The sequence below is a fragment of the Pelodiscus sinensis genome, chromosome 5 (assembly GCF_049634645.1).
Source record: "Pelodiscus sinensis isolate JC-2024 chromosome 5, ASM4963464v1, whole genome shotgun sequence".
Lineage (NCBI taxonomy): Eukaryota > Metazoa > Chordata > Testudines > Trionychidae > Pelodiscus > Pelodiscus sinensis.
In genome coordinates this window covers 134,152,623-134,291,341 of record NC_134715.1, presented here as the reverse complement: position 1 = coordinate 134,291,341, position 138,719 = coordinate 134,152,623, and the positions used below count along the sequence as shown (strand labels likewise).

Sequence of the window (138,719 nt, the reverse complement as noted above, 5' to 3'; positions counted from 1 at the left end):
CTTAGCATGGGCTGACTTGGGAGAACAAAGCCACAGCTCAGCTCTGCTCTTGGCAAAGGTAAGCCCAAGAAGGAGCAGCAGCATGTGCAATGGTCAAGAGGGGTTTGGTCTGGTCTTTATCTCGTCTTCCTCCTGGTAGAAGTGTACAAGCTGCACCATCATCTCACACTGAAACCTGAACTCCCGCAGCTAACCCAAACGAAACAAACACGCAAGGGAACTTTCCAAGGTTCAGTTTAGGAGGAACCTTTAGGTCAGTTCTCAGTTCCTCTATGGTGCTTCTGCCCTCTCAGATTTACAGTAATTGGCTCACCAGAGCTGATCCATGGTCCATCTAGCCCAGGTACCTGCCGCTGATACTGGCCTCTTCTAAAAGCTTCAGAGGAAGGTGCAAGAAACCCAATCATGTTTGGCCGATGTACCTGAGCGGTTTTTAATCCCTCATGAATCTCAGTCTGGCTCCCAAGCTTCCTCAGTGTCCTGAGCACCTGGCTTCAGTCTAGGTCTACATTGCCGCTATTTTCGGCAAAAGGTACGCAAATTGCACTCCACCATTTGTGTACCTTTTCCCGATAGTTTTGTCAGAGGAGGCTTTTCTGAAACTTGGCCCCTCTACACTGGGACAAATTTTGGAAACCTCTGAAAGAGTGTGTCTGCTCTTCTGCAAAAAATGTTGGAAGAGCAGATACGTTCCCTGGATGTGGTGGAGTTTTTCTGGGATACCAGAGGCTTAGGCTCAGTCATAGCTACGTGAGTGCACCGTAGTTTGGCCTTCCACTGACTGGGCTGTCTCCTCACCAGGGAAGGAAGACTTGGCAGGGCGGAGCCTAGATAGGCTTCAGTTTCCATGGAAATATTCCCTTTGTTCCCTTCTGGAACCTTCTGGGATTCCAGCTATAGAGTAAAATGGAGGGGTTCTCTTTATATGCACATTTCTATATGTATAGAATATACTAGCCAATTAGCCCATCATAAAACGGGATTTTCCGGTCTCTCCTCCACATCCTATTCCCTTTATATCTTGGTCTTCTCTCCTGAGCCTCCGGTCTCTTGCTCCGTCTCTCTCTCTCTCTCCCTTCCTCCTACTGCCTCCCCGCCTCTCTCTCTCAGCTTTCCTCCGTCTCCTGCCTCTCTCTGTCTCTCTTTCTCTTCTCCTCCCTCTCCTGCCTCTCACTTTCTTTCTCTTCTCCTTCTCCTCCTGCATGGGGAGTGCGGGGCCCAAACGTCCGCTTGCGCCACTTGCTCCCCCGCGGCTGCCAGGCAGAAGTCAGCCAAGCGCCATGGCAGGAGGCAAAGGACATTACAGAGACAAAAGTGCTGCCCAGAGGCAACACCAAGCATTACACTGTTATAGAGTCTCAGACATTGGGCTACTATATGTATGATATGTATTTCTACATCTTTCTACATCTGATTTTAAAGGTGTAAAAACAAAACAGAAATTCTAGTGGAAGGCAGCAAATCAGTATTTATTGTATAATTTGGAAGTAGTAACTCCATGGTCCAAGTACTTTATTTACTGACAGACCTGGAAACATACAAATTAGAGACCCATTCATGCCGGGCAGCAAGGGACTAGTGTCTTTGCTACAGCCAGAAAGAAGGACAAAGCACATGGAAAATAATGAGATGAAACAAAATACCCCCCTTCTCCACTGCACTCAACATCCAGGGTCACCCCCACCCCCAACCCTAAGTTCCACCCCAAACAAACCACGCGTGAAAAAGAAGAGGAGAGAAGGAGGAGGACGATGTCTTTGCTCTGCGTGTGGCCGGGGCAGTATCAGGGAGGATGGTGCGGTGCTGTCAGCGCTCACAAACGAACACCCAAGTCACGAGGCTTTGCTCCTGCTTGCTAGAGGACCCAGATGAGATCATATTACATATATTTGCATAATGCTGCAGAGACCTCAGAGATAAATCCAAGAATTCCAGTTCATTAATTATCTGCCCTCTGCCTCCGCTCCCCAAAAACTTTGGCTCCTGGAGTTTGGGGGAAGAGGGAGCTCATCTGTGCCCCCCTCATACCTTCAGCAGGTGATATTGCACATCACCTCCTGTCCATGGGCTGCTTACAAATCCACCGAAAACGGAGAGTGCAAGGGACGTCATTCCACAAAGTCTGGTTCTGTGTGCGGAACTGAGCACAGTCTTCTCTGCCGTTCTCATTGTTAGGCTCACCAGGCAACCAGAAACTGCAGAGCAGAGTGTTACTGTCTCAGGAGAACCACGGCCACACGCTGACCTCGGTTCTGCTGCACGGACTCTAGTTAGCAGGGGGCCAAGACCCCCAGAAATGACTCAGCAAAGTGATGGAAAGAGAGGGCAACAGGTTCCCTCATTGGCTTCTCCCTGCCCTGGTCATGGGCCTCAGCCCAGGCCCCTGCGCTCAGTGTAACGGTTCCAGCTGGCTCCGGCCATGCCCCGGCCCCTGCAGCCTGCACCCCACAGTGGGGGAGATGGAGCGCCATGTGGCCCAGGGAGAGCACTGGACCCGGCTGCTCGCTCCAGGCCAAGCTGGCTGGGTGGAGTTGGCTCAGGGCTGGTCCCTCAGCTGGTGTAAATCCAGGTGGTTCATTCAGGTCAATAGCGAGTCCCCAGGGAGGCTCTGAGCAAAGGGGCGTGTGTAGGAATTCCTGGGAGGGTGAATTTCCGTTGGGGCAGCGCCCAGGAGCCTCCCTCAGGATCGGGCCCCCTGCACTGGGGACTACACAGACCCAAGGGGCCGAGCAGACGCTGCTGAAAGAGCCTGTGACGAGACATTAACACGGGATCAGTCTCCGTGTTACTCACCCCCTGCTGGCGTCTGCTCTGTATTCTGAGCCGTCCACCCAGCGCCAGTGGCCTTCAGTGCCCTGGTCGGTGAGTCCAATCCAGTAGCGCTTTCCGTCCGTCCCCTTGGAGAGGAACTCCTGCCCAACACAGATCCCAGCATGGTCAGGCCACTCAAGGCAGGTTGCAGGGGCAGCTGCAGCTACCTGGGCTGAGCAGGCTGGGGAGGGGAGCGGGCGTCTGGGGATGTGAGCAGGGCACTGGGGAGTGGTAGACATGGTGTCTAACCCCAAACACTGACAGCGACTCACTGGGAGACCCTGTGGGAGTCCTGGAGCGTCTCTGGGTCTGAGTCTGTGCATCTGCACGGAGTAACCACGGCGATGTGTCCTAGAGAAATGAGCCAGTCCCCAAATGCCCCTCCCTCCTTCCCCCCAGACTCTGGGGTGTCCAGGCCTGGCACCGTGCCCCTGCCCACCCCTGCTTCTCAACTGATGGGTGGATCCCTGCGTCAGGTTCCAGGGCCGGGCATCCTTGCCCAGAGTTTGTTACAAGGCACGTTTCAGGTTTGCTGCCTCAGCTGTTACCCACCTCCTGCTTCTGACATAAAACCAGGCCCTGACCCATGGTCCGAGCCCTGGGATGGTCCTGCACTCACCTGCTCCCCCTGGGAGGAGATGGAGGTCAGGTGTGAGCCCTGAGATACACAGAACTGCTGGGCCTCGAACCACGACTTCTCTTCTTGGGAGAAGTAATAGAGGTTCCCACCGTGACCCATCCAGCCTGCGGAGAGCTTTGTCCACACGTCCCCTGGGAGCAGAGACTAGGGTCAGACATCTGGGCTAGTCACAGGAACACCCGCAGGGAGCTCAGAGCTTCTCCTGCTGCATTTCCCCTGCCCCTGGGCTGTCCCAGACCTAGGGAACGTCTGAGCCCGATTCTCCAGCCACTCAGCAAATCAAGTCCATGGCCATAGGGAAGGATCCGAGAGACTCTGTGGAGAGCAGCCAGCCCAGGGTCCCTCCCCCAGCACGGAAATGCAGCTGTGTCTGGGCTGGAGCAGGTGCTGGTCCCAGTGCAGAGCAGCACGGCTGTAATGGGAACGGGAAGACTCACTGCTCAGCTGAGCTGGCGGGGGAACTCAGGCGGTGGGGGGCAGAGGATGTAGCAGCGCAAGGTGGAACAGCCCCTGGTTCTGCACCAACAGTGCTCAGTGACCATTAGTGGTCAGTGGTGAAGGTCTCAGGCCTATTTCCTGTCAGGTTCCACCCACGACCTGCAGGGGGCGCTGGCCCAGGGACAGTTATGAGCATCACCCCCTTCCCCCGCCAACCTTCCCAGCACTGAAAGGCCGGTTTGTCTCTGCCTGTGCCTGGACTGGCCTGGATCGAGGCCGAGGGTGCCACTGAACTCCACACGGATCCCCGCAGGGTGGTGCATGCGCAGCCACAGGTGTGTCTCATGCAGGGAACTCGGTGCTGGTGACAGGCCCTGCACTGGCAGCCTGGGAGCCTGAGTCTCGTTTCCCCCCCACACCGGCAGGACCAGGGGCTCTGACTCACTGCAGGAATCCGACCCGGCTCCTCGCGCCCCAGCGACCGTGTCCAGACGGGTCTGCAGTTCTCTGTTCTCTGCACTGACATTTCCCAGCTCGGCTCTCAGCATCCGGACTCCTGCCTGCACTTCGCCCAGGAGCTGCAGCGCTGGGAGCAAGTCAGAGCGACGTCAGTGGGGATCAGAACACGGGATTGGGGGGATGTGTTTTAGGGCAGCCCCTGCCGGCCCCGTCGGGCCAGGCCCTGGGCAGGCAGGAGGGGACAGGCCCTGCTCTCAGCGGCTCCCAGTGGAGATAGATGCCACGTGGGAGGAGTAGAGGTTTGTTATCCCAACGGGAAACTCAGGTTCAGAGAGACGTGCCCAAAGTCCACGGGATGTTTGCAGCAGGTCTGGGAATTGAATTAGCTCCCTGAGCTCCAGGCCCGTCTCCCCAGCCACGTCTTCCTGACTCTGCCGCCCTGTGACCTGTGAGCGCGTCCCCTGCACCTGAGTGACTCTGGGCCACAGACCGGGTGTGTGCACAGCCCCTGCCAGACAGAGAGAGAGGCAGTTGTGGCACTGCCCACAAGGGGGCGCTCTGCCTCCATCAGTGTGACGGGGCAGGGACCCAAACTATTGTAGCTGCCTAGGAAGGGCTCAGAGGTGGGGGGGGGGGGAGGATGCGGGGGTGGAAAATGAAGCCCAGGAGAGCAGCTCTACTGGTGCCCAGTTTCCACCATGGTCTGAATTCAGCCCTGTCTGGCTCATGAGCTGCATCTCTGTGCCCTGCGAATGCAACCGTGACATAGCCAGGCTGGGGGGAACCTGGCATGAGGGACACTCTAGTGAAAGGACAGAAGACGCTGACCACTAGGCCTCCTGGTTAGGAGCAGGAAGGGATGCAGCAGCCAGCCACTGCCAGGAGGGTGCTCGGCTTCCAGGCCTGGGGAGGGAGTGACCCTGCTGCCGGGCCCCAGGCTGAGACTTACTGTCCGATTCCCTGGCGGGCGCGGCCGAGGTGTTGGTCGGCTGCAGGGAGACTCTCAGGTTCCGCGCGGCTTCTTCCATCTCCTGCAGCCGGCTCCGTCCCTGGGAATCTAGAGATCAGGTGTCGGCGGGTCAGCAACCGGACTGACCCGGCTGGGGACGCGCCAGGCCCAGAGCAGGGCCTGCGCCCCACGCCCGCCTGAGCGCGACGGCTGCGGCTGTCTCTTTGCAAGCCTCCCCCGCGGGCACACGGGAGCCCAGGCCAGTCAGGTCTCTGCTGCTGCATGGGGCACCCCTGGGGATAGGGGGGCAGCTCTGTGCGGCAGGGAGCTGCGCCCGACACGCCGCAGGCAGGTCAGTGTGAGGGGAAACTCCCCAGCTGGGAGTCCCCGCGACAGTGGGTCACCCGCCTGCGGAGGTCGGGGAAGCTCTTTGGCTGGGGGATATCAAGGGGGCTGGAGCCCTCTGGCCTGAGACTGGCTGAGCCCCCCGACACCTGTCTCTGTACGCGGCCGAGACTGGCTGCCCCCCATGGCCCTCCCCGCCGCTGGCTCTGCCGTTCTCCGACCCGCGTTCCTGCAGCGCCTGACCCTTTAGGACCGTGCCCGTCCAAGTGCCTGCCCATGGCCCTGCCAGCTCTGCTGCCGGCGCCTCTCACCCCTCGCTGCTCTCCATAGGCCAGGACCTCACCCGTGTCCAGGCACCCGACTGCCAGGGATTTCAGGACAAACCAGGAGCCCAAATGCCGCTGAGGGCCCCAGCCCAGGGGGTGGAAATCGACTGCAGAGGCGCTACCTCGATTTACCCCTGCAGAGGAGCTGTCCCCAAAAATCAGCCCTCGGTGCCGCCGGTGTTTTGGCCACTCACTGAGCAATTCGCTGACGGGAGCGCTGTGTCTAATCCCCGCTCAGCTCTGACACGCTCATGCGCAGCCATCTTGTGGCAAGTCACTGAGGGCACACGAGTGAGGCTACACATGGAGTGAGGGGTGAGACTTCCTCCCGGGCTCTGAGGAGAGGGACCCCTCAGGACTGCTGGGCGCTGGCTCAGCTCTGGGAGGGGAGCGGGGTCTAGTGGGTACAGCAGGGAATAGAGACATCTGGCTTCTGTGTAAGAACCTCAGAGCGGCCAGACGGGGTGAGAGCAAAGGTCCCTCCAGCCCAGGGTCCTGTCTGCCCCGAGGGAGGGAACAGAACAGGGAACCATCCCGTGATCCCTCCCATCGCCCAGTCCCAGCCCCTGGCAGACGGAGTCCAGGGAAAACGGCTAATGGCCACTGATGGACCTGTCCTCCTTGAACTGCCTCAGTTCTCCCTGGAGCCCTGCTGCAGCTGGGTCATCACACCACGGCCTGGCAGGGCCCCCCGGTGACCATGGAGAGAGATTTTGTTTTGTGTGGTCTCTGCTGCCTGCAGGTTTCACTGGGTGCCCTCGTGTCAGTGGGTGAAGGTGGGGCCACGCGTGGGGGCAGGAAGGGCCGTGGGCCCTCAACATGCCACGGGGAAGGAGCAAGGGGCCTCATCCTATGATCATTGTCACTACACTTTCCTATTATTTGACTGTGTGAGCTCTGTCTGGTTTGTAACTGTTTCTGTCGGCTGCATAATTCATTTTGCTCGGTGTAAATCAATTAATGCCATGGGGTATGATTGGTTAGGTAATTTTCTTATGATTGGTTAGTAAAATTATACTAAACTAATTGGTTAAAGTCTAGCTAAGCAGGACTCAGGTTTCATTATATAAACCGATGTCCAAGAAGGAGACCAGGAAGAAGGCCGAAAGTCACAGAAGCAGAAGGAAGGAAGCAAAAGGCTGGAAGAAGACCAAAGGGAGACAAGGAACGCCAAGAAGAAGAACTCACCTCCAAGACCCAGCCTAAGATAAGAGCAGCCAGGACTCTCCAGCACAACCATGATGTGCAGCAGCTAAGATCCAGAGAGACTGATATTGCCTGGCCAGCAGGGGAAGTCTGCCTGCCTTTATCAGGATTGGTGAGCATGACCCTGTGTGCTCAGCATGTGTATCCTGCTGGTTTGGGATTTGTCAGTAAAGCGAGGATAAGGATCTTACTGGGTGAGGCTCTTTCAGTGGCTAAAGAACCTGCAAAACCTGCAGGAAGTTGTGCTCTGAGCTGTAGGAACTGGGTACGGGTGGGTGTGTAAATTAACAGGGTTGCACTAGGAATTGGGTAAAGGTGTGTGTCCCTACAGGGTGGAAGGGAGAGAGAAATGTGTGCAGGTAACAGCCTTGGGACTTAACCATTGTGAGCAACGTTGCAACATCTGCAAACTCTGTCACCTCCCTGGTCAGCACTTTTCCAAATAACGTCCCTGTAACTGAACAGCTCCGGTCCCAGGAGAGGCCCCCAGAGCCCCCATTCTTCAGCTCGCCAGCCTCCCCATTTGTTCCTGCCCTCGGTTTCCTGAGCAGAGTTGTAACGGTTCACAGCCCTGCTGGAAGGGCATCACAAGGGGGTCCGCAGGGCTCAGTTCTGGGACCGGTTCTGCTCAATGTCTTCATCAGTGATGCACATAATGGCACGGAGAGACATTTATAATGTTTGCACATGATACCGAGCTGGGAGGGGTTGCCAGTGTTTTTGGAGCAGCGGTTCTCAACCTTTTCTATACCGGGGACCGGCAAACCCGTTCCCATACACTTGGCAGACCAGTAACATTTGATTTGCATATCTGCATATATTTCCATTGGGCCATTCACCCTGCTGCTTCATAGGGAGCCCTAGTGGGCAGGGCTCATTAGCTGGTAGGGCGTGGCCTGGCAGTGCTGGTGCAGGGGTTTGCGGTCCACGGACCGGCATTTGGGAACTGCTGCTGTGGAGGATGGGGCCCTCCCCCCTCTGCTTCTTCAGCTCCCCACTCAAACACCCCTCTTACCAGATGCGGTTGGGAGCTGCAGGGTAGGTCCCACACTCCCAGGCCAGGCCTGAACCCCTGGGCTGGCCTCTCTCCAGCGGGTGGACGTTTCAGTGGCGCCAGGACCACACCTGGGCTGAGGTTCATGCTGGTGACACGTGGTCAGGCAGGGACCCAGCTTGCCCCTCGGAGCGAGGTCGAGCAGGCGGGGCTGCCACACGTGGCGTGAAGCCAGGGAGCTGATGCTGGGGCAGGACGAAGGACACCGGGCCCATCCCTGAGAGGTGGCTGTCTGACCCCTCCTGAGACCCCTCCAGCGCGGGAGACCACGGCCTCCCTAGGCGACTGCGCCAGGGCTTGGCCATCGGTAGCGTTAGAACGTTTGTGCTGCTGTCGAACCCCAGGGCAAGATCTCACAGCGCCATTCCAACTTCCTGAGCAGGAGAGTTCCTGGAGGGACAGCCGGAAATGCGGGTGCCATGCTGCTGAGAACGGGGCGGCTCCTGCGCACAGGAGCCAGCTGGCCTGTATGGAAGGGGGCAAACACGGGGCAGTCGCTGAACTTACATAGAAGCGTCACAGCGAGGAGGGAGGTGGCCAGGGCCAGGACCAGGAGTAGCACCGCTGGGGTGATGCCTCTCGTCCTCTGCCACCAAGGAGCCGATCGCGTGGGAGCATTGCCTTGAAGGAGACCAAAGAAATCCGTGGTCAGTTACATCTCGAACGCCCCCGACCGAGGCAACTGCCCCCTCCCATCCAACAACTGCGCAACCTAGTGTCCGTGACTGGGACTCACAGCAACGGCTCAGTCGGGCCACATACGGTAATAACCAGCCTGAGCTTGAATCTCCAAACTGAGCTCCCCCCATCAGGAGTCACTGCCATGCCAAGCCAGCTTCTGTGCTAGAGATCCAGGAGCCGGATTTCTCCCTGCATAAGCATTTCTTGGGAGGGAAGTTTAGGACTTCTGAAATCTCTTCTCAGAGGAGTATTTTTAAATGAGAAAAGGAACCAGAACAACTTTATGAAAAATCACAAGAATGAGGAAGTGAAATTGGGGAAATATTATGAGCTGAAAGTGAAAACAACTAAGGTGGTATGTCTTTACATAATGCCTAGTTAATCTGTGGAACTCCTTGTCGGTGGATGTTGTTAAGGCCAAGTCTAGAAGAGGGTTCAAAATGGTACATGGTAAGTTCACAGAAGACATGTCCATCAATGCCTGTTAGTCAGGATGGCCATGCGTGTTGTTTCCAGCCCAGTGGTGGAAAACGTGAGGCCCATCAGGGTCCTATGTGTGGCCACAAGGCATTTTCTTTACTGTTGCCCATAATTCTGCTGGCTTCCATCTGCAAAGCTTTTCTTTCCCACCTGACCAGCACCTGGGGACTAAGGGGTTAACTATGTCTCCTGTCCCTAGCCAGATATCTGGTCAGCCAATAGCAATGCAGGTAGGGATTTCAAACTGGGACAAAGGCATTTTTATTTTTTCCCCTCCTGTGTCTGTGTCAGAGCGGTCTCTTCCAAGTAACAGGGAGAGGGGAGGCCCACCTCTCCAAGAAAAGACTTCTTCTAGGCTACGTCTAGATTGCATCCCTTTTTCGTAAAAGGGATGCAAATTAGACGTATCGCAATTGCTAATGAAGCGGGGATTTAATCTCCCCCGCTTCATTAGCATAAAAATGGCTGCCGCCTTTTTTTGGCACGGAGCTTTGCCGGAAAAAAGTGCCAGTCTAGACGCGGGTCTTTCGGAAAATAAAGCCTTTTCCGAAAGATCCCTTATCCCTTATTTCCCCGGAGTATCTAAATCAAGTGGTGGCTCTTTCCCATCTTGCCACTTTATTATACTTGCAACTGTAGCTTTGTTTTGCTAATAAAAACTTGTTTTCTTTTTCCAGTTAACCGGTTTTGGTTGATTTCTGTGTCCTGAAAGTTCTGTCTGACTGTCTGTCTGACTGAGGGGTCAGCTATCACAGACTGCAGCTTGTTTTTCTCTTTTCTCTTTTTCAAGCTCTTTTGGGGGGAAAAGAGCTTGGGGTACCTTCCGGGTTGGTTTCAAGTGTCCACCCATGTTTGTGGGTTCAAAAGCACTTGATGGTGGCAGCGGGTTCCCCAAAGTTTGGGTATTAGGATTTTGGGGGGAAGTTTTTGTACCAAAGCCTGTAGAGACAAGGTTTTGGGGTGCTCTTGTGAGCCCCCACTTCTGTATTTGTCATGCCAGAGTGGGGAAAAGCCATTTGCTCCCTGTCCTTGGAGGAAGAGTTTCCCCTCTTCCCCTCCCCGTGCCAGGGGAGCCCCTTCCCTGCTAACACAGCCAACGCCACCCTGCCCCAACTGATCAGGGGGAGAAGCCAGTGCTCTGGCAGGGACAGGGCAGAGGGAAGGTGACTCGCTGAAACCGGGAGCTGAGAGGAACCAGAACGCTCCTCCAGAGACCACAAGGCCAAGGAGAGCCCAGCGGAGGCTCAGGGTTGGGTGCAGCCCGTGTGCTTACCTTTCAGTGGGGGAGTAGCTTCCGACACCTGCAAGTTCTCATAGTCATTCTCCATCGACATTCTCTGCCTGTGCACAGAGCCGGACCCTGCTCACTGGCACCTGGGTCCTTTCCGCAGCCTGCCGGGTGAGGGCCTCCCTCTAGCCCTGCCCTGGCCTGAAATAGAAATGGGAAGTGATGCCTGGCGATTTCTTGGGAAAGTGCTGCCATGGCAGAGATAGCTTCTGAACTCCTTGCACAGCTGGCAGGGCGTGTGGCCTGGTGGTGAGAGCAGTCCTGGCGCCAGCTGGGCCATGTGCAGTCCAGCCTAGTGGTGGAAGCGAGAGTTCTGCTGACTGGCAAGAGCCGGGATGGGGGACACCGGAGCCCACAGCCAGATGAGGGGGCCGGGGTCTGTGCCAGAGAGACAAGCCCAGCCCAGCAGTGGGGTCCAGGCCGTGCACGGGGCAGAGGCAGGCTGGGCGGCACAGGCAGGAGTCTGAAGCCAAAGGGGATGGGGCAAAGCCGGGGTAGGGGCAGGGCCTGGAAGCCGGCTGGGGCAGGGATAGGACAAATCATGGCACACGCTGGGCAGCCACTGAGCTCCTGGGATGCCGGCTGCCCAGCAGGACCATGGAGCCAGCAGCCAGCCACGTGCTGCAGCTACCCCAGCAGGGCCCAGGAAGGGCAGCCGACTCACTGGTCGCCTGGCAGTGATGTTCTTCAGTGAGCTGGCCAGCAGCTGCCCCAGCTGATCCGGTTACTGACGTGACCTGGTGACAGGGAGCCCTGGCTTGTGTTCCTTGCTCTGCTCCTGACTCACTGAGAGACGCCGGGCAAGTTAACACAATCTGTCTGTGCCTCAGTTTCCCAAACCCCTTTACCATTTTAAAGAAATAGGAGGGGGACTAGAGCTTTGGGAAAGGGCTACAGAGCCTTTCACCTCAAGGCAGACGTGTAGACTCCAAGCTAGCATGGGAGAGACCCAAAACTGCTCCTGTCTGTCGCATGGTTGAGACTGAGGGGAGGGCCAGTTTGGCTTTCTGTGAGGTGGAGAGTAGTGTAACCTCGACAGCATTCATCACCGTACAACTATGACAGGTGGCCACGCCCCTTTTAGGGCTTGTGTCCCACCTTCATCTGCATTTCCGATCATGTCAAGGGAGGCGCTGTTGCCCATTTTGAAAAAAAAAGTATTAATTTTTAATAACATAAGAATGGCCAGATTGGTCAGATGAAAGTTCCTCTCACCCGGTGCCCTGTCTGCCATGACCAGTGCCCGGTGCCCCAGAGGGACTGAACAGAACAGGGAATCATCTGACAGAGGCCAGGGACACCATCCTTACCCAGCCTGGCTGATAGCCATTGATGGACCTCGCCTCCATGAATTTATCTAGTTCTTTCTTGAACTCTGTTAGTGTCCAGGTGTTCACAACCTCCTCTGGCAAGGAGTTCCACGAGTGCTGTGTGAAGAGAAACTTCCTTTTGTTTTAAACCTCCTGCCTATTAATTTCATTTGATGGCCCCTAGTTCTTCTGTTATGGGAACAAGTAAATAACTTTTCCTTGTTCACTTTTTCCACACCTGTCATGATTTTATAGACCTCTGTAAGCCTCTCCCTTAGTCTCCTCTTTTCTAAGCTGAAAAGTCCCAATCTTTTTAATCTCTGCTCATATTGGACCCCTTCCAAACTCTCATCGCTTTTGTCGCCCTTTTCTGAACCTTTCTTTTTTAGGATGAGGCGACCACATCTGTACGCAGTATTCAAGATGTGGGCATCCCATGGTTTTATACGGAGGCAATAAGATATTCTCCGTCTTATTCTATATCCCTTTCTTAGTGACTCCTAACATTCCTTTTGCTTTTTTGACTGTGGCTGCACACTTAGTGGATGTTTTCAGAGATCTATCCACAATGACTCCAAGATCTCTTGCATCGCTGTAGCCAAATTAGTCCCCATCATATTGTATGTCTAGTTGGAATTGTTTTTTCCAATGTGCATTACTTTACATTCATCTACATTACATTTCATTTGCCATTTTGTTGCCCAATCACTTAGTCTGGTGAGATCTTTTTCAAGCTCTTCACAGTCTGCTTTGGGCTTATCTATCGACCCATGACCCATCGCTATTCTTTCCTCCTTTTGCTCTACACTTGTCTCAAAGCACAATCATGCCACATTCTCCCAGCCAAATATCTCCTCTGGCTCCTCTGTTCCTGACCGGTATGGATCTGTCCAGGGTGCTGCATCCCTCTGCCTTCAAGGCAGCCATTCTCCCTCATTGAGCTCCAGGGATCCACTCACCCTGCTCAGCTCTGCAGCTTTTCCACCCTGGTTGGTTGCTCCTCACAACCCCTCTCCTATTGGCTGCTTTTCATGTGCCCCCTCACCCTAGTTTCCAGGCTTCTCCAGCTGGCTGTACACAATGGGTTAATGTCTGGTGAGCGGTGCAGAGCAGACGGCACACCGTGGGGCCCAGTCAGAGGACATTGGGCACACCCCACTCAGAGCCATGCTGAGAGCAGATTTCAAAGCTAGCACCAAGCTTTAAAGGTGAGGGGACGGTGTGAGCACGTAGTAATCTGGGGTGTGGGCCTGGTTTAACCGTGCAGCTCTTACTCACGTGGACAGGGGACTTTCAGCCAGGCACAAACTCTCTGTGTCTGTCTTTCTGTCCCAATACCAGCCTGCCCCTTAGTCTAAATTCACCCATTTGTAAAGTGCTGCGAGCTCTTGGCTTGGAGCTGCATTCTAGGGGTGACTAATGCTGTCCACCAGAGAACTACAGGTTGGCCCTGCCTGGCCTGGCACCCTTGGGACCTGATAGATCTTGAACCAAAGAGTTTGCCGAACATGGGGAGGTGAATGTTGGCCCCTCTGCTGCCAGCCTCCAAATTCCATCTCCGGTCCCTGACTGCCAGGCGCCCTGCTACATTCGACACCCAGCTGCCAGCTTCCCTGCTACTGGTTTCTGGGCACCTTGCTGCTGGCACCTGGCCCCAGCTGGGCTCCGCTCTTGGCCACCAGCTCCCTTTTGGGCTCTGCACCCAGCTGCTAGGCTCCCTGACCTTGGAGTCCCTGAAGATGCCTGACCACAGATGTTGCCAGACCAGAGAGTCCAGGACCAGAGAGATTCAACCTGTGCCCCATATCCTCACATATCCTGGATGGGGTGATCTGCTGGGAGCTCCCCCAGAACAAACAGGTGCTAGTTTGGGAGCATTCTCCCTTAGTGTGAATTAGCCATAAAAACGTAGGCACGTAAAATGACCATACCAGGTCAGACTAAAGAAACATCCAGCCCAGTGTCTTGTCTTCCTATAGTGGCCTATGCCCGGTGCCCCAGTGGGAATGAACAGAACCGGGAATCACCAAGTGATCTCTCCCCTGTCGCCCATTCCCAGCTTTAGACAAACAGGCTAGGGACACCCTCCCTGCCTTTCTTGGCTCATAAGTATTGATGGGCTAACCTGCATGAATTTATCTTGCTTTTTATGAAACTTGTTATAGTCTTGCCCCAGACAACATCCCGTGGCAAGGAGTTCCACAGGTTGATTCAGCTTTGTCATAAGAAATACTTCCTGTTGTTAGTTTTAAACCTGCTGCCTATTAATTTCATTTAATGACACCTAGTTCTTGTGTTATGAGAAGTAAACAAACAACCTCTTCCTTAATTACTTTCTCCATGCCAGTACACCTCCATCCTACTGATCCTCAGTCATCTCTGCAGCAGTCTTATTCATGTCTCTTCGTATGGAAGCTTTTCCACACTCCTGAACATGCTGTTGACATTTTCTGTATCTTTTCCAGTCCCAGGAGATCTTTTCTGAGATGGGGCGATGACACCTGCCTGCAGGATTTAAGGTGTCTGCATCCCATGGATGAGTACGGAGGCAATATGAGAGTTCCTATCTTATTGTCCTCTACCCCTTCTCTTAGGATTTGCAGCATTCTGCTTGTTTTTTTTAACTGTTACTGCACATTGAGAAGCTGCTTTCAGGGACCTGTCCACAATGACGCCCAGATCTCTCGAGTGGTAACAGCTAATTTAGTTCCCAGCATTGTATATGGGTAGTGGGGATTGTGTTTCTAACTTGCTTTACTTTGCATTGATCAGCACTGCATGTCACCTGCTATTTTGTTGCCCCGTCATCCCATTTTGTTCCTCTTCGCAGTCTGCTTAGGATTTAACTGTCTCGATTAGTTTTGCATCATGCACATTTTGCCACCTCCCTTTATACTCTTAATCCAGCTGATTTATGAATATGTTGAATAGTTCGGGTCCCAGTGCAGATTCCTGGGGAGACACACCACTAGTTATCTCTCTATTCTGAAAAATAACCATTTATTTCTACCCTTTGTTTCCTATCTTTTAACTCACACAGGAAAGGACCCTCCTTAGCCCATGACAGTTTATTTGGCTTAACATCCTTTGGTGAGGACCTTGTCAAAGTCTTTCTGAAAACGTAAGCACACTAGATCCGCTGGCTCCCCCTTGTCTGCAGGCTTGTGGACCCCCTCAAAGAATTCTAGTAGATTGGTGAAGCCTGATTTCCCTTTATTTAAACCATGTTGACCTTTTCCCAGGAGATTAAGTTCATCTGCAGCTGACAATTCTGTTTCAACCAGCTTTCCTGGTACAAAAGCAAGGCTTACTGGCTTGTAATTGCTGGTTCATCTGTGGAGCCTTTTTTTAAAACTGGCACCGCATTAGCCATCCTCCAGTCATGTGGTACAGAAGCTGATTTACAAGATAGGTTACAGACCACAGTCAGTTCTGCAACTTCACAGTTGAATTTCGTCAGAACTCTTGGCTGAGTGCCATTGATGCTGCACCAGCGGGGACAATTTCCTGAAAAGCATGGCTGTACTCACAGCCCCAGCGCGAGGCTCGGAGATGGACCCTGTGAGTGTTCGGAGAGCCCCCGTCTGACCTGCCAGGAACATGGGAGCGAGGGGGATGCGGGCAGGGGAATCGATAGGGAGATTCTGCCTCTGCAGCTCTGGTTCGAACCCAAACAACCTCATTCGCCTCTCCTAGTGCTGGACAAGATCACTGCCTGTCTGCCTAGGAGGGAGCTAAGGGCCAGGAGCAGAGGCAGCTCGCATGGGGTGGAGGGGAGGACGTGTGTTTGGGGTAGCGGGACGTGCTAAGTGGTGTGTCTGGTCCATCCGCGCGTTGGTTGTTCTCTTGCTGTTTACAGGCCCCCGAGAAAGCGGCTGAGCCAGGCCTGTTTGTCGGCATGTGGACAAAAGCCAGGAGGCGCTGACCCTTGCCGCTTTGATTGCGCTGCTGTGTGAAGTCTCCGATGGGTAATTGCTCCCGGGTAGGGAAGGGCTGAGGTGAGCTGGGAGACGTGGCAGTAAAAAATCACTTGTCAGGTGAACTCGAGCTCTGCAGAGAGCGGCCACCCACAGGAGCATTTTGGAGGGAATTTGGAAAGGCAGCTCTAGACGCTGGATGGGTGATGGGGATGGCCAACGATGGAAGAGTGGGGGTGACCTGCAAAGAGGTGGGAGGTCATCTTCTCTTTCCTGCCTGCAGCCAGAAGGGCAAAGGCGGGGGGGGGGGGAGTGAGAGATGCAGAAGATGGTATCTGTGCCGGCAACGCCCGGAGGGCTACGCAGAGATGTTACTGAGATCAGAGCAGCTGATGCAAGCCAGGCTCAGGAAATATTCAAGGGAGGAACGAGCTGGTTGCCATGGGGCCAGTGGGACAGGAAGTCAAAAAGGAGGCTTAGGAGTTTGTAGGTCTCAGAGACAAAAGGTCACAGCTCCGCTCCACACAGCTGGAAAAAAGCTGGAGGGGCAGCCAGGGCCACACAATACCAGACAGCCAGACGTTCCCAGGCTAAGCCAGCCAGCCAGGGTGAACCCTGGTGAAGGTACCTGCTGAGACCCAGCTGGCCCAAGGGGATGGAGAGAAGTGCAGGGCACACCCGGTCCATGGCAGTTCAGCCCACCCTGGGAGACAATCAGGTTTGCCCACAAAGAGTTCTCCCGCCATCTGAGGATGGCAGATGATGCTCGCTAAGGCCACGTCTAAACTACAGGCTTCTGGCACAAGAAGCTTCTTTTCTGCAAATCTTCTTCCGAAAGAGCGCGTCCACACTGCCAAAGTGCATCGAAAAAGCGACCTGCTTTTCTGAAAGAGCATCCACGCTGAATGGATGCTCTCATGCATACGCTGTGATTGCTATGGGCGGAGAGGCCACCAGGGAACACGGGCTATTTCCTCTTTTCTCTTCCTGTGAAAGAACTCCCTCTTCCCGTCCACACACGCCTTGTTGCGAAAGCGCTCTTTCACAAAAAGCCTTCTTCCTCGTAGAATGAGGATTACCAATGCCGGGAAAACCCCTCTGTTCTTTCCATTTTCTTGCGGAAAAACGCAATTGCAGGGTGGACGTTCCTCAAGTTTTGTCGGGAAAACAACTCTGCAGTGCAGGCACACACTCAGAGAGCCACTGCTCAGAAGAATAGAAGGAACCTTCTGCAAGGGGCAGGCAGACGAGAGGACCGTCCCCGAGCCAAGGCCGAGACATCACCCTAAGGCTGGATAGCTTGGGAGCCCCGCTAGGGAAGGGACAAGGCAGAAGATTCTGGAAGGAATCTCTGGTTACGTCATGGGGCAGGGCAGCACGTTGTTCCACCCGCCGTGGGGCAGGGGGTCGTATCGTTTGGACAGCCCCCACCTCAGCAGATGGGGGACTATTGTTCTTGGGGACCGGCTGGCTCCAGTGGCCAGGAGGGGGCTGAACGACTCACAAAGGGGGAGGGTAAAAAGGAGGGAAGAGATGAACGCTCATCACACCGTCAAGCGGTCGAGGAAAAAATACCCAAGGAAGAAAAGGACACATACAAAAATATTGATGTTCTCTGCAGTGTTCCCTGTAAGGGCAGCGCTTGATTAGCAGAGCCCCCACAGCTAGGTTTTGTGTTTCTACTGATGGTTCACATTCACACATACCTCGGTGCACATAAGAATATTATTCTGCACATGGCTGCTAAAGATTAAAGGAAACATTAGTTGTCTGTGTAGAAAAGTTGGGAGCCTGGGTAATGAACAGGGGGGACTAGAAGTCCTCGGGTCTGGGCATGAATTGGAGGTGGCTGGTATTGCTGAACCCCGGTGGGATGAGGCACGTGGCTGGAATAAAATCCACGCTATGACCTAGTTAGGAAGGAACCAGTGGACCAAAGGGCAGGGGAATGGTGCTCTCTGTCCAAAATGGCATGGCCTACGGTCAAGGCCCTAAGAACTTGGAAGACAATGGCTGTGAATGCTTAGGGGTCAATGCCCCAACAGGCAAAGCACCAGACGGGGGCTGCTGCAGACACCAGATCGCAGGAAGGAACCCGACCCCAGGCCCCTTACACCTCTGGCCATGCTGTGTAGTGGACAGAAGGCTGGATGGGAGTGTGCGGGGCGGGGGGAGGTCTTTACTTGCACAGTGCAGGTTGGAACGCTGGACACGGTGCCAGAACTAAATATGATAGACAGGCACCCACATGGCTGCATGGACCAGCCTCCTGCGCTGGGGATGCCCCAAGGCCAGGGCTGATGTGAGGGGGTGGAGGGGGATGGTTCCCCTCAGGCTGTGCTGGGCAGGTCCTCCTGTGGATAAATCCCAGTAATATTCTCATGCTCATAGAACTTTGTATTGAGATCTTGTCCTTTTCGATCTCTCTCTAAGTGTTCTTATAGAATCTCTGGAACATTTCTCCTAGAACTTTGTATTAAGAGAAACTTTCCTTTTTATATATCTGGATCTTGTAAGAAAAAGTGTCTTTTGAGCTCTCCCCTTTCCTCGATTGCCCTGTTGAAATGAACGAGGTGTGAATGGAGAATTGAAGGGGAGCCCCTCCAGCAGCAGTTTCCAGGGTGGAGAGGGTCTGGGAGTCAGATCCAAGACAATACCTGCAAAGTGAGCTCATGAAGAAGACTGGACATACAGAGGCCTTGGGAGTCCAGCAGCAAGTGCCTGCCCTTGGAAGAACTCTCTCTGAAGCAGCATTAGGAAAGGCGAGGTGATGACTAATTGGCTGCATGAGAGGGATAAATAGGAGGCATCTTGCAGAGGGACCCCGGGTTTTCGTCTTGTCCACATGGGAGCATCGATCTGGATCAGCAGAAGCCGGCTCCACCCCCTCCCCCATCTAACTCACCTGGCCAGTGCAGTTAGGGGGAGCAACTTTTGGTAACAAGAAGACGGAGTGTGCTTGTGTGTGTGTGTGAGAGTGCATGAGTGTGATGTGTCATATGCATATGATAAGCATTGATTGATCTGTGGATTTTCAATAAATGTAGCAAGTTGCCTTATCCCCCTGAAAAAGATCCCGGGTGCTTCTCTTGAGCACAACACTCCCTTCCCCGAGGGAGGGGCCATTGGGCGAGTGCCTCATGGACAGACGCTGCCTTTCCCTCAGCTCCTGTCTGATGGGGTCGCAGGCTGCAGCTCTGCCCTCCTGGGGGCTCTTCCCTGGTCCTTTGCCCCCTGCACTTGATGCTGTCCCTGGGGTGGGGCCAGGTGGATGGGAGGGGGGGGGGCTGGCAGGGAGTTTGCACGGCCCATCCCAGAGGGGCATCTGGGCACAAGATCGAAGGGGGCTGAAACCATCTCTTCCCATTGCCCTCCTGACGGTCAATCGAACGGTGCATCGTCTTGGCAGAACCTGGCCCAGTGATCTCAAGGGATCCCCTCGGTGCCTGCTTGAAGCCTGCCCCTGACCCGGAGGAGAAGGAGGGGACGAGGCAGGATCCCCCTGAGCCCCACTTACCTCAGCGCGAGAGCACAGGCCTGGCAGAACCACTGGGAAACCAGCCGTGAGCAAGGCGGGACGGGGAGAGCGGCCGCTGCAGGAGAGGCGAAAGGACCAGCCGGGGCAGTGAGAAATGCAGCAGGACACAGAGAGTTTGCTCTGGCAGGAAGCCCAAATATGGCACCGTCCTCTGTGTGACTCAGCCCCCTCGCTGGGTGACAAGTGTGGTTTCCCCGTCTGGGGGGTGCATCACGGTTCCTGCCCTCCCGTTATCTGTGTCACTGCCTCGCAGGGCCAGGGGGACTCAGGCGCCAAAAAGGAGCGATTGCTTAGCACCCGCTGGCAGCCAACTCCGCCTCCCTCCAGCCCCTTCCACCTGTCCCAGGTCAGTTTGTACCTCGGATCTCACCCCAGAGAGCTCGCTGGGCCAGGCCTTTAGCATCCAGCAGCGAAAGGTTTATTAGTAAAAGGAAGAAAAGGCCGAGAGCAGGGTTGGTAACGCAGGCACATTCCGCACCCCAGTCACCACATTCTGGCTGCAGGCTCTCAGCAGAGACCGACCAAACCGCTGGCTCCAAGTCTCTGGAGCACATCCCATGTCAGGGCGGGTCCCCGCTCCGTCCCCGCTCTCTGTCCTCAGCAAAGATGCTTCTGAATTCAACAGCAGGAGTGTGGACAAGCGGAGGAGCCCCTAGGGCCCCTTTCATCATCTTGCCCAGGGGGAGGGAAATCCATGGTTCTTCGGTGCAAAGGGATCTTCCAGAGTGGAGACGATCACACGAGTGAGTCACCTTCCTACGTCCTTTTTAGGCAAGGGGCCATGGGGCCTGCTGGGCTGCAGGTTTCCAGCAGAATTCCTCAGATGTTCACTTTTGGGCCAGCGTCCATGCTGCACAGCTCTTCACGGAGTCGCCACCCCTCCCAATAGGGGTGCAGCGCCTGCTGCTGCCCCCCAGACCAAAAACATTGACAACACAAGTCCAGAGCCACCATTCAGAACGTCCCCCACGCAACTCAGGCCGGCACGTGAGTAGCACAAACAGGATCAGCAAAGCACAAGTTTGTATCAGACACCCCCCTGGGGCAGCTTGCACAGAACTGGGGGCAAACACACACCTGCGGGTGCAACAAGAACCTGCATGGACCTAGGAAAATCCAATAGCATCGCAGGTGGATGCAACAGGAAACCTCGCTGGACAGCTGCTTCTTGTAGCATCCCGCCCCCGCCAGACGCCGTCAACTCCTCCCCCTGAAGTCAGGTAAGGTAAGGAGGCGTGTGGGAGGGAAGGGGAGCCCACGAGTCCCTTCCCACTGTGGGGTGTCAGGAAAAGGGAGGAAGCGGCAGCCACAGCTTGGCCAGCCCCTGAGCTCTGGTCTGGCTGGGGCAGCTGCAACAGGTGGGGTGGGTGGGGGAGGTTACTTTCTGTGATAGCATCGTGGCACGTGTTGGCTTTGCTCATGGCCGACGGGTTGCTGGGGCAGGCGGCTGCTGGAAGATGAAGATTCCAGCCCTTTTCAAATTAAAAATGGCTTCTGCCAGCAAAAGAAGAGAAGTCGGCATGGAGTGTCGTCTTTTCCATGGAAAACGGACAAAGGACTGCGTGTGTGGCGGTGAAACGCAAGCCCGTCGGCCTGATTTGTGGAGAAGCAGTTTCTGCCTCCAAACAAAATCAAACATGAGAGAGACAGGACAGCACAAAGCACATCAGATACGAGGAACACCATGGACAGCTGCATGTGGGCAAGACTGAAGAACTGTGAAAGACTTTGCATGAGCAGCAAACAACTGTCACCAAAACAGGAAAGGAGAGGCCGGTGTTATGCAAACAAGTTATGTGTGGAGTGAACTTACTGCAGAAAGAATTCGGCCTCCTTCAGACGGAGAGTTGGTAAGGAGTGCATCGCTGCAACTGCAGCTTTCGTGGCACCAGAGACACACAGATTATCTGAGAGTGGGAGCTGATCTCGCGGGGCGGTTGCGGTATCAGATCAAATGCAGGATATGGCTCAGGATGTTGAAATGTCTCTGAAAGATTCTGCAGCTGATTTTGAGTTCTGTGCTCTGGCTGCTGGTGAGATACCGGACAGAACAAGTACAGCCCAGCTGGCTGTTTTCCTGCCTGGGACCACCCAGGGCTTGACACTCAAGGGGACTTGCTTTCTTACTCTCAAAGCACGACACCGTCAGAGGTGAAGACGTTCTTGGGAGGCTACATGGGCACTGCACTGGCTCCAGTTGTCCTTTGAAAAACAGAGCGGCCTTACCACTGATGGTGCCCCAGCCCTGGCTGGATCTCGTAGGGGATCGGCTGCCTTAGCCAAGAAAGAAACGGGTCGTGTTGGTCTTGAACCACGTCAGTGGATTGTGTGTCATTGCATCATCCACCAGGAGAATCTGTGCGCTCCGTCCGTGTGGCTGAACAACGTGACCCGACAGCAGCATCAAGTGCAAAGTGCCGGTTCAGGCCTGTAGCTGCGATGGAATAAACTGCTGGATTAATCCCAGTCTCCAGGGCACGGTTTGGATGGGTCGTTCAGAGCTCCAGTTCAGAACCAACAGCCGTCACATCCCCCACAAAAATGATACACGCAGGTACACACACACACACACACAGACACACACACACGCGCACGGCCAGAGAGCTCTAAGCTTTTCATAGACCCCTCACCTGGCCCACTTGGCATAAGATCTGTTATAGAACAGTGGTGGCGAGACAGACGGGAGACGGAGGGGCTGTCTGCGACTCCGCGCTGAGGCTGTTCGGGTGCTGGAGGAATCTGCACTTGCTTGGAGGTTGGTGAAATCTATTCCAGAACTCACAGCCAGTTTGGGGGGGTGCCCGGCTCCCTAATAGCCTGGCCTGGGATTGGCACCAGGCTCCTGGCCACCTGCTGGGCAGTCCCACCACCCGGAACGACACCGTGTCCGGCCCAAACCTCACCCTGACACAATGGGCTATGGAATGTACGAAACAAACTTACATATTAAATTTCCCATCGTTACTCACTTTTGCATTGTTTACCTAACATAGAGCGGTCTTTCATTAATTATCACAATGTGTACTGAGTAGGAGAGGCCCCAAATCAGGGATCCATGGCACCTGGCACACCCTGTGAGCAGGACAAACGGAGGAATGGGTGAGGATACAAGGCCCAGGAAATGCAGAAAGGGTCCCATGGTGAGTGAGGTAGAATTTCACCACTTGATCTTTTCTGATGGCCCCATGTCACCTGAAAGACTAAATAGAGAGAGAGAGAGAGAGAGAGAGAGAGAGAGAGACTGGACACACCCTTGTGAGTGCAGCACAGAACACCTTAGACAGTCACACGCTGTTTGCAACACTTTGCACATAGAATAGGACATGAGATTTGTCAGATAAATTGTCTGGTGGGAATTACACATTTGCCAACAGTGACAGCACATTAGCGTCTGTCACTGATGCAAATGTGGCGTTTGCTAATGCGACAATGAAGCTGAAAGAGTGTCGCTGATTTTCTGAACACAGGAGGTCAACTTCCTTTGAGCAGAACTTATTTTTTGAAAGGAAAAAAACAGACTCCAACCGGAATACTTGGATGTTTTGACCAAATCAGTTTGAGTTTTAATTAAAAAATCACAGACTCATAGAATCACAGAACACTAGAACTGGACGGGACCTTGAGAGATCATCAAATCCAGTTCCCTGCCATGCACCTTCTAGATCATCCCTGGCAGGTGTCTGTCCAACCTGCTCTTAAATATCTCCAGGGATGGAGATTCCACAACCCCCCCTAGGCAATTTACTCCAGTGTTTAACCACCCTGACAGGTAGGAACTTTTTCCTAATGTCCAATCTGAACCTCCCTTGCTGCAGTTTAAGCCCATTGCTTCTTGCTCTATCCTCAGAGGCCAAGAGAACAATTTTTCTTCCTCCTCCTTGTGACACCCTTTTAGATACCTGAAAACTGCTATCATGCCCCCCCTCAGTCTTCTCTTTTCTAAACAAAACAAACCCAATTCTTTTAGTCTTACTTCATAGGTCTGGACCTTCTCCGATTTCTCCACATCTTTCTTGAAATGTGGTGCCCAGAACTAGTCACAATACTCCAATTGAGGCCTAACCAGCACAGAGTAGAGCAGAAGAATGACTTCTCGTGTCTTGCTCACAACACACCTGTTAATGCAGCCCAGAATCATGTTTGCTTTTCTTGCAACAGCGTCACACAGTTGATTCATATTTAGCTTGTGGTCCACTATAACCTCTAGTTCCCTTTCTGCCGTACTCCTTCCCAGACAGTCGCTTCCCATTCTGAATGTGTGAAACTGATTGTTCCTTCCTAAGTGGAGCACTTTGCATTTCTCCCTATTAAACTTCATCCTGTTTACCTCAGGCCATTTCTCCAATTTTGCCAGATTATTTTGAATTCTGACCCTATCGTCCAAAGAAGTTGCAACCCCTCCCAGTTTGGTATCATCTGCAAACTTAATAAGAGTACTCTCTATGCCAATATCTAAATCGTTGATGAAGATATTGGAGAGCCGGTCCCAAAACAGACCCCTGCAGAAACCCACTTGTTATACTTTTCCAGCAGGATTGTGAACCATTAATAACTACTCTCTGGGAATGGTTATTCCCAGTTATGCACACACCTTATAGCAGCCCCATCTAAATTTTATTTGCCTAGTCAGACACATAAAATTGTCAGACACATAGATGAACATAATTTGTTGGGGTCAAGTCAACATGGTTTCTATAAAGGGAAATCCTGCCTTACTAATCTGCTAGAGTTCTTTGAGGGGGTCAACAGGCATGTGGAGAAGGGGGATCCAGTGGCTCTAGTATACTTAGATTTCCAGAAAGCCTTTGACAAGGTCCCTCACCAAATGCTCTTAAGTAAAATAAGTTGTCATGGGATAAGAGGGAAGATCCACTCGTGGACTGATACCTGGTTAAAAGCCAGGAAACAAAGGGTAGGAATAAATGGTCATTTCTCAGCGTGGAGAGAGGTAACTAGTGGTGTCCCTCAGGGGGTCGGAACTGGGACCACTCCTATTCAACCTATTTACAAATGATCTGGAGAAAGGGGTAAACGGTGAGGAGCTAAAATTTGCAGACGATACCAAACTGCTCAAGATACTTCAGACCAAAGCAGACTGTGAAGAGCTTCAGAAGGATCTCACCAAACTAGGAGATTGGGCAACAAAATGGCAAATGAATTTTCTTGTTGGTAAATGCAAATTAATGCACATTGGAAAAAATAATCCCAACTATTCATACAATATGAAGGGAACTAAATTAGCTATTTTGACCCAAGAGAGAGATTTTGGAGTCATTGTGGATAATTCTCTGAAAACATCCAATCTCTGAAAACATCCAATCAGCAGTCAAAAGAGGAAACGGCATGTTAGAAATCATGAAAAAGGAAGAGAGAATAAGACCAAGAATATCGTATTCTCCCTGTATGAATCCACAGTACATGCACATCTTGAGTACTGTGTAGAGATGTGGTCGCCTCATCTAAAAAAAAAAATACTTTAGCATTGGAAAAAGTTCAGAAAAGGGCAAAAAAGTGATTAGGAGTTGGGAGCGGGTCCCATATGAAGAGAGATTGAAAAGATGGGGGCTTTTCAGATTAGAAAAGAGGAGACTAAGTGGGGACCTGATAGAGGTCTGTAACACAATGACTGGTGTGGATAAGGAAAAGTTATTTACATTTCCCCAAAACATCAAAACTAGGGGTCACCAAATGAAATGAATAGGCAGCAGGTTTAAAACAAACAAAAGGAAGTGTTTCTTCACACAAAGCACAGTCAACCTGTGGAACTCCTTGCCAGAGGATGTTGTGAAGACCAGGATTTTAACATGGTTGAAAAAAGAACTGGATAGATTCATGGAGGATGGGTTCATTAGGGGCTATTAGCTGGGATGGGTAGAAATGGTGTCCCTAGCAGCTGTTAGCAGCTGGGAATGGGTGACAGGGGAGGGATCACTCCCTCTGGGTCACCTGGTGTTGGCCGCTGTGGGCAGACAGGACACTGAGGTGGATGAACCCTTGGTCTGACCCAGTCTGGCCGTTCTCATGTTCTTTGGTTTTTAACATCACTGCCAGGAGACTGCTCTTGTCCTATCCCTGCCCCAGTCGGCTTCCAGGCCCTGCCCCTGCTTTGCCCCATCCCCTTTGGCTTCAGACTCCTGCCTGTGCCGCCCAGCCTGCCTCTGCCTCACTGCACGGCCAGGCCCCCACTGCTGGGCTGGACTTGGCTTCTCTCTGGCACAGTCCCCGGGCCCCTCATCCAGCTGCGGGCTGCGGTGTCCCTCTTTCCGGCTCTTGCCAGTCGGCAGAACTCTCGCTTCCACCACTAGGCCGGACTACACATGGCCCAGCTGGCGCCAGGGCTGCTCTCACCACCAGGCCACACGCCCTGCCAGCTGTGCAAGGAGTTCAGAAGCTCTCTCTGCCATGGCACCATTACCCCAAGCAGCCAGCAGGCATCACTTCCCATTTCTATTTCAGGCCAGGGCTGCGTCAGAGGGAGGCCCCCACCCGGCAGGCTGCAGAAAGGACCCAGGTGCCAGTGAGCAGGGTCCGGCTCTGTGCGCAGGCAGAGAATGGCGACGGAGAACGTCTATGGGAACATTTAGGTGTCGGAAGCTGCTCCCCGGCAAAAGGTAAGCACATGGGCTGCTCCCGACCCTGGGCCCCCGCTGGGCTCTGCTTGGCCTTGAGGTCTCTCATGGCCTTCAACTCTGGGGAGGCCACATCTGGAGTATTGGAATGGGTTATCTAGGGAGGTGGTGTCCTGTATGAGGGATGGCAGAATCCCAAGCATTGGTACAGGCTGGGGACTGCCTGGCTAAGTAGCAGTTCTGCAGAAAAGGACCTGGGGATTGCAGTGGTTGAGAAGCTGGATATGAGCTAACAGTGTGCCCTTGTAGCCAAGAAGGCTAATGAGTGTATTAGGAGGAGCATTGCCAGTAGATCCAGAGATGTCATTATTCCCCTTTATTCAGCACTGGTGAGGCCACATCTGGAGTATTGTGTCCAGTTCTGGGCCCCCCACTATAGAAAGGATGTGGACACATTAGAGGGGGGCCAGCGGAGGGCGACCAAAATGCTGAGAGGGCTGGAGCACATGTCCTGTGAGGAGAGGCTGAGGGAGTGGGGTCTGTTCAGTCTGCAGAAGAGAAGAGTGAGGGGGGATTTGAGAGCATCCTGCAACTCCCTGAAGGGGGGTTCCAAAGAGGCTGGCGAGAGGCTGTTCTCAGTGGTGACGGATGCAGAACAAGGAGCAATGGGCTCAAGTTGCGGGGGGAGGGGGGGAGGTCTTGGTTGGATATTAGGAAAAACGATTTCCGGAGGCGGGTGGGGAAGCACTGGGATGGGTTCCCTAGGGAGGGGGGGAATCTCCATCCCTAGAAGGTTTCAGTCCCAGCTGGACCAAGCCCTGGCTGGGCTGATTGAGTTGGGCTGGTCCTGCTCTGGGCAGGGGACAGGACTCCCTGACTCCTGAGGGCTCTGCCAGCCCCAGGGTTCTGTGATTCTAGGGGTTTCTGGGCAGCGATCACTTGTTCTGCCGACCACGTCCCCACAGCTCAGTCTTGCAGCAGGGGCAGCGGGCGAGGGCGCGTGTCATTCGTTCCCCGTGCAGCCTCCCCCGCCAGTCCCCAATGGGAGAGCGACACGGGCAGGAGAGGTGGGAGCCCGTGTCCAGCATCCCGGCCTCCTGTGGGGCAGTGCACTACACGGACTGGCCATAAACCTCATCCAGACTCCCCATCCGCAGCCCACTGGCATGGCCAGCCCCTCTAGGAGATCACTGGGCCAGCTTCTCACAGCCCCATCTCGGGGGACCAGCTCCTTCTCGACTCCCAGTTTCAGCGCAACACCCCTGTTCCTTCCTCTGCCCTGTCCCTGCCGGAGCACTGGCCTCTCCCCCTGAGCGGCTGGGGCAGGGCGGCGCTGGCTGTGTTAGCAGGGAAGGGGCTCCCCTGGCGTGGAGAGGGGGGAAGGGAGCCTGTTCCTCCAAGGACAGGGAGCAAGTGGATCTGGAAGCTCGGAGACAGGCACAAGGCTGTTTCCCTAAAGCTCCCAGCACAAGTGGGGTTCTTCAGGGGTCTGTTTTGGGACCGGCTCTCTTCAATATCTTCATCAACGATATAGATATTAGCATAGAAAGTACACTTACTATATTTGCAGATGATACTAAGCTGGGAGGGGTTGCGACTAATCTGGAGGATAGGGTCATAATTCAAAATGATCTGGATGAAGCCAGATGAAGTTTAATAAAGACAAATGCAAAGTGCTCCACTTAGGAAGGAACAATCAGTTTCACACATACAGAACGGGAAGCGACTGTCTGGGAAGGCGTACGGCAGAAAGAGCTCAGAGTGGACCACAAGCTGAATATGAGTCAGCAGTGTGATGCTATTGCAAAAAAAGCAAACATGATTCTGGGAGGTGTTAACAGGTGTGTTGTGAGCAAGACACGAGAAGTCGTTCTTCCGCTCTACTCAGCGCTGGTTAGGACTCAGTTGGAGTATTGTGTCCAGTTCTAGGCACCGCATTTCAAGAAAGATTTGGAGAAATTTGAGAGGGTGCAGAGAAGAGCAACAAGAATGATTAAAGGTCTAGAGAACATGACCTATGAGGGAAGGCTGAAAGAATTGGGCTTGTTTAGTTTAGAAAAGAGAAGACTGAGGGGGACATGATAGCAGTTTTCAGGTATCTAAAAGGGTGTCATCAGGAGGAGGGAGAAAACTTGTTCATCTTGGCCTCTGGGGATAGAACAAGAAGCAATGGGCTTAAACTGCAGCAAGGGAGGTTTAGGTTGGACATTAGGAAAAAGTTCCTGTCAGGGTGGTCAAACACTGGAATAAATTGCCCAGGGAGGTTGCGGACTCTCCATCTGTGGAGATATTTAAAAGTAGGTTAGATAAATGTCTATCAGGGATGGTCTAGACAGTACTTGGTCCTGCCATGAGGGCAGGGGACTGGACTCCATGACCTCTCGAGGGCCCATCCAGTCCAAGTATTTGGGCAGGGAAGGAATCCGACAGCCTGGCCTCTCCACGCAGCTGCTGTTCACCCCTGGAAGACCAAATCCAGATGCTCCGAGCACACTTGCTTCTGCCTGCGCAGAACTCCTAGATCGAGCGCTGGGCGAGTCCTGGTCCTTCCGTCGTCAGGCTTCGCCCTGTCTGGGATTGGCCGCCTGGCTCCCCTGCTGTGAAATCAGCAACCTGGGGGTGGGTCTTGGACAGGGTTGCTCTAGAAAGGCCCTTGTGCTGTGAGCCCTGCCTTCCAAGTGACGCATCCCCTGTCGCCCGTCTCCAGCATCTGGCCAGGGCAGCAGTGGGAACGGCTCATTAGGGTAGCGAGTGGCCGCATGACTGGCCCTTCTTCATCTCCGTGGGCTGCAAGATTGTTGTACCCAGAACAGCCTCCCGGGACAGCATCAGTTTGCTCACTGCACCCGCATACCTAGAATTGCCAGGCTGTTCCCTCTGGCATGCTTGGAACGCAGAGCGAGCACATGGCTCTCACAATCAGTGTTGTGAGCAATCAGCACCTCCCTTCCCCTGCCTGGCTTTATGTAATACTGGGAGAGAAAAGCTATGCAGATGGAAACCAGCACAATTGTGGGCAACAGAAAACAAATGCCTTGAGGCCACACACAGGACACGGATGGGCCTCAGGTTTCCCACCACTGGGCTTGAAACAACACCCTACCCATCCTGACTAGCAGGTATTGATGGACATGTCTACCATGAACTTACCTAGTCATTTTTTGAACCCTCTTCTAGTCTTCGCCTTCACAACATCCACTAGCAAGGAGTTTGCTCTGGCAGGAAGCCCAAATATGGCACCATCCTCTGTGTGACTCAGCGCTCCGGCCGGGTCACAGGTATGGTTTCCCTGTCCGGAGGGGGGGGGTGCATCAAGTTTCCTGCCCTCCCATCCTCTGCCTCACTGCCTCGCAGGGCTGGGGGACCCAGGTCCACCCTCTATTCTGCATTCCCACTCAGGGACCAAGGCAGGCGCCAACATAGATAAAAAGGAATGGTTGCTTAGCACCCGCTGAGAGGGAAGGGAGCTCTCACGGCTGTTCCCCACTCTGGCGCTGTGAATGCAGAAGTTGGGGGCCTGCAAGAGCACTCCAAAACCTTGCCTCTCCAGGCACCGGTTACAAAAACTTCCCTCCAAAATCTGGATTTGGGGGATCTTGCTGCTACCATGAAGTGCTTTTGGGGTGGGCACTTGAAACCAACCCATGGGGTACCCCAAGCTCTTTCCCCCCAAAAGAGCTTGAAAAAGAAAAGAAAAGAAAAGAAAAGAAAAGAACAAGCTGACCCCCTCAATCAGAAGCCTGCAGATACATACAAACAGACCTTCCAGGACACAACAATCATCCAATATCGGTTAATTAGAATAAAAAGCCCCCAATCTTTTTTTATTGGAACAAAACTACCGTTGCAAGCATAGTAAATTGGCTAGGTAGAAAGAGCCACAATCTGATATAATTCCTCAGGGAACGTCCCTGAGCTGTAAACCTTAGCTACAAAGAGAAAAACAATTCGCCAGCTCTGACATGATTTCCAAACCCCCATACAAGGAAAACAGTAAACCCTGATGGACTTTTCCCTATTTACACATTTCAAGAAGTCCGTTCTTGGAGAGAGAAAACATCTCCCATCTCCCTCAATTCCTGGGAGAAACTGCTCTGATCTCAAAACAAAGAAGAGAGCGAAACATGCCCTCCCCGCCTTCCCCCCCCCCCTCCCCCGTCCCAGTTTGAAATTCCTACCTGCTTAGTTATTAGCTGACCGCCCAGCACCTCTGCTAGGTACCTGAGTTAACCCCTTAGTCAGCAGGTGCTGGTCAGCACTCCCACTGATCATGACAGGAGCCCTTGAGCTCCTTCCCGGTGTGGGTGCCAAGAAAGAGAGGAAGAGGCATCCATAGCCGGTTCTCAGCCTTTTCAAATTAAAAAAGGCTTCTGCCAGCAGAAGAAGACAAGTCAGCACAGAGTGTCAACTTTTTAATGGAAAATGGAAAAGGGACTGCCTGTGTGTCCAGGTGAAATGCAAGGCCATTGGCCTGATTTGTGGAGAAGCAATTTCTGTCTTGAAACAAAATCAAACATTAGAAAGACTTGACAGCACAAAGCACATCAAACAGGAGGAATACCATGGACAGCTGCATGTGGGCAAAACTGAAGAACTTTAAAAGACTTTGCATGTACAAGAAACAATTTTGACCAAAACAGGAAAGGAGAGGGCCGGCGTTATGCAAACAAATTACGTGTTGAGAGATCTTCAGACGGAGAGTTTGTAAAGGAATCTTACAAACATTGCAGGAGGAGTAACGCTAGTTTGAATTAGGGGCTTTAGTTCAAACTACCTACCCCGTGCTGCGTGTAGCCGCGGGCAGGGAGTTCGAACTACCGGGCAATTAAAAATGGCGGCGCCTGGGAACATGCAAATAAAGCTGGGGATATTTTAATCCCGGGCTTCATTTGCAAATTCGAATGACTACATTAGCCACCCTAGTTCGAACTAGGGTGGCTAGTGTAGACTTACCCTACATGTTTATAACCCCAGATAAAGCTATTATACAATTACGTGACTAGCTTATACAGAATCAGTAGAAGATAAGCTTTCGTTTGACACCTCACATGGCCCTCTTTTTATAGACCTTTGGGGCAAATACCCCCCCATGGGTGCAGCAGTGATCTGGCTGCTCCCCTTAAAATCTAATAATGTGCCAGGGGGTCGCCGGGCTGGGGTGGGAGTGAAGTGCAAACTGCTCTGGCCCACGTGATGCTTTTGAATAGAGACACGGGCGTTGGCTAAGTGCTCCCAGATCTCTGCACCCTGCGAGCTGAGGCAGCAGGGCCGGGCAGCAGCAGCGGCCACTTTAAAGGTTAGATTTCCTTACCCGGCTGTCCCTTCCTCTGGTTCCTGGCTCTGAGGAGGGTGTGGCGAGGGGAGGATTTGATGTGGGGGGGCGCTCCCGGCACTGGTGGGGGGCCTAGTTCAAAGGGTGGGGTGAGTGCATTGGGATGGGGGATGCTGGGGAGGGGCTGGCTCTGGAGGAGGGGGGGTGCATTGGGGTTACTTATAATATTTTTTTAAATTAAAGATACTTTATAACAAAAGGAAAAACTTAAAAAATAATAGTCTGGTTACATTTTAAAGACTAACAAAGATATAAATCAGCAAAAGCGACGAGGAGTCCTGTGGCACCTTATAGACTAACCGAAGTGTTGGAGCATAAGCTTTCGTGGGCAAAGACCCACTTCGTCAGATGCATGTAGTGGAAATTTCCCGAGGCAGGTATAAATATGCAGGTTTTTTTTCTTTTTGTTTTACCAAGATCAGACTAACACGGCTACCTCTCTATTACAATAAATTTGACATTCTCAAAATCTTTTTTACTTTGTATTCATTAAAGCAATGTGTTACTTATTTGCTATAACAGTGGTTTTAAATATTTGAGTGAAATATAGTGCTGAAATTCATATTTAGGTTGTATAACGTTAATTTCTCTCGTGTTTTATAAAAATTTTGTATGTAAAAGACATGAACCTAATGAGAATGGGATATGAACACATTTAAAGAGAAAAAAATATTTAACAGAATTTAAACCACAAAACTTTATAATTTATATGTCTGTAATTAGTAAAATAAGTACAGCCAGTCCCCGAGTTACAAAAGGTCGAATTACAACCTTTCCTACTTATGACCAAACCTCCCATTAAGTGTTCATAAGCCGGTCCCCGACTTACGAACATACGATCCATGCTTACAAACAGCGCGGTCACATTTAAATTAATGGGGTCCGACTTATGAACACTTCGAGTTACAGCCAAGTGTTTGGTACATAAACGACTGTAATTCATTAAACAATAAATATCCTAAGAGATGGGTTATTTCCAGTGGTGTAGTGAGGAGCGTGTGGGAGGGGGAGGGGAAGTGGCCCCTGGGTGCCACACTAGTGAGGTGCCAGTATAATCCCCCTACACGCCCCCGTCATCCCTCTGCTCACCTGCTCTTCCTCTGCCCACTGCCACCAGCTGGAGCTACCTCCTCTTCGCCTCTCTGCCCCTAGCCCAACCCCCTCCACCTCTGCAAGGGGGCTAGTGCGTGTGGGACCGAGCCCCAAACTGGAGGGGGTCGGGTAAGACGCGGTACAAGCTCCCCCCACTCCTCTCAGGGTCGGGCCCCCTCGGTAACCCATCCCAGTGACACACAATATTCCTTAGGCCGATGGTTTCATTGCCAGGTGGGCACCTGCACCTAGAAATGGGTCTGAGAGCCACCGACTCGGCACACAAAGGACACCCCAGAGCTCTTGCATGGGGACAGCACTTGGCCATTGCTCACACCAGGGAAATGTTTAATGACTATTAAAGTGCATACGGGGTATCGGGCCATTTGCCTAGCAGGCAGCCTGGCTTATCTCTCTTGCAATTCACTCAGAGGATGTACGGAAGCCCAGCCTTACACGCTGTGGTCTGAGGCTTTGTGACCTACCAATTAACGAACTCACCATCCGTTGTGTGTCTGGGCAGCTTCAAATAAGTTAACCAGCCGCTGCGAAACACCCGCTTACCAGAAACCATTTATCAAGCTCAGCTCACGGGCACGGACAGAGAATGGAGGACGAAGCTATTTACATAAATTTGGATACTGGAAAACCACATCTCCAGCCTGCAGGTAAGTGTTCAGCTCCTGGGGAAGGATGGGGGATGGAGGAGGAAGCCATCTATACACATGTGGATACTAGAGAAGCAAGTCTCCAGCCTCCAGGTAAGGACCTCACACGCCGAATCCTTCAGGCCAACCTGCCCTGTTCTCTGGACTCCCGGCACTTGGCTCTTGGTCAGCTTTAGACCCAGCGGCAGCAGCAGCAGCATGTGCAGTGGACAAGAGGGGTTTGGCCTGGCCTTGATCTCCCCTGGCTCCCAGCAGGGCTTGCAAACTGGGCTCCCATCTCCCACGAAAACCAGCTTGTTACCCAAACAAACCCAACGCGTGAGGGGACTTCGCAAGGGCTTAGGAGGCGAGTTGGGGTCAGTTCTCAGTTCCTCTGCACTGGTTCTGCCCTCCCAGATCTACAGCCACTGGCTCTCCGGAGCAGACCCACGGTCCCTCCAGCCCAGTCACCTGCCTCTGATGCTGGCCTGTGCGGATGCCCCAGAGAAAGGAGCGAGATACCCCGGCACCGGGCAGTTATGCCTCAGCCCAGGCAGTTAGTGGGTGGCTGATGCCCCCGCAGGGTTTTTACTCCCCCGTGGATCTCTGTCTAACTGCCAGGCTTCCTCAAAGTGCCCTGAGCCCCTGGCCTCAGTCCCAGCTACGTGAGGGCACTGTGGCTTCGGCCTCCCACCGACTGGGCTGACTCCTCACCAGGAGGGGAGACCTGGCAGGGCAGAGCCAAGATGGGCTCCCGCGTCCATGGAAACATTCCTCTTGTCCCCCACTAGGCAAACGCCCTGACACGCCCGCTGCGCCGCCTGGCAAGTCCACGAACACCCTCTGCTCCCTGCTGGTTGTTCTGAGCCTGGCTCTGGGTGCCTCCCTCGTTGCAGTGACCGTCCTGTGTAAGTCACCCCCGGTGCAGGGTTTGACGCCGTGTCCTTGTTCGAAAGACAAACCAATCGGCCGTAACGCTGGTGTGAGTGGAGGGGCCAAGGGGAGGGGCCCAGTTCTCTGCAGCGTCCCCTCGGGTGCGGGGTCCCCCCAGATCAGTCAACTCCTAGTGCTCTGCATACGCCCACTCGCTAGGCAGGGGAGATTTGTGGGTGTCCGTGGCATGTTCCCGTAGATACTCAGGGCCAGGTTGGGCGGGTTTGCAGCCGGGGAGGGGAAAACACAGAGGACCTGCGTGCGAGGGCCCGTGTTCAGGGGAGCACAGGGCTGCTCTCTTGGAGTGTGTCTGGGGCTGCAGTCACCACAAAGGGAATGGGGAGCCATGGGCAACTCATGGGGCACTGGCACTTGCGGGGCGGGGGCACTCTGGGAATATTCCGGGGCACCCCCTGCCCAATTCGGGTGTCAGGCTAAATGGCAGATGCTTCCCAGTTCTGGTGCTTGAGTCACAGGTACAATAAAAATCTCGTCTCGACTAACGAGCAAATCATCCGCCGCACTGCGAGAGTCTGTTCTCTTTCGCTGCGAGCGAAGCACCACTGACCCCAGGGCCATGTGATCCTAGATTTCCAGGGGCAGAAGAACCTACGAGATGTCAAAGAAGCGGCTCACAAAATCAGAGTCTCTCTGCAGCCCAACAGCACCGTGGACACCTCGAAGGAGCTGGCCGGTGAGTGGGGCCGGGTGTGCGCTTGCTGCCTTCTCGAGCATGGGGACTCCCCTGGGCCCATCTCTGCGCCTCTGGGCACCTGGCGCTCTTTGATCATTTCTGCTCCCGGCGCCTTGGGAGAGAGACTCCATTGCTCAGAGGGGAATGGAGGCACCGGGAGGGCACAGGGGTGTCTGCACTGCAAGGGGCAGCCTCACAGCCCAGGCAGCGGGTGCGTGAGAGCTGCTGGAGCCGTACAGGCGCTGCGGTGTCGACCAGGCTGCAGGGACGGGAGAGGCAGGAGCAGAGCCAGCTCAGTGCCACCCTACAGCTCGGAGCAGGACTTGGAGCGGGTCAGTTTGCATCTAACCACACGGCTCTTACCAGGAGCTTTGCACTCAGGCAGGTTCTGGGCCCTGCTTCAGTTTCTGTGACCCCAGGGGCAATAGTGCAAATCAGTGACCGGCAAACACAGAGGCTGTGTCTAGACTGGCCAGTGTTTCCGCAAAATCAGATGATTTTCCAGAAAAACTTGCCAGCTGTCTACACTGGCCACTTGAATTTCCGGAAATGCACTGACGATCTCATGTAAGATGGTCAGTTTTTTTCCAGAAATACTATGCTGCTCCCATTCGGGCAAAACTCTTTTTCCGAAAGACTTTTGCGCAAAAGGGCCGGTGTAGACAGCACAGGACTGTTTTCTGCAAAAAAAAACCCCGATTGTGAAAATGGCGATCGGGGCTTTTTTGCGGAAAAGCGCATCTAGATTGGCCATGGACGCTTTTCCGCAAAAAATGCTTTTGCGGAAAAGCGTCCTGCCAATCTAGATACGCTTTTCCGAAAATGCTTTTAATGGAAACATTTTCCGTTAAAAGCATTTTCGGAAAATCATGCCAGTGCAGACGTAGCCAGACTGTTGCTGGGAGCAGGCGTGAATTGAGTGTGATACAGCAGCCAGGGGGTACCGAGGGCTGCAGAGTGGGGCCAGCCCCAGCCATGTGCAGAGAGATCACAGTCTGGTTCTGGAGCTGTCACTTCCCTGGGCTCTGGGCGTCTCTCAGGCTGTGTCCACACTGCAGGACGTTTCTAACAGAAAAAGTTCTGCCGCATCCAAGGAAAAAAAATCAGAAGAGCAGACGCATTTTTTCAGCATCTCTGTAAGCCTTGTTCTACGAAGGAGAAGGGATGTTCCAAAAGACACGGGCCAAGTGTCAGAAAAGCCACTTTTGAAAGAAAAGCAGAAAAAGATACACAAACTGCAATGTGTGTATCTGTTCCCAACTTTTCTTTGTGGTGTAGACATAACCTCACACAACCAGGGGCACTGCCTGGCTCCCACCTTGCCTGGAGATCAGACGCCCTCTGGCCCCAGCCAGCACTAGGCTGAGTAAATGTTAGTCACTCTGGTGCATGACAGCACAGCGCTGGTGAAATTTAACAGGGGGTCTGAGGACACCTCTGAGAGAGTCGAATCAGGCACATTGCTGGGAACCAGGGTTACTTACAGCCCAAGACTGGGGTCGTCCTCTAGAAGGCACCAAACCAGCCACACAGAGCACCTCAGCAGCCAGCAAGAAGCCTCACAAGCAATCCCCTCAGACTTCCCAGTGCTAACCCCGGCTGGTCTGCCAGTTTGCAGCAGAATAGCTCTGGTGTTTATTGGTGACACTTAGTAAACATTGTCCATGAAGCATCGCTAGTCCCTGGGTCGCCACCCCTCACAGTAGGTGGGTGACGCCTGCTGCTGCCTCCCGGACACCAAACATTCACCATACAAGTACCGAGGCCACAGTCACAGCTTCACAGACCAGACTCAGACCTGTATGTGAGCAGCGTAAACAGAACCAGCAACACAGAACCTTCCCGTAGACACCTCACACAGCCCACCGTGCACAGAGCGTGGGGAGCACACAGCAGTGGGTGCAACAGTGATCGGCACTTTCCTTTTGAAATCCACCAATGTCACAACCTGGCCCAACGGGGCCGGCAGGGGCTGCCCTAGAACACATCCCGCCAATCCCGCGTTCTGATCCCCGCTGACGTCGCTCTGACTTGCTCCCAGCGCTGCAGCTCCTGGGCGAAGCACAGGCAGGAGTCCGGATGCTGAGAGCTGAGCTGGGAAATGTCAGTGCGGAGAACAGAGAACTCCAGACCCGTCTGGATAACATCACTGCAGCACTGCGAGCAGCGCCGGATTCCTTCAGTAAGTCAGAGCTGCAGTGCTGACCGGCCCCAATTCCTGTCAGTACGGGGATAAACGAGACTTTCGGGCTTTCACCAACACCGAATTCCCCTGCATTAGGAACCACCTGCAGCTACGCATGTGCCAACCCCGCGGAGAACCGTGTGGAGGTTCAATTACACCCTAGGCCTTGTTAGCCTAATGGAAGCCCCCAGATACCAGCTCTTGCTGGATGCTTTAGGCCTGTCCAGGCAGAGGCAGAGAGAAATCGGCCTTTCAGTGCCTGGGGGGTTCCGCTCACAACTGTCCCTGGGCCAGCGCTAACCTGCAGGCTGTGGGGGGAACCCGATGGGCAATAGACCTGAGACCTTCATCACTGACCACTAATGGTCCCTGAGCACTGTTCCCCCCGGCTAGCTCAGCTGAGTGATAAGTCTTCCCATTCCCATTACAGCCGTGCTGCTCTGCACTGAGACCAGCCCATGCTCCAGCCCAGACACAGCTGCATTTCCGTGCTGGGGGAGGGACCCTGGGCTGGCTGCTCTCTGCAGCATCTCTGGGATCCTTCCTACAGCTACTGATGTGATTCTCTGAGTGGTTGGAGAGCCAGGCTCCAATGCTCCCTGGACCTGGGGCAGCCGAGAGCCAGGGGAAATGCAGCAGGAGAAGCCCTGAGCTCCCTGCGGGTGTCTCTGTAACTAGCCCAGGTGTCTGACCCCAATCTCTGCTCCCAGGGGACGTGTGGACAAAGCTCTTCACAGGCTGGAGGAGTCACGGTGGGAACCTCTATTACTTCTCCCAAGAAGAGAAGTCATGGTTCGAGGCCAAGCAGTTCTGTGTGTCTCAGGGCTCACACCTGACCTCCGTCTCCTCCCAGGGGGAGCAGGTGAGTGCAGGAACCTCCCAGGGCTTAGACCGTGGGTCGGGGCCTTGTTTTATATCAGAAGCAGGAGGTGGGTGGGTGACAGCTGAGGCAGCAAACCTGCAACGTGCCTTGTAACAAACTCTGGGGGAGGATGCCTGGCCCTGGAACCTGACACAGGGATCCACCCATCAGTTTAGAAGCAGAGATGGACAGGGGCACGGTGCCAGGCCTGGACACCCCAGAGTCTGGGGGGAAGGAGGGAGGGGCATATGGGGTCTGGCTCATTTCTCTAGGACAGGTCGCCATGGTTACTCCGTGCAGATGCACAGACTCAGACCCAGAGACGCTCCAGGACTCCCACAGGGTCTCCCAGTGAGTCGCTGTCAGCACTTGGGGTTAGACACCATTTCTACCACTCCCCAGTGCCCTGCTCACATCCCCAGACGCCCGCTCCCCTCCCCAGCCTGCTCAGCCCAGGTAGCGGCAGCTGCCCCTGCAACCTGCCTTGGGTGGCCTGACCATGCTGGGATCTGTGTTGGGCAGGAGTTCCTCTCCAAGGGGACGGACGGACAGTCGTACTGGATTGGACTCACTGACCAGGGCACTGAAGGCCGCTGGCGCTGGGTGGACGGCTCAGAATACAGAGCAGACGCCAGCAGGGGGTGAGTAACACGGAGACTGGTCCTGTGTTAATGTCTCGTCAGGCTCTTTCAGCAGCGTCTGCTCGGCCCTTTGGGTCTGTGTAGTCCCCAGTGCAGGGGGCCCGATCCTGAGGGAGGCTCCCGAATGCTGCCCCAACAGAAATTTACCCTCCCGGGAATTCCTACACACGCCCCTTTGCTCAGAGCCTCCCTGGGGACTCGCCATTGACCTGAATGAACCACCTGGATTTACACCAACTGAGGGGCTGGCCCCGAGCCAACTCCACCCAGCCAGCTTGGCCTGGAGCGAGCAGCCGGGTCCAGTGCTCTCCCTGGGCCGCATGGCGCTCCATCTCCCTCGCTGTGGGGTGCAGGCTGCAGGGGCCGGGGCATGGCCGGAGCCAGCTGGAACCGTTACACTGAGCGCAGGCGCCAAGGGCTGAGGCCCATGACCGGGGCAGGGAGAAGCTAATGGGGGAACCTGCTGCCCCCCTCTTTCCATCACTTTGCTGAGTCATTTCTGGGGGTCTTGGCCCCCTGCTAACTACAGAGTCTGTGCAGCAGAACCGAGGTCGGCGCGTGGCCGTGGTTCTCCTGAGACAGTAACACTCTGCTCTGCAGTTTCTGGTTCCCCGGTCAGCCTGACAACTGGCACCAGGTGCCTGGAGGCAGTGAAGACTGTGCTCACTTCCACACACGGAAGGAGACTTTGTGGAACGACTCCCCTTGCACTCTCCGTTTTCGGTGGATTTGTAAGCATACCTGCTGAAGGTATGAGGGGGGCACAGATGAGCTCCCTCTTCCCACAAACTCCAGGAGCCAAAGTTTTTGGGAAGCGGAGGCAGAGGGCAGATAATTAATGAACTGGAATTCTTGGATTTATCTCTGAGGTCTGCAGCATTATGCAAATATATGTAATATGATCTCATCTGGGTCCTCTAGCAAGCAGGAGCAAAGCCTCGTGACTTGGGTGTTCGTTTGTGAGCGCTGACAGCACCGCACCATCCTCCCTGATGCTGCCCCGGCCACACGCAGAGCAAAGACATCGTCCTCCTCCTTCTCTCTTCAAGTTACTCTTGGAGTTACTACTTCAAAATCATGCAATAAATAATGATTTGCTGCCTTCCACTAGAATTTCTATTTTGTTTTTGCACCTTTAAAATCAGATGTAGAAAGATGCAGAAAGATGTAGAAATACATATATATTCTCTAAATATAGAAATCTCTATATAAATAGAACCCCTCCATTTACTCTACAGCTGGAATCCCAGAATGTTTGGCTTATGGGGAGCAAGAGGAATATTTCCATGGAAACTGAAGCCTATCTAGGCTCCGCTCTGCCAAGTCTCCCCTCCTCTTCCGACATTTTTTGCGGAAGCGCAGACACACTCTTTCAAAAGCCCCTGTCTTCCTCGCGCCACAAGGAAGAAGGGCTCTTCCAAAAGAGGAGGTTTTTCCAAAATTTGGCCCAGTGTAGAGGGGCCAAATTTCAGAAAAGCCTCCTCTGACAGAACTATCGGGAAAAGGTATGCAAATGGTGGAGTGCGTTTGCGTACCTTTGACCGAAAAAAGCAGCAGTGTAGACCTGGCATGAGGCCAGGTGCTCAGGACACTGAGGAAGTGTTGCAGCCAGACTGAGATCCACGAGGGATTGAAATGGCTCGGGTTCATCAGCCAACCATTATTGGGTTTCTTGCACCTTTCTCTGAAGCGTGTAGAAGAGGCCAGCATCAGAGGCAGGTACCTGGGCTATATGGACCATGGATCAGCTCCAGCCAATTACTGAAAATCTGAGAAGGCAGAAGCACCGTAGAGGAACTGAGAACTGACCTCAAGGTTCCTCCTACACTGAGTCAGCTCTTGCAAAGTTCCCTTGCGTGGTTGTTTTGTTTGGGTTAGCTGGTGGAATTCAGGTTTCAGTGTGAGATGACGGTGCAGCTAGCACACTTCTCCTGGGAAGAAGAAGAAATACCGACCGGACCAAACCCCTCTTGACCATTGCACACGCTGCTGCTCCTTCTTGGGCTTACCTTTGCCAAGAGCAGAGCTGAGCTGTGGCTTTGTTCTCCCAGGTCAGCCCATGCTAAGAGCCGGGAGTCCATGAGAACAGGGCAAGTTGGTACAAAGGATTCCGGTTGTGTTGTCCTCACCTGGAGGCTGGGGAGCTGTGTGAATTTACTCTCCATATTCTTTATGAAAACGTGCTTCTGCTGTAGATGTGACATAACTGAGAAACACTTAATGCAGGATGGCTCATGTGAGTTGTCATTGGAAAGGTTGTGATTTACTGAGTGTGGTTTTCCCATTTGTATGCCTTTATCGTTTTGGCACTGGAAGTTAGCAATATTGACCATTCATCTGTATTCCAAACCATCCAGAACTAGCCCTTCCGTTGCAGCGATGAAAAGCCAGACAGGGCTGCTGGCCCATTAGCCCAGACGAGGGAGTGTGAAAGAGGCTGGTCTTCCTGTAGATGCTGCAAACAGCATGTGAGTAATGGCTGTTCCGACCCTGCAGAGATATGTTTCCATGTCCCATGTGTCTACGCTACAAGCCTTTATTTCCAAATAACATTGAGCTGGAGGACTTCCCAAGCATAGTTACAAGCTGGGGACTTGTAGTATAGTTAAGTAGTAGTTCTGCAGGGAAGGACCTGGGGGTTACAGTGGATGAGAAGCTGGAGATGAGTCAACAGTGTGTCCTTGTAGCCAAGGAAGCTAATGGCATATTAGGATGCATTAAGAGGAGCATTGCCAGCAGATCCAGAGAAGTGATTCTTCCCCATATTTGGCTCTAGTGAGGCCACATCTGGAGTGTTGTGTCCAGTTCTGGGCCCCCCACTACAAAAAGGATGTGGACGCATTGGAGAGGGTCCAGCAGAGGGCAACCAAAATGATTAGGGGGCTGGAGCATATGACCTATGAGGAGAGGCTGAGGGAGTTGGGCCTGTTTAGTCTGCAGAAGCGAAGAGCGAGGGGAGACTTGAGAGCAGCCTTCAACTTCCTGAAGGGAGGTTCCAAAGAGGCTGGAGAGAGGCTGTTCTCAGTAGTGACAGATGGCAGAACAAGGAGCAATGGGCTCATGTTGTGGTGGGAGAGGTCCAGGTTGGATATTAGAAAAAACTATTTCACTAGGAGAGTAGTGAAACACTGGAATGGGTTCCCTGGGGAAGTAGTGGAGTCTTCATCCCTAGAGGTGTTTAAGTCTCGGCTTGACAAAGCCCTGGCCGGGTTGATTTAGTTGGGATTGGTCCTGCCTAGAGCAGGGGGCTGGACTTGATGACCTTCTGAGGTCTCTTCCAGTTCTATGGTTCTATAATTCTATTACTTCTTACTCTGACTCCTGGTAACCCTGGTTTCACGAGGAGGAAGGGAAATTGAAGGAAGAGTGCTCTTCCTTCAACTTCCTGCACTGTAGACAGAAACAAAAGCTCAGTGAAGCAATTTCCACTCATGCTATGCAATTGACGTAGCTGAAGTTGCGTAGCTTAATTCGACTTTAATCCTAGTGTGTAGATGTTCCCCAGAAGACAAAGAGTTCCTTACACAAGAGTGACATAAGGCAGGGAAGTGACGTCACCAGGGTTCTCCTTTGTCTCATCACGCAAAGAGACACTGAGAAACACCCGGAAACAACAACTGAACTGGGGAAAGGAAGGTCAGGGCCCAGGCTGGGAGGATATCCAGTTTGTGAGGCATAACCCTGAAGTTTCAAGCTGCAGGCCAATGCAGCTGACATCATAGACTCATAGACTTTAAGGTCAGAAGGGACCATTATGATCATCTAGTCTGACCCCCTGAACAATGCAGGCCACAGAATCTCACCCACCCCTCCTAGAATAATCCTCTCACCTATATCTCAGATATTGAAGCCTTCAAATACTTTGAAGACCCCAAGATGCAGAGAGCCTCTAGCTGTGATCTGTACCCCATGCTACAGAGGAAGGTGACCTCTAACCCAATGCTATTCCCTGCCAATGTTCAACAAATAAACAACATGCAGAAAGACAATACCTAGCGTGGGAAATGATTCAGTAAAACAGGCTTGGTTTGCGTGCTTTGCCCCATTTGCTCAGTATTCTGCTATGTTCTGTTTGCTACCTCTTTAACCACCTAAAATCCCCATTTTGTAGTCAATATAGTTATTTCTTATGCACGACATAACCCCATTTGTACAATTAATAGTGAGGGATAGTTGTGTATATCTGTCCTCCGCAGTGGGGAAGGAGGAGTATAAAGTGGGCTTATATACAGACTTTGACAGTATGTCTACACTTGCACCCTAATTCGAACTAGGGATTCAAGTGTAGGTGACCGAAATTGCTAATAAAGTGGGGATTTAAATATCCCGCGCTTCATTAGCATGTTCTCGCCAGCACGTTATTGCACTGAACAGCTGTTTCGAAGTGAAAGTGCGCGCCGGGACGCGTTAGTTTGAACCAAACCCCTTGGTTTGAACTAACGTTACTCCTAATTCCACTGCACTGGAGCCCGTCTTCAGAACTATCCCCACCACTGCGCAAAGGGGCGCCAGGCTCAGCAGCTTCTGCCAGGCAAAAGTCTGCTTTTCCCAAGGCCTATTTGGCAGAAGCAGGGGCCAGTTGAGGAACCCGCCTGGCAGCGCCTTGGAAAAGAGGATAGCGTTGCAATCACTGGAGACTGCAGGTGTCCATTACGCTGCTTCTCGTAGCCAAAGGGAGCACTGTACCACTTCACCTGTTTCCTCCCTGGCTCAGCCGCTGTCCTGACCCGCCCCTCTCACTCCCAGGACAACACGTCTACGTCTGGCTGGGAAGAACATTAGAACAGCCAGGCTGGGTGAGACAAAAGGTAGATTTTGCCCCATAACCTGTCGTATGATGACAGCCATGCCAGCTACCCCATGGGAAATGAACAGAATGGAGAATCATCAAGTGATCCCTCCCCTGTCACCAAGTGCCAGCTTCTCACAAACAGAGCCTAGGGTGTCATGTTACTGGATTTTGAGGGGAGCAGCCAGATCACTGCTGCACCTATGGGGGGTGTTGGCCCCAAAAGTGGCACAAAGGGGGGCCATGTGAGGTGTCAAATAGAAGCCTACTTTCTTCTGATTCCATATATGCTATTCATGTGATTGTATAATGTCGGTATGTGAGGTTATAAGCATGTATTTTGTGTGGATACCAAACGTTTCTCTATATGTGGTTGAACTATGGGCAAAGCAGCTCAGCCTATGGACATGCTAACGAGCAAAGCTCTGGAACAATAACCCTCTGTAGGCCAAGGACACACCTCAAGAGTGGTGACTCATACCTAGGGGCTACCAGCAGGGAACACAGGGATAGGCCACGGGCCAGGTGACCTGCTGCATCCAAGAAGAGACCAGGAAGGATGTATAAATAGGCCATGTGGCCGACTCCATCTTGGTACTCAGCTCAGCACTTCATCCCAGAGGCAGCAGTGCAGGGATCGAAGAGCCGGGAAGAACTGTGGACCCATCCTGGCGTCTGATGTGCTACTAAGGACTTCTAAGCCAGCAGCTGTAACATCTCTGCTAGAGCCTGCACCGCGAACTGGGAGATTCGATGCATGTAAAGTATTATCCTTTAACAACCTCACTCTCATGCTTTTCTTTCTGGTAGAAATAAACCTTTAGATGTTAGATGCTAAAGGACTGGCTCCGCGTGATGTGTGGGTAAGATCCGGAGGGTAAATTGACTTGAGGTCTGTGTCTGGTTTCTTGGAACCGGACAGAACTTGTTCAGGGTAGGTGAGATTGGGTTCTAAGACACACACCCCCACCTGTATATGAGGCCCGGGGCCATCTGGGGCACAGATATTGCTGGGGTGGCAGAGGGGTTTTGCTCGTGAGGCTTCAGGAAGGCAGCTGAAGTGCTCTGTGGGTCTGGTTTGTGGCCTGTTTGGAAAGGTCACAAGCAAAACTCCTCTGGCACCCCAGCAATATCCGTGCCCTAGATGGCCCCGGGCCTCATAAACAGGTGGGGGGGGGGGGGATCTTAGAACCCAATCCCACCTACCCCGAACAAGTTCTGTCCAGTTCTAAGAAACCACCCACAGGCGGTTAGCTCAGCTGGTTAGAGGATGGTGCTGATAAAGCCATGGTCATGGGTTCAAACCCCATGCTTGCCAGTAAGGGGCAACAGCTGGTGGCTTGTCTGCCTTCTTGCTGACTGCTAGGTGCAAAGAGGCAAAGGAATAGATTTAAGCAGCTGGCAGGGAGTCAAGAAAATATCCTACTCAGAGGAAGATGCATCAATTGCTTTCCTGTCCTTCCTCCTCAAGCCTGCACTGCACAACATGCTTCAGGCTATGTCTAGGCTGCAGGCTTCTTTCAGAAGAGATATTTCAGAAAACCGCGAACCCCTGCACCAGCACTGCCAGGCCACGCCCCTACCGGCTAATGAGCCCTGCCCACAGGGGCTCTCCACGAAGCAGCAATTTGCCCTGAGCGGACGCCCTCAGTGGTGCCCAGACCCGGCCTGGTCAGTCACAGGGGGCAGCCCCTGGAGTAGCTCGCTCCGTTCTCCATTGCCCAGGCTACTAGTTACCCTTCTGCCCGTGGTGGTTCCAATAGGTCCAGCGTTACAGGGACTTTCCTCCTGCAGCCTGTCCAGCAGCTGAAGGATAGCTGGGGTCTCGTGACACCTAGTGGTGTGCTGGGCTATTGCACATTGCTGTAGCCACCCAGGAGGGGCTGCCTACGGATTCTCCTTGCCAGGAGCCGGAATAGGAAAGCTAACCAGCCCTTGGATAGCGCTTTCCCTCAGCCGCTCTCAACGGCCTTCCCAGCAGTGCGCAGTATCACCACCCCCATTTTACAGACGGGGAAAACAAGGCACAGAGCAGGAGAACGACTTGCTCAAGGTCCCTCAGCCGGTCAGTGACGGAGCCGGGAACTGACGATGGCTTGAATTTCATGGAGCTTTCCGGAGACTTTATATCGACACCCAATGGGAATTTTGCATAATGCTCCTTCCTAGCCATGGACTTCAAGGGATTGTCTTTGTAGCTGCCTGCACAGAGGTGCTGTCCTGTGCTCTCACATCCAGACCGGACCCCAGACCAAAACCTTTGCCTCCACCCATGGGTTTTAGTGATCCTGTAACAATAAGGGTTTGTGGGCAGGGCCGGCTTTAACAAGCACGGGGCCCGATTCCGGGGGCAGGGCTGTGCATGCGCAGCACCTGGGGCGGCACAGCGCATGCCCCACATGCCCAGGAGCAGGGCCTCCTTAGGCGCGGGGCCCCATTATGGGGAATCGGCCGAATCAGCCTAACGCCAGCCCTGTTTGTGGGGGCACCGCTGAGAGGGTCGAATCAGGGTGAATTGCTGAGAACCAGGGCTGCTTACAGCCCAAGACTGGGGGTCCCCCTCTACAAGGCACCAAACGAGTCGCACAGAGCACTTCTGTTCCACCACTCTGGCCAGCAAGAAGTCACACGAGCAGTCCCCTTAGACCCTCCAGGGGTGAGAAGCAGGACTGAAGGCCAAGCAGAGGCATCTCCAGGACCCTTTTGTGTCCTCGGCCACGTGGAGGGGCTCCCCTTGTTCTCCTCCCTTCTTAGGCAGATGCCAGGGCCCTGGGCTCCGGGCGTCTCTCAGGCTGTGTCCACACTGCAGAGCGTTTCCACGGTACTGGAGGTATCCCGGAAATGCTCTGCTGTGTCCAAAGAATGCATCTGCTTTTCCAAAAAAAAATTGCTTTGTGTGGAAAGAATCCCAGTGTCCGGGCAGGGAGGTGCCCCAACCACCACCGCTGCCTTCGCAGGAAGAACCTGAGACGCAGACAATGATTCATTGTCTGACCCCAGTCTCTGCTCCCAGGGGACGTGGGGACAAAGCTCTCCGCAGACTGGAGGGGTCACGGTGGGAACCTTTATTACTTCTCTCAAGAAGAGAAGTCTTGGGATGAGGCCGAGCAGTTCTGTGTGTCAGAAGCCCCGAGTCCTGTCAGAGCCGCTGGGCGGGGGGGCGGGTAGAACAGGGAAAGCCCCAGTCCCCAATCCTGGTCCCTCAAAGAAGCACAGGGAAGGGATGGAAGCCCCCCCCCCCCCCAATCCATGTGGCCTGCAGCTGCAGCCCTGGGACTGGGGCAGCTCATGCTCCCTGCTTTGGCCTCAGGGAGGGGGCAGCTCCTTCTCCCCACCGCGGCCTGGGGGTCCTGGTGGGGCACAGAGAGTCTCTGGTCTCGGGGCCGTGTGGGGGAGGGGGTAGAAAGCAGCAAGCGGGCCGTGGGGCTGTGGGGCTGCCGGGAGGGGTCCCGTGTCCGGATTTTTTACAACAACCCCTGGGTGAAAGGGGAGCCCGGCAGCTCCACTCAGCACTGCTGACCAGGCCGGTAATTTCCATTTGGGGTCACATCCTGACCCCTAACCCCTGCCTCTGCCCTCAGCACCCTCCCGCCCCAAGTCAAGCTCCTTCTGCACTCTGCCCCCCTCCCTCAGCCCAGCCTCCTGCCCCCGCCAGAGCCCCCTCCTGCCCCTCACTCCCCTCCCGGAGCTGCGTGTGTTTCTACTGGTGGTGCACGTCCACACATGCCTCAGTGCACAGAACAAATGTTATTCTGCACATGGATGGGAAAAATTGGAGGGAACATTTCTCCTAATACCCTGAACCCCACTTGCACTCTGAACTGCTCAGCCCCAGTCTGACGTTCCCCCTGCAACTCAAACCCCTCATCCCCCAAACCCGCACCCCTAGCTGGAGCCCTCATCCTCTCCTGCACCCCAATCCCCCAAACGCCTGCCCCGTTGCGGAGCCCCCTCCTGCACCCTGAATCCCTAATGTCTGGCCCCACCACCAAGCCCACATCCCCAGCCCATGGCCCTTATCCCCTCCACACCCCAACCCTTCACCTCTGCCCATAGAACTGTCCCACACCGAACATGTCAGCTCCACCCCACAGCCTGGAGCCCAATCCTTGGGTCCTTCCAAGGAAGTGACGGGGGGGGAGGGCTCCTGTGCGGGGGAAGGAGCGTCTGTGTTCAGTTACACTGTGCTTCGGAGGAGCAGCGGGAGAACCCAAACACCTGTTAACCCCTCTCCCAGCAGACCCTGAATTGCTCCCCACCGTGGGGCGAACACACCGTGCGATGTACACGGCACAGCAGGCACCACTTGGCCGTTAGCGAATGCTGGCACATGTACCCAGCGCTGCTCCGTCCTTAACTCCGATTGGTCCCACGGCTGTTTGCTCTTCCCTTCCCGCCCCTCAGGGAGAGAGAGCAAAGTGCCCAGCTCATCTGTCCCCTGACTCCCCAGCCAGAGTGAGGAATGCAGCAAGCAGCGCACTTTCCCCTTGCTCCCTGAAAAAGAGAACAGCCAGCAATGCCCCCCTATGAATTGGGGGGGGAGCTTCATCCTCCCCTTTGTCCCTAAAGGGTGCTGGGGAGGGGCGAGAAGCTCAGAGCTGGGACAGGCTCAAAGGGAGGGGGCCCCATTTCATCTGCCTGGTGATTGTCTCTATTCCGTATGGGTGTATGAGAAGCAATCCCATTCCAGGCACATCCCGTTTTCCTGGCACGACCGCACCCTGCCCTTGCTTTGCGTTATGATGGGAGGGAGCAGCCTCCCGCATGTGGGTCCCTGCTCTGACCGGCTAGGAGCAGTTCTGAACAAACAGGCAAAGGCACAAACAAACGAACAGTCTCAAAATAGAGAGAAGAGAGTGCGGGAAAAGCCCCCCTCCCCCATTTTCACAGTTGTCTCCTTGGGGCTGGAGCCGTCGGATGACTCGGTGTCCGGGTGCAATTGCAGAGCTCTGCAGGCAGACAGCGGATTGGCTGCTGGAGCTCGTGCTTCGCCACGCACGCCCTGGGAGCCACCAGCAGGCTTCCTCCTGGGGGCTCCCCCCACAATGCGGGACCCCTGTGCCCCCCTTTCCCCAGTGCACAGGGCTTCTCGTCAGCAGCTGGCTGGAAAACACGCTCATAGCTGGGGAAATGAGGCTCCTCCCGTGGGGCTGAGTGTGACTGGGGGGGTCACAGAAGACCCCTTGGGGGGGCTTCCCAGAGGGCTGACAAGGCCAATGACACTCGCCTCCTTGCTCTCTGGGGCTTCTCACCACCCAGTCCTGCTGGGCTAGATCTGCCCTCCCCAGCCAAGGCACAGAGCTCTCTCTCTCTCTCTCTCTCACTTGCTCTCACACACACACACACACACACAGAGCAGCATAGACATTGAAACTCTTCACGTCCAAGGAAAATGCAGTTTGTGGGGCCCAGCTTCCAGGAAGCCAACAGCCAGCTGGGCTCAGAACCCCAAATCAATCCGGCTGCCCTGTGACGTGGTGTCTGCCCCACACTGACCCAGCCCTGGGAGAGGAGAGAGCAAAGCCCCACAGCTGAGGCAGGTCCTTGCTAATCAGGCCCAGCTGAGGGGAGTGTAAATAAAGGCTCCGGGAGAGGAGCAGACACAGACTCAGACACACTCCTGCAGTGGGGGGATCTGGCTGCCAGGGAAGCTGGAGGTTTCCTGACTTAGAGCAGGGCTGGGGCGCTCTGGCCAGGCAAGGTCCCAGGCTGCAGGGCCTGACACAAGGCCTCAGGGCACCAGGGCTGCAGGGGGCAGCTGGGGTAGCAGAAGGCAGCAGGACCCCACTCCCGGCCGATGCTGAGTGCTCATGGCAGGCGGCAGTTTGCCCCAAGGCAGGGGCTAGTTGAAGCCTGGCAGTGGGTCCCTGAGGCAACAAGGGGAGAGGGTTTGGGGGCCCCCAGAAGGGGAGGATCCTAGATGTGGGGGCCCTGTGGCAGGGCATTACCCAGAGGTGGAGAAAAAAATAGGTACCCGTGGGCCAGACTGGCTGAAAAGGGGCGCTCAGGGCGGAAGAGGTGACCCCCAGAGTGAGCAGCCGGAGGTGCCCATGGGGGGAGGCAGGGCCGGTTACAGCCCCCTTCACAGTGACAGGAGAAGGATTTTCCGATTGCTCCCCTGGAACAATTACTGACCCTGGGCTGGACAGTGAACCCAAGTGATTTTATTCAGGACGAACAGCAGCAGCGAAGTGGTTGCCGGTGAAAACAGGCCGAGCAAAGTCGATTACAGATTGAAACTAACAGGAAATGCAGAGCGAGTTCTGTCACTCAAAGCTCAGCACAAACTTACCCTGAAACTGTTCTTCTTTCAGCCAAGCCTCCAAGCCAGAGAACGCCCTTTCCCTGGGGTCTCTGGTTCATTCTCCTGGCAGTGACATGCCAGGCAAAGACAAAAGCCTGGAAACATCCCTGAGTAGCCTCCTTTTGGGGCGGGGATTCTGTTTCGACATTCCCCCTCCTATGGACAATTACCTGGTCAGACCCTAGCACTTGGGGTGGTCATGTGACTTCCTAAAACCAACCACTGCTCAGACTCAAAGGCCATTTGCAGGTGATCGCCCAGACATAGCGGGGAACCCCCTGGATGGTTTCATTTGCATAGTTAAACCCTAACCCTTCCCCTACTCCATATCTCTCACTTTACCCCCAAGAATGGTGCACACGCCAATCAGACACATGGCACCAGCAGCTTGTGGCGTTAAGGCTGATGGGTGACATCAGGGATTTGTCCAAAGCATCTTCGGCTTATGCATGTTTGTGCCCATAAGTCAATTTCATAGAGCAAAGCGGGGGGGGGGGGAGGTGAAACTCTCACACCGGCCCTGCATGTCACAGCCCGGCCTACCCGTGGGCCTGCTTACAGATCCACCGCGCAGGCAGAGAGCAGTTGGCATCATTCCACAAAGTCTGCATCTCTGTGCGGATCTCAACACAGTCTTCTCTGCCGCCGATCCCCTGGTGCCAGTTGTCAGGCTGAGGGTGCTCCCAGAACCTGCAGAGCAGAGTGTTCCTATCTCAGGAGAACCACGGGCACGTGCCGAGCTCGGACTCTGGTGTCAGCAGGGGACCAAGACACCCGGAAATGACTCAGCAAAGTGCCCCCCTTCCAACCCCACCAGTGTTCTCTGCAGCATCCGTGACGGGGTAGCGAAGGGCTTCTGAGAGGGGGAGCCTGGGTCTGACAGGCCGGCAAAGGGCCCAGGCGAGCGTGTGGTTCTGAACACGGAGCAGCAGCTGCTCAGATCTCAGGGCCCAGCACCAAGCGTGTGGCTCAGCACGACCCGAGATGGGGGCGCAGGGACGGGAAGAGAGGGCAGCGGGTTCCCTCATTGGCTTCTCCCTGCCCCAGTTATGGGCCTCAGCCCCGGCCCCTGCGCTCAGTACACCGGCTCCAGCTGGCTCCGGCCATGCCCCGGCCCCTGCAGCCTGCCCCCCACAGCCGGGGAGATGGAGCGCCGTGTGGCCCAGGGAGACCGCTGGACCCGGCCGTTCACTCCATTCCAAGCTGGCTGGGTGGTGTTGGCTCGGAGCCAGCCCTTCAGCTGGTGTAAATCCAGGTGGTTTATTCAGGTCAGTGGCGAGTCCCCAGGGAGGCTCTGGCCTCGGTCTCACTGGCACTGAGCACACGCAAGGGGCATGTGTAGGAATTCCTGAGAGGGTGAACTTCTGTTGGGTGAGTGCCTAGGAGCCTCCCTCAGGATCGGGCCCCCTGCGCTGGGGGCTGCACGGACCCAAGGGGCTGAACAGACGCTGCTGAAAGAGCTTCTGACGAGACATTAACACGGGATCAGTCTCCGCGTTACTCACCCCCTGCTGGATTCTTCTCTGTATTCTGAGCCGTCCACCCAGCGCCAGCGGCCTTCAGTGCCCAGGTCAGTGAGTCCAATCCAGTGGGGTTTTGCCTGGGTCTCTATGGAGAGAAATTCCTGCCCAACGCAGATCCCAGCATTACACGTCTGCACTGCCACACTATTTGCAAATCACTAGCGCTCTTCTGAAATAACATCGTCCGTGTCGACAGGGTTTTTAGCAGGCTTCCTGCTTCTAATGTACTTAAAAAACATTTTGTTATTTCTTTTTGAGTTTTTGGCTAGCTGTTCCTCAAAATCTTTTTTTGCTTTTCTTATTACATTTTTACACTCCGACTCCTGCAGCCCTCATCGCACGAGGAGTAAGGGAAGTCGGAGGGCGAGGGCTCGAGTTCGAAATAAGTGCTGTGTAGTCCCTCCCAATTTTGAAACAAGCGCCGCAGTTGACGTAGCTCAATTTGTGTCGCTTATTTCGAGTTGAGCCCTGCAGGGTAGGCGTCCCCACAGACTCAACATGCCAGTCTGACTGTATTTGACAGTCCCAGGCCTTGTCAGCTGGGGCAGCCATCGCCTGGGAAACAGAGGGTCATGTCCAGACACATTCTGAACCAGTGCCAGTGAAATAGGGGATCCAACCCACTGCCTTCAGAGAAAGGGAGGAGCCTTGTACTGCGCACAGGCCTGTATCATTGTTGTATTTCACATTACAAGTGGCGGCTCCGTACTGGTGCTTCAGCTGTTTGCATCTGGGAGATCTCAGCAGGCTTTGTTCACAACTTGTGCAAGGGCAGCACTTCACCGACATTGCACCTCAAGTGGGACCAGCCCACAGCTGAGGCACTGTGCTGTGAACGTCCAGTCCAGCGGGTAAACACTGGCCGCTCCCTCAATAATGGACTGAGGGCTGTCAGCCTATCCTATGCCTACATCAAACCTACGCTGGGCTGGATCTTGGAGAAGCAATAAACCCATTTGTACTCTACTGGCTGGAGGAGAGTCACATCTGGCTGCGGACGGGGGTACAGAGTCGGGGGCTCCCCAATACGCCATCACAGGGGGGAGCATCTTTCTGCTTCTCGGTCGAGGGTCACGTTAGGGAGGAGTGGGGCTTTTTCCTCCTCACTTGTATGTGGCCCCCAACTGACTTTTCTGTGAGGCAGCGGCCCCAACCCAAAGCAGGTTCCCCGCCCCTGGTCTCCAGCAATCTCCCTAACCATTCTACTCTCCACCTTCTCTTTGCTAAAGGACGGGCCCAGCGAGCTCTGTTGGGTGAGGTCTGAGGCATGAAATGACCAGGGGCCGCTCCTTTGGGATGGGTAGAACCTGCTGCTCTTTGCTGAGGTGGGTTTTTATAACCGCTCCTCTGGGTCAGTTGTGGGGCTGGTTGTGGTACAGGAGGAGCTGGAGTGTCTAAGGGGGCTGCTTGTGCAACTTCTGGCTGGCCAGTGTGGCACACGAGTGCTCTTTGGGATTGGTTTAGTGCTTTGTAGGGGACCCTCATTCTCGGCCTGTAAGCAGCTCTGTTTCTAAGCAATTTCCCCTCATTAGACGTGTCAGCTGCACACCCAGAATCTGTTATATTACAGCCCTCCAACAGTCCTGACCCACAGTCCACGCTGTGGCCGTGCCCCCGCCCACAGCCCGTCTGGGGGGGAGAGGCGGTCACTCGACTCTCTGGAACAGTTCTCTAGTCTCGGACGACGAGTCCGGTCGTGGTCCGGGTTTCCTCGGGAGGAGAGAGGGAAGGGGGGTCCGGGCCCGCCCTCACTCCCGGACCCCAGCCCAGGGCCCTGAGGACGGAGACTATCTGCAAGTCTCGGTCCAACCGGTGGGGGAGTGCCACTAAACGCACCAGCCCACGGGCTATCTCGCCGCCCTGCCCTGGGCTGCTTCCTTCCTCTCTGCTACCCTGGCTCCAGGGTGTCCCTCTTGTCCTGCTGGTTCCTGCTGCCGAAACTGACAGTGACCCTGCGGCTCCTCTGCCACCGGGTTTTCCCTGCTCAGTCCGTCGGCGTCTCTCCGGGTCCTCTGGTGCCCGGGAGGGGGGGGGTACTCTCGCGACCTCCTCGCGTTACCTCCCCCCACTCCCCTTGGCGGCCAGCCTTTTGAAGCTCTCCGCTGGCCCGGGGGGTCTATGTGCCCCGCCCCCCCGTCGCGCGCTTCTTCCCTCCCCACCCCTCTGTCGGAGCCGCGTCCCGCTCAGCTGTGCCGCCGCTCCTTCCCAGCTGAGCGGCGGCATCAATCAGCTGCACCGCGGCTTTGCTCAGCCGCGCCGTGGTGCCGCTCCGCTGAGCCGCGGCGCGTGAACAGCCGACACAGCGGTGGTAAGCGCTCTGTTGCCCTTCTTCCAGGGCACAGAGCCTCGGTGGTTGGGTGTGGAGTCTCGGTGCCCCGTCACACACGCCCTGGGAGGTTCCTGCACTCACCTGCTCCCCCTGGGAGGAGATGGAGGTCAGGTGTGAGCCCTGAGACACACAGAACTGCTGGGCCTCAAACCACGACTTCTCTTCTTGGGAGAAGTAATAGAGGTTCCCGCTGTGATGCCTCCAGCCTGCGGAGAGCTTTGTCTGCACGTCCCCTGGGAGCAGAGACTGGGGTCAGACACCCGGACTAGTCGCAGGGACACCCGCAGGGAGCTCAGAGCTTCTCCTGATGCATTTCCCCTGCCCCTTGGCTGCCCCAGGCTCAGGGAATGTCAAAGCCTGATTCTCCAGCCACCCAGCAAATCAAGTCCATGGCTGTAGGAAGGATCCGAGAGACTCTGGAGAGCAGTCAGCCCAGGGTCCCTCCCCCAGCACGGAAATGCAGCTGTGTCTGGGCTGGAGCATGGGCCGGTCCCAGTGCAGAGCAGCACGGCTGTAATGGGAACGGGAAGACTCACTGCTCAGCTGAGCTGGCGGGGGAACTCAGGTGGGGTGGGGGCTGGGTAGAAGGGGATGTAGCAGCGCAAGGTGGAACAGCCCCATGTTCTGCACCAGTGACCATTAGTGGTGAGTGGTGAAGGTCTCAGGCCTATTTCCCGTCTAGTTCCCCCCACACCCTGCAGGGGGCACTGGCCCAGGGACAGTTCTGAGCATCACCCCCCCCCCTGGCACTGAAAGGCCGGTTTCTCTCTGCCTGTGCCTGGACTGGCCTGGATCGAGCCAGAGCTGGCAGCTGGGGGCTCCCATTGGCTATCTAGCAGGATCACAGCAGGGTGGTGAATGCGCAGCCACAGGTGTGTCTCATGCAGGGAACTCAGTGCTGGTGACAGGCCCTGCACTGGCAGCCTGGGAGCCTGAGTCTCGTTTCCCCCCCGCACCGGCAGGACCAGGGGCTCTGACTCACTGCAGGAATCCGACCCGGCTCCTCGCGCCCCAGCGACCGTGTCCAGACGGGTCTGGAGTTCCCTGTTCTCCGCACTGACATTTCCCAGCTCGGCTCTCAGCATCCGGACTCCTGCCTGCACTTCGCCCAGGAGCTGCAGCACTGGGAGCAAGTCAGAGCGACGTCAGTGGGGATCAGAACACGGGACTGGGGGGACGTGTTCTAGGGCAGCCCCTGCCGGCCCCGGGCAGGCAGGAGGGGACAGGCCCTGCTCCCAGCGGCTCCCAGTGGAGATAGATGCCACGTGGGATGAGTAGAGGTTTGTTATCCCAACGGGAAACTCAGGTGCAGAGACATGCCCAAAGTCCACGGGATGTTTGCAGCAGGTCTGGGAACTGAATCAGCTCCCTGAGCTCCAGGCCCGTCTCCCCGGCCACGTCTTCCTGACTCTGCCGCCCTGTGACCTGTGAGCACGTCCCCTGCACCTGAGTGACTCTAGGCCACAGACCAGGTGTGTGCACAGCCCCTGCCAGACAGACAGACAGGCAGTTGTGGCACTGCCTACATGAGGGCGCTCTGCCTCCATGAGTGTGCCAGGGATGGGTACTCAAAGGGTACGTCTACACTCCGTCCACGGAGCCATGTAGATTTGTTTACTGGGCAAAGGGAAATGAAGCGGCGATTTAAATAATCGCGGCTTCATTTACATATACATGGCTGCCGCGCTGAGCCCACACACAGCTGATCAGCTGTTTGTCGGCTCGTGCGCTAGTCTGGATGCTCCCCTACCGACATCAAAGCCCTTTGTCGGCAGCCCCGGTAAACCTCATCCCACGAGGAATAACGGGGCTGCCGACAAAGGGCTTTGTCAGCTGTTTGTTGGCTCAGCGCGGCAGCCATGTACATTTAAATGAAGCGGCGATTATTTAAATCGCCGCTTCATTTCCCTTTGCCTACAACCCTCATCTACATGGCTCCGTCGATGGAGCCATGTAGTCTAGACACAGCCAAAGTGTTGTAGCTGCCTAGGAAGGGCTGTGAGGTTGTGGTGGAAGGGAAACTGAGGCCAAGGAGAGAAGCTCCACTGGTGCCCAGCTTCCACCACGGTCTGAATTCAGCCCTGTCTGGCTCATGAGCTGCATCTCTCTGCCCTGCGAATGCAACCGTGACATAGCCAGGCTGGGGGGAACCTGGCATGAGGGACACTCTAGTGAAAGGACAGAAGACGCTGATCACTAGGCCTCCTGGTCAGGAACAGGGAGGGATGCAGAAGCCAGCCACTGCCAGGAGAGGTTATGGGGGAGCCTGGTACATCCGTTCACACCTGGGAACAGAGCCCCCATGGGCAGAGGAGTGTGCAGAGCAGCAGCCGATTGGACAGGGAGAAGGCCAAGGGGCAGGGGGCACGTGGATGCGCCCACCAGCTTCCAGCCAGGCGCGTGCTCGGCTTCCAGGCCTGGGGAGGGAGCGACCTGCTGCCGGGCCCCAGGCTGAGACTTACTGTCCGATTCCCTGGCGGGCGCGGCCGAGGTGTTGGCGGGCTGCAGGGAGACTCTCAGGTTCCGCGCGGCTTCTTCCACCTCCTGCAGCCGGCTCCGTCCCTGGGAATCTAGAGATCAGGTGTCGGCGGGTCAGCGACCAGACTGACCTGACTGGAGACGCCCCAGGCCCAGAGCAGGGCCTGCCCTCCGTGCCCGCCTGAGCGCGACTGCTGCGGCTGTCTCTCTGCAAGCCTCCCCCGCGGGAACACGGGAGCCCAGGCTGGTTGGGTCGCTGCTGCTGCACGGGGCACCCCTGTGCCAGGGGGGCAGCTCTGTGGGGCAGGGTGCTGCGCCCGACACGCCGCAGGCAGGTCAGTGTGAGGGGAAACTCCCCGGCTGGGAGTCCCCGCGACAGTGGGGCACACGCCTGCGGAGGTCGGGGAAGCTCTTTGGCCAGAGGATACCGAGGGGGCTGGATCCCTCTGGCCTGAGGCTGGATGAGCCCCCCGACACCTCCCTCAGGGCCAAGACTGGCTGCCCCCCGTGTCTCCTCCCCGCCGCTGGCTCTGCCGTTCTCTGACCTCCGGCAGGGTGGGGGAGGGTAGAGCTGCCCCGCAGTCACCAGTGTCAGGGCGTGGGGCGTTGCACTGAGAGTCGGGGGGGTAGAGCGGGCTGGGCCAGATGGCTCCACTTCCAGCCTCTGCCGGCCAGTGCAGGGGGCCCCAGTCCCTGCTGCTGCCCCTGCTAGTGCCCCCGGTGATATCGCTCTGGGCAGGGCTGGAGGTGAGGTGGGGCAGGGGCAGGGTGGGGGCAGGGCGGGAGCAGAGGGATGCGGGTTGGGATGGCGTGTGGGCAGCGTAGGAGGGGAGAGGTAGCCCCTCCCCAGGCTAGGGGTGGCACATGAAGAAACCATGGGCAGGGCCAGCGCCCCCTGTGTCCTTCCCCCGCAGTCGCACCCAGGAAATCACATTTCCTTGTTCGGTTCCCCCCATTCACAGACCTTCTCACCCTCCCTCGGTCTCTCTGTTCCAGCTGAATCCCCCTCCTGCCTTTTAAAGTCTGCTCCTATAGACTTGTATCCACCCTCCTAATCGCTTGGATTGCCCTTCTGTGGGCCAGTTCCCATGCATGTATTTGTGGGTGGGGTCTCCACTGCTGCAGGCAGTACTCAGGGCGTGGGCAAACCAAGTATCTATACAGGGGCAATGGGATGTTTCCGGTCTTCCTAGCTACTCCTTTCCCAAGGATCCCCACGATTCGGTTCGCTTTGTGCACTGCCACTGGACATAGAGCAGGTTTTGTAGGGAACTAGCCACCATGATGCCGAGATCTCTCTCTCTTGAGTGTAGGGTTGCCAGATGGTTTAACCAAAAATACCAACCCCCCCAAAAAAAACCCCACCAGGAAAAAAATTGTATTGAGAAAAAAAAGGGAAGGCCAAAGTTGAGCAAAAAAAGAGGCTTTTTTGCCCATGGCCATTTGGTTTTTCTCTTCCAGCCACAAGACAAGCCCCTGTGGAATCAGGTAAGTGGGAGTGGGGATGTCCGGGGGGAACGGGGGGCCTGGTGGAGGGTCCGGGGGGCTAGAGGGAGGTCTAGTGCTGGGCCCGGTTGCTGAGTGTCGTAGGGTTACCAGGTGTCCGGTATAATCCCAGGCAGAGCTATAAAATGATGGGCTTTATATTAGCTGTTACTGCTCAGGTAGGGTTGCCAGGTGTCCGGTATTGATCCGGACTATCCGCTATTTTCACCTCCTGTCTGGTAAAAAAATTCAGAAAATACCAGACACCTGAAATGTCCAGTATTTTCTGATTTCTTTTTCCCTCCCAAGAGGTGAAAATACCTGGCAGTGCTGTGGCCTGGCAGTGCTGGTGCAGGGGTTCGCGGTTCGCAGACCGGCATTTGGGAACTGCTGCTGTGGAGGATGGGAGGTAAATCCAAATGATCTGCAGAAATGGCCTGGGGGCAATCGGACGAAGCTGACTTAGGACAAATGCAAAGTGCTGCCCTGAGGAAGGAACAATCCGTGTCACACACAGAACGGGAAGCGACGGTCTAGGAGGAGCCCTGCAGAAAGGGATCTCGGGGTCAGAGCGAACCACAAGTAAAGAGGACTCGACAGTGTGACGCTGCTGCAGAGTGAAAGCAAACACGACCCACTCCGACCTACTGTGCTCAAACGCTCCACATCCCTCACTGCGCACTGCCTGCCAGCCTCTGCCAATGCACACACTCCCCAGAACCCCTCTGTGACACCAGAAACAGGGGCCCTCCCCCCTCTGCTCCTTCAGCTCCCCACTCAAACACCCCTCTTGCCAGATGGGGCTGGGGGCTGCAGGGCAGGGGTTCTGTGGCGGGCAGGGAGTTAAACCAGCCCCGCACTCCCAGGCCAGGCCCGAACCCCTGGGCTGGCCTCTCTCCGGCAGGTGGATGTTTCAGTGGCGCCAGGGCCACACCTGGGCTGAGGTTTGTGCTGGTGACACGTGGTCAGGCAGGGACCCAGCTTGCCCCTCGGAGCGAGGTCGAGCAGGCGGGGCTGCCACACGTGGCGTGAAGCCAGGGTGCTGATGCTGGGGCAGGACGAAGGACACCGGGCCCATCCCTGAGAGGTGGCTGTCTGACCCCTCCTGAGACCCCTCCAGCGCGGAGACCACGGCCTCCCTAGGCGACTGCGCCAGGGCTTGGCCATCGGTAGCGTTAGAACGTTTGTGCTGCTGTCGAACCCCCGGGCAAGATCTCACAGCGCCGTTCCAATGCCCTGAGCAGGAGAGTTCCTGGAGGGACAGCCGGAAATGTGGGTGCCATGCTGCTGAGAACGGGGCGGCCCCTGCGCATGGGAGCCAGCTGGCCTGTATGGAAGGGGGAAACACAGGGAGTCGCTGAACTTACATAGAAGCGTCACAGCGAGGAGGGAGGAGGCCAGGGCCAGGACCAGGAGTAGCACCGCTGGTGTGATGCCTCTCGTCCTCTGCCACCAAGGAGCCGATCGCGTGGGAGCATTGCCTTGAAGGAGACCAAAGAAATCCGTGGTCAGTTACATCTCGAACGCCCCCGACCGAGGCAACTGCCCCCTCCCATCCAACAACCGCGCAACCTCGTGTCCGTGACTGGGACTCACAGCAACGGCTCAGTCGGGCCACGTACGGCGAGAACCAGCCTGAGCTTGAATCTCCAAACTGAGCTCCCCCATCAGGAGTCACTGCCATGCCAAGCCAGCTTCTGTGCTAGAGATCCAGGAGCCGGATTTCTCCCTGCATAAGCATTTCTTGGGAGGGAAGTTTAGGACTTCTGAAATCCCTGCTCAGAGGAGTATTTTTAAATGAGAAAAGGAACCAGAACAACTTTATGAAAAATCACAAGAATGAGGAAGTGAAATTGGGGAAATATTAGGAGTTGCAAGTGAAAACAACTAAGGAGGTATGTGTTTACATAATGCCTAGTTAATCTGTGGAACTCCTTGCCAGTGGATATTGTGAAGGCCCAGAGTAGAAGAGGGTTCAAAATGGAACATGGTAAGTTCATGGTAGACATGTCCATCAATGCCTGTTAGTCAGGATGGGCAGGCATGTTGTTTCTAGCCCAGTGGTGGGAAACTTGAGGCCCATCAGGGTCCCATGTGTGGCCACAAGGCATTTTATTTACTGTTGCCCACAATTCTGCTGGCTTCCACCTGCATAGCTTTTCTCTGCCAGTATTACATAAAGCCAGGCACGTGAAGGGAGGTGTGTGCTGATGCACTCGCTCTGCGTTCCAATCACTGCAGAGGGAACAGCCTGCCAATTGCAGGTACCCAGGCGCAGTGAGCAAACTGACGCTGTCCTGGGACGCTGTCCTGGGTACAACAATCTTGCAGCCCATGGAGATGAAGAAGGGCCAGTCATGTGGCTGCTCACTAGCCTAATGAGCCGTTCCCACTGCTGCCCTGGCCAGACCTTGGCAATGGGCGACAGGGGATGGGTCACTTGGAAAGCAGGGCTGCGATAACCATCAGAGCTGACGAACACCTGGGGACTAAGGGGTTAAGTATGTCTCCTGTCCCAAGCCAGGCATCTGGTCAGCTAATAGCAATGCAGGGAGGGATTTCAAACTGGGACAAAGGAATTTTTATTTTTTCCCCTCCTTTATCTGTGTCAGAGCGGTTTCTTCCAAGTAACAGGGAGAGGGGAGGCCCGCCTCTCCAAGAAAAGACTTCTTCTAATGTATAAGCAGGGGAAAATGTAGCTAGTCCGTCAGGTTTTATTGTTTTTTGGTTTGGGGATTTGGAACTGAGGTCTGTGCTGGTAAAAATGTTTTTTCTTTCTTTAAAAGTGTTTTTTCTCTCTTTTGTAACTAAGTTTAATCCAGGGCCTTTTCCCCGGAGTATCTAAATCAGTTGGTGGCTCTTTCCCATCTAGCCACTTTATTATGCTTGCAACTCTAGCTTTGTTTTGCTAATAAAAGCTTGTTTTCTTTTTCCAATTAACCGGTTTTGGTTGATTTCCGTGTCCCGGAAGTTCTGTCTGTCTGTCTGTCTGACTGAGGGGTCAGCTATCACAGACTGCAGCTTGTTTTTCTTTTTTCTCTTTTTCAAGCTCTTTTGGGGGAAAAAGAGCTTGTGGTACCTCCGGGGTTGGTTTCAAGTGTCCATCCTTATTTGTGGGTTCAAAAGCACTTGATGGTGGCAGCGGATTCCCCAAAGTTTGGGTATAAGGATTTTGGGGGGAAGTTTTTCTACCAAAGCCTGTAGCGACAAGGTTCTGGGGTGCTCTTGTGAGCCCCCACTTCTGTATTTGTCATGCCAGAGTGGGGAAAAGCTATTTGCTCCCTGTCCTTGGAGGAACAGGCTCCCTTCTCCCCCTTCCCACATCAGGGGAGTCCCTTCCCTACTAACACAGCCAGCACCGCCCTGCCCCAGCTGCTAAGGGTGAGAAGCCAGTGCTCCGGCAGGGACAAGGCAGAGGGAAGGAACGGGGAGCTGAGAGGGATCAGAACGCTGAAACCGGGAGCCGAGAGGGATCAGAACACTCCTCCAGAGACCACAAGGCCAAGCAGAGTCCAGCGGGGGCCCAGGGTCGGGAGCAGCCCATGTGCTTACCTTTTAGTGGGGGAGTAGCTTCCGACACCTGCAAGTTCTCATAGACATTCTCCATCGACATTCTTTGCCTGCGCACAGAGCCGGACCCTGCTCACTGGCACCTGGATCCTTTCCACAGCCTGCCGGGTGAGGGCCTCCCTCTGACGCAGCCCTGGCCTGAAATAGAAATGGGAAGTGATGCCTGCCGGCTGCTTGGGGTAACGGTGAGACGACAGAGAGAGCTTCTGAACTCCTTGCACAGCTGGCAGGGCATGTGGCCTGGTGGTGAGAGCAGCCCTGGCGCCAGCTGGGCCATGTGCAGTCCGGCCTAGTGGTGAAAGCGAGAGTTCTGCCGAATGGCAAGAGCCGGGATGGGGGACACCGAAGCCCACAGCCGGATGAGGGGTCCAGGGTCTGTGCCAGAGAAAGTTCCTCTCGCCCGGTGCCCTGTCTGCCGACAATGACGACTGCAGGGCGCCCCAGAGGGACTGAACAGAACAGGGAATCATCTGACAGAGGCCAGGGACACCATTCCTACCCAGCCTGGCTGATAGCCATTGATGGACCTCGCCTCCATGAATTTATCTAGTTCTTTCTTGAACCCTGTTAGTGTCCAGATGTTCACAACCTCTTCTGGCAAGGAGTTCCACGAGTGCTGTGTGAAGAGAAACTTCCTTTTGTTTTAAACCTCCTGCCTATTAATTTAATTTGATGGCCCCTAGTTCTTCTGTTATGAGAACAAGTAAATAACTTTTCCTTGTTCACTTTTCCACACCTGTCATGATTTTATAGACCTCCGTCAGACCCCCACCCCCTTAGTCTCCTCTTTTCTAAGTTGAAAAGTCCCAGTCTTTTTAATCTCTGCTCATATGGGACCCCTTCCAAACTCTCATCACTTTTGTTGCCCTTTTCTGAACCTTTCTTTTTTGGGATGAGGCGACCACATCTGTACGCAGTATTCAAGATGTGGGCTTCCCATGGTTTTATACGGAAGCAATAAGATATTCTCCGTTTTATTCTCTATCTCTTTCTTAATGACTCCTAACATTCCTTTTGCTTTTTTGACTGCGGCTGCACACTAAGTGGATGTCTTCAGAGATCTATCCACAATGACTCCAAGATCTCTTGCATCGCTGTCGCCAAATTAGTCCCCATCATATTGTATGTCTAGTTGGGATTGTTTTTTCCAATGTGCATTACTTTACGGTCATCTACATTACATTTCATTTGCCATTTTGTTGCCCAATCACTTAGTCTGGTGAGATCTTTTTGAAGCTCTTCACAGTCTGCTTTGGGCTTATCTATCGATCCATGACCCATCGCTATTCTTTCCTCATTTTGCTCTACACTTGTCTCAAAGCACAAACATGCCACATCTTCCAGCCAAATATCTCCTCTGGCTCCTCTGTTCCTGACCGGTATGGATCTGTCCAGGGTGCTGAGTCCCTCTGCCTTCAAGGCTGCCATTCTCCCTCATTGAGCTCCAGGGATCCACTCATCCTGCTCAGCTGTGCAGCTTTTTCACCCTGATTGGTTGCTCCTCACAACCTCTCTCCTATTGGCTGCTTTTCATGTGCCCCCTCACCCTAGTTTACAGGCTTCTCCAGCTGGCTGCACACAATGGGTTAATGTCTGGTGAGCGGTGCAGAGCAGATGGCACACCGTGGGGCCCAGTCAGAGGACATGGGGCACACCCCACTCAGAGCCATACTGAGAGCAGATTTCAAAGCTAGCACCAAGCTTTAAAGGTGAGGGGACAGTGTGAGCACGTAGTAATCTGGGGTCTGGGCCTGGTTTAACCCTGCAGCTCTTACTCACGTGGACAGGGGACTTTCAGCCAGGCACAAACTCTCTGTGTCTGTCTTTCTGTCTCAATACCAGCCTGCCCCTAAGTCTAAATTCACCCATTTGTAAAGTGCCGTGAGCTCTTGGCTTGGAGTTGCAATCGAGGGGTGACTAATGCTGTCCACCAGAGAACTACAGGTTGGCCCTGCCTGGCCTGGCACCCTTGGGACCTGATAGGTCTTGAACCAAAGAGTTTGCCGAACACGGGGAGGTGAATGTTGGCCCCTCTGCTGCCAGCCTCCAAATTCCATCTCCGGTCCCAGACTGCCAGGCGCCCTGCTACATTCGACACCCAGCTGCCAGCTTCCCTGCTCCTGGTTTTTGGGCACCTTGCTGCTGGCCCCTGGCCCCGGCTGGGCTCCACTCTTGGCCACCAGCCCCCTTTTGGGCTCTGCACCCAGCTGTTAGGCTCCCTGACCTTGGAGTCCCTGAAGATGCCTGACCACAGATGTTGCCAGACCAGAGAGTCCAGGACCAGCGAGGGTCAACCTGTGCCCCATATCCTCACATACCCTGGTGATCTGCTGGGAGCTCCCCCAAAACAAACAGGTGCTAGTTGGGGAGCATTCTCCCTTAGTGTGAATTAGCCATAAAAACTTAGAAATGTAAAATGACCAGACCAGGTCAGACTAAAGAAACATCCAGCCCAGTGTCTTGTCTTCCAGTAGTGGCCTATGCCCGGTACCCCAGTGGGAATGAACAGAACCGGGAATCACCAAGTGATCTCTCCCCTGTCACCCATTCCCAGCTTTAGACAAACAGGCTAGGGACACCCTCCCTGCCTTTCTTGGCTCATAAGTATTGATGGGCCTAACCTCCATGAATTTATCTTGCTTTTTTTTAAACTTGTTATAGTCTTGCCACAGACAACATCCCCTGGCAAGGAGTTCCACAGGTTGATTCAGCTTTGTCATAAGAAATACTTCCTGTTGTTAGTTTTAAACCTGCTGCCTATTAATTTCATTTAATGACTCCTAGTTCTTGAGTTACAAGACATAAACAAACAACCACTTCCTTATTTCCTTTCTCCATACCTGTACACCTCCATCCTACTGATCCTCACTCATCTCTGCACCCGTCTTATTCATGTCTCTTCGTATGGAAGCTTTTCCACACTCCTGAACATGCTGGATGAGTACGGAGGCAATATGAGAGTTTCTGTCTTATTGTCCTCTATCCATTTCCTTAGGATTTGCAACATTCTGCTTGTTTTTTTTTTTAACTGTTACTGCACATTGAGAAGCTGCTTTCAGGGAACTGTCCACAATGACGCCCAGATCTCTCGAGTGGTAACAGCTAATTTAGTTCCCAGCATTGTATATGGGTAGTGGGGATTGTTTCTAATGTACATTACTTTGCATTGATCAGCACTGAGTGTCACCTGCTATTTTGTTGCCCTGTCATCCCATTTTGTTCCTCTTCGCAGTCTGCTTAGGATTTAACTGTCTCAATTAGTTTTGTATCATGTCAATTTTGCCACCTCATTTTATACTCTTAATCCAGCTGATTTATGAATATGTTGAATAGTTCGGGTCCCAGTGCAGATTCCTGGGGAGACACACCACTAGTTATCTCTCTAGTCTGAAAAATAACCATTTATTTCTACCCTTTGTTTCCTATCTTTTAACTTACACAGGAAAGGACCCTTCTTAGCCCATGACAGTTTATTTGGCTTAAGAGCCTTTGGTGAGGACCTTGTCAAAGTCTTTCTGAAAACGTAAGCACACTAGATCCGCTGGCTCCCCCTTGTCTGCAGGCTTGTGGACCCCCTCAAAGAATTCTAGTAGACTGGTGAAGCCTGATTTCCCTTTACTGAAACCATGTTGACCTTTTCCCAGGAGATTAAGTTCATCTGCACCTGACAAATCTGTTTCAACCAGCTTTCCTGGTACTAAAGCAAGGCTTACTGCCTTGTAATTGCTGGTTCACCTGTGGAGCCTTTTTTAAAAATTGGCACCGCATTAGCCATCCTCCAGTCATGTGGTACAGAATCTGATTTAGAAACCACAGTCAGTTCTGCAACTTACATCCCATGTCAGGGGGGGTCAACGCTCCGTCCTCGCTCTCTGTCCTCAGCAAAGATGCTTCTGAATTCAACAGCAGGAGTGTGGACAAGTGGAGGAGCCCCTAGGGCCCCTTTTATAATCTTGCCCAGGGGGAGGGAAATCCATGGTTCTTCGGTGCGAAGGGATCTTCCAGAATTCCTCAGATGTTCACTTTTGGGCCAGCGTCCATGCGGCACAGCTCTTCACGGAGTCGCCGGCACGTGAGTAGCACAAACAGGATCAGCAAAGCACAAGTTTGTATCAGACACCCCCCGGGGCAGGTTGCACAGAACTGGGGGCAAACACACACCTGTGGGTGCAACAAGAACCTGCAAGGGCCTAGGAAAATCCAATAGTGTCACAGGTGGATGCAGCAGGAAACCTCGCTGGACAGCTGCTTCTTGTAGCATCCCGCCCCCGCCAGACGCCATCAACTCCTCCCCCTGAAGTCAGGTAAGGAGGCGTGTGGGAGGGAAGGGGAGCCCACGAGTCCCTTCCCACTGTGGGGTGCCAGGAAAAGGGAGGAAGCGGCAGCCACAGCTTGGCCAGCCCCTGAGCTCTGGTTTGGCTGGGGCAGCTGCAACAGGTGGGGTGGGTGGGGGAGGTTACTTTCTGTGATAGCATCTTGGCACATGTTGGCTTTGCTCATGGCCGACTGGTTGCTGAGGCAGGCGGCTGCTGGAAGATGAAGATTCCGGCCCTTTTCAAATTAAAAATGGCTTCTGCCAGCAAAAGAAGAGAAGGCGGCATGGAGTGTCGTCTTTTCCATGGAAAACGGACAAAGGACTGTGTGTGTGGCGGTGAAACGCAAGCCCGTCGGCCTGATTTGTGGAGAAGCAGTTTCTGCCTCCAAACAAAATCAAACATGAGAGAGACAGGACAGCACAAAGCACATCAGAGACGAGGAACACCATGGACAGCTGCATGTGGGCAAGACTGAAGAACCGTGAAAGACTTTGCATGTGCAGCAAACAACTGTCACCAAAACAGGAAAGGAGATAGCCGGAGTTATGCAAACAAGTTATGTGTGGAGTGAACTTACTGCAGAAAGAATTCGGCCTCCTTCAGACGGAGAATTTGCTGCCAGGAAAGCTGCAGTTGCAGCGATGCACTCCTTACAAAGACGTGTAGATTATCTGAGAGTGGGAGCTTATTTCATGGGGCGGTATCAGATCGAATGCAGGATATGGCTCAAGATGTTGAAATGTCTGAGAAAGATTTTGCAGCTGATTTTGAGTTCTGTGCTCTGGCTGCTGGTGAGATACCGGACAGAACAAGTACAGCCCAGCTGGCTGTTTTCCTGCCTGGGACCACCCAGGGCTTGACACTCAAGGGGACTTGCTTTCTTACTCTCAAAGCACGACACCTTCTTGGGAGGCTACATGGGCACTGCACTGGCTCCAGCTGTCCTTTGAAAAACAGAGCGGCCTTACCACTGATGGTGTCCCAGCCCTGGCTGGATCTCGTAGGGGATCGGCTGCCTTAGCCAAGAAGGAAACGGGTCGCGTTGGTCTTGAACCACGTCAGTGGATTGTGGATCACCTCCTCAGAGGCGAGAGGCAGGAGTGAGGACAGAACGGAGGGTTCCCGGCCTGGGTAGCTTCTCCCACGAAGGGAATCCCGTTGTTCCGGCTGTGGAGAAGCACGACCACAAGGCAGCGTTTGGAGTCACTGGGCCAGTCGCCTGTCCCGGCTGGATTCGGGTCTTTGCAGGCAGGAGCCATTGCTCCCCCCTGCTCTGAGCGCCCCAGGAAGGCTCCTCCAACCTGGACTGGCCCCTCCCAAGGCCCATGGTCGGCCAAGCGCTGCTCAGCTGCTGGAGTGGTCCGTACGCTGTGGGCTGGCCAAGCCTCCCGCTGGCGTCTCCCAGGAGTGAACGGCTGAAATACAAGTTCAGAGCCAACACCCGTCACATCCCCCACAAAAATGATACTCTGCACACATCACCCGGCCCACTTTGTACAAGATTTGCTACAAATATAGAACAGTGGTGGCGAGACAGACGGGAGATGGAGGGGCTGTCTGCGACTCCGCGCTGAGGCTGTTCGGGTGCTGGAGGAATCTGCACTTGATCAATGGTTGGTGAAATCTATTCCAGAACTCACAGCCAGTTTGGGGGGGTGCCCGGCTCCCTAACAGCCTAGCCTGGGATTGGCACCAGGCTCCTGGCCTCCCACTGGGCAGCCCCACCACCCGGAACGACACCGTGTCCGGCCCAAACCTCACCCTGACTCAATGGGCTATGGAATGTACTAAACGAAGATAAATGTTAAATTGCCCATCAGTTACTCACCGTTGTGTTGTTTATTTAACGTAGAGCTGTCTTTCATTTATTATCACAAAGTGCATGGACTAGAAGTCACCCTAAACCAGGAATCCATGGCACCCAGCACACCCAGCGAGCATGACAAACGGAGGAATGGGCGGGGATAGAAGGACCAGGCGATGGACAAAGGCTCCCATGGTGAGCGAGGCAGAATTGCACCATTTGACCTTTTCTGATGGCCCCATGTCACCTGAAAGACTAAAAATGGAGAGAGAGAGAGAGAGAGAGAGAGAGAGTGGACCCACCCTTCGGAATGCAGCACAGAACACCCGAGAAAGCCACACACTGTTTGCAACACTTGGCACATAGAAGAGGATGTGAGATTTGCGGATAAATTGGTGGGGTCACATTTGCCAACAGTGACAGCACATTAGCTTCTGATGCAAATGTGGCGTTTGCTACTGCGACAATGAAGCTGAGAGAGTGTCACTGCTTTTCTGAACACAGGAGGTCAACTTCCTTTGATCAAAACTTCCTCGTGGAATGAGGAGTAACGGTAGTTCGAACTAAGAAGCCTAGTTCGAACTACCTAGTTCGTGCCCCGTGTAGCCACGCAGCACAGGGTTCGAACGAGCAGGGATTTAAAAATGGCGGAGCCCCGTTTATGCAAATGAAGCCCGGGAAATTCAAATCCCGGGCTTCATTTGCAATTGCGGTGTGCCTACATTACCCTCCTATTTTGAATTAGGAGGGTAGTGTAGACATACCCTGTGAGACCCTTTTACAGGCCCGGCCCACAACATTTTGGTACCTGAGGCAGGGAGCTCAAATGACGCACCCATTCCCCCTCGCTTGGGCCAAAACTTTGAAAGGTCTCAGTTCTGCCTCCTTCCTATTCTACTCCTCTCGTGGCACTGCTCTACCACCTGCCCCAGTAAAGGAGAACTAACAACTTAAAATGCCTCTGGGTCCTAGTGGCACCCCTCGCACTGGCCGCCTCTGTTCGCCTCATGGTAAGGCCAGCCCTGCCCTTTTAGATACCTGAAAACTGCTCTCATGTCACCCCTCAGTCTTCTCTTTCCAAACTCAACAAGGGAATTTCTTCAGTCTTCCCTCATAGCTCTTGTTCTCTAGAGCTTTCATCATTTTTGTTGCTCTTCTCTGAACCTTCTCCAGTTTCTCCACCTCTTTCTTGAAATGCAGTGCCCAGATCTGGACATAATACTTCAACTGAGGCTTAATCAGCGCAGAGCAGAGCATAAAAATGACTTCTCGTGTCTTGCTCACCACACTCCTCTTTATGCCTCCCAGAATCATGTCTTTCTAATCTTCCCCCTGAATACCTGTGTTGTTTGCATGCCCCTCTGCCATGTACATTGGTTAAACTGGACAATCTCTACAAGAAAGAATTAATGGATACAAATCAGACACCTGAAAAGGCAATACACTGAAATCTGCTGGGGAACATTTTAACTTGCCCGAACATTCATTAATGGATCTCAAAGCCACTGTATTATTTCAGGCTCATTTCATAAGCCAATTCTACAGAGAGGCCTCAGAGCTCAACTTGATTTATAAGTTTGATTCCTGCAACAGAGGTTGGATGGCTCGCTACATTCCACATCCTAATGACATAAAAAACCCCAAAACAATGGGTACTTAAGAACACTTAGGACCTTCTCTATCAGCTGCATGGAGCATGGACAGTCTAATTGATTATTCATTTCCCTTTTTTTTCTTTTTTCCCCTTCTTTTTCCTTTTCCCCCTCCCCCTTCCGCTATTTATTTAGAAATGGGACTCTTTATAACGCCACTCATCTGGAGAAGTGGGTTGTGCCCACTGTCACATAAAAAGCCATATGTAGGCCTGCAGGGGTTAAATTTGTATTTCTCTGGGCCAATCATGAGCCCTACTGGCAAAAATACCAGGTTGTCTTTATCAGATGGCCTTCATCACCCACAACTTCCTATGCTTGATAGCTGAGAGCCGAGTATGGGATAAATAACATGACCTGGGTTCTCAGTCCCATGGGAACACTGAGTGTGGCAATGGGCCAACTCCCACACACTCACTAAACAGCCAAAGTATAAAATCACTGGGGATCTCACCCCTCTGTGAGTCTCCCCAGGGACCTAGTCCTTGAAGGGTGTCCTGGATCCCCACAACTGGAACCACATCCACAGCAGCCTGGTGCGAGGTGACTGGAATGCGATTCCCTGCAAACTGAGGGGCTTAAGCATTTTCAAGTGCCTGTTACTCTTTCATGCATTGTTTTGCCTGTGCTTATTGGCGTATTACTTTGCGGTAGCTGTGTAACCATCTGCCAGTATTAATCCTGTAAGTTTGCGGATGATACCAAACTGGGTGGGGTTGCGACTTCTTCGGAGGATAGGGACATAATTCAAAATGACCTTAGCAAGTTAGAGAAATGGTCAGAGGTAAACAGGATGAGGTTTAATAAAGAGAAATGCAAAGTGCTCCACTTAGGAAGGAACAATCAGTTCCATACATACAAGATGGGAAGCGACTGTCTAGGAAGGAGCATGGCAGAAAGGGATCTAGGGGTCATAGTGGACCACAAGTTGAATATGAGTCAACAGTGTGATGCTGTTGCCAAAAAAGCAAATATGATTCTAGGTTGTATCAACAGGTGTGTTGTAAGCAAAACTCGTGAAGTCATTCTGCCTCTCTACTCTGCGCTAGTTAGGCCTCAGCTGGAGTACTGTGTCCAGTTCTGGGCGCCACATTTCAAGAAAGATGTGGAGAAATTGGAAAGGGTACAGAGAAGAGCGACAAGAATGATTAAAGGTCTAGAGAACATGACCTATGAAGCCAGGCTTCATGAACTGGGCTTGTTTAGTTTGGAAAAAAGAAGATTAAGGGGGGACATGATAGCGGTTTTCAAATATCTAAAAGGGTGTCACAAGGAGGAAGGAGAAAATTTGTTCCTCTTGGTTTCTGAGGACAGGACAAGGAGTAATGGGCTTAAAGTACAGCAGGGGAGGTTTAGATTGGACATTAGGAAAAAATTCCTAACTGTCAGGGTGGTCAAATATTGGAATAAATTGCCAAGGGAGGTGGTGGAATCTCCCTCTCTGGAGATATTTAAGAACAGGTTAGATAGACATCTGTCAGGGATGGTGTAGGTGGAGCTTGATCCTGCCTTGAGGGCGGGGGGCTGGACTCGATGACCTCTCGAGGTCCCTTCCAGTCCTATTATTCTATGATTCTATGATCAGCTCGGAGCAGGGCTTGGAGCAGGGCCAGTTTGCATCTATCCACACGACTTTTACCAGGAGCTTTGCACTCAGGCATGTTCTGGGCCCTCCTTCGGTTTCTGTGACCCCAGGGGCAACCGGCAAACAGCGACCGGCAAACACAGACTGTCACTGGGATCAGGTGTGACCTGAGTGTGATACAGCAGCCAGGAGGTTCCGGGGGCTGCAGAGTGGGGGGCAGCCCCAGCCCTGCGCAGAGATGACAGTCTGGTTCTGCAGCTGTCACTTCTCTGGACTCTGGGCATCTCTTGGGCTGTGTCCACACTTAAGAGCATTTCCAAGGGAAAGAGTTCTGCCACGTCCAAATGTCAGAAAAACCACTTCTGAAAGAAAAACAGTAAAACTGCAATGTGTGTATCTGTTCCCGACTTTTCTTTGTGGTGTAGACATAACCTCACACAACCAGGGGCACTGCCTGGCTCCCACCTCAGCAGCCAGCAAGAAGCCTCACAAGCAATCCCCTGAGACACCCCAGTGTTCCCTATGCCTCACCCAGCCGCACCTTACACAGGGGAGAGGTTATGAAAGTCAATCTGACCAACTCTGAACAGGTTCTCCCAGGCCCCAAGGACCGGCCATGGTCCCAAGTCAATTCTTACCTCAGATCTTACCCAAACGAGCACTCTGTGCCAATCCTTTAGAGAGGGAGGGAGGGAGGGAGGGAGGGAGGGAGGGAGGAAGAAAGAAAGAAAGAAAGAAAGAAAGAAAGAAAGAAAGAAAGAAAGAAAGAAAGAAAGAAAGAAAGAAAGAAAGAAAGAAAGAAAGAAAGAAAGAAAGAAAGAAAGAAAGAAAAGGTTCAAAGGTTGTGAGTAGGATTGTTAAAGAAAGCACATTACACACACCAGTCCTCAAGTTCTTGATGCAGGCTGTTCGCAGAGGTGCAATAGACTGCTATCTTAAAAGTCTCTGGAGTACCTCCTAGAATCATAGAATCCCCAGAGCTGACAGAGACCTCGGGAGTCATCGATTCCAGCCCCCCGCCCAAAGCAGGACCAATCCCAACTCAATCATCCCAGCCAGGGCTTTGTCCAGCTGGGTCTTAAAACACGTCCCCTTTGTAATCCATCCCAGGGCTTCACCACCCTCCCAGGGAAATGTTTTTTTCTAATATCCAACCTAGACCTCCCTCACTGCAACTTGAGACCATTGTTCATCGTTCTGCCACCGCAGAGAACAGCCTCTCGCCCCCTGCAGGGAGTTGAAGGTTAGGGGTACCAGTTTGGAGCAGAATAGCTCTGGTGTTTATTGGTGACACTTAGTAAACATTGTCCATGAAGAATCGCTAGTGCCTGGGTCACCACCCCTCACAGTAGGTGGGTGACGCCTGCTACTGCCTCCCGGACACCAAACATTCACCATACAAGTACTGAGGCCACAGTCACAGCTTCACAGACCAGACTCAGACCTGTATGTGAGCAGAATAAACAGAACCAGCAACACAGAACCTTCCCGTAGACACCTCACACAGCCCACCGTTCACAGAGCGTGGGAAGCACACAGCAGTGGGTGAAACAGTGATCGGCACTTTCCTATTAAAATCCACCAATGTTACAACCTGGCCCTACGAGGCCGGCAGGGGCTGCCCTAGAACACGTCCCCCCGAATCCCGTGTTCTGATCCCCGCTGACGTCGCTCTGACTTGCTCCCAGCGCTGCAGCTCCTGGGTGAAGTGCAGGCAGGAGTCCGGATGCTGAGAGCCGAGCTGGGAAATGTCAGTGCGGAGAACAGAGAACTCCAGACCTGTCTGGATAACATCACTGCAGCACTGCGAGCAGCGCAGGATTCCTTCAGTAAGTCAGAGCTGCAGTGCTGACCCGCCCCAATTCCTGCCAGTACGGGGATAAACAAGACTTTCGGGCTTTCACCAACACCGAATTCTCCTGCATTAAGAACCACCTGCGGCTATGCATGTGTCGACCCCGCAGTGAGCTGTTTGGAGTTCACTTACACCCTAGGCCTTGTTAGCCTAATGGAAGCCCCCAGCTACCAGATCTTGCTAGATGCTTTAGGCCAGTCCGGGCAGAGGCAGAGAGAAATCGGCCTTTCAGTGCCTGGGGGGTTACGCTCACAACTGTCCCTGTGCCAGTGCCAACCTACAGGCTGTGGGGGGAACCCGATGGGCAATAGACCTGAGACCTTCATCACTGACCACTAATGGTCCCTGAGCACTGTTCCTCCCAGCTAGCTCAGCTGAGTGATGAGTCTTCCCATTCCCATTACAGCTGTGCTGCTCTGCACTGGGACCAGCCGATGCTCCAGCCCAGACACAGCTGCATTTACGTGCTGAGGGAGAGACCCTGGGATGGCTGCTCTCTGCAGCGTCTCTGGGATCCTTCCTACAGCCACAGATGTGATTCTCTGAGGGTACGTCTACACTACAGCGCTAGTTCGAACTAACTTAGTTCGAATTAGTTAATTCGAACTAAGCTAGTTCGAACTAACGCATCTAGAACTAAAAACTAGTTCGAACTAGCGTTTTGCTAGTTCGAACTAGTAAGTCCACATTGAGTGGACTCTGAACAGGGCTTAAGGATGGCCGGAAGCAGTGCCGGCAGGGCATAAAAGGAGGACTTAGAGCATGGAGATACTGTCTCAGGCTAGCCGAGGGCTGCGCTTAAAGGGTCCCGACCCCCACCCCGGACACACAGTTCTAAGGGGTGCCCCGCTTGCAAAGAAGTTCTGGCTTGGAGTGCCCTGAGTGCCCACACTGGGCACATCACACCACTCGGCCATCAGACCGGCTGCACTTGCCGCAGGCTGCCATCTGGGGAGAGGGAGTAATTGGGGGGCTGCAGGAGAGCTTCCACCCCCAGAAGCCCGCAGAGCCAGCCCAGTCCTCCCCATCGGGGGCTCGTACCCCATTCCTCCCTCACCTCCTTCCACTTGCCCTTCCCTAGCCCCCCTTCTTCTTGATGTACAAAATAAAGATAACGTTTCTTCCAACATTGACTCTGTCTTTATTGAAAAAAACTGGGGGAGACTGGGAAAAGGAGGTGGGAGAGGGGAAGAGAAAGGCTGGGAGAGGGGAGGGCAACTAACATGATCAGGGGTTGGGAACAGGTCCCAGATGAAGAAAGGCTACAGAGACTGGGACTGTTCAGCTTAGAAAAGAGGAGACGGAGGGGGGACAGGATAGAGGTCTCTAAAAGCAGGGGTTGGGTGGAGAGGGTGCATTCAGAAAAGTTCTTCCTGAGTTCCCATCAAGAAGGACTAGAGGACACCAAAGGAAAGGAATGGGTAGCAGGCTTGAAACTAGTAAGAGAAAGTTGTTGTTCTTGACAAAGCAAATAGTTAACCTGTGGAACTCCTTGCTGCAGGAGGCTGTGAAGGCTACAACTAGAACAGAGTTTAAAGGGAAGTGAGATAAAGTGATGGAGGTTGGGTCCATGGAGTCCTATTAGCCAGAGGGTAGGAGTGGTGTCCCTGCCCAAAGTTTGTGGAAGGCTGGAGAGGGATGGCACGAGACAAATGGCTTGGTCATTGTCTTCGGTCCATCCCCTCCAGGGTCCCTAGGGTTGGCCGCTGTTGGCAGACAGGCTACTGGGCTAGATGGACCTTTGGTCTGACCCAGGACGGCCATTGTAAGCTCAGGGCTCAGGGTCGGGGGTCTCAGTGGACCCCCTTGATTTTCATGCACACCTGGTCCTGGGTGGCCAGGCTGGCAGCTCTCCTGCCCTAGACAGCCACTTTCCTGTGCCTAGTGCGGAGATCGTGGACGAGGTCCACGATGTCCGCACTAGCCCAGGAAGGTGCCCGCCTCTTGCGGTCCAGGGCAAGCTCCCGGGAGCCGCCAGCCTGGTCCCGGCAAGAGGGGGTGGGCTGGGGGGCATCGGGTGGGTGGCTCTGTGCCGTGCCAGATGCAGGGTCTGCTAGCTGGGTGCTGGCAGGCTTGCACCTGGCACGGGCACCGTAGCCAGCCCGTGCCCCTTTAAGGGGTCCGGGGCTGGGAGGGGGGCATAGAGTTTCCCTGGTGTTGGCCAGAGTGGCCACCAGGGAAACCTGGGGAGGGCTAGCCTCCCACTAGTTCGAACTAAAGGGCTACACAGCCCTTAGTTCGAACTAGCTAGTTCGAACTAGGCGTTAGTCCTCGTAAAATGAGGTTTACCTAGTTCGAACTAAGCGCTCCGCTAGTTCGATTCAAATTCGAACTAGCGGAGCGCTAGTGTAGCGCATAGGAAAGTTAGTTCGAACTAACGTCCGTTAGTTCGAACTAACTTTCTAGTGTAGACATACCCTGAGTGTCTGGAGAATCAGGCTCAAACACTCCCTGGGCCTCGGGCAGCCAAGGGGCCAGGGAAATGTAGCAGAAGCCCTGAGCTCCCTGCGGGTGCCCCTGCGACTAGCCCAGGTGTCTCACCCCAGTGTCTGCTCCCAGGGGACGTGCGGACAAAGCTTTTCACAGGCTGGAGGGGTCACGGCAGGAACCTCTATTACTTCTCCCAAGAAGAGAAGTTGTGGTTCGAGGCCCAGCAGTTCTGTGTGTCTCAGGGCTCACACCTGACCTCCATCTCCTCTCAGGGGGAGCAGGTGAGTGCAGGACCATCCCGGGGCTCGGACCGTGGGTCAGGGCCTTGTTTTATGTCAGAAGCAGGAGGTGGGTGGGTGACAGCTGAGGCAGCAAACCTGCGACGTGCCTTGTGCCAAACTCTGGGCAAGTATACCCAGCCCTAGAACCTGACACAGAGATCCACTCATCAGTTAAGAAGCAGAGATGGGCAGGGGCACGGTGCTAGGCCTGGACACCCCAGAGTCTGGGGGGAAGGAGGGAGGGGCATATCGGGTCTGGTTCATTTCTCTAGGACAGGTCGCGGTGGTTACTCCGTGCAGATGCACAGACTCAGACCCAGAGACGCTCCAGGACTCCCACAGGGTCTCCCAGTGAGTCGCTGTCAGCGCTGGGGGTTAGACACCATGTCTACCACTGCCCAGTGCCCTGCTCACATCCCCAGACGCCCGTTCCCCTCCCCAGCCTGCTCAGCCCAGGTAGCTGCTCCTGCCCCTGCAACCTGCCTTAAGTGGCCTGACCATGCTGGGATCTGTGTTGGGCAGGAGTTCCTCTCCAAGGGGACGGACGGACACTCGTACTGGATTGGACTCACCGACCAGGGCACTGAAGGTCGCTGGCGCTGGGTGGACGGCTCAGAATACAGAGCAGACGCCAGCAGGGGGGGTATGTCTACACTACAAAGTTAGTTCGAACTAACGGACGTTAGTTCGAACTAACTTTAATAGGTGCTACACTAGCGCTCCGCTAGTTCGAATTTGAATCGAACTAGCGGAGCGCTTAGTTCGAACTAGGTAAACCTCATTTTACGAGGACTAACGCCTAGTTCGAACTAGCTAGTTCGAACTAAGGGCTGTGTAGCCCTTTAGTTCGAACTAGTGGGAGGCTAGCCCTCCCCAGGTTTCCCTGGTGGCCACTCTGGCCAACACCAGGGAAACTCTATGCCCCCCTCCCAGCCCCGGACCCCTTAAAGGGGCACGGGCTGGCTACGGTGCCCGTGCCAGGTGCAAGCCTGCCAGCACCCAGCTAGCAGACCCTGCACCTGGCACGGCACAGAGCCACCCACCCGATGCCCCCCAGCCCACCCCCTCTTGCCGGGACCAGGCTGGCGGCTCCCGGGAGCTTGCCCTGGACCGCAAGAGGCGGGCACCTTCCTGGGCTAGTGCGGACATCGTGGACCTCATCCACGATCTCCGCACTAGGCACAGGAAAGTGGCCGTCTAGGGCAGGAGAGCTGCCAGCCTGGCCACCCAGGACCAGGTGTGCATGAAAATCAAGGGGGTCCACTGAGACCCCCGACACTGAGCCCTGAGCTTACAATGGCCGTACTGGGTCAGACCAAAGGTCCATCTAGCCCAGTAGCCTGTCTGCCGACAGCGGCCAACCCTAGGGACCCTGGAGGGGATGGACCGAAGACAATGACCAAGCCATTTGTCTCGTGCCATCCCTCTCCAGCCTTCCACAAACTTTGGGCAGGGACACCACTCCTACCCTCTGGCTAATAGGACTCCATTGACCCAACCTCCATGACTTGATCTCACTTCCCTTTAAACTCTGTTCTAGTTGTAGCCTTCACAGCCTCCTGCAGCAAGGAGTTCCACAGGTTAACTATTTGCTTTGTCAAGAACAACAACTTTCTCTTACTAGTTTCAAGCCTGCTACCCATTCCTTTCCTTTGGTGTCCTCTAGTCCTTCTTGATGGGAACTCAGGAAGAACTTTTCTGAATGCACCCTCTCCACCCAACCCCTGCTTTTAGAGACCTCTATCCTGTCCCCCCTCCGTCTCCTCTTTTCTAAGCTGAACAGTCCCAGTCTCTGTAGCCTTTCTTCATCTGGGACCTGTTCCCAACCCCTGATCATGTTAGTTGCCCTCCCCTCTCCCAGCCTTTCTCTTCCCCTCTCCCACCTCCTTTTCCCAGTCTCCCCCAGTTTTTTTCAATAAAGACAGAGTCAATGTTAGAAGAAACGTTATCTTTATTTTGTACATCAATAAGAAGGGGGGCTAGGGAAGGGTAAGTGGAAGGAGGTGAGGGAGGAATGGGGTACGAGCCCCCGATGGGGAGGACTGGGCTGGCTCTGCGGGCTTCTGGGGGTGGAAGCTCTCCTGCAGCCCCCCAATTACTCCCTCTCCCCAGATGGCAGCCTGCGGCAAGTGCAGCCGGGCTGATGGCCGAGTGGTGTGATGTGCCCAGTGTGGGCACTCAGGGCACTCCAAGCCAGAACTTCTTTGCAAGCGGGGCACCCCTTAGAACTGTGTGTCCGGGGTGGGGGTCGGGACCCTTTAAGCGCAGCCCTCGGCTAGCCTGAGACAGCATCTCCATGCTCTAAGTCCTCCTTTTATGCCCTGCCGGCACTGCTTCCGGCCATCCTTAAGCCCTGTTCAGAGTCCACTCAATGTGGACTTCCTAGTTCGAACTAGCAAAACGCTAGTTCGAACTAGTTTTTAGTTCTAGATGCGTTAGTTCGAACTAGCTTAGTTCGAATTAACTAATTCGAACTAAGTTAGTTCGAACTAACTTTGTAGTGTAGACATACCCGGGGTGAGTAACATGGAGACTGATCCCGTGTTAATGTCTCGACACAGGCTCTTTCAGCAGCGTCTGTTCGGCCCCTTGGTTCTGTGCAGCCCCCAGTACAAGGGGCCCGATCCTGAGGGAGGCTCCCGAATGCTGCCCCAACAGAAATTCACCTTCCCAGGAATTCCTACACACGCCCCTTTGCTCAGAGCCTCCCTGGGGACTCGCCATTGACCTGAATGAACCACCTGGATTTACACCAGCTGAGGGGCTGGCCCTGAGCCAACTCCACCCAGCCAGCTTGGAATGGAGCGAGCAGCTGGGTCCAGCGCTCTCCCTGGGCCGCACGGCGCTCCATCTCCCCCGCTGTGGGGTGCAGGCTGCAGGGGCCGGGGCATGGCCGGAGCCAGCTGGAGCTGGTGCATGGAGCGCAGGGGCTGGGGCTGTGGCCCATGACCGGGGCAGGGAGAAGCCAATGAGGGAACCTGCTGCCCTCTCTTTCCATCACTTTGCTGAGTCATTTCTGGGGGTCTTGGTCCCCTGCTAACTACAGAGTCCGTGCAGCAGAACCGAGGTCAGCGTGTGGCCGTGGTTCTCCTGAGACAGTAACACTCTGCCCTGCAGGTTCTGGTTGCCCGGTGAGCCTAACAATGCTGATGGCAGAGAAGACTGTGCTCAGTTCCGCACAGAGAGGCAGACTTTGTGGAACGACGCCTCTTGCACTCTCCGTATTCGGTGGATTTGTAAGCAGGCCTATGGACAGGAGGTGATGCGCAATATCCCCTGCTGAAGGTATGAGGGGGGCACAGATGAGCTCCCTCTTCCCCCAAACTCCCGCGGAGCAGAGGCAGAGGGCAGATAATTAATGAACTGGAATTCTTGGAATTATCTCTGAGGTCTCTGCAGCATTATGCAAATATATGTAATATGATCTCATCTGGGTCCTCTAGCAAGCAGGAGCAAAGCCTCGTGACTTGGGTGTTCGTTTGTGAGCGCTGACAGCACCGCACCATCCTCCCTGATACTGCCCCGGCCACACGCAGAGCAAAGACATCGTCCTCCTCCTTCTCTCCTCTTCTTTTTCACGCGTGGTTTGTTTGGGGAGGAACTTAGGGTTCTGGGGTGGGGGTGACCCTGGATGTTGAGTCCAGTGGAGAAGGGGGGTATTTTGTTTCATCTCATTATTTTCCATGTACTTTGTCCTTCTTTCTGGCTGTAGCAGAGACACTGGTCCCCTGCTGCCCGGCATGAATGGGTCTCTAATTTGTATGTTTCCAGGTCTGTCAGTAAATAAAGTACTTGGACCATGGAGTTACTACTTTGAAATCATTCAATAAATAATAATTTGCTGCCTTCCACTAGAATTTCTATTTTGTTTTTGCACCTTTAAAATCAGATGTAGAAAGATGTAGAAATACATATATATTCTCTAAATATAGAAATCTCTATATAAATAGAACCCTCCATTTTACTCTAGAGCTGGAATCCCAGAATGTTTGGCTTATGGGGAGCCAGAGGAATATTTCCATGGAAACTGAAGCCTATCTAGGCTCCGCTCTGCCAAGTCTCCCCTCCTCTTCCGACATTTTTTACGGAAGTGCAGACACACTCTTTCAGAAGCCCCTGTCTTCCTTGTGCCACGAGGAAGAAGGGCTCTTCCAAAAGAGGAGGTTTTTCCAAAATTTGGCCCAGTGTAGACAGGCCAAATTTCAGAAAAGCCTCTGTCACATTACCGAATTGGAGGGAAGCAGCCAGATCGCTGCTGCACCCCTAGGTGGGGGTGTTGGCCCCAGAAATCTGTATGAAAGGGAGCCATGTGGGGTATTGAATGGGAGCTTGTTGTTTTCTGATCCTGTGTACACTGTTTATGTGAGTATATAATGTCTGTGTGTGTAGATCTGTAATCTGTGTGGAAACTGAAGATTTCCCTGCATGTGGTTAAGCATTGGGCAGGGCCGAGCCTGTGGAGCCTGTGGACATGCTAATTACCTGTGGGACAATGGCTCTCAATAGGCTATGGACACACCCAAAGAATGGGATTTGTCACCTGAGGGCAGCCAGCAGGAAATATAGAGATTGGCCTCTGACCAGGTGACTTGCTGCAGACTAGAAGAGGCCAGGAAGGAGTATAAAGAGGCCATGTGGTCGATGCCATTTTGTTCTCAGCTCAGCACTTCATCCCAGAGGCAGCACTGCAGGGATTGAAGAGCCCGGAAGACCTGTGAACCCATCCTGATCGTAGGATGTGCAATAAGGACTTTTAACCAGCAGCTGCAACACCTCTGCTAGAGCCTGCATCGAGAACTGGGAGATTCGGTGCATGTAACGTACTGTACTTTAATAACCTTACTCTCGTGCTTTTCTTTCTTGTGTTAATAAACCTTTAGATATAGATTCTAAAGGATTGGCCCAGCGTGATTTGTGGGTAAGGTCCAGAGGGTAAATTGACCAGGGATCTGTGGCTGGTTTCTTGGAACCGGACAGAACTTGTTCGGGGTAGGTGGGATTGGGTGCTAGGACCCCCCACCTGTGTATAGGCCCGGGGCCATCTGGGGCACGGATATTGCTGGGGTGTCGAAGGGGTTTTGCTCGGGAGGCTTCAGGCAGGTTGCTGAAGCGCTCTGTGGGACTGGTTTGTGGCCTGTTTGGAGAGGTCGCCAGTCAGGGGGACTGTAAAGAGCCCCGGATTTGAGCAATTCGCCCTGAGCGGACGCCCTAAGCTGTGCCCAGACATGGCCCGGTCCGTCACAGCCTCCTCTGACAAAACTATCGGGAAAAGGTATGCAAATGGTGGAGTGCAATTTGCGTACCTTTGACCAAGAAAAGCAGCAGTGTAGACCTGGCCCGAGGCCAGGTGCTCAGGACACTGAGGAAGTGTTGCAGCCAGACTGAGATCCACGAGGGATTGAAATGGCTCGGGTTCATCAGCCAACCATTATTGGGTTTCTTGCACCTTTCTCTGAAGCGTGTAGAAGAGGCCAGCATCAGAGGCAGGTACCTGGGCTAGATGGACCATGGATCAGCTCCAGCCAATTACTGAAAATCTGAGAAGGCAGAAGCACCGTAGAGGAACTGAGAACTGACCTCAAGGTTCCTCCTACACTGAGTCAGCTCTTGCAAAGTTCCCTTGCGTGGTTGTTTTGTTTGGGTTAGCTGGTGGAATTCAGGTTTCAGTGTGAGATGACGGTGCAGCTAGCACACTTCTCCTGGGAAGAAGAAGAAATACCGACCGGACCAAACCCCTCTTGACCATTGCACACGCTGCTGCTCCTTCTTGGGCTTACCTTTGCCAAGAGCAGAGCTGAGCTGTGGCTTTGTTCTCCCAAGTCAGCCCATGCTAAGAGCCGGGAGTCCATGAGAACAGGGCAAGTTGGTACAAGTTGATCATCTTTAACATATCAAAATCACAGCAGAAGTACTCTGAGATGTTTCTGTTCACACCAGAGCTGCGTCTACATTGGCTTTTGCACAAAATCTTGCCACCTGTCTACACGGGCCATGATAATTTGTGCAAGAACACTGACTTTGTAATGTATAAAATCAGTGGTTCTTGTGCAAATACTCCGACACTCCCACTCAGGGATAAGCCCTCTTGAGCAAGTATTCTTGCGCAAGAGGGCCAGTGTAGACTGGAAAGTTAATTTCTTGCGCAAGAAAGCCCGATGGCACATCTCTTGCGCAAAGGCCCATGCCAATGTAGACACGCTCTTACTCAAGTACTCGCGTTAAAGAGTATTTGCTCAAAATCTTGCCAATATAGACGTAGCCATCCTGTATTAATGTCTTCTCCCAAGCTCTTTCAGCAGTGTTTGGGGCTGTGCAGCCCCCAATGCAGGGGGCCCGATCCTGAGGGGGTCTCCCGGGTACCACCCCAACAGAACGTTGGCCATGGTTCTCCTGAGACAGGAACACTCTGCTCTGCAGGTTCTGGGAGCACCCTCAGCCTGACAACTGGCACCAGGGGATCGGCGGCAGAGAAGACTGTGCTGAGATCCGCACAGAGATGCAGATTTCATGGAATGATTCCAACTAATCTCTGCCTGTGTAGGAGAAAAATCAAATAACTCCAATTGTGTCTAAGGGGGGATTGTGAAGGAAATCAAAACTCTCTAAAAGAAAACTGCTGCAAGGGTTAAAAGTTTTCCAGGCCTCTCTCTCTGTAACAGAGAGAAATCATCTTAACTCTAATCAAGACCCTTACAACGCCTCCTATCTCAACTTCATGGAGACTCCTAGTCTGTCACAATTTGTCGTATAAACTCTTGTCTTGTCACAGTTTGTCTTGTAGACTCCTCACTCAGGTTATCATGTGCCTTTGTACTGTAAAACTGACTTCTAGCAAACCTGGGCTGCGTCTAGACTGGCATGATTTCACGCAAATATTTTTAACAGAAAAGTTTTTCTGTTAAAAGTATTTGCACAAGAGAGCGTCTACACTGGCATCTTTTGCGCAAAAGCATCCGTGCCAGTGTAGACGCTCTCTTGCGCAAGAAAGCTTCGATGGCCATTTTAGCCATCGGGCTTTCTTGTGCAAGAGATTGATGTTGCCTGTCTACACAGGCCTCTTGCGCAAGAACAGTTGTGTAAGAGGTCGTATCCCTGAGCAGGAGCGTCAGAGTATTTGCACAAGAAGCACTGATTTTATACATTAGAACGTCAGTGTTCTTGCGCAAGTACTCGCAGTCAGTATAGACAGGCAGCAAGATTTTGTGCAGAAGCAATGGCTTTTGCGCAAAAATTGCCAATGTAGATGTAGCCAATCAGTCTCTCCGCGTTACTCACCCCCTGCTGGCTTCTGCTCTGTATTCTGAGCCATCCACCCAGCGCCAGCAGCCTTCAATGCCCTGGTCGGTGAGTCCAATCCAGTGGGGTTTTGCGTGGGTCTCCTTAGAGAGAAACTCCTGCCCAACACAGATCCCAGCATTACACGTCTGCACTGCCACACTATTTGCAAATCACTAGCACTCTTCCGAAATAACTTTGACCGTGTCTACACATCCGGTAGTTATTCCGAAAGAGTGTCAAAATACTGTCATGCAGGAAACTGCTTACTCCGACTCCTGCAGCCCTCAATGCACAAGGAGTAAGGGAAGTTGGAGGGCGAGGGCTTGATTTTGAAGTAAGTGCTATGTAGTCCCTCCCAATTTTGAAATAAGTGCCGCAGCTCAATTTGTGTCGCTTATTTCAAGTTGAGCCCTGCAGGGTAGGCAGCCCCACAGACTCAACATGCCAGTCTGACTGTATTTGACGGTCCCAGGCCTTGTCAGCTGGGGCAGACATTGCCTGGGAAACATAGGGTCATGTCTGGACACATTCTGAACCAGTGCCAGTGAAGTAGGGCAATTTGGAGAGTGAGAAAGAGGATCCAACCCAAGGCCTTCAGAGAAAGGGAGGAGCCTAGACGAGTTAAGGAGAACGTAGGTGGATCGCTCTGTGTCTGGCAAGGACCCACTAATCAGTAGCTGGGTTGTGAAATCTTTCCTGTGTGGTTAGAATACTCACCGCTCCGCTACTGGTTATCTGCCCGCTTCTGTCTGGTTCTTTGATTGCTTGTGTCTGGGTGTAATTCAATAACGGGGGTGCGATATGATTGGCTACATACATTTCAGTAGAATACTGGTTGAGGAATAGCTGAAGAGATTACTAGAGGCCGTGGGGGTAGGAACTAAGGGGAAGCAGGGAAACAGGGGCAGAAAGGAAAGGAAACTAAATTCATGCTTGATGGAAACTAACCCCAATGATCGTCACATTGTTTGCATCTCTGGACGCCGGGTATTGCTGTTCTCTGGCCACGTGAGAAGGCGTTGCACGTCTGATATGAATGTACAAAACATTGTTGCAACCACTGTTCTATGTTTGTGCCAAATCTTGTGCAGTGGGGGCCAAGTGAGGGGTCTATGGAAAGCTGATGATTCTCTGGCTCTCTTTATACAGCGCATAGGCCTGTATCCTTGTATTTCACGTTATGAGTGGCAGCTCTGCACAGGTGCTTCAGCTGTTTGCATCTGGGAGATCTCAGTGAGGAACTGTGCTGTGATTGTCCAGTCCAGCCAGTAAACACTGGCCATTGCCTAAGTAACGGACTGAGTTCTGCACGGACAGGTGACTTGCTCATGTGACAAAGGCCATCTTGGGAGATACTTTCACACAATGGGATTCCCTGCACTTGGGCAAGGGTACAAGGAGGATCTGGGGGCTTCCTCCATCTTTGTATTCAGTCTGCTCCTCAATAAGGTCTTTGTTCCCGTCTTCGCGCCATCATGTCCGAAGCATCTTTGTATGAACTGGACCCGGAAGGACGGATGACCCCTCCTATCGCAGGACGTCTTCTTTTCAGCAGCAGTTTGTTACAGCTCTGCTAGGTGCCTGCCTCAGGAACTGTGTGGTTGGGGTGTCCAGCAGGGGCAAGCCTTATTTGCATACCTAATGAGCCGCCATTTTTTCAGAAGAGGCTCTTACACCAGAAGGAGCTGTCTACACTGACCCTACTTGCGCAACAGAAACCCTCTTGCGCAATGCCGTTACGCTGATTACTTTTCTGGAGGAACGGCATTGCGCATGAAGGTTTTTGTTGTGCAAGAAGGGACAGTGTAGACAGCCTGGGAGGAGACGGAGGTCAGGTGTGAGCCCTGAGACACACAGAACTGCTGGGCCTCCAACCACAACTTCTCTTCTTGGGAGAAGTGATAGAGGTTCCCACCGTGACACCTCCAGCCTGCGGAGAGTTTTGTCCGCACGTCCTCTGGGAGCAGAGACTGGGGTCAGACACCCGGGATAGTCGCTGGGTCACCTGCAGGGAGCTCATTTCCCCTGTCCCTTGGCTGCCCGAAGCCCAGGGAGCGTCTGAGCCTGGTTCTCCAGTCGCTTAGCGAATCACTTTGGTGGCCATAGGACGGATCCCAGAGATGCTACCGAGAACAGCCAGTGCAGGGTCCCTCCCCCAGCATGGAAATGCAGCTGTATCTGGGCTGGAGCATGGGCCGGTCCCAGTGCAGAGCAGCACGGATGTAATGGGAACGGGAAGACACCACTCAGGGGAACTCAGGAGGGAGGCGGGAGGAGGGGATGTAGCAGGCCCTGCTCTCAGCGGCTCCCAGTGGAAATACATGCTGAGTGGGAGAAGTCGTTTTTCCAAAGGGCAGTCGAGGTGCAGAAACTCAGACAAGGTCCCGTGGCACGTTTGCTGCAGATATGGGAACTGAATCAGCTCCCTGAGCTCCAGGCCCGTCTCTCCGGCCACGTCTTCCTGACACTGCTGCCCTGTGACCTGTGAGCGCGTCCCCTGCACCTGAGTGAGTCTGGGCCACAGACCGTGTGTGTGCACAGCCCCTGCCAGATGGACAGACAGGCAGTTGTGGCACTGCCCACACGAGGGCACTCTGCCTCCATAAATGTGACCGGGCCAGTATCCAAACTGTTGTAGCTGCTGTTCAGGGTAAAATCCTAAGTAGTTAAATGTTTAGCTTGTAATGTTTGATATTTTAGGGTAGCCCTGTTAAATCAAAATGGAGGAACTGTCGTCCATTTTGTAAAACACAATGAAAGGCGAGCCACACGCCCTGGGTCTGTCACATCATGATTTTCCCGCCTTTGGCAGAAAACAGGTAAACAAGTTCCAGTTTAAACTGGATTTACCTCAGAGGTACGTCGCACGGGGTCTCCCCAGCAGGGGCCGGCTCTGAGGGGTCTCCCTAGCAGGGGCAGGTGATGTGGTGTTTCCCTCGCAGGGGTCTCCCACCTCAGAGGGCATCCCTTTGGTATTTATGGTCCTGCCACTTTTCTTCCACAAATTGATCTGAGGAAGCGGGTCTGGCCCACAAAAGCTCATCACCTAATAAACCATCTTGTTAGTCTTTAAAGTGCTGCATGGTCCTGTCTGTTGTACCATTTATTGTTTGTTGTTAACCATTTCTGAATGCCCCCTGAATTCCCTATTTTGTAAATTTACCCTTAATAAATCGGTCATTCGTTAGGTTCACCTAAACTGAGTCCTTTGATTAATTAAGATGCGCCACCAGATAATAGACGCTGGCCATCACAGGATTCGAACAGAGGGTTCAGTATTGTTAGGGGACTCCACTGCTGCCTTATCATTTCTCCCACCCAACACTGGGTAGGAAGAGCTCAGAGATTGGGGACAGAAGCAAACTGAGGCTCAGAAGAGCACCTCCACCAGTGCCCAGCTTCCACCACAGTCTGAATTCAGCCCTGTCTGGCTCATGAGCTGCATCTCTCTGCCCCGCAAGTGCAACCCCGACACTGCTGGACTAGGGGGGACTCTGGCATGAGGGACACACTAGTGAAAGGACAGAAGATGCTGACCACTAGCAGAAGCAGGGAGGGATGCAGCAGCCATTCACTGCCAGGAGGGCGTAGACGGGAGCCTGGTGCAGCCGTTCACACCTGGGAACAGAGCCCCCATGGGCAGAGCAGTGGACAGAGCAGCAGTTGATTGGAAAGGGAGAAGGCCAAGGGGCAGGGGGCACGTGGATGCACCCACCAGCCTCCAGCCAGGCGCATGCTCGGCTTCCATGCCTGGGGAGGGAGTGACCTGCTGCCGGGCCCCAGGCTGAGACTTACTGTCCAATTCCCTGGCGGGCGCGGCCGAGGTGTTAGTGGGCTGTAGGGAGACTCTCAGGTTCCGCGCAGCTTCTTCCACCTCCTGCAGCCGGCTCCGTCCCTGGGAATCTAGAGATCAGGTGTCGGCGGGTCAGTGACCGGACTGACCTGGTTAGAGACGTGCCAGGCCTAGAGCAGGGCCTGCCCCACACACCCGCCTGAGCACGGTGGCTGTGGCTGTCTCTTTGCAAGCCTCCCCCACGGGCACACGGGAGCCCAGGCCGGTCGGGTCGCTGCTGCTGCACGGGGCACCCCTGAGGTGTGGGGCAGGGGGGCAGCTCTGTGGGGCAGGGTGCTGCACCTGACACGCCGCAGGCAGGTCAGTGTGAGGGGAAACTCCCCGGCTGGTAGTCCCCGCGACAGTGGGGCACACGCCTGCGGAAGTTTCGCAGATGCATGTGAGAGTGGGATCTGTTGGGAAGATGAGTAAGCCCATGGTAATGTGGGAATTAAAAAGGAATAAAAATATAGAAAAAATTAGAGAACAGAGGAAAAATCAGTGTTTAGTGAGAGTGGAGTTTGTTGTAAAGCTGTTGAAAAGGTCACTTTTGTTTACATTTTAAAAAATAGAGAAAGGGCTTATTATATAAAAGAATTATAACAGAAAAGGGAGTTTTTCTAGAGTGGGGTTTGTTTTAAAGGTAAATACGCACATGGTAAAAGACCACTTTTGGAGAAATTAAAAGATGCTTTAAATACCTTAAATATTAAGGTAAGTTAAGAGTGGAGCATTTACGTTTATTAAATATAAAGGTAGGCGAAGAAAGTTGCATTTAAAGGAGTTATTGTGAAATTAAAAGAGAAAACATGGCAGAAAAGAGGGAATTTTAAAATATTTTTAAAAGTGGAGGCTGTTCAGCAAGCACATGGTGAAAACACTAGAAAAAAGGCTTATTATCATAGAATCATAGAATACTAGGACTCGAGAGGTCATCAAGTCCAGTCCCCTGCCCTCACGGCAGGACTAAACACTGTCCTAGACCATCCCTGATAGACATTTATCTAACCTACTCTTAAACATCTCCAGAGATGGGGATTCCACAACCTGCCTGGGCAATTTATTCCAGTGTTTGACCACCCTGACAGTTAGGAACCTTTTCCTAATGTCCAACCTAAACCTCCCTTGCTGACTTTAAGCCCATTGCTTCTTGTTCTGTCCTCAGAGGCCAAGATTAACAAGTTTTCTCCCTCCTCCTTATGACACCCTTTTAGATACCTGAAAACTTGTCAGCTGAGGCAGCCATCGCCCAGGAAACATAGGGTCATGCCTGGACACATTCTGAACCAGTGCCAGTGAAGTAGGGCAATTTGGGGAGTGAGAATTCATGCTGTAGCTCAACCACAAGCCGTGGGCTTGATGCAGGTAACAAGCCGAGGTCTCTGGCCTCTGTTACACAAGAGGGAGGGGCAGTCTAAGTGATCACAATGGTCCCTTCTGGCTGTAGAATCTGTGAATCACCTGCTACCAAGAGCAGGCGGCTGACCTAGGAGCCAGGCTGCCTTGGGCAAGTGGTAACTCACAGGGGCATTTCACATCTGGGACAACAGTTTCAATCCAGCTGCTGAAGGCTCCGTTATTTGTACATCCAGTGCAGAGGGAATTGTGTTATGGGCTCCAGTGTGGAGGTGGTGTGTGGGAGGGGGCCCAGGGCGGGGGCAGGGGATTCAAGTGAGTCAGCATACCTTGATTATTTATAAAGGAGTCAGCCGCGGTTTACCTCTGCTCCCACAGAAGTTCTTCCATTGGCTTCGGTGAAGGAGAGGTAAGCAAACCCCAAGTGCTTCTGGGAATCCAACCCAGAAACTTGTATCTTTACTTCCTTAAATGCAGGTTTGCTACTAACACAAACAAGAGCAAAGGCACAAATTGTAATTTAAATGAACTTTCTCCTACCAGCTGTTTTAAAAAATGTAAATAAACCACACAGCAACACTGGTGTTTATTTTACAAGTCTTTAAAGAGATTTGCATAGAAGTTGGTAACATTTGCTGGGACTGTAAGCTAGTTTAGCCTATGAAATCCTTCTTCTTCCACTTGAAAAGGGAGCCGTGTGCAATCAATCACCTGTTCTTCTCCCTGAAACTCCAGTTGATCAAAAGTTCTCTGTGAACAGCTTTCCTGGGCATTGCTACCTTAGATGTCAGAGACAGTGTAAAACCAGCAGAGGGAGCTACGCTACTTTTCAGGGGAGCTTGAACCAGGTAATTGGGTTTTTACAGCAGATAATCAAAATTCTTCACACTTCAAACTTTGGAAAGCCTCTTTCCTTTGAAATTTGACAAACAGAAATAAAGTAGTGCTGAAAATCTCAGTTTCCCCCGCCATGCTTCTTTGCTGTCGTGTTTGTATGTCAGATTCGTGTGTATTGGTCGGTGATGATGGTACTTTTGTGAGAGGATTTAATAGAAATCTGTAGCACAGAGTGCATTCCCCACTACATTTAAGGTAGCACAGTTTTTAGTGCTCACACTTCAATATTGTTTGTCCTAATTGAAAACTTTACATTAGAGGCAATTATTGAAATCATACGAACTGGTTGTGCTGGTGACAACTGGCAACAGTGGTTACAATTCAACGGTAGTTACTAGGACAAACCCATGTCAGCTGTCGGTGCACATGCGTTGTGTACTCCCTGTTATTTCCTAGCAGGTAGCGGGGCTGATCTTATACAGGTGCTGGTCTTTCCACTGTTAGTAACCCTGCACTCTTTGCAGGGGAGCGGTATTCACAGGAGCCTAGCTCTATCTTGACTTACCTCCCGTGAAATGGGTTGAAGTTACATCACAACCCAGGGCTGCTTTGGTGGGAGCTCTGGGGCTGCGGGAACCATGTGTCTCCCGGCCACTGCCCCCCCCCCCCGACTTACCCACCCCCAGTGGTTCTTTCCTGGCCCCTGTCGCTGCCTGCACAGCCCAGCCTGTATAGCTCCCTGTGCAGCCACACGCCCGCCCTGCTGGGAGGGGACTCAGGCTGAGGGTGGTGGCCATCTGGTTCCTGTTCATTGCTTTGTGTGGACAGAATCCCAGGGTCTGGGCAGGGAGATGCCCCAACCACCGCTGCCTTCGCAGGAAGAACTTCCTGAGACGTAGACAATGCTGCATTGGGTCCTTCCAAGGAAGTGACGGGGGGGGCTCCTGTGCGGGGGAAGGAGCGGCTGTGTTCAGTTACACTGTGCTTCGGAGGAGCAGCGGGAGAACCCAAACACCTGTTAACCCCTCTCCCAGCAGACCCTGAATTGCTCCCCACCGTGGGGCGAACACACCGTGCGATGCACACGGCACAGCAGGCACCACTTGGCCGTTAGCGAATACTGGCACATGTACCCAGCGCTGCTCCGTCCTTAACTCCGATTGGTACCACGGCTGTTTGCTCTTCCCTTCCCGCCCCTCAGGGAGAGAGAGCAAAGTGCCCAGCTCATCTGTCCCCTGACTCCCCAGCCAGAGTGAGGAATGCAGCAAGCTGCGCACTTTCCCCTCGCTCCCTGAAAAAGAGAACAGCCAGCAATCCCCCCTATGAATTGGGGCGGAGGGGGGAGCTTCATCCTCCCCATTGTCTCTATAGGCACATGTACTGTGGGAGAAAAATCAAATAACTCCAATTGTGTCTAAGGGGGGATTGTGGAGGAAATCAAAACTCTCTAAAAGAAAACTGCTGCAAGGGTTAAAAGTTTTCCAGGTCTCTCTCCCTGTAACAGAGAGAAATCATCTTAACTCTAATCAAGACCCTTACAACGCCTCCTATCTCAACTTCATGGAGACTCCTAGTCTGACACAATTTGTCATGTAAACTCTTGTCTTGTCACAGTTTGTCTTGTAGACTCCTCACTCCATCCTTAACTCCGATTGGTACCACGGCTGTTTGCTCTTCCCTTCCTGCCCATCCCCAGCCAAGGCACCGAGCTGAGATCACACATCCCCTCCTCCCCCCCAAGCCCCCCAGGAGCAGCACAGACCCTGAAATTCTTCAGATGTGAGGAAAATGCAGATGGGGGCCCAGCTTCCAGGGAACCCGCTCCCCCACTGGGATCAGAGCCCCAGTGAGTCATTCAGATGAGCCCCCTGTAACAGTGAAAGGGGAACGTGCTCACTGGCTGCTCCCCCGGAACAATTACTGACCCTGGGCTGGACAGTGAACCCAAGTGATTTTATTCAGTATGAACAGCAGCAGCGAAGTGGTTGCCGGTGAAAACAGGCCGAGCAAAGTCGATTACAGATTGAAACTAACAGGAAATGCAGAGCGAGTTCTGTCACTCAAAGCTCAGCACAAACTTACCCTGAAACTGTTCTTCTTTCAGCCAAGCCTCCCAGCCAGAGAACACCCTTTCCCTGGGGTCTCTGGTTCATTCTCCTGGCAGTGACATGCCAGGCAAAGACAAAAGCCTGAAAACTTCCCTGAGTGGCCTCTTTTTGGGGCGGGGATTCTGCTTCTACATTCCCCCTCCTATGGACAATTACCTGGTCAGACCCTAGCACTTGGGGTGGTCATGTGACTTCCTAAAACCAACCACTGCTCAGACTCAAAGGCCATTTGCAGGTGATCGCCCAGACATAGCGGGGAACCCCCTGGATGGTTTCATTTGCATAGTTAAACCCTAACCCTTCCCCTACTCCATATCTCTCACTTTACCCCCAAGAATGGTGCACATGCCAATCAGACACATGGCACCAGCAGCTTGTGGCGTTAAGGCTGATGGGTGACATCAGGGATTTGTCCAAAGCATCTTCGGCTTATGCATGTTTGTGCCCATAAGTCAATTTCATAAAGCAAACGGGGGGGGGGGGGGGGGTGAAACTCTCACACTGGCCCTGCATGTCACAGCCCGGCCTGCCCACGGGCCTGCTTACAGATCCACCGCGCAGGCAGAGAGCAGTTGGCATCATTCCACATAGCCTGCTTCTTTGTGCGGATCTCAACACAGTCTTCTCTGCCGCCGATCCCCTGGTGCCAGTTGTCAGGCTGATGGGAATCCCAGAACCTGCAGAGCAGAGTGTTCCTCTCTCAGGAGAACCACGGCCACATGCCGAGCTTGGACTCTGGTGTCAGCAGGGGACCAAGACACCTGGAAATGACCCAGCAAAGTGCCCCCCTTTCTACCCTCACCAGCGTTCTCTGCAGCATTTGTGGTCGGGGTAGCAAAGGGCTTGGGGGGGGGGGGGGTATTGCCCTGGGCCTGACGGAGCTGGCAACGCACCCAGGAGAGCGTGTGGCTCTGAACGCGGAGCAGCAGCAGCTCATATCTCAGGGTATGTCTAGACTACATGCCTCTGTCGCCAGTCTAGACATACCCTCAGGGCCCAGCACCAAGTGCACAGCACAGCACGTCCCAGGCTCAGCCCAAGATGGGGGCGCAGGGACTGAAAGAGGGGGGCAGCGGGTTCCCTCATTGGCTTCTCTCTGCCCCGGTCATGGGCCTCAGCTCCAGCCCCTGTGCTCAGTGCACTGGCTCCAGCTGGCTCCAGTCACGTACCGACCCCTGCAGCCTGCCCCCCACCGGCGGGGAGATGGAGCACCGTGCGGAACAGGGAGAATGCAGGACCCAAGGGACTGAACAGACGCTGCTGAAAGAGCTTGTGATAAGACATTAACAGAGGATCAGTCTCCGCGTTACTCACCCCCTGCTGGCGTCTGCTCTGTATTCTGAGCCGTCCACCCAGCGCCAGCGGCCTTCGGTGCCCAGGTCGGTGAGTCCAATCCAGTGGTTTTTTCCCTGGATCTCCTTAGAGAGAAACTCCTGCCCAACACAGATCCCAGCATGGTCAGGCCACCCAAGGCAGGTTGCAGGGGCAGGGGCAGGGGCAGGGGCAGGGGCAGCTGCCTGGGCTGAACAGGCTGGGGAGTGGAACGAGCATCTGGGTGTGTGAGCAGGGCACTGGGCAGTGGGGGACACGGTGTGTGACTCCAAGTGCTAACGGCAGGAGTCCTGGAGCATCTCTGGGTCTCTGTCTTGTGACAAAGCTCTGGGTCTGGGTCTGAGTCTGGATCTGGGTCTCCCTGCAGTAACCACATCGACCTGCCACGGAGAAATGAACCAGACCCAAATCCCCCTACCCCTACCCCCCAGACTCTGGGGTGTCCAGGCCTGGCACTGTGCCCCTGCCCATCTCTGCTTTTCAGCTGATGGGTGGATCCCTGCATCAGGTTCCAGGCATGGGCATCTGAGCGCAGAGTTTGGCACAAGGCACGTCCCAGGTTTGCTGCATCCAGCCACCTTCTCCTGGCATTAAGCCAGGCCCTTGGTAGGAGAGAGATAGTCAGGCCTGCGGGGCCACTTTGTTGGGATTTTAGGTATTTTTATCACTTAGCTAGTAATCAGGTACGTCTGCACTGTGACACTATTTCCAGATCACTCATGTTATTCCAAAATAACGTCATCCGCATCGACACAGCCGGCAGTTATTTCGAAATAGTGTCAAAGTACTGTCAAGCGGGAGGCCTGCTTCCTCCAACTCCTGCAATCCTCATCGCACGAGGAGTAAGGGAAGTCGGAGGGCGAGGGCTCGATTTCTAAATAAGTGCCATGTCGACGCCCCCAATTTCGAAATAAGCGCCGCAGTTGACGTAGCTCAATTTGCGTCGCTTATTTCGAGATGAGCCCTGCAGGGTAGGCACCCCCACAGACTCAACATGCCAGTCTGACTGTATTTGATGGTCCCAGGCCTTGTCAGCTAGGGCAGCCATCTCCTGAGAAACATAGGGTCACGTCCAGACACATTCTGAACCAGTGCCAGTGAAGTAGGGCAATTTGGGGAGTGAGAAAGAGGATCCAACCCAAGGCCTTCAGAGAAAGGGAGGAGCCTAGACGAGTTAAGGAGAACGTAGGTGGATCGCTCTGTGTCTGGCAAGGACCCACTAATCAGCAGTTGAGTTATGAAATCTTTTCTGTGTGGTTAGGATACTCACTGCTCCGCTACTGGTTATCTGCCCACTTTTGTCTGGTTCTTTGATTGCTTGTGTGTGCGTGTAATCCAATAAAGGGGGAGCGATATGATTGGCTACATCCACATGTTACTCTATGACAATTGGTCCGTTCCATTTCAGTAGAATGATTGGTTAAGGTATAGCTGAAGAGATTACTAGAGGCCTTGGTGGTAGGTAGTCATTTTTTGAGGAGTAACGTTGGTTCAAACCAAGGGGTTTGGTTCGAACCAACGTGTTCCGGCACGCACTTCCTGGTTCGAATCAGCTGTGATTTGAAGTAGCGTGCCAGCAAGATCTCGCTAATGAAGCGCGGAATATTTAAATCCCCGCTTTATTAGCTATTTCGAATGCCTGCATTTGCATCCCTAGTCCGAACTAGGGTGCAAGTGTAGACATACCCTATGAATCTCTGTCTCCCCTCCCCATTTACTATCTAGCATTGTTCCCAGAGATTTTCCTCTGTGTTTTAATTTGTCTTCCTTTGTTGCTCTGTAGCATCTAGCAATCAAACATGCGCTATCAAGTTTATCTTTTGTTTTGTAGTAAAAATCACTTTTTTAAGGTGATGATTTATTTCTGGTGTCCTGGAAGGTACAGGAGATCTGTCTGTCTGCCTCAGACTGAGAGGTCAGCTACTACAGACTGCCGCTTGTTTTCCTCATTTCTTTGTTCGAGCTCTCTTAGGGTAAAAGAGCTGGAGGTACCCCTGGGGCTGGGTTCAAGTGTTCACCCCTGGTTTTTAGGGATTAAAATCACTTGATGGTGGCAGCAACCATCCCCTCCCCAATCTGTGTATTGTGATTCTGGAAGGAAATGTTTTATAACCAGTGCCTGTAGAGGCAAGGTTTTCAGGCAAGGTTTTCTCTTGTGGGCCCTCACGTTCCGCATTTGAAGTGCCAGAGTGGGAACAGCCCTTACACTTGCTCATGTGACAAAGGCCATTTGGGGAGGTACTTTTACACAAGGAGAACAGTAGGTTTCCCTCCACATGGGCAAGAGTACAAGGGGGATCTGGAGGCTTCCTCCATATTTGTATTCAGTCTGCTCCTCAGTAATGTCTTCGTTCCCATCATCGCTCCATCACGTCCGAAGCATCTTTGCCGTGAATTGGACCCGGAAGGACGGATCACCCTCCTAACGCAGGACTAATTCCAGAGGCTTGTAAGCTGGCAGCTGATTACATCTTGACTAAGAGACTGTTCCAAGAACTCTGTGACTGGTGTGTGTGACACGATCTCCTAAACAATTCTACTCTCAGCCTTTTCTTTCCTTTACTAACGAACCTCAGATGCTAAAGGACTGGCCCAGCGTGCCCTTTGGGATAAGCTCTGAGTTGTGAATTGATCTGGGAATGTGGCTGCTCCTTTGGGATCAGCAGATCCTGTTGGGACTTTGTGAGACTGGTTTTAGAACCTCTCACCTGTGTACGTTTTGGCGCTGGATGTGGCACAGGTAAAGCTCGAGTGTCCAATGGGATTGCTTGTTTGACTTCGGGCCGGCCAGTGTGGCAAATAGCAGGGCTCTGTGTGACGGGCTTGGTGCCTTTTCACAATCTTGGGATGTAAGTGATCCTGTTTCTGAGCAATCTGCCCTGATTTGAACCTCTGGACTCTGTCACATTACAGCCTTCAACAGCCTTGAGCCATGGTCCAGGCCCTGAGAGGTTCCTGCACTCACCTGTTCCTTCTGGGACGAGACGGAGGTCAGGTGTGAGCCCTGAGACACACAGAACTGCTCAGCCTCATCCCACGACTTCTCTTCTTGGGAGAAGTAATAGAGGTTCCCGCCGTGACACCTCCAGCCTGCAGAGGCCTTTGTCCACACGTCCCCTGGGAGCAGAGACTGGGGTCAGACACCCAGGCTAGTCACAGGGATACCTTCAGGGAGCTCAGGGCTCCTCCTGCTGCATTTCCCCTGCCCCTCGGCTGCCCCAGACCCAGAGAACGTCAAAGCCTGATTCTGCAGCCACTCAGTCAATCACTTCGGGTGTGTCTAGACTGCAGGCTTCTTTCGAAAAAGGCTCTTTCGAAAGCATCTTTCGAAAGAGCCTCTTTCGAAAGATTGCGTCTAGACTGCAGGCGGATCTTTCGATAGAGGAAATCCGCTTTTTCGAAAGAGAGCACCCAGCGAGTCTGGATGCTCTCTTTCGAAGACAGCCTCTTTACATTGAAGAACGCCTTCCTTCGAAAGAAGAACTTTCGAAGGAAGGCGTTCTTCCTCGTGAAACGAGGTTTACCGCCATCGAAAGAAAAGCCGCGTTCTTTCGAAATAATTTCGAAAGAACGCGGCTTGAGTCTGGATGCAGGGGAAGTTCTTTCGAAAAAAGGGTACATTTTTTCGAAAGAACCCCTGAGTGTGGACACAGCCTTCAGTAGCAATAGACAGGAGCCCAGAGACACAGAGAGCAGCCAGCCCAGAGTCCCTCCCCCAAGACAGAAATGCAGCTGCATCTGGGCTGGAGCAGGTGATGGTGCCAGTGCAGAGCAGCACAGCTGTAATGGGAACGGGAAGACTCACTGCTCATCTGAACTGGCGGGGGAACTCAGGCGGTGAGGGGCAGAGTATGTAGCAGCACAAGGTGGAAAAGCCCCTGGTTCTGCACCAACAGTGCTCAGTGACCATTAGTGGTCAGTGGTCAAAGTCTCAGGCCTATTTCCCGTCAGGTTCCACCCACATCCTGCATGGGGCGCTGGCCCAGGGACAATTCTGAGCATCACTCCCTTCCCCGCCTCCCCAGCACTGAAAGGCCGGTTTGTCTCTGCCTGTGCCTGGACTGGCCTGGATCGAGGCCGAGGGTGCAATTGAACTCCACACGGATCCCTGCGGGGTGGTGCATGCACAGCCACAGGTGTGTCTCATTCAGGGAACTCGGTGCTGGCGACAGGCCCTGCACTGGCAGCCTGGGAGCCTGAGTCTCGTTTACCCCCCGCACCGGCAGGACCAGGGGCTCTGACTCACTGCAGGAATCCGACCCGGCTCCTCGCGCTCCAGCGACCGTGTCCAGACGGGTCTGCAGTTCTCTGTTCTCCGCACTGAAATTTCCCAGCCGGGCTCTCAGCATCCGGACTCCTACCTGCACTTCGCCCAGGAGCTGCAGCGCTGGGAGCAAGTCAGAGCGACGTCAGTGGGGATCAGAACACGGGATTAGGGGGACGTGTTCTAAGACAGCCCCTGCCGGCCCCATCGGGCCAGGCCCTGGGCAGGCAGGAGGGGACAGGCCCTGCTCCCAGCGGCTCCCAGTGGAGATAGACTGGGTGGGAGAAATTGTTTTCCTAAAGGGCAGCCGAGGTGCAGAGACGCAGACAAGGTCTGCAGCAGGTCTGGAAAGTGAATCAACTCCCTGAGCTCCAGGCCCGTCTCCCCAGCCACGTCTTCCTGACTCTGCCGCCCTGTGACCTGTGAGCGCGTCCCCTGCACCTGAGTGACTCTGGGCCACAGACCGTGTGTGTGCACAGCCCCTGCCAGATGGACAGACAGATGGACAGGCAGTTGTGGCACTGCCCACACGAGAGCGCTCTGCCTCCATCACTGTGACGGGCTGGTACCCAAACTATTGTGGCTCCTGTTCAGGGTAAAATCCTAAGTAGTTAAATGTTTGGCTTGTAATGTTTGATATTTTAGGGTAGCCCTGTTAAATCAAAATGGAGGAACTGTCGTCCATTTTGTAAAACACAATGAAAGGCGAGCCACACGCCCTGGGTCTGTCACATCATGATTTTCCCGCCTTTGGCAGAAAACAGGTAAATAAGTTCCAGTTTAAACTGGATTTACCTCAGAGGTACATCGCACGGGGTCTCCCTAGCAGGGGCCAGCGCTGAGGGGTCTCCCTAGCAGGGGCTGGCTCTGCGGGGTCTCCCTAGCAGGGGCCGGCACTGCGGGGTCTCCCTAGCAGGGGCCGGCTCTGCGGGGTCTCCCTAGCAGAGGCAGGTGATGTGGTGTTTCCCTCTCAGGGGACTCCCACCTCAGAGGGCATCCCTTTGATATTTATGGTCCTGCCAATTTTCTTCCACAAATTGATCTGAGGAAGCGGGTCTGGCCCACGAAAGCTCATCACCTAATAAACCATCTTGTTAGTCTTTAAAGTACTGCATGGTCCTGTCTGTTGTACCATTTATTGTTTGTTGTTAACCATTGAATGCCCCCTGAATCCCCTATTTTGTAAGTTTACCCTTAATAAATCGGTCATTTGTTAGGTTCACCTAAACTGAGTCCTTTGATTAATTAAGATGCTCCACCAGATAATAGACACTGGCAATCACAGAATTTGAACACAGGGTTCAGTATTGTTAGGGGACTCCTCTGCTGCCTTATCATTTCTCCCACCCAACACTGGATAGGAAGGGCTCAGAGATGAGGGGAGGTGAACTGAGGCTCAGGAGAGCAGCTCCACCAATGTCCAGCTTCCACCACGGTCTGAATTCAGCCCAGTCCGGCTCATGAGCTGCATCTCTCTGCCTTGTGCGTGCAACCCTGACACTGCAGGGCCAGGGGGACTCTGGCATGAGGGGCATACTAGTGAAAGGACAGAAGATGCAGACCACTAGGCCTCCTGGTCAGGAGCAGGGAGGGATGCAGCAGCCAGCAACTGCCAGGAGGAGTTAGGGGGGAGCCTGGTGCAGCCATCCACTCCTGGGAACAGAGCCCCTATTAGCAGAGGAGTGAGCAGAGCAGCAGCCGATTGGACAGGGAGAAGGCCAAGGGACTGGGGACATGCGGATGCACCCACCAGCCTCCAGCCAGGCGCGTGCTCGGCTTCCAGGCCTGGGGAGGGAGCGACCTGCTGCCGGGCCCCAGGCTGAGACTTACTGTCCGATTCCCTGGCGGGCGCGGCCGAGGTGTTAGTCGGCTGCAGGGAGACTCTCAGGTTCCGTGCGGCTTCTTCCACTGCCTGCAGCCGGCTCCGTCCCTGGGAATCTAGAGATCAGGTGTTGGCGGGTCAGCGACCGGACTGACCTGGCTGGAGACGTGCCAGGCCCAGAACAGGGCCTGCCTCCCACGCCCGCCTGAGCGCAACAGCTGTGGCTGTCTCTTTGCAAGCCTCCCCCGCGGGCACATGGGAGCCCAGGCCGGTCAGGTCGCTGCTGCTGCACGGAGCACCCTTGGGGCAGGGGGGCAGCTCTGTGGGGCAGGGAGCTGCTCCCGACACGCAGGGACCCTCTCTGAGTGCTGTCTGCAGCCTCGTCCCCCATCCATCCTGTACATCTGTCTCCCCTTTCTGGGGCTGCCAGGGTCCTCGCAGGCTTTCACACGACACTGGGAGTCACCCCACAACCTGCGGAGTCAGGAAGTCTCCTCCCGCGTTCTCAGGTGGAGAACTGGGGCCGGAGAAGGTCATAAGAACATAAGAACGTCAGTGCGGCCAGACAGGGTGAGAGCAAAGGTCCCTCCAGCCCAGGGTCCTGTCTGCCCAGAGGGAGGGAACAGACGAGGGAACCATCCCATGAGCCCTGCCCATCGCCCAGTCCCAGCCTCTGGCAGACAGAGTCTGGGGAAAATGGCTAATGGCCACTGATGGACCCGTCCTCCTTGAACTGCCTCAGGTCTCCCTGGAGCCCTGCTGCAGCTGGGCTGTCACACCACGGCGTGGCAGGGCCCCGGGTGACAGTGGAGAGAGGGTCTGTTTTGTGTGGTCTCTGCTGCCTGCAGGTTTCACTGGGCGCCCTCGTGTCAGTGGATGAAGGCTGGGCCACGCGTGGGGGCAGGAAGGGCCATGGGCCCTCAACATTCCACAGGGAAGGAGCAAGGGGCCCGTAGAACTGCACAACTAGCAGGGCCTGGCACCGGCCGTAGGGCTGAGCCTGCCCTGCGCTCACCAGCAGTGGCAGGATGGGGAGCCACCTGAATCCAGCCACTTCGCCTAGGGGCAGGGTGGGGGAGGGAGGAGCTGCCCCCACTCTCCCCAGTGGCGGTAAGCGGGGTGTTGCACTGAGAGTTGGGGGAGTGGTGGGGTGGGGGCAGGGTAGGAGGGGAGAGGTGGCCCCTCCCCAGGCTAGGGGTGGCACGTGAAGAAACCATGGGCAGGGCCAGCGGCCCCTGTGTCCATCCCCCACAGCTGCATCGAGGAAATCACATTTCCTTGTTCGGTTTTCCCACCGTTCACAGACCTTCTCACACTCTCCCCCAGTCTCTCTGTTCCAGCTGAACCCCCTCCCACCATCTATCCCCGCCTTTTAAAAGTCTGCTCCTATGGAAGCTGTTCCACCCGCCTAATCACTTGTATGGCTCTTCTATGAGCCAGTTCCCAAATCCAACACACATCTTGGGAGATAGGGTGACCAATTTTGAAGGCAGTACTCAGGGCGTGGGCAAACCAAGTATTTATACAGTGGCAATGGGATGTTTCCAGTCTTCCTAGCAATTCCTTTCCCAAGGATCCCCACGATTCGGTTTGCTTTGTGGACTGACACTGCACATGGACCAGATTGTGAAGGGAACTAGCCTCCACGACGCCGAACTCTCTCTCTCTCTCTCTCTCTCTCTCTCTCTCTCTCTCTCTCTCTCGTGCTAATTGCTCCTTTAGAGCCCATCATTGTACAGCTCTGGCTGGGATCATGCTCTGCCATGTGCACGACTTTCCATTCATCATCGCTGAATTCCTGCTGCCCTTTGGTTGCACAGTCACCCAGGTTTGTGAGATCCCCTGGAACCCTCTGCAGTCGTCTTGGGACCTAACCCTTGCGAGCCACGGTGTAACATCTGCAAACTCTGTCACCTCCCTGGTCAGCACTTTTCCAGACAACGTCATTGTAAGTTGAACAGTGCCGGTCCCAGGCCCAACCCCTAGAGCCCCTATTCTGAGACTCGCCAGCCTCCCCATTTGCTCCTGCCTTCGGTTTCCTGACAAAGTTTCCATGATTGTCTAATGATCCTTCAATTAATTGAATTAACCCTTCGATTGCCTTACTCACCCTGTCCCCCTCTGTTCATAAACAAACTCTCGGCCCCACTGGCAGAGCTGGGAGCACCGCAAGGTCTGTAGCACGTAAAAGCTGCCTCTGGGCCTAGGGCATGTCCAGATGATTAATTATTAATAATATTTATATTAATATAGATCTCAAGTACGAAATTCAGGGATTTGAACTTTTGGAGGGGAAGGAATTTGACGGGATTACAAATCTTGTGGATAAGGGGGAAGTGGTGGATGTAGTATAGCTAGACTTTAGTAAGGCATTTCATATGGTCTCACGTGACTTTCTTATCAATAAATTAGGGAAATAACACTTAGATGGGGTGGGAGCATAACTGGCTGGGTGCATAACTGGTGCATAAGCCGTTCTCAGGGTAGTTATCAATGAATCACAGTCATGTTGGAAGGGCATAACAAGTGAGGTTCCGTAGGGGTCTGTTTTGGGACAAGTTTCTTTCAATATCTTAATCAATGATTTAGATAATGGCATGGAGAGGACCTCTATAAAATTTGCAGATCCCGAGCTGGGAGGTCTGAGGTAAATGGGATGAAGTTGACTTAGGACAAATGCAAAGTGCTGCATTGAGGAAGGAACAATCCACTCAGGGTATGTCTACACTGTGGCATGCAGTTTGAAATAAAGGCATGTAGATTAGGCTACCCGACACAGTAAAATGAAGCGGCTATTTAAATAATCGCCGCTCCATTTAAATTTACATGGCTGCCACGCTGAGCCGACAAACAGCTGATCAGTTGTTTTTCGGCTCAGCGCGCTAGTCTGGACACTCCCCTGCCGACATCAAAGCCCTTTGTCGGCCACCCAGGTATGCCAGGGAGCTGATGCTGGGGCAGAACGAAGGACACCGGGCCCACCCCTGAGAGGTGGCTGTCTGACCCCTCCTGAGACCCTTCCAGCGCAGAGACCACGGCCTCCCTAGGCGACTGCGCCAGGGCTTGGCCATCGGTAGCGTTAGAACATTTGTGCTGCTGTCAAACCCCAGGGCAAGATCTCACAGCGCCATTCCAACGCCCTGAGCAGGAGAGTTCCTGGAGGGACAGCCAGAAATGCGGGCGCCATGCTGCTGAGAACGGGGTGGCCCCTCCACACGGGAGCCAGCTGGCCTGTATGGAAGGGGGCAAACACGGGGCGGTCACTGAACTTACATAGAAGCGTCACAGCGAGGAGGGAGGTCGCCAGGGCCAGGATCAGGAGTAGCAACGCTGGGGTGATGCCTCTCGTCCTCTGCCACCAAGGAGCCGATTGCGTGGGAGCATTGCCTTGAAGGAGACCAAAGAAATCCGTGGTCAGTTACAGCTCGAGCACCACCGACCGAGGCAACTGCCCCCTCCAATCCAACAGCAACGGCTCAGTCGGGCCACATACGGTGAGAACCAGCCTGAGCTTGAATCTCCAAACTGAGCTCCCCCAATCAGGAGTCACTGCCATGCCAAGCCAGATTCTGTGCTAGAGATCCAAGAGCCGGATTTCTCCCTGCATAAGCATTTCTTGGGAGGGAAGTTTAGGACTTCTGAAATCCCTGCTCAGAGGAGTATTTTTAAACGAGAAAAGGAACCAGAACAACTTTATGAAAAGTCACAAGAATGAGGAAGTGAAATTGGGGAAATATTAGGATCTGCAAGTGAAAACAAATAAGGAGCTATGTGTTTACATAATGCTTAGTTAACCTGTGGAACTCCTTGCCAGAGGATGCTGTGATACTATAAGAGGGTTCCAAAAAGAGCTAGGTAAGTTCACAGAAGACATGTCCATCAATGGTTGTTTCTAGCCCAGTGGTGGGAAACCAGAGGCCCAGCTGGGTTCTGTGTGTGTCCACAAGGCATTTTGTTTTCTGTTGCCCACAATTCTGCTCATTTCCATCTGCATAGATTTTCTCTCCCAGTATTACATAAAGCCAGGCCGGGGAAGGGAGGTGCGCTGCCCCTGCCTTCCATGCAATGAGAGCCGTGTGGTCCGCTGTGTTCCAAGCACGGCAGAGGGAACAGCCTGCCATTTGGAGGTACACGGGCGCAGTGAGCAAACCGACGCTGTCCCGGGAGGCTGTTCTGGATACAAGAATCTTGCAGTCCACAGAGATGAAGAAGGACCAGTCATGCGGCCACTCGCTACCCTAGTGAGCCATTGCCACTGCTGCCCTGGCCAGATGCTGGCGACGGGCGACAGGGGATGGGTCACTTGGAAGGCAGGGCTCACAGCACAAGGGCCTTTCTAGAGCATCCCTGTCCAAGACCCACCCCCAGGATGCTGATTTCACAGCAGGGGAGCCAGGCCGCCAATCCCAGACAGGGCGAAGCCTGACGATGGAAGGACCAGGACTCGCCCTGCGCTCAATCTAGGAGTTCTGCGCAGGCAGAAGTAAGCGTGTTCGGAGCATCTGGATTTGGTCTTCCAGGGGCGAACAGCAGCTGCGTGGAGAGGCCAGGCTGTCGGATTCCTTCCCTGCCCGCTCTGGGCCTCAGCCATTGGCCAGCGCCGCTCTCCAGCAGGGCGTTTCTTGGCCCCCCCCCAGACAACTCTCAGATGCCCAGAGAAACCTTCCCCAGGCTGTCGGTCCGAGACCTGAGACCTGACTGGGCCCCGCCCCCATGAAACCGGCCTCGGGGGAAGCTCAGGGAGTTCACCTTTAACACTGAAGGACTCTGCTCCTGCGAGGGCTCCCCAGTGCCAGAGGGACCTGCGAGGGGTCTGACGTGAGGGGGAACCCCGCGGGGCTGGGCACCGGGGCGGCGGCAGACGGACACTCCCGAACAGGAAGGGAAGCTCTGGCCAGCGTTGGACGCCGACCACCTGCACAACCGGAGAAGGGCCCGGTGAAGCTGCATTTTCTCTTTCCTGGCCAAGCTGCAAAGCCCTGGGCAGTGGCAGGACACGGCGGGGCAGACGCGGTGGGGGAGCGTGGCTCTGATGAGGAGTGGGGACAGCGGGGAGGGGAATTCGGGGGAAGAAGTGAGGGCTGCCTGGATCACGTCTATGAAACCGACGCTCTCTGGGAGCCATTCCCACACGGCAGAGCCACAGTCGGGAGTCCGGCCCACATGCCCGAGTGTGACGCGCCCCAGGGAGAGGCTCCCGACTGGCCCGGGGTGAATGTGCCGGGGTGTGCGGCGCGTGGGAGATTTGCTTGGTTTGTGTATTCTGTGCATGGCGCCTGAACAGCTGTTTTAGGCGCACAGTTGTTTTAGGCGCTTCCCCTGGGAAAACGTTCCCCAGACCCAGAGTACCCGGACCCCGCGGGAAAGGCGGGAATATGTAAATTAACCAGATTTTCTCCGGAGCCCCTGGGTATGGCCAGGTGCCTTGCACCCTGAGCCCTGGGAAGGGAAAGGGGGGGACCTAAGAGGACTGGTGAGGCCTTGAGCCCTCAATAGGGCAAGGCAGGGACCCCAAATGGCTCAGGTACGAAGGTGGCTTCTCTCACGCTAACCAAGGGGGGAAGCTGCAACTCTCTGATGTGTTGAGTTTCCAGTTCTCAGCCTTTACGGAAACATTCTGCGGGGGGGCTTCTCCGTGGCCCAGAGCAGGCGACTGTTCTGCCTGGAGTGTCCCTTTGTCACAGCAGACGGCCCAGCTGAGCTCCGTGCTTGGCTGCAGGTGCCTCCTGCCCCTCAGATCCTCACCCGCCCTCCTCACCACCTCCTCAGCCCCTCCTTCCTGCCCTTCTTGCACCTTCCCAGGCCAGTTCCATGTGCTCAGAGCAGAACAGCTGGCCCATGGCATCTGGGCACCACGGACACCACAGGGCAGAGACAAACCCACGGGGGAGGCCTCACCCAGCTGACACCTCCCTGGCCACAGCACCGAGAAGGGCCCTTTGTGCTGGGAGCTTTAGGGAAACAGCCTTGTGCCTGTCTCCAAGCTTCCAGATCCACTTGCTCCCTGTCCTTGGAGGAACAGGCTCCCTTTCCCCCTCTCCGCGCCAGGGGAGCCCCTTCCCTGCTAACACAGCCAGCGCCGCCCTGCCCCAGCCGCTCAGGAGGAGAGGCCAGTGCTCCGGCAGGGACGGGGCAGAGGAAGGAATGGGGGTGTCGCGCTGAAACCGGGAGCCGAGAGGGAGCTGGTCCCCCGAGATGGGGCTGTGAGAAGCTGGCCCAGTTATCTCCTAGAGGGGCTGGCCATGCCAGTGGGCTGCGCATGGGGAGTCTGGGTGGGGTTTATGGCCAGTCCATGCTAGTGCGCAGCCCTGCAGTAGGCCGGGATGCTGGACACGGGCTCCCACCTCTGCTGCCCGTGTTGCTCTCCCATTGGGGACTGGTGGGGGAGGCTGCACGGGGAACGAATGACACGCGCCCTCGCCCGCTGCCCCTGCTGCAAGACTGAGCTGTGGGAACATGGTCGGCGGAACAAGCGATCGCTGCCCAGAAACCCCTAGAATCACAGAACCCTGGGGCTGGCAGAGCCCTCAGGAGTCAGGGAGTCCTGTCCCCTGCCCAGAGCAGGACCAGCCCAACTCAATCAGCCCAGCCAGGGCTTTGTCCAGCCGGGACTTAAATACCTCTAGGGATGGAGATTCCACCCCCTCCCTCGGGAACCCAGCCCAGCACTTCCCCACCCTCTTAGGGAAATCGTTTTTCCTAATGTCCAACCTAGACCTCCCCCACTGCAACTTGAGCCCATTGCTCCTTGTTCTGCATCTGCCCCTACTGAGAACAGCCTCTCTCCATCCTCTTTGGAACCTCCCTTCAGGTAGTTGCAGGCTGCTCTCAAATCCCCCCTCACTCTTCTCTTCTGCAGACTCAACAAACCCAAATCCCTCAGCCTCTCCTCGTAGGTCATGTGCTCCAGCCCCCTAATCATTTTGGTTGCCCTCCACTGGCCCCGCTCCAATGCGTCCACATCCTTTCTGTAGTGGGGGGCCCAGAACTGGACACAATACGCCAGATGGGGCCTCACCAAAGCCGAAGGCCATGAGAGACGGCAAGGCCAAGGAGAACCCAGTGGGGACCCAGGGTTGGGTGCAGCCCATGTGCTTACCTTTTGGCTTGGGAGCAGATTCCGACACCTGCATCTTCCCATAGATGTTCTCCCTTGCCAGTCTCTGCCTGCGCACAGAGCCGGGACCCTGCTCAATGGCACCTGGGTCCTTTCCGCAGCCTGCCAGGTGAGGGCCTCCCTCTAACCATGCCCTGGCCTGAAATAGAAATGGGAAGTGATGCCTGCCGGCTGCTTGGGGTAATGGTGCCATGGCAGAGAGAGCTTCTGAACTCCTTGCACAGCTGGCAGGGCGTGTGGCCTGGTGGTGAGAGCAGCCCTGGCGCCAGCTGGGCCATGTGCAGTCAGGCCTAGTGGTGGAAGCGAGAGTTCTGCCGACTGGCAAGAGCCGGGATGGGGGACACCGGAGTCCGCAGCTGGATGAGGGGTCCGTGCCAGAGAGACAAGCCCAGCCCAGCAGTGGGGGCCGGGCCAGGCCATGCAGTGAGGCAGGGGCAGGCTGGGCAGCACAGGCAGGAGTCTGAAGCCAAAGGGGATGGGGCAAAGCTGGGGCAGGGGCTGGAAGCCGACTGGGGAAGGGATGGGACAAAAGCTAACCCAGCCGCTGTGTGCATGGCACACACTGGGCAGCCACTGAGCTCCTGGGGTGCCGGCTTGAAAGTAGGAATAAGGGAACTTCTGGAAAAGGGCTTATTTTCTGGAAAATCACATCTAGACTGGCGCTTTTCTCCGGCATAACCATGTAAATGCAAATGCCACGAGGGATATTTAAATCCCCCGCAGAATTTGCAATTCCGAAGTGTCTCATTAGCATCCCTTTTCCGGAAAGGGGTGCCAATGTAGACACAGCCCTTTTGCTTGTTTTAAACCTGCTGTCTATTCATTTCATTTGGTGACCCCTAGTTCTGATGTTTGTGGGAAATGTAAATAACTTTTCCTTATCCACACCAGTCATAATGTTACAGACCTCTATCAGGTCCCCACTTAGTCTCTTTTCTAATCTGAAAAGCCCCCATCTTTTCAATCTCTCTTCATATGGGACCCGTTCCAAACCCCTCACACTTTTGTTGCCCGTTTCTGAACTTTTTCCAATGCTAAAGAATCTTGTTTGAGATGAAGCAACCACATCTCTATGCAGTATTCAAGATGTGGGTGTAATGTGGATTCATACAGGTGCAATAAGATATTCTTGGTCTTATTCTCTCTCCTTTTTTTATGATTCCTAACATTCTGTTTCCTGTTTTCACTGCTGCTGCACACGGAGTGGATGTTTTCAGAGAACTACCCACAATGACTCCAAGATCTGGCTCTTGAGTAGTTATAGCTAATTTAGTCCCCTTCATATTATATGTATAGTTGGGATTATTTTTTTCCAGTGTGAATTAATTTGCATTTATCAACATGAATATTCATTTTCCATTTTGTCGCCCAATCTCCTAGTTTGGTGAGATCCTTCTAAAGCTCTTCACAGTCTGCTTTGGTCTTAAGTATCTTGAGCAGTTTGGTATCGTCTGCAAATTTTAGTATCTCACCATTTACCCCTTTCTCCAGATCATTTGTAAATAGGTTGAAGAGGATTGGTCCCAGTACCGACCCCCTGAGGGACACCACTAGTTACCTCTCTCCACGCTGAGAAATGACCATTTATTCCTACCCTTTCTTTCCTGGCTTTTAACCAGGTATCAGTCCACGAGTGGATCTTCCTTCTTATTCTATGACAACTTACTTTACTTAAGAGTTTTTGATGAGGGACCTTGTCAAAGTCTCTCTGGAAATCTTTCACTATATTTACTGGATCCTCCTTATCTACATGTTTGTTGACCCCCTCCAGGAACTCTAATAGATTAGTAAGACATGATTTCCCTTTACAGAAACCATGTTGACTTTTTCCCAACAAATTTTGTTAAGCCACGTGTCTGACATTTTATTCTTTAATATAGTTTCAACTAATTTGCCTGGTACGGACATAATACTTACCGGTCTGTAATAGCCAGGATCGCCTCTAGAGCCCTTTTTAAAGATTGGCGTCATGTTAGCTAACTTCCAGTCATTAGGTACGGAAGCTGATTTAAAGGGTAGCTTACAAACCAGTCAGTAGTTCCAAAGTTACTCATTTGAGTTGTCTGAGAACTCTTGGGTGAATGGTGACGACCTATGGAGCTGGTGTGAGAGTGTCAGCCCTTTCCCCTTCCCTCTGTGCTCCTCTGCACAAAGCTGATTGGCTAGGAGGGTGTGCCAGTCAAGTACAGAAGGTCTCAGATCCCAGGCATGCATCGAGTGAATGATCAGGTTGGCCAGAAGCGCTGATAACCCACATGGCCTCCTGAGCTCAGCCTCGGACCCAGGCATGCAGAGCGCATGTGTGACAGACCGGGCCAGGTCTGGGCACCGCTGAGGGTGTCAGCTCAGGGCAAATTGCTCAAAACCAGGGCCCCTTACAGCCCTTGACTGGAGACCTTTCCCAAATAGGTCACAAACCAGTCACGCCGAGCGCTTCAGCTGCCTATCTGGCCAACAGGAAGCCTCACAAGCAAAACCCGTAAAAACCCCGGCTCTCCCTGTGCCACAATCAGCCCCAGGCCTACACAAAGATGAGAAGTTATAAAACCCGATCTCACCAACCCCAAACAGTCCCAGTCCTCCCGGTCCCAAAGAACCCGCCACGGTCCCCGGTCAATTTACACTGTATGTCTTACCCACAAGAGCATGCTGGGCCAGTCCTTTAGAATCTACAATCTAAAGGTTTATTAACAAAAGAAAGAAAAGGTGGAGAGTAAGGTTGTTAAGAAGAATACATTACATGCATCGAATCTCCCAGTTCTGGATGCAGGCTTTCAGCAGAGATGTTCCAAACTGCTGGCTCAGAAATCTCTGGTGTCCATTCTGTGTCAGGATGGGCCAGCAATCCTTCTCGGCTCTCTGTCCCTCGCAAGGCTGCGTCTGGGATCAGTAGCAAGATTAAAGACAAGATGGAGACCGCCTCATGGCACCTTTTTATTCATTCTTGGTGCCTCCCAAGCTGGAGCTGGTCACATGATGGCATGTTTCACATGCCAGCAGCCATGAGGCACTGGCCGGTCTGCAGGGTTCCAGGCGCATTCCTCAGGTGTGTGCTGGCCTCTCCGAGAGCCATTGTTCCTGGAGCCGTGCTAATTAGCACAGTCATTCACCGAACATTCCTTCCTCACAACAGGCAGGTCAGGCGCATTGCTCTGTCTCAGACAGAGAACATTGCCAGCACCAGCACAGAGCCCATATTCCCCGCTCCACATACAAACATCACACAAGCCCATGAGCAACACACACAGAAACAGTAGAGCATAAGCTTTCGTTTGACACTTCACATGGCCCACTGTGTACCAAATTTGGGGCAACCCCCCCCTTCGTGGGCGCGTCTGCTCACTTTAAAATCCAATAACATGACAGCTTCCACTGAGGCCTCCCGAGCTCAGCTGAGGACCCAAGCATGTAGACCGCTTCCACCGAGGCAAAGCAGGGAAAGGCTGTTTGTGGCCATGTGTCCTGCCCTGGGTGTGCTCCTGGAGTTGTTGGCTTACAAAATAGTTGTGTTCTTCTCTTAAGTGTGATGCTTGTTCTGGAGACTAATTCTCATCCCACTGATGGCCTCATGTAGGAAGCGTTGGGCTGTTCCACGGGGCGTGGCTGGCACCCAGGCATTGGGACCCTTCCCCAACTAGGCAGATCCTCCCCCCATCCGGAAAATCTTAAAACCAACAAATAGTCTAGCAACACCTTAGGGTATGTCTAGACTACATGCCTCTGCCGACACAGCCATGTAAAACAAGCTACCCGACATAGTCAATGAAGCGGGGATTTAAATACCGCCTACTTCATTAAAATAAAAATGGCTGCCGTTGCTGTGCTGGCTCAGCTGATCGTTGGCACACCGCACAAGTCAAAATGTAGATCGGTTGAGAAGGGAACACCTTTGTCTACCGCTCCCTTATGCCTCATGAAACGAGGTTTACAGGAGCGGTCGACAAAGGTGTTTCCTGCTGACCGATCCACATCTTGACTCACACGCTGTGCCAACGATCATCTGAGCCGGAACAGCGCGGCAGCCATTGTTATTTTAATGAAGCGGGGGATATTTAAATCCTGGCTTCATTGACTATGTTGGGTAGCTTGTTTTACATGCCTCTGTCAGCACAGCCATGTAGTCTAGACGTACTCTTAGAGACTAACCACAAATGTAAATGGGATTATGAGCTTTCATGGTGTCAACTCACAGAGGCAGGGCCCAACAGGGTTGTGGATTCACTTCAAGACAGACTCGATAGCGATAGTTGTGTTTATTAATCTCACTACGTCACTACTATTACAGGATTAATACTGGCAGATGGTTACACAGCTACCACAAAGTAATACGCCAATAAGCACAGGTAAAACAATGCATGAAAGAGTAACAGGCACTTGAAAATGCTTAAGCCCCTCAGTTTGCAGGGAATCTCATTCCAGTCACCTCGCACCAGGCTGCTGTGGATGTGGTTCCAGCTGTGGGGATCCAGGACACCCTTCGAGGACTAGGTCCCTGGTGAGACTCACAGAGGTGTGAAACCCCCAGTGATTTTATACTTTGGCTGTTTAGTGAGTGTGTGGGAGTTGGCCCATTGCCACACTCAGCGTTCCCATGGGGCTGAGAACCGAGGTCATGTTATTTATCCCATACTCAGCTCTCAGCTAGCAAGCATAGGAAGTTGTGGCTGATGAAGGCCATCTGATAAAGAACACCTGGTATTTTTGCCAGTAGGGCTCATGATTGGCCAAGAGAAATACAAATTTAACCCCTGCAGGCCTACATATGGCTTTTTATGTGACAGTGGGCACAACCCACTTCTCCAGATGAATGGCGTCATAAAGGGTCCCGTTTCTAAATAAATAGCGGAGGGGAGGGGAGGAAAAAGAAGGGGAAAAAAAGAAAAAAAAAGTGAAATGAATAATCAGTTAGACTGTCCATGCTCCATGCAGCTGATAGAGAAGGTCCTAAGTGTTCTTAAGTACCCATTGTTTTGGGGTTTTTTATGTCATTAGGATGTGGAATGTAGCGAGCCATCCAACCTCTGTTGCAGGAATCAAACTTGTAAATCAAGTTGAGCTCTGAGGCCTCTCTGTAGAATTGGCTTATGAAATGAGCCTGAAATAATACGGTGACTTTGAGATCCATTAATGAGTGTTCGGGCAAGTTAAAATGTTCCCCAACAGATTTCAGTGTATTGCCTTTTCAGGTGTCTGATTTGTATCCATTAATTCTTTCTTGTAGAGATTGTCCAGTTTAACCAATGTACATGGCAGAGGGGCATGCAAACAACACAGGTATTCAGGGGGAAGATTAGAAAGACATGATTCTGGGAGGCATAAAGAGGAGTGTGGTGAGCAAGACACGAGAAGTCATTCTTATGCTCTGCTCTGCACTGATTAGGCCTCAGTCGAAGTATTATGTCCAGTTCTGGGCACTGCATTTCAAGAAAGAGGTGGAGAAACTGGAGAAGGTTCAGAGAAGAGCAAGAAAAATGATGAAAGCTCTAGAGAACACGAGCTATGAGGGAAGACTGAAGAAATTCCCTTGTTGAGTTTGGAAAGAGAAGACTGAGGGGGAACATGAGAGCAGTTTTCAGGTATCTAAAAGGGCAGAGCTGGCCTTACCATGTGGTGAACTGAGGGGGCTAGTGCGAGGGGTGCCACTAGGACCCAGAGGCATTTTAAGTTATTAGTTCTCCTTTATTGGGGCAGGTGGTAGAGCAGTGCCACGAGAGGAGTAGAACAGGAAGGAGGCAGAAGTGAGACCTTTCAAAGTTTTGGCCCAAACCAGGGGGCGTCATTTTGAGCTCCCTGCCTCAGGTGCCAAAATGTTGTGGGCCGGCCCTGTATAAGGGTCTCATGGCGGGGGTGAGGGGGAATCGTTCTCCTTGGCCTCTGACCCTAACCCTAACCCTAACCCATTCCTCCATTTGTCATGCTCGCTGGGTGTGCTGGGTGCCACGGATTCCTGGTTTAGGGTGACTTCTAGTCCATGCCATTGTGATAATAAATGAAAGACAGCTCTACGTTAAATAAACAACGCAACGGTGAGTAATCGATGGGCAATTTAATATTTATCTTCGTTTAGTACATTCCATAGCCCATTGCATCAGGGTGAGGTTTGGGCCGGGCACGGTGTCATTCCGGGTGGTGGGGCTGCCCAGCAGGAGACCAGGAGCCTGGTGCCAATCCCAGGCCAGGCTTTTAGGTAGCCGGGCACCCCCCCAAACTGGCTGTGAGTTCTGGAATAGATTTCACCAACCATTGATCAAGAGCAGACTCCTCCAGCACCCGAACAGCCTCAGCGCGGAGTCGCAGACAGCCCCTCCTTCTCCCGTCTGTCTCGCCACCACTATTCTATATTTGTAGCAAATGTTGTACAAAGTGGGCCGGGTGAGGTGTGCAGAGTATCATTTTTGTGGGGGATGTAACGGCTGTTGGCTCTGAACTTGTATTTCAGCCGTTCACTCCTGGTAGATGCCAGCGGGAGGCTTGGCCAGCCCATGGCGTACGGACCACTCCAGCAGCTGAGCAGCGCTTGGACGACCATGGGCCTTGGGAGGGGCCAGTCCATGTCGGAGGAGCCTTCCTGGGGCACTCAGAGCAGGGGGGAGCAATGGCTCCTGCCTGCAAAGACCCAAGTCCAGCCTGGACAGGCGACTGGCCCTGTGACTCCAAATGCTGCCTTGTGGTCGTGCTTCTCCACAGCCGGAACAACGGGATTCCCTTTGTGGAAGAAGCTACCCAGGCCGGGAACCCTCCGTTCTGTCCTCACTCCTGCCTCTCGCCTCTGAGGAGGCGATCCACAATCCACTGATGTGGTTCAAGACCAACGCGACCCGTTTCTTTCTTGGCTAAGGCAGCCGATCCCCTACGAGATCCAGCCAGGGCTGGGACACCATCAGTGGTAAGGCCGCTCTGTTTTTCAAAGGACAGCTGGAGCCAGTGCAGTGCCCATGTAGCCTCCCAAGAACGTCTTCACCTCTGACGGTGTCGTGCTTTGAGAGTAAGAAAGCAAGTCCCCTTGAGTGTCAAGCCCTGGGTGGTCCCAGGCAGGAAAACAGCCAGCTGGGCTGTACTTGTTCTGTCTGGTATCTCACCAGCAGCCAGAGCACAGAACTCAAAATCAGCCGCAGAATCTTTCAGAGACATTTCAACATCCTCAGCCATATCCTGCATTCGATCTGATACCGCCCCGCGAGATAAGCTCCCACTCTCAGATAATTTACAAGTCTCTGGTGCCAGGAAAGCTGCAGTTGCAGAGATGCACTCCTTACCAACTCTCCGTCTGAAAAAGCGACGAGGAGTCCTGTGGCACCTTATAGACTAACTGAAGTGTAGGAGCATAAGCTTTCGTGGGCAAAGACGAAGTGGGTCTTTGCCCACGAAAGCTTATGCTCCTACACTTCAGTTAGTCTATAAGGTGCCACAGGACTCCTTGTCGCTTTTGCAGATTCAGACTAACACGGCTATCCCTCTGATACTTGTCTCCATCTGAAGGAGACCAAGTTCTTTCTGCTGTAAGTCCATTCAACCCATAACTTGTTTGCATAACTCCGGCTATCTCCTTTCCTGTTTTGGTGACAGTTGTTTGCTGCTCATGCAAAGTCTTCAGTCTTGCCCACATGCAGCTGTCCATGGTGTTCGTCGTCTCTGATGTGCTTTGTGCTGTCCTGTCTTTCTCATGTTTGATTTTGTTTGGAGGCAGAAACTGCTTCTCCACAAATCAGGCCGACGGGCTTGCGTTTCACCGCCACACACACAGTCCTTTGTCCGTTTTCCATGGAAAAGACGACACTCCATGCCGCCTTCTCTTCTTTTGCTGGCAGAAGCCATTTTTAATTTGAAAAGGGCTGGAATCTTCATCTTCCAGCAGCCGCCTGCCCCAGCAACCCGTCGGCCATGAGCAAAGCCAACATGTGCCAAGATGCTATCACAGAAAGTAACCTCCCCCACCCACCCCACCTGTTGCAGCTGCCCCAGCCAGACCAGAGCTCAGGGGCTGGCCAAGCTGTGGCTGCCGCTTCCTCCCTTTTCCTGGCACCCCACAGTGGGAAGGGACTCATGGGCTCCCCTTCCTTCCCACTCGCCTCCTTACCTTACCTGACTTCAGGGGGAGGAGTTGACGGCGTCTGGCGGGGGCGGGATGCTACAAGAAGCAGCTGTCCAGCGAGGTTTCCTGCTGCATCCACCTGCGATGCTATTGGATTTTCCTAGGCCCATGCAGGTTCTTGTTGCACCCGCAGGTGTGTGTTTGCCCCCAGTTCTGTGCAACCTGCCCCAGGGGGGTGTCTGATACAAACTTGTGCTTTGCTGATCCTGTTTGTGCTACTCACGTGCCGGCCTGAGTTGCATGGGGGACGTTCTGAATGGTGGCTCTGGACTTGTGTTGTCAATGTTTTCGGTCTGGGGGGCAGCAGCAGGCACTGCACCCCTACTGGGAGGGGTGGCGACTCCGTGAAGAGCTGTGCAGCATGGACGCTGGCCCAAAAGTGAACATATGAGGAATTTTGCTGGAAACCTGCAGCCCAGCAGGCCCCATGGCCCCTTGCCTAAAAAGGACATAGGAGGTGACTCACTCATGTGATCGTCTCCACTCTGGAAGATCCCTTTGCACCGAAGAACCATGGATTTCCCTCCCCCTGGGCAAGATGATGAAAGGGGCCCTAGGGGCTCCTCCGCTTGTCCACACTCCTGCTGTTGAATTCAGAAGCATCTTTGCTGAGGACAGAGAGCGGGGACGGAGCGGGGACCCGCCCTGACATGGGATGTGCTCCAGAGACTTGGAGCCAGCGGTTTGGTCGGTCTCTGCTGAGAGCCTGCAGCCAGAATGTGGTGACTGGGGTGCGGAATGTGCCTGCGTTACCAACCCTGCTCTCGGCCTTTTCTTCCTTTTACTAATAAACCTTTCGCTGCTGGATGCTAAAGGCCTGGCCCAGCGAGCTCTCTGGGGTGAGATCCGAGGTACAAACTGACCCGGGACAGGTGGAAGGGGCTGGAGGGAGGCGGAGTTGGCTCCCAGCGGGTGCTAAGCAATCGCTCCTTTTTGGCGCCTGAGTCCCCCTGGCCCTGTGAGGCAGTGACACAGATAACGGGAGGGCAGGAACCGTGATGCACCCCCCAGACGGGGAAACCACACTTGTCATCCAGCGAGGGGGCTGAGTCACACAGAGGACGGTGCCATATTTGGGCTTCCTGCCAGAGCAAACTCTCTGTGTCCTGGTGCATTTCTCACTGCCCCGGCTGGTCCTTTCGCCTCTCCTGCAGCGGCCGCTCTCCCCGTCCCGCCTTGCTCACGGCTGGTTTCCCAGTGGTTCTGCCAGGCCTGTGCTCTCGCGCTGAGGTAAGTGGGGCTCAGGGGGATCCTGCCTCGTCCCCTCCTTCTCCTCCGGGTCAGGGGCAGGCTTCGAGCAGGCACCGAGGGGATCCCTTGAGATCACTGGGCCAGGTTCTGCCAAGACGATGCACCGTTCGATTGACCTTTGAGAGGGCAAAGGGAAGAGACGTTTTCAGCCCCCTCGATCCTGTGCTCAGCGAATCCCCCCCCCCCCCCCCCGTAGCCTCCTCCACCCTGGGGACAGCAGCAAGTGGAAGAGGCAAAGGGCCGGGGAAGAGCCCCTGGGATGTCACAGCTGCCGCCTGCGGCCCCAGCAGAGAGGAGCTGAGGGAAAGGCAGCGTCTGTCCGTGAGGCATCCACCCAAAGGCCCCTCCCTGAGGGAAGGGAGGACCAGCCCAGCACAGCCTGAGGGGGAAACATCCCCCTCCGCCCCTCACATGAGCCCTGGGCTTGGGGAATCCCCAGCGCAGGAGGCTGGTCCGTGCAGCCGCGTGGGTGCCTGTTGCAGCGGCGCTGGGCCATGCTGGGCCTGCTGCTTGTACCTGCCTGTGTCCCTGCTCTGCTCCTGCCCTGGCTCCCCTCCCCACTGTGCTTGCTCCTGAGCTCCCTGCCAGGTCCTTACCTGAGAACTCACCCCCAGTCGCCTGCTGCTCGTCCTGGCTCCGCCCTGGCCCCGACTTCTGCCCTGACTCTGCCTGGATGCTTGGCTCTGCGGTCGGGTGCCGGACCTCGGCTCTGACCCTCAGCACCAATCTCTGGTTCTGACTCTGGCTGGATCCCTGGTTCTGGTAACTGGCAGTCGGGCTTTGGCTTTGATCCCCAAGCTGCATGCCTGCTCTGCCCACTAGAGCCTACTCTCACTGATAGGTCAGACTGCCTACGTCCCACGCCATAACCACCAGCCGCTCTGCCCTGCTGCCTCGGATTGATATCAAGCCACAGGCCTGTACATAGCTAGGACGTCCTGTTTACCCTGTTCACTTTCAACACGAGCTTTCTGGCCATCTCTGGAACGTTCCCCGATTGCAAGATCAGCGTTAATGTCCACAAGTGCCTTTGCCAGCTCTTTTCAAACTCTTGGGTGTAAGTGACACAGACCTGCTGGTTCCCAAATGTCTCTGTAGCAGCTGTTGTTTAGTATCCCCCAAGATGCTATTGGAATGGAGAAAGCGTTATCACATGGTACAAGTACAGTAACAGCCACGGTTTCTTTTCCTAGATCAGAAAAGAAATATTTACTGAGCACTTCTGCCTCTTCTGCATTTGTATTGCTAATTCTACCATTTCCTTCCGATAATGGACCCTGACCATGCGTAGGAATCTTTTTGATCCTAACACACTTCAAAACCTCCTTGTTATTGACCTTATCTTTTCTAGCCACACATTGCTCCTTGTGTCCCCCTGGTTTCCTTTTTGATTCCCTACTGTTCCCAGCTTCGGAGTTATATTCCGTAATAGCAGTTCTCCCCTTTTTTCTATTTTGGTACAGATAATTTGTAGAGCTGCCTTTACTTCCCCTATAAGCCAGGTCATTTGAAAACCAGTACGTCTCTTCCTCAGCTGTGGGACTGGATTTGGGGGCATCTAGTAAATCTTCTGGGACAATTCCCAATTACTCTGGGTTTTCTGTTTCAATTCTTCCTCACAGAACTGTGTTTTGGCTCATAACTTTTGGGAATTGGTTGGGACTTTATTCTATTTGCTCATGATAAAAGTGATCAAGTCAGGAACACCTGTATGTAAGTTATGATTAATTTTCAGTTCTGTGGTCAGTTCTTCTTTATCTGTCGAGACAGGGTCTCCTCTGGAATTCCCCGGCTTGGGTGCAAGACTTTGCGAAGGAGGAAATTGCCGTCTATCATATTTAGTTCTGGCACCATGTTCAGCGTTCCAACCTGCTCTGCTCGGAGTAAAGTTCCTCCCCCCCCCCGCACCTCAACCAACCAGCCTTCTGTCCACTACACAGCATGGCCAGAGGTGTAAGGAGCCAGGGGTCGGGTTCCTTCCTGCGATTTGGTGTCTGCAGCAGCCCCCGTCTGGTGCTTTTCCTGTTGGGGCATTGACCCCTAAGCATTCACGGCCAAGGTCTTCCAAGTTCTCAGGGCCTTGACCGTAGGCCATGCCATTTTGAACAGAGAGCACCATTCCCCTGCCCTTTGGTCCACTGGTTCCTTCCTAACTAGGATATAGCGTGGATTTTATTCCAGCCACGTGCCTCATCTCACCAAGAGGAATTCTAGTCCTCCCACTATTCATTACCCAGGCTCCCAATATTTCTATACAGACAACTAATGTTTCCTTTAATCTTTACCACCCATGTGCAGAATAATGTTCTTATCATAGAATACTAGGACTGGAAGGGACCTCGAGAGGTCATCAAGTCCAGTCCCCTGCCCTCATGGCAGGACCAAATACTATCTAGACCATCCCTGATAGACATTTATCTAACCTACTCTTAAACATCTCCAGAGATGGGGATTCCACAACCTCCCTGGGCAATTTATTCCAGTATTTGACCACCCTGATAGTTAGGAACTTTTCCCTAATGTCCAACCTAAACCTCCCTTGCTGCAGTTTAAGCCCATTGCTTCTTGTTCTATCCTCAGAGGCTAAGATGAACAAGTTTTCTCCCTCTTCCTTATGACACCCTTTTAGATACCTGAAAACTGCTCTCATGTCCCCCCTCAGTCTTCCCTTTTCCAAACTAAACAAACCTAATTCCTTCAGCTTTCCCCCATAGTTCATGTTCTCTAGACCTTTCATCATTCTCGTTGCTCTTCTCTGGACCCTCTCCAATTTCTCCACTTCCTTCTTGAAATGCGGTGCCCAGAACTGGACACAATACTCCAACTGAGGCCTAACCATTGCAGAGTAGAGCAGAAGAATGACTTCTCGTGTCTTGCTCACAACACTCCTGTTAATGCAGCCCAGAATCATATTTGCTTTCTTTGCAACAGCATCACACTGCTGACTCATATTCAACTTGTGGTCCACTATGTGCACCGAGGTACGTGTGAATGTGAACCACCAGTAGAAACACAAAACCTGAGAACTCACCCCCAGTCGCCTGCTGCTCGTCCTGGCTCCGCCCTGGCCCCGACTTCTGCCCTGACTCTGCCTGGATGCTTGGCTCTGTGGTCGGGCTCTGCTAATCAAGCGCTGCCCTTACAGGGAACACTGCAGACAACATCAATATTTTTGTGTGTGTCCTTTTCTTCCTTGGGTATTTTTTCCTCGACCGCTTGACGGTGTGATGAGCGTTCATCTCTTCCCTCCTTTTTACCCTCCCACTTTGTGAGTCGTTCAGCCCCCTCCTGGCCACTGGAGCCAGCCGGTCCCCAAGAACAATAGTCCCCCTTCTGCTGAGGTGGGGGCTCTTCAAACGATACAACCCCCTTCCCCATGGCGGGTGGAACAACGTGCTGCCCTGCCCCATGACGTAACCAGAGGTTCCTTCCAGAATCTTCTGCCTTGTCCCTTCATAGCGGGGCTCCCAAGCTATCCACCCTTAGGGTGATGTCTCGGCCTTGGCTCGGGGACGGTCCTCTCGTCTGCCTGCCCCTTGCAGAAGGTTCCTTCTATTCTTCTGAGCAGTGGCTCTCTGAGGCTGTGCCTGCAGAGCTCGACTTCACCTGACAAGTGGCAATAAAAAGTCACGTCTCCCAGCTCACCTCAGCCCCTCCCTACCCGGGAGCAATTACCCATCGGAGACTTCACACAGCAGCGCAATCAAAGCGGCAAGGGTCAGCGCCTCCTGGCTTTTGTCCACATGCCGACAAACAGGCCTGGCTCAGCCGCTTTCTCGGGGGCCTGTAAACAGCAAGGGAACAACCAACGCGCGGATGGACCAGACACACCGCTTAGCACGTCCCGCTACCCCAAACACACGTCCACCCCTCCACCCCCTGCGAGCTGCCTCTGCTCCTGGTCCTTAGCTCCCTGGGCAGACAGGCAGTGAGCTTGTCCAGCACTAGGAGAAGCGAATGAGGAGGTTTGGGTTCGAACTAGAGCTGCAGGGGCAGAATCTCCCTATCGATTCCCCTGCCCGCATACCCCTCGCTCCCATGTTCCTGGCAGGTCAGACGGGGGCTCTCTGAACACTCACAGGGTCCATCTCCGAGCCTCGCGCTGGGGCTGCGAGTACAGCCATGCTTTTCAGGAAATTGTCCCTGTGACGGCGCGTTGGGGTCCCCCGCCTCCTGCACCCCCGAAATGGCACGAACAGACTCCACCAGCCGGTAGAATAGGGGTGGTTTATTGCTTCTGCAGGATACAGCACAGCACAGATGTCATCAGGTTACAGGGCAGGCCTAGGATGCCTCAGCCCCCCCTTGAGATGGGGGGGTCTCGGCTTCTAAACCCCCCAGCCTGTTGCTGAGGCTGCTTCCTCCATCCTCCCAGACAGACACTCACTCCCTCTCCTCCAGCCCTGCCCCCCAGCCAGGGCAGCATCCACCTTCCTTTGTTCCTCTCCATGGGGGTTAGCTGGTCAGACAGGTTGAGACACCCTCTTTGCATAATGACTCATCGCCTGTCTTGCTCGGTGGTGCTACAGACAGTGGCCAGTGAGTTAGCAAGTTCCCCCCACTACATCACACCCCCGCTGGTGCAGCGCTGGGGGCAATGGCACTCAGCCAAGAGTTCTGATGAAATTCAACTGAGAAGTTGCAGAACTGACTGTGGTCTTGTAAATCAGCTTCTGAACCACATGACTGGAGGATGGCTAATGTGGTGCCAATTTTTAAAAAAGGCTCCACAGGTGAACCTGCAATTACAAGCCAGTAAGCCTTGCTTTAGTACCAGGAAAGCTGGTTGAAACAGAATTGTCAGGTGCAGATGAACTTAATCTCCTGGGAAAAGGTCCACATGGTTTAAATAAAGGGAAATCAGGCTTCACCATTCGACTAGAATTCTTTGAGGGGGTCCACAAGCCTGCAGACAAGCAGGGTCCAGGGGATCTAGTGTGCCTTGAAGGCAGAGGGAAGCAGCACTCTGGACAGATCCATACCCGTCAGGAACAGAGGAGCCGAAGGAGATATTTGGCCGGGAGAATGTGGCATGATTGTGCTTTGAGACAAGTGTAGAGCAAAAGGAGGAAAGAATAGCGATGGGTCATGGATCGATAGATAAGCCCAAAGCAGACTGTGAAGAGCTTCAAAAAGATCTCACCAGACTAAGTGATTGGGCAACAAAATGGCAAATGAAATGTAATGTAGATGACCGTAAAGTAATGCACATTGGAAAAAACAATCCCAACTAGACATACAAAATGATGGGAACTAATTTGGCTACAGTGACGCAAGAGATCTTGGAGTCATTGTGGACAGTTCTCTGAAGACATCCACTTAGTGTGCAGCCGCAGTCAAAAAAGCAAAAGGAATGTTAGGAGTCTCTAAGAAAGGGACAGACAATAAGACGGAGAATATCTTATTGCCTCTGTATAAAACCATGGGATGCCCACATCTTGAATACTGCGCACAGATGTGGTCGCCTCATCCCAAAAAAGAAAGGTTCAGAAAAGGGCAACAAAAATGATGAGAGTTTGGAAGGGGTCCAATATGAGCAGAGATTAAAAAGATTGGGACTTTTCAGCTTAGAAAAGAGGAGCCTAAGGGGAAGGCTTACAGAGGTCTATAAAATCATGACAGGTGTGGAAAAAGTAAACAAGGAAAAGTTATTTACTTGTTCCCATAACAGAAGAACTAGGGGCCATCAAATTAAATTAATAGGCAGGAGGTTTAAAACAAAAGGAAGTTTCTCTTCACACAGTACTCGTGGAACTCCTTGCCAGAGGAGGCTGTGAACACTTGGACACTAACAGGGTTCAAGAAAGAACTAGATAAATTCATGGAGGCGAGGTCCATCAATGGCTATCAGCCAGGCTGGGTAGGAATGGTGTCCCTGGCCTCTGTCAGATGATTCCTTGTTCTGTTCAGTCCCTCTAGGGTACCGGGCACTGGTCATGGTCGGCAGACAGGGCACCGGGTGAGAGGAACTTTCATCTGACCAATCTGGCCATTCTTCTGTTATTAAAAATTAATACTTTTTTTTTCAAAATGGGCAACAGCGCCTCCCTTGACACGATCGGAAATGCAGATGAAGGTGGGACACAAGCCCTAAAAGGGGCGTGGCCACCTGTCATAGTTGTACGGTGATGAATGCTGTCGAGGTTACACTACTCTCCACCCTGTAGAAACCTGGCCCTCCCCTCAGTCTCAACCATTCGACAGACAGGAACAGTTTTGGGTCTCTCCCATGCTAGCTTGGGGTCTACATGCCTGCCTTGAGGTGAAAGGCTCTGTAGCCCTTTCCCAAAGCTCTAGTCCCCTCCTATTTCTTTAAACTGGTAAAGGCAGATGTGGTAACTTGCCCAGAGCCTCTCAGTGAGTCAGGAGCAGAGCAAGGAACACAAGCCAGGGATCCCTCTTGCCAGGTCACATCAGTGACCGGATTAGCTGGGGCAGCTGCTGGCCAGTTCACTGAAGAACATCACTGCCAGGCGACCAGTGAGCCAGCTGCCCTTCCTGGGCCCTGCCGGGGTAGCCACAGCACGTGGCTGGGTTTACTCTTGTCCTATCCGTGCCCCAGTCGGCTTCCAGGCCCTACCCCTGCTTTGCCCCATCCCCTTTGGCTTCAGACTCCTGCCTGTGCTGCCCAGTCTGCCCCTGCCTCATGCACAGCGTGGACCCCATTGCTGGGCTGGGCTTGTCTCTCTGGCAAAGACCCCAGCCCCCTCTTCTGGCTGTGGGCTTCAGTGTCCCCCATCCCGGCTCTTGCCAGTCAGCAGAACTCTTGCTTCCACCACTAGGCTGGACTGCACATGGCCCAGCTGGCGCCAGGGCTGCTCTCACCACCAGGCCACACGCCCTGCCAGCTGTTCAAGGAGTTCAGAAGCTCTCTCTGCCATGGCAGCACTTTCCCAAGAAATCGCCAGGCATCACTTCCCATTTCTATTTCTGGCCAGCGCAGTGTTAGAGGGAGGCCCTCACCCGGCAGGCTGCAGAAAGGACCCAGGTGCCAGTGAGCAGGGTCCGGCTCTGTGCGCAGGCAGAGAATGTCGATGGAGAATGACTATGAGAACTTGCAGGTGTCCGAAGTTGCTCCCCCACTAAAAGGTAAGCACATGGGCTGCACCCAACCCTGGGCCCCCGCTGGGCCCTCCTTGGCCTTGTGGTCTCTGGAGGAGCATTCTGGTTCCTCTCAGCTCCCAGTTTCAGTGAGTCACCCCAATTCCTTCCTTCTGCCCTGTCCCTGCCGGAGCACTGGCTTCTCCCCCTGAGCAGCTGGGGCTGGGATGTTAGCTGGCTGGGTCAGCAGGGAAGGGGCTCCCCTGGTGCGGGGAGGGGGAGAAGGGAGCCTGTTCCCCCAAGGACAGGGAGCAAATAGCTTTTCCCCACTCTTGTATGACAAATACTGAAGTGGGGGCCCACAAGAGCACCCCAAAACCTTGTCTCAACAGGCTTTGGTACAAAAACTTCCCCCAAATCCTAATACCCAGACTTTGGGGAATCTGCTGCCACCATCAAGTACTTTTGAACCCACAAAACATGGGTGGACACTTGAAACCAACCCCGGAGGTACCCCAAGCTCTTTTCCCCCCAAAAGAGCTTGAAAAAGAGAAAAGAGAAAAACAAGCTGCAGTCTGTGATAGCTGACCCCTCAATCAGACACACAGACAGACAGACAGAACTTCCGGGACACAGAAATCAACCAAAACTGGTTAATTGGAAAAAGAAAACAAGCTTTTATTAGCAAAACAAAGCTACAGTTGCAAGCATAATAAAGTGGCTAGATGGGAAAGAGCCACCAACTGATTTAGATACTCTGGGGAAAAGGCCCTGGATTAAACTTAGTTACAAAAGAGAGAAAAAACACTTTTAAAGAAAGAAAAAACATTTTTACCAGCACAGACCTCAGTTCCAAATCCCCAAACCAGAAAACAATAAAACCTGACGGACTAGCTACATTTTCCCCTGCTTGAACATTAGAAGAAGTCTTTTCTTGGAGAGGTGGGCCTCCCCTCTCCCTGTTACTTGGAAGAAACTGCTCTGACACAAACACAGGAGGGGAAAAAATAAAAATTCCTTTGTTCCAGTTAGAAATCCCTACCTGCATTGCTATTGGCTGACCAGATACCTGGGTAGGAACAGGAGACATAGTTAACCCCTTAGTCCCCAGGTGCTGGTTAGCTGGGAGAGAAAAGCTATGCAGATGGAAGCCAGCAGAATTGTGTGCAACAGTAAACAAAATGCCTTGTGGCCACACATAGGACCCTGATTTGGTTTTAACAAATAGGGAGGAACTAGACAGTATAGGGGACAGTGATCACGAAATAATAGAGTTCATGATCTTAAGGAAAGGTAGAAGGGAGACCAGCACAATTGAGGTAATGGATTTCAGGAAGGCAGATTTTGATAAGCTCAGAGAACTTGTAGGTAAGGTCCCATGGGAAGCAAGACTGAAGGGAAAAACAACTGAGGAGAGTTGGAAGTATTTCAAAGGGACGTTGTTAAGGGCCCAAAAGCAAACAATTCCGCTGTGTAGGAAAGATAGAAAATATGGCAAAAGACCAGCTTGGCTTAACAAGGAGATCTTGCATGATCTCAAAATAAAAAAGGAGTCATATAAAAAATGGAAACTAGGACAACTAACAAAGGATGAATATAGGCAAGCAACACGGGAATGCAGGGGCAAGATTAGAAAGGCAAAGGCACAAAATGAGATCAAACTAGCTACAGGCATAAAGGGAAATAAGAAGACCTTTTATAAATATATTAAAAGCAAGAGGAAGACCAAGGACAGGGTAGGCCCACTGCTTAGTGAGGAGGGAGAAGCAGTAACAGGAAACTTGGAAATGGCGGAGATGCTCAATGACTTCTTTGTTTCAGTCTTCACCGAGAAGTCTGGAGGTGTGCCTAACGTAGTGAATACAAGCAGAGAGAGGGTAAGTTTAGAAGATAGGATACACAAAGAACAAGTTAAAAATCACTTAGGAAAGTTAGATGTCAGCAAGTCACCAGGTCCTGATGAAATGCATCCCAGGATACTCAAGGAGCTGATAGAGGAGGTATCTGAGCCTTTAGCTATGATCTTTGAAAAATCATGGCAGACAAGGGAGATTACAGAAGACTGGAAAAGGGCAAATATTGTGCCCATCTATAAAAAAGGGAATAAGAATAACCCAGGAAACTATAGTTTAAACTCAGTTTAACGTCTGTCCCAGGGAAGATAATGGAGCAGGTAATTAAGGAAATCATATGCAAACACTTGGAAGGTAATAAAGTGATAGGGAATAGCCAGCATGGGTTTGTGAAGAACAAGTCATGCCAAACTAATCTGATAGCTTTCTTTGATAAGATAATGAGCCTTGTGGATAAGGGAGAAGCGGTGGATGTCATATACCTAGACTTTAGTAAGGCATTTGATACGGTCTCACATGATATTCTTATTGATAATCTAGGCAAATATAACTTAGATAGGGCCACGATAAGGTGGGTGCATAATTGGCTGGATAACCGTAGTCAGAGAGTTGTTGTTAACGGTTCTAAATCCTGCTGGAAAGGGATAACAAGTGGAGTTCCTCAAGGGTCTGTTTTGGGACCCGTACTGTTCAATATCTTCATCAATGATGTAGATATTGGGATAGAGAGTACGCTTATTAAGTTTGCAGATGATACCAAACTGGGTGGGGTTGCGACTTCTTCGGAGGATAGGGACATAATTCAAAATGACCTTAGCAAGTTAGAGAAATGGTCAGAGGTAAACAGGATGAGGTTTAATAAAGAGAAATGCAAAGTGCTCCACTTAGGAAGGAACAATCAGTTCCATACATACAAGATGGGAAGCGACTGTCTAGGAAGGAGCATGGCAGAAAGGGATCTAGGGGTCATAGTGGACCACAAGTTGAATATGAGTCAACAGTGTGATGCTGTTGCAAAAAAAGCAAATATGATTCTAGGTTGTATCAACAGGTGTGTTGTAAGCAACACTCGTGAAGTCATTCTGCCGCTCTACTCTGCACTAGTTAGGCCTCAGCTGGAGTACTGTGTCCAGTTCTGGGCGCCACAATTCAAGAAAGATGTGGAGAAATTGGAAAGGGTACAGAGAAGAGCGACAAGAATGATTAAAGGTTTAGAGAACATGACCTATGAAGCCAGGCTTCATGAACTGGGCTTGTTTAGTTTGGAAAAAAGAAGATTAAGGGGGGACATGCTAGTGGTTTTCAAATATCTAAAAGGGTGTCACAAGGAGGAAGGAGAAAATTTGTTCCTCTTGGTTTCTGAGGACAGGACAAGGAGTAATGGGCTTAAAGTGCAGCAGGGGAGGTTTAGATTGGACATTAGGAAAAAATTCCTAACTGTCAGGGTGGTCAAATATTGGAATAAATTGCCAAGGGAGGTGGTGGAATCTCCCTCTCTGGAGATATTTAAGAACAGGTAAGATAGACATCTGTCAGGGATGGTGTAGATGGAGCTTGGTCCTGCCTTGAGGGCGGGGGGCTGGACTTGATGACCTCTCGAGGTCCCTTCCAGTCCTATTATTCTATGATGGGCCTCACGTTTTCCACCACGGGGCTAGAAACAACACGCCTGCCCATCCTGACTAACAGGCATTGATGGACATGTCTTCTGTGAACTTACCATGTTCTATTTTGAACCCTCTTCTAGTCTTGGCCTTAACAACATCCACTGGCAAGGAGTTCCACAGGTTAACTAGGCATTATGTAAACACATACCTCCTTAGTTGTTTTCACTTTCAGCTCATAATATTTCCCCAATTTCACTTCCTCATTCTTGTGATTTTTCATAAAGTTGTTCTGGTTCCTTTTCTCATTTAAAAATACTCCTCTGAGCAGGGATTTCAGAAGTCCTAAACTTCCCTCCCAAGAAATGCTTATGCAGGGAGAAATCCGGCTCCTGGATCTCTAGCACAGAAGCTGGCTTGGCATGGCAGTGACTCCTGATGGGGGAGCTCAGTTTGGAGATTCAAGCTCAGGCTGGTTCTCGCCGTACGTGGCCCGACTGAGCCGTTGCTGTGAGTCCCAGTCACGGACACGAGGTTGCGCGGTTGTTGGATGGGAGGGGGCAGTTGCCTCGGTCGGGGGCGTTCGAGCTGTAACTGACCACGGATTTCTTTGGTCCCCTTCAAGGCAATGCTCCCACGCGATCGGCTCCTTGGTGGCAGAGGACAAGAGGCATCACCCCAGCGGTGCTACTCCTGGTCCTGGCCCTGGCCTCCTCCCTCCTCGCTGTGACGCTTCTATGTAAGTTCAGCGACGCCCCATGTTTCCCCCTTCCATACAGGCCAGCTGGCTCCCGTGCGCAGGGGCCGCCCCGTTCTCAGCAGCATGGCGCCCGCATTTCCGGCTGTCCCTCCAGGAACTCTCCTGCTCAGGGCATTGGAACGGCGCTGTGAGATCTTGCCCTGGGGTTCGACAACAGCACAAATGTTCTAACGCTACCGATGGCCAAGCCCTGGCACAGTCGCCTAGGGAGGCCGTGGTCTCCGCGCTGGAGGGGTCTCAGGAGGGGTCAGACAGCCACCTCTCAGGGATGGGCCCGGTGTCCTTCGTCCTGCCCCAGCATCAGCTCCCTGGCTTCACGCCACGTGTGGCAGCCCCGCTTGCTCGACCTCGCTCCGAGGGGCAAGCTGGGTCCCTGCCTGACCACGTGTCACCAGCATGAACCTCAGCCCAGGTGTGGCCCTGGTGCCACTGAAACATCCACCTGCCGGAGAGAGGCCAGCCCAGGGGTTCGGGCCTGGCCTGGGAGTGTGGGGCTGGTTTAACTCCCTGCCCGCCACAGAGCCCCTGCCCCTGCAGCCCCCAGCCCCATCTGGCAAGAGGGGTGTTTGAGTGGGGAGCTGAAGGAGCAGAGGGGGGAGGGCCCCTGTCCCTGGTGTCATGGAGGGGTTCTGGGGAGTGTGTGCATTGGCAGAGGCTGGCAGGCAGTGCGCAGTGAGGGATGTGGAGCGTTTGAGCACAGTAGGTCGGAGTGGGTCGTGTTTGCTTTCACTCTGCAGCAGCGTCACACTGTCGAGTCCTCTTTACTTGTGGTTCGCTCTGACCCCGAGATCCCTTTCTGCAGGGCTCCTCCTAGACCGTCGCTTCCCGTTCTGTGTGTGACACGGATTGTTCCTTCCTCAGGGCAGCACTTTGCATTTGTCCTAAGTCAGCTTCGTCCGATTGCCCCCAGGCCATTTCTGCAGATCATTTGGATTTACCTCCCATCCTCCACAGCAGCAGTTCCCAAATGCCGGTCTGCGAACCGCGAACCGCGAACCCCTGCACCAGCACTGCCAGGCCACGCCCCTACCGGCTAATGAGCTCTGCCCACTGGGGCTCCCCACGAAGCAGCAGGGTGAGCAGCTGGGTGAGTGGCCTGTCCACCACTGCCCTCTCCTCTGCAAGGCTTGTTAACCTATCAGAGCCCCTCCCCCAAAGCTAGAACCCCTGCATTTCATACCTGCTGTCTACGTAAGAGACGTGCTCAAGCCCCACAGGCAGCTCTTACCTGCTGCAGAGTTAGTGCTGCTCCCAGCTCTGCCACTGGGGCTGGGAGTTTGTTTATGAACAGAGGGAGACAAGGCGAGTAATGAACGGGGGGGACAGGGTGAGTAAGGCAATCGAAGGGTTAATTCAATTAATTGAAGGATCATTAGACGATCATGGGAACATCAGGAAACCGAGGGCAGGAACAAATGGGGAGGCTGGCGAGTCTCAGAATGGGGGCTCCAGGGGTCGGGCCTGGGACCGGCGCTGTTCCACTTACAGGGACGTTATCTGGAAAAGTGCTGACCAGGGAGGTGACAGAGTTTGCAGATGTTACACCGTGGCTCACAATGGTTAGGTCCCAAGGCGACTGCAGAGGGTTCCAGGGGATCTCACAAACCTGGGTGACTGCGCAACCAAAGGGCAGCAGGAATTCAGCGATGATGAATGGAAAGTCGTGCGCATGGCAGAGCATGATCCCAGCCAGAGCTGTGCAATGATGGGCTCTAAAGGAGCAATTAGCATGAGAGAGAGAGAGAGAGAGAGAGAGAGAGAGAGAGAGCTCAGCGTCGTCGTGACTCGTTCCCTGCAAAACCTGCTCTTTGTCCAGTGTCTGTCCACAAAGCGAACCGAATCGTGGGGATCCTTGGGAAAGGAATAGCTAGGAAGACCGGAAACATCCCATTGCCACTGTATAGATACTTGGTTTGCCCACAGCCTGAGTACTGCCTGCAGCAGTGGAGACCCCACCCACAAATACGTGTATGGGAACCGGCCCAAAGACGGGCAATACAAGTGATTAGGAGGGTGGACCAGCTCCCATAGGAGCAGACTTTTAAAAGGCAGAGGAGAGGGGGTGGGGGTGGGAGGGGGTGTGAGGCTGAAACAGAGAGACTGGGGGAGGGTGAGAATGTCTGTGAATGGGGGGAACCGAACAAGGAAATGTGATTTCCTGGGTGCGACTGCGAGGGAAGGACACAGGGGGCGCTGGCCCTGCCCGTGGTTTCTTCATGTGCCACCCCTAGCCCGGGGAGGGGCACCTCTCCCCTCCTACCCTGCCCACACGCCATCCCAACCCGCATCCCTCTGCCCCTGCTCTGCCCCCACCCTGCCCCTGCCCCACCTCACCTCCAGCCCTGCCCAGAGCGATATCACCGGGGGCATTAGCAGGGGCAGCAGCAGGGACTGGGGCCCTCTGCACTGGCCGGCAGAGGCTGGAAGTGGAGCCATCTGGCCCAGCCCGCTCTACCCCCCCGACTCTCAGTGCAACGCCCCACGCCCTGACTCTGGGGACTGCGGGGCAGTTCCACACCACCCCCCACCCTGCTCCTGGGCCGCGTGGCTGGAGCCAGGTGGCTCCCCATCCCGCCACTGCTGGTGAGCGCAGGGCAGGCTCAGCCCTACGGCCGGTGCCAGGCCCTGCCAGTTGTGCGGCTCTATGGGCCCCTTGCTCCTTTCCTGTGGCATGTTGAGGGCCCACGGCCCTTCCTGCCCCCACGCGTGGCCCCGCCTTCATCCACTGACACGAGGGCGCCCAGTGAAACCTGCAGGCAGCAGAGTTCAAACACTCTCACAGATGTGGCCCTCATCTGAGAACGAGAAAGACACTCCCCACGTTGCCCTTGCAGGGCTCCAGGGAGACCTGAGGCAGTTCAAGGACAGGTCCATCAGTGGCCATTAGCCGTTTTCCCCAGACTCCGTCTGCCAGGGACTGGGACTGGGTGACGGGCAGGGATCATGGGATGGTTCCCTGGTCTGTTCCCTCCCTCTGGTCACCTGGTGCTGGCCACTGTGGGCCACTGCTGTACCCACTAGACTCCACTCCCGTCCCGGAAAGTGGAGCCAGACATGTAGCGGGATGGGGGACAAGGCTGAGACAGCGCTCGGAGAGGGTCCCTGCTGGGGATGCACCAGCTGGAAAAGAAGCCGGCTCCCTGGGGCATGGCTGTTGTGGCCCTGCAGGACATGGGCGAGGGCCTGGCCTACGGGGAACAGCGAGGGGGTGAGAGGCACCGGCAGCAGAGCCGGCAGGGCCGTGGGCAGGCACTTGGACGGGCACGGTGCCAGGAGCAGGACTCAGCCCCACAGGGCCGGGCGCTGCAGGAACGCGGGTCAGAGAACGGCAGAGCCAGCGGTGGGGAGGGCCACGGGGGGCAGCCAGTCTCGGCCCCGCCCAGAGGCAGGTGTTGGGGGGCTCAGCCAGTCTCAGGCCAGAGGGCTCCAGCCCCCTCGGTATCCTCCAGCCAAAGAGCTTCCCCGACCTCCGCAGACGTCTGCCCCACTGTCCCGGGGACTCCCAGCCGGGGAGTTTCCCCTCGCACGGCCTGCCTGCGGCGTGTCGGGCCCAGCTCCCTGCCCCACAGAGCTGCCCCCCTGCCCCAGAGGTGCCCCGTGCAGCAGCAGTGACCCAACTGCTCTGGGCTTCCGTGTGCCCATGGAGAGAGGGTGTCCAGATGTCTGGTAAAAAAATCCTGCAATGTCCAGTATTTTCTGGGGTTTTTTCCCTGCCAAGAGGCGAAAATACAGGACACCTGGCAACCCTACGACACACGTGGCAGCTGAGCCCAGCCCCTGGTCTCTGACAGCCCCGCCCCGGTCCCAGCCCCTCTGCTTACCTGGTTCCGCAGGGAAGCTGTGTTCTGTCTTGATCAAGAAAACAAAATGGCCACAGGCAAAAAGCCTAAAGACCAAGGAGAGGCAATGCCTCCTCTGGGTCTTAGTGCTCAACTTCTCCCTCTTCCTATCCCTATTCTGACTGCACGCACTGAAAGAGCCATTCTGCTTTAATGCTAGGATATATTTTCTTTTTTTATTATTATTATTATTATTTTTTTTTTTTGCTTAATACTTCTCGGAGTCCTCTTTTTTTCCTTGTGTTTTTTTTTAGGTGGGTGTGTTCGGTATTTTTGGTTAAACTATCCGGCAACGCTATGTGGGGGGAGGCTTGCAAAGAGACAGCCGCCTGTTGCGCTCAGGCAGGTGTGTGGGGCAGGCCCTGCTCTGGACCTGGCACGTCCCCAGCCAGGTCAGTCCGGTCGCTGACCCGCCGACACCTGATCTCTAGATTCCCAGGGACGGAGCCGGCTGCAGGAGGTGGAAGAAGCCGCGCGGAACCTGAGAGTCTCCCTGCAGCCGACCAACACCTCGGCCGCGCCCACCAGGGAATCGGACAGTAAGTCTCAGCCTGGGGCCCGGCAACAGGGTCACTCCCTCCCCAGGCTTGGAAGCCGAGCACGCGCCTGGCTGGAGGCCGGTGGGCGCTTTCGCGTGTCCCCTGCTCCTTGGCCTTCTCCCTGTCCAATCGGCTGCTGCTCTGCTCACTCCTCTGCCCATGGGGGCTCTGTTCCCACTTACCCCCTCCTGGCAGTTGCTGGCTGCTGAATCCTTCCCTGCTCCTGACCAGGAGGCCTAGTGGTCAGCATCTTCTGTCCTTTCACTAGTGTGTCCCTCATGCCAGAGTCCCCCTGGCCCAGCTGTGTCAGGGTCACACTGACGAGGCAGAGAGATACAGCTCATGAGCCAGACTGGGCTGAATTCAGACCGTGGTGGAAGCTGGGCACTGGTGGAGCTGCTCTCCTGAGCCTCAGTTCCCCTCTGTCCCCAACCTCTGAGCCCTTCCTAGGCAGCTACAACAGTTTGGGTACCAGCCCCCGTCACAGTGATGGAGGCAGAGCGCCCCCTTGTGGGCAGCGCCACAACTGCCCGTCCGTCCATCTGGCAGGGCTGTGCACACACTCCGTCTGTGGCCCAGAGTCACTCAGGTGCAGGGGACGCGCTCACAGGTCACAGGGCGGCAGAGTCAGGAAGACGTGGCTGGGGAGACGGGCCTGGAGCTCAGGGAGCTGATTCAGTTCCCAGACCTGCTGCAAACTTCCCGTGGGACCTTGTCTGCGTCTTTGCACCCAGCGTCTATTTCCACTGGGAGCCGCTGGGAGCAGGGCCTGTCCCCTCCTGCCTGCCCAGGGGCTGGCCCAATGGGGCCGGCAGAGGCTGCCCTAGAACACGTCCCCCCAGTCCCGTGTTCTGATCCCTGCTGACGTCGCTCTGACTTGCTCCCAGCGCTGCAGCTCCTGGGCGAAGTGCAGGCAGGAGTCCGGATGCTGAGAGCCCGGCTGAGAAATGTCAGTGCGGAGAACAGAGAACTCCAGACCTATCTGGACACGGTCGCTGGGGCGCGAGGAGCCGGGCCGGATTCCTGCAGTGAGTCAGAGCCCCTGGTCCTGCCGGTGCGGGGGGGGGAACGAGACTCAGGCTCCCAGGCTGCCAGTGCAGGGTCTGTCGCCAGCACCGAGTTCCCTGCATGAGACACACCTGTGACTGTGCATGCACCACCCCGCGGGGATCCGTGTGGAGTTCAGTGGCACCCTCGGCCTCGATAGCCAATGGGAGCCCCCAGCTACCAGCTCTGGCTCGATCCAGGCCAGTCCGGGCACAGGCAGAGATAAACCGGCCTTTCAGTGCCGGGGGGTGATGCTCAGAACTGTCCCTGGGCCAGCGCCCCCTGCAGGATGTGGGGGAACCTGACAGGAAATAGACCTGAGACCTTCACCACTGACCACTAATGGTCACTGAGCACTGTTGGTGCAGAACCAGGGGCTTTTCCACCTTGCGCTGCTACATCCTCTGCCCCCCACCGCCTGAGTTCCCCCGCCAGCTCAACTGAGCAGTGAGTCTTCCCGTTCCCATTACAGCCGTGCTGCTCTGCACTGGCACCGGCCCATGCTCCATCCCAGACACAGCTGCATTTCCGTGCTGGGGGAGGGACCCTGGGCTGGCTGCTCTCTGCAGCTTCTCCGGGATCCCTCCTACGGCCACGGAAGTGATTCACTAAGCGACTAGAGAACCAGGCTCAGACGCTCCCTGGGCCTGGGGCCACCGAGGGGCAGGGGAAATAGCCCTGCTGTCTGACCCCAATCTCTGATCCCAGGAGACGTGGGGACAAAGCTCTCCGCAGGCTGGAAGGGTCACAGTGGGAACCTCTATTACTTCTCCCAAGAAGAGAAGTCGTGGTTTGAGGCCCAGCAGTTCTGTGTGTCTCAGGGCTCACACCTGACCTCCGTCTCCTCCCAGGGGGAACAGGTGAGTGCAGAAACCTCCGAGGGGCTTGGACCATGGGTCGGGGCCCGGTTTTATGCCTGGAGCTGGTGACAGGATGCAGCAAACCTGCGACGTGCCTTGTGCCAAACTCTGGGCGAGGATGCCCGGCCCTGGAACCTGACGCAGGGATGGGCAGGGTCCTGGTGCCAGGCCTGGACACCCCAAAGTCTGGGAGGCAGGGAGAGGGGGATTTGGGTTCCTAATTTGCTCTCCATCCAGTGAAGCATCACGGCCAACCACTGACCTGTCCAGTGAGGGCCCCCTGCGATCCCTCTCCCAGGCTGGGCTCAGGCAGGGGTGGATTATCCAATGGGCCGATGGGGCTTGTGCCCAGGGACCCCAGGAAAATGGGCGCCCTGCCCCCAGCAAATATCCCCCTGGGGATGTCGGAAGCCCTAAGCCCTGTCAGAGCCGCTGGGCGGGCGGGTGGACGGGATGCCTGCAGCCAGAAGGCCTGTGGCAAGGGGTCTATGCCCCTCCCAGAGAATCCTCTCTCCCCTTCTCCCCCTCCCACAAGAGCCCCTGGCCTGTGTGACCCCTTCTGGGGAGGGAAATCGCACCCTGCTGCCGGGCAACACTTAACACCCAGCTCTCGGCTCCGTGCTCTGCCTCTCTAGGGCCAGGCGCTGGCGGGAGCCCTGCTGTGCCCATCAGTTCCTGCCGCAGCCCAGCGCCGAGGGGGCTGCGCTGGGGATGCTCTGGGACAGGTCGCCGTGGTTACCCCGTGCAGACCCAGGCCCAGGGACGCTCCAGGACTCCCACAGGGTCTCCCAGCGAGTCGCTGACAGCGCTTGGGGTCGGACACTGTGTCTGCCCCTGCCCAGTGCCTGGTCACACCCCCCGACGCCCACTCCCCTCCCCGGTCTGTTCAGCCCAAGCATCTGCACCTGCCCCTGCCCCTGCAGCCTGTCTTGGGTGGCCTGGCCATGCTGGGATCTGTGTTGGGCAGGAGTTCATCATCCAGGAGACCAAGAGAAAACCCCACTGGATTGGACTCACCAACCTGGGGAATGAAGGCTGCTGGCACTGGGTGGACGGCTCAGAATACAGAGAAGAATCCAGCAGGGGGTGAGTAACGCGGAGACTGATCCCGTGTTAATGTCTCGTCACAAGCTCTTTCAGCAGCGTCAGTTCAGCCCTTTGGGTCCGTGCAGCCCCCAGTGCAGGGGCCCGATCCTGAGGGAGGCTCCTGGGTGCTGCCCAAACAGAAATGAACCCTCTTAGGAATTCCTCGCACGCCCCTTTGCTCAGGCGCCCAGTGTAATTTAAGGGTTTTCTGGGGGCACCATTGAGAGGGTCAGGCTAATGCCAATTGCTTAGAAACAGGGTCACTTACAGCAGAGGACTGGGGGTCCTTCCCTATAGGGCAGCAAACCAGTCACACAGAGCACTTCTGTTTGCCACGCTAGCCAGCAGGAAGTGTCACGCACAATCCTCCCAGACATGCCCATGATCTCTGTGCCACAACCAGCACGCGCACATTGCACTGCTGAGAGGTGTGGAAAGCAATCCCACTAGCTCCGAACAGTTTCGCCTGATCCCAGGGGACCAGCCACAGTCCCAGATCAGTGTGTACCTCAGACCTTACCCAAAAGAACTCGCTTGGCCAGTTCTTTAGAGTCTGCAAGCTAAGCGTTGAAAGACAGAAAAGGTTAACAATAGAATTGTTAAAGAAATCACAGGACATACAGGAGTCACCAAGTTCCTGGTGCAGATGGAATAAACTGCTATGTTCTGAGTCTCTGGAATACGTCTCTGTTAAGATGTCAACCACCCTTTCCGGCCCAATTCAAAGCAAAACTGCTTCTGAAGAGAAGAGCAGGAGTGAAGACAAAGAGGGAGGAAACTGTAAGGCCCTTGCTATACCCTTGCCCACGTGGAGGGAATCCCATTGTTCTCGCTGTGTAAAAGTATCTTCCAAACTGGAGTTTGTCCCACCAGCAACTCACCTGTCCACACAGGACTCAGTCCTTTTTAGGCAAGAGGCAGTGGGGTCCTGCAGGTTTGCAGCAGAATTCCTGAGATGTTTACTGGCAGCACTTACGGGCCAGTGTCCAAGAAGCACAGTTATTCGCTTAGGCCATATCCAGACAGTGGGGCTAGTTTGAGATACTTTAAGTATCAGAAATAGCAATTCCACATCTTCAAACAGACCCATTATTTCAAAATATATTTCAAAATGGTGGGCATGCTATTCCAGTGTGCCTGTAACCCTCGTTCCATGAGAGCTAAGGCAGTAGTCGGAATTGCGCTCTATTTCGAAATAAGGCCAAAATTAGCTGAGCAATTTGCGTAGCTTTATTCGAGGGTAGGGTGCTGTGTAGACGCACCCCCAGTAGCCACCCCTCACAGTAGGTGGGTGACTCCTGCTGCTTCCTCTCAGAAGCAAACAGTTAAAATACACGTACAGAGCCCATACGCATAAGGTCAGATACCAAATCGTACATGTCTATGAGTAGCGGAATGTCAGGTTTCAATAGACACCGCACTTGGCTCGTTTTACGCAGAATGTGGGGCAAACACACAACAGGATTTCACATTCCTGCTGAAATCCAGTCACATCACGCCCAGACACGCAGCGTGAGCTCCGTGCCAGTGATGAATGAACCACCTGGATTTACAGCAGCTGAGGGGCTGGCTTCGAGCCAACTCCACACAGCCTGGGACGTGCTGAGCCGCGCGCTTGGTGCTGGACCCTGAGATCTGAGCGGCTGCTGCTCCGTGTTTGGAGCCACAAGCTCGCCGTGGCCCTTTGCCGGCCCGTTAGACCCATGGCAATGGCTCCCCCCCCAGAAGCCCTTTGGTACCCGGCCACGAATGCTGCAGAGAATGCCGATGGGGGCGGAGGTGGGGCACTTTGCTGAGTCATTTCTGGGTGTCTTGGTCCCCTGCTGACACCAGAGTCGGAGCTCGGCACGTGGCCGTGGTTCTCCTGACACAGGAACACTCTGCTCTGCAGGTTCTGGATTCCGGACCAGCCTGACAACTGGCACCAGGGGATCGGAGGCAGCGAAGACTGTGCTCAGAGCTGCACAGAGGACCAGACTTTGTGGAATGACGTCAACTGCTCTCTGCCTGCGCGGTGGATCTGTAAGCAGGCCCTGGGGCAGGCTGGACTGTGACATGCAGGGCCCAGCCCCCCAAAAGCGCCTTGATTTCTACGCTCCCTGCTGTTGAGGAGCCCCGTCCATCAATGGATCTTGCACTGCAGGGGGAGCCCCAGGAGGAATCCTGAAGACTCGGCCAGAGTTCCTCCTAGTGGCTCCCAGGCACGTGGGGAGGGACCAGCTCTAGCAGCCTCTGGGCGGGTGTGGCGAGGGGTGTCCCCTGCCCTGGAAGGTTGCAGCTGAGGCCTGGTGTCTGAGTGGGGCAGCCTACCCGGGGATGATCAGCCTGGCTGCCTGTGCCCTCATACCCCTGCTCTGCTGTGTGATACATCCTAACTCATCAGGCCTTCCACCCCAATGGGCGCAACCCCTTCCAGAAGTGTTGTGGTTGTGAGAAGTCACCGATGTGGTGTCATGACAGGGCCCTTACTGTGTCCAGTGATGATCACCGTTTAACTGCATGTGTGTGTGTGCTTCTTCTGTGTGTTGTGTTGACGTTGTGCAACTAGGCAACACAGTAGATGCCGAGAGCACCCCTAAACATCAGAAAATCAGATAAGAATTGAAAACACCAGACCAGGTTTATTGTCAAATAACAGTCGACAGTAGACTCTTTCGAATCCCATGCGTATGTACCCCTGACAATGGCCCAGCTCAGCCAGTGGGAGGTCTCACTGCCCCCTACACTGGACAAAGACAGCCCCTTCAACACACATCTTTATACCCAGATACAAACAAGTTACATATCAGGATGTCACCCTCTGACGTTACCTAGGGTATGTCTACACTACCCTCCTAGTTCGAACTAGGAGGGTAATGTATGCATACCGCACTTGCTAATGAAGCCCGGGATTTGAATTTCCCGGGCTTCATTAGCATAAGTGGGGAGCCGCCATTTTTAAATCCCCGCTGCTTCGAACCCCGTGCAGCGCGGCTACACGGGGCTCGAACTAGGTAGTTCGGACTAGGGTGCCTATTCCGAACTACCGGTACACCTCGTTTCACGAGGAGTAACGGTAGTTCGAACTAGGAAGCCTAGTTCGAACAACCTAGTTCGTGCCGCATGTAGCCGCGCAGCACGGGGTTCGAACGAGCGGGGATTTAAAAATGGCGGTGCCCCGCTTATGCAAATGAAGCCCGGGAAATTCAAATCCCGTGCTTCATTTGCAATTGCGGTATGCCTACATTACCCTCCTATTTCAAAATAGGAGGGTAGTGTATACCCAAGATGGTTTATTAGATGATGAGCTTTCGTGGGCCAGACCCACTTCCTCAGATCAAATAGTGGAAGAAAATAGTCACAACCATATATACCAAAGGATACAATTTAAAAAAATGAACACATATGAAAAGGACAAATCACATTTCAGAACAGGAGGGGGATGCGGGGGGGGGGGGAAGCCTAGTTCGAACTACCTAGTTCATGCCGCGTGTAGCCGCGCGGCACGGGGTTCGAACGAGCGGAGATTTAAAAATGGCGGCGCCCCGCTTATGCAAATGAAGCCCGGGAAATTCAAATCCTGGGCTTCATTTGCAAGTGCAGAATCCCTACATTACCCTCCTAGTTCGAACTAGGAGGGTAGTGTAGACATACCCAGTGGATGTTATATACCTTGACTTTAGCAAAGCTTTTGATACCGTCTCCCACAATATTCTTGCTAGCAAGTTAAGGGAATGTGGATTGGATAAATGGATGGTAAGATGGCTAGAAGGCCGGGCCCAGCGGGTAGTGATCAATGGCTCGATGTCAGGTTGGCGGTCGGTTTCTAGCGGAGTGCCCCAAGATTCGGTTCTAGGACCGGTTTTGTTCAATATCTTTATTAATGATCTGGCTGAGGGGATGGATTGCACCCTCAGCATGTTTGCAGATGACACTAAGCTGGGGGGAGAGGTAGATGCGCTTGAGGGCAGAGATAGGGTACAGAATGACTTAGACAAATTGGAGGATTGGGCCACAAGAAATCTGATGAGGTTCAACAAGGACAAGTGCAGAGTCCTGCACTTGGGACGGAAGAATCCCAACCATAGTTACAAGCTGGGGACCAACCAGTTAAGTAGCAGTTCTGCAGAAAAGGACCTGGGGGTTACAATGGATGAGAAGCTGGAGATGAGTCAACAGGCGCCCTTGTAGCCAAGAAGGCTAATGGCATATTAGGTTGCATTAAGAGGAGCATTGCCAGCAGATCCAAAGATGTCATTATTCCCCTTTATTCGGCTCTGGTGAGGCCACATCTGGAGTATTGTGTCCAGTTCTGGGCCCCCCACTACAAAAAGGATGTGGACGCATTGGAGAGGGTCCAGCGGAGGGCAACCAAAATGAGTAGGGGGCTGGAGCATATGATTTATGAGGAGAGGCTGAGGGAGTTGGGTCTGTTTAGTCTGCAGAAGAGAAGAGTGAGGGGGGATTTGATAGCAGCCTGCAACTTCCTGAAGGGGGGTTCCAAAGAGGATGAAGAGAGGCTGTTCTCAGTAGTGACAGATGGCAGAACAAGGAGCAATGGTCTCAAGTTGTGGTGGGAGAGGTCCAGGTTGGATATTAGGAAAAACGATTTCCCTAGGAGGGTGGTGAAGCACTGGAATGGGTTCCCTAGGGAAGTAGTGGTGTCTCCATCCCTAGAGTTATTTAAGTCTCGGCTTGACAAAGCCCTGGCCAGGTTGATTTAGTTGGAATTGGTCCTGTCTAGAGCAGGGGGCTGGACTTGATGACCTTCTGACGTCTCTTTCAGTTCTATGATTCTATGATTCTATGAACAGTTTCAATGCAGCTGCTGAAGGCGCCGATATTTGTACATCCAGTGCAGAGGGAATTGTGTCTGGGTATCACGGACCGGGCCGTGTCTGGACACAGCTGCGGGCGTCTGCTCAGGGCGAATTGCTCAAACTAGGGGCTCCTTACAGCCCCCAGACTGGTGGCCTCTCCAAACAGGCCACAAACCAGTCCCACCGAGCGCTTCAGCTGCCTGCCTGAAGCCTCACGAGCAAAACCCCTCCGACGCCCCAGCAATATCCGTGCCCCAGATGGCCCCAGGCCTCATACACAGGTGCGGGGGGGGGGGTCTTAGAACCCAATCCCACCTACCCCGAACAAGATCTGTTTCCAAGAAACCAGCCACAGATCCCTGGTCAATTTACCCTCTGGACCTTACCCACAAATCACGCTGAGCCAATCCTTTAGAATCTAACATCTAAAGGTTTATTGCAGAAAGAAAAGCATGAGAGTGAGGTTGCTAAAGAATCATACATTGCACGCATCGAATCTCCCTGTTCTTGACGCAGACTCTAGCTGAGATGTTACAGCTCCTGGCTTAAAAGTCCTTGTTGCTCATCCTATAGCAGGATGGGTCTACAGGTCTTCCTGGCTTCTGATTCCCTGCGAGGCCGCATCTGGGGTCAGAAGCAGATCTGAAGACCAAGATGGAGTCAGTCACATGGCATCTTTATCCCTTCTTCCTGGTCTCTCCTTGGCTGCAGCAGGTCACTTGCCCAGCATCCTATCCCTATGTTCCCTGCTGGTAGCCCTTAGGTGTCAGGCCTCATTCCTGAGGTGTGTCCTTGGCCCATTGAGTGCTATTGTTCCACACAGCCTCGCTAATTAGCATGTCCATAGGCTGGGCTCTGCCTAATGCTCAACCACATGCAGGGAAATATTTAATACTCGCACAAAGTACATACTTATAACTCACGCACAGGCATTATACAATCACATGACTAGCGTACACAGGATAAGCAGACAGCAAGCTTCTATTCAACACCTCACATGGCCCCCTTTTATACCATTTTATACCCGCCCCCCACCTATGGGTGCAGCAGTGATCTGGCTGCTTCCCTCAAATTCAGTAATGTGACACTGGGCACCAGAGTGGAGGTGATGTGTGGGAGGGGGGCCAGGGCTGGGACAGGGGATTCAAGTGCTTTGCATGTGAGTACTTGATCAGCCGCAGCTTACCACTGCTCCCACTATCCA

The 138,719-nt window shown here is 53.8% G+C and overlaps 5 protein-coding genes across 11 annotated transcripts; 2 read left to right on the top strand and 3 right to left on the bottom strand.

Annotated features, from left to right (window-relative positions):
* Positions 1–1,331: 1,331 nt before the first annotated feature.
* LOC142829725 (C-type lectin domain family 4 member K-like) lies at positions 1,332–9,498 on the bottom strand. 3 transcript variants are annotated; one of them, XM_075931115.1, is made up of 8 exons: positions 8,941–9,494; positions 8,736–8,849; positions 5,298–5,405; positions 4,335–4,475; positions 3,431–3,582; positions 2,794–2,912; positions 2,029–2,195; positions 1,350–1,855 (listed from the first exon to the last, which is right to left on the bottom strand). In XM_075931115.1, exons 1-7 carry the CDS (start codon positions 9,035–9,037, stop codon positions 2,051–2,053), a joined length of 876 nt encoding a protein of 291 aa, XP_075787230.1. In that variant the 5' UTR covers positions 9,038–9,494; the 3' UTR covers positions 1,350–1,855; positions 2,029–2,050. The 3 variants fall into 3 exon arrangements, with proteins under 3 accessions (XP_075787231.1, XP_075787229.1, XP_075787230.1); XM_075931116.1 differs by lacking the exon at positions 2,029–2,195 and having other exon boundaries at positions 1,332–1,855; positions 8,941–9,498; XM_075931114.1 differs by having other exon boundaries at positions 1,349–2,195.
* Positions 9,499–20,881: 11,383 nt separating this feature from the next.
* Positions 20,882–135,616, top strand: LOC142829723 (C-type lectin domain family 4 member K-like). Of its 3 annotated transcripts, XM_075931108.1 has the most exons (10): positions 20,882–22,197; positions 25,899–26,053; positions 32,959–33,196; positions 33,874–33,990; positions 34,605–34,709; positions 36,751–36,891; positions 37,605–37,756; positions 38,279–38,397; positions 38,998–39,147; positions 39,319–43,985. In XM_075931108.1, exons 3-9 carry the CDS (start codon positions 33,043–33,045, stop codon positions 39,143–39,145), a joined length of 936 nt encoding a protein of 311 aa, XP_075787223.1. In that variant the 5' UTR covers positions 20,882–22,197; positions 25,899–26,053; positions 32,959–33,042; the 3' UTR covers positions 39,146–39,147; positions 39,319–43,985. The 3 variants fall into 3 exon arrangements, with proteins under 3 accessions (XP_075787223.1, XP_075787222.1, XP_075787221.1); XM_075931107.1 differs by having other exon boundaries at positions 38,998–43,985; XM_075931106.1 differs by lacking the exons at positions 38,998–39,147; positions 39,319–43,985 and adding an exon at positions 134,608–135,616 and having other exon boundaries at positions 20,884–22,197.
* On the bottom strand, positions 49,075–61,052 carry LOC112546279 (C-type lectin domain family 4 member K-like). Of its 2 annotated transcripts, none has more exons than XM_075931117.1 (7): positions 58,902–59,225; positions 58,673–58,786; positions 55,805–55,912; positions 54,325–54,465; positions 53,424–53,575; positions 50,996–51,114; positions 49,075–50,180 (listed from the first exon to the last, which is right to left on the bottom strand). In XM_075931117.1, the coding sequence occupies exons 1-7, from the start codon at positions 58,987–58,989 to the stop codon at positions 50,030–50,032; spliced, it is 873 nt and encodes a 290-aa protein (XP_075787232.1). In that variant the 5' UTR covers positions 58,990–59,225; the 3' UTR covers positions 49,075–50,029. The 2 variants fall into 2 exon arrangements, with proteins under 2 accessions (XP_075787232.1, XP_075787233.1); XM_075931118.1 differs by lacking the exon at positions 58,902–59,225 and adding an exon at positions 60,858–61,052 and having other exon boundaries at positions 49,079–50,180.
* LOC142829721 (C-type lectin domain family 10 member A-like) lies at positions 90,015–107,918 on the bottom strand. Its single transcript, XM_075931099.1, has 8 exons — positions 107,485–107,918; positions 104,727–104,883; positions 100,901–101,014; positions 97,636–97,743; positions 95,788–95,928; positions 94,507–94,658; positions 91,524–91,642; positions 90,015–90,886 (listed from the first exon to the last, which is right to left on the bottom strand). Exons 1-8 carry the CDS (start codon positions 107,488–107,490, stop codon positions 90,724–90,726), a joined length of 960 nt encoding a protein of 319 aa, XP_075787214.1. The 5' UTR covers positions 107,491–107,918; the 3' UTR covers positions 90,015–90,723.
* LOC142829720 (C-type lectin domain family 4 member K-like) lies at positions 120,974–134,471 on the top strand. Of its 2 annotated transcripts, none has more exons than XM_075931098.1 (6): positions 120,974–121,176; positions 125,211–125,324; positions 129,616–129,723; positions 130,611–130,751; positions 131,479–131,630; positions 132,598–134,470. In XM_075931098.1, exons 1-6 carry the CDS (start codon positions 121,116–121,118, stop codon positions 132,718–132,720), a joined length of 699 nt encoding a protein of 232 aa, XP_075787213.1. In that variant the 5' UTR covers positions 120,974–121,115; the 3' UTR covers positions 132,721–134,470. The 2 variants fall into 2 exon arrangements, with proteins under 2 accessions (XP_075787213.1, XP_075787212.1); XM_075931097.1 differs by lacking the exon at positions 120,974–121,176 and adding an exon at positions 124,413–125,095 and having other exon boundaries at positions 132,598–134,471.
* Positions 135,617–138,719: the final 3,103 nt, after the last annotated feature.

Coding starts and splice junctions, on each gene's coding strand:
- LOC142829721 (XM_075931099.1), bottom strand. Junction 97,744..100,900: donor CCTCGCTGTGACGCTTCTAT/GTAAGTTCAGTG, acceptor CCTGATCTCTAG/ATTCCCAGGGACGGAGCCGG. Junction 95,929..97,635: donor GCCCGCCAGGGAATCGGACA/GTAAGTCTCAGC, acceptor ACTTGCTCCCAG/CGCTGCAGCTCCTGGGCGAA.
- LOC142829723 (XM_075931106.1), top strand. CDS start 33,043: ATGGAGGACGAAGCTATTTACATAAATTTGGATACTGGAAAACCACAT. Junction 33,197..33,873: donor AGCAAGTCTCCAGCCTCCAG/GTAAGGACCTCA, acceptor GTCCCCCACTAG/GCAAACGCCCTGACACGCCC. Junction 36,892..37,604: donor AGCAGCGCCGGATTCCTTCA/GTAAGTCAGAGC, acceptor CTCTGCTCCCAG/GGGACGTGTGGACAAAGCTC.
- LOC112546279 (XM_075931117.1), bottom strand. CDS start 58,989: ATGGCAGTGACTCCTGATGGGGGAGCTCAGTTTGGAGATTCAAGCTCA. Junction 55,913..58,672: donor CCTCGCTGTGACGCTTCTAT/GTAAGTTCAGCG, acceptor CCTGATCTCTAG/ATTCCCAGGGACGGAGCCGG. Junction 50,181..50,995: donor AGAGAAGAATCCAGCAGGGG/GTGAGTAACGCG, acceptor TCTGCTCTGCAG/GTTCTGGGAGCACCCTCAGC.
- LOC142829720 (XM_075931097.1), top strand. CDS start 125,008: ATGGCAGTGACTCCTGATGGGGGAGCTCAGTTTGGAGATTCAAGCTCA. Junction 125,096..125,210: donor GGCCCGACTGAGCCGTTGCT/GTGAGTCCCAGT, acceptor GTCCCCTTCAAG/GCAATGCTCCCACGCGATCG. Junction 125,325..129,615: donor CCTCGCTGTGACGCTTCTAT/GTAAGTTCAGCG, acceptor CCTGATCTCTAG/ATTCCCAGGGACGGAGCCGG.
- LOC142829725 (XM_075931114.1), bottom strand. CDS start 9,037: ATGGGGGGAGCTCAGTTTGGAGATTCAAGCTCAGGCTGGTTATTACCG. Junction 4,476..5,297: donor GCCCGCCAGGGAATCGGACA/GTAAGTCTCAGC, acceptor ACTTGCTCCCAG/CGCTGCAGCTCCTGGGCGAA. Junction 2,196..2,793: donor AGAGCAGACGCCAGCAGGGG/GTGAGTAACACG, acceptor TCTGCTCTGCAG/TTTCTGGTTGCCTGGTGAGC.